The sequence below is a fragment of the Mercenaria mercenaria genome, chromosome 3, assembly GCF_021730395.1.
Source record: "Mercenaria mercenaria strain notata chromosome 3, MADL_Memer_1, whole genome shotgun sequence".
NCBI classification, from domain to species: Eukaryota; Metazoa; Mollusca; class Bivalvia; order Venerida; family Veneridae; genus Mercenaria; species Mercenaria mercenaria.
The window spans coordinates 44,524,800-44,668,978 of NC_069363.1; the positions used below are offsets into that span (position 1 = coordinate 44,524,800).

A 144,179-nucleotide genomic window follows, 5' to 3' on the forward strand; every position below is an offset into this window, starting at 1 on the left:
GAGTTCTGCAGCGCGACTTTAGGAGCGCAATATTATCCGCGAAAGAACGAGTGCATATATCCACATACGGAGTTGATAACCTTTTTATTACATATCCGCTACCAAATGGTTAATATATATCTAAATTATCGTTCTGTAACGAAAGACAGGAAAAACACGAAAATATTTCTCCGAAAATGCAATAAACAAATCAAACTGACGCGCATTATCATTTTCCACGAAAATGACGTCAACTTGTTGTCGCAACGTGTGCGAGGACGCCATGGACGTCACGCGATTCTTTCCATAACAACGTTAATAAAACATTCCACGTCCGATAATAAGCGTTCCACGTCATGATATGGAAAAATATTGCACGATCGTGGTCCATTAAAACCCAGTGGAATAGAATTTGCGGGTGCGTGACGTAATTTAATGTGTGTCGTGGCTTTAATTATTCTACTTAGTTCAGTATTGTTGATCGTATTCAGGCTATTGTACAAATTTATAGTAGTTACATTGCAGTGTATGTGTATGTAAAGAAAATGTTATTATCTTTGCATCGGTTAATATTCACTCTATTGCGCTCCCTGGCGGCCATGTTTTTTTTACCGTTAAGCATTCTTGGTAGAGGGTCACCAAGAGATCATTTCTACAAAACGTTTTTGAATTCCTGGTAACAGTTTCTAAGAAGAAGATTTTTCAAGATTTTCCTTTCGGTTTCCATGCCAACCACAGTTTAAAATAAATTTAAATTATTTGTGCAATTTCGAAAGGGGGCCACACAAGGATAATTTCTGTGAAGTTTTGTGTAAATCTGCCCAGTAGTTTTGAAGAAGAATATCTATTAGAAATTGTTGCGGACGCACGACGGACATCCAGCAGTCAGAAAAGTTCATCTTGAAGCCTTGGCTCAGGTGAGCTAAAACGGCTAATGTTGCTGTCTGCTGTCGCTAATCTGTATCAAATTTTTAATATATATTTTTTCAAGCAGGTGCTTTAGGAAATCCCCAAATCTCTGATCCGTACGACACAATTGGTACAATCATGCAATAAAAAATGTTGCCTTTTCTACAACGTTTAAAGCAACTTAATCAAACGCTATAGCCTAAGAATATAACATCTTTAATACTTGAATAGACAATGGTTTTTTTCGGCTTGAAAGTACTTGCCATTGGACGATTGCGTAACGCTTAAATACGTTAATGGCTTAAAAACATTCAACTGCTCATTGTTATAATCAATTCCACATTCTCTGGTCTTGAACAACATATAACGACTGTTTCACCAACATTTACATTTATGCCCCATTTGTTACAATAAGTTGGTAAAGTAACGATTGAAAGCCTTACTTAAAATATGAAACGAAAGCAATGTCGCCTGCAAACAATAAGAGATATATTTTGTAATTACTGTGTAGAAACTGGAAATTTTCGACATGGAATTTTAATGACCTTTCAATAACAAGAATGACACTACATACCAAGACATTAAATTTTTTAAATGTATCAATTAATCGATTTACCAAGCGCGTAGAAAAAATTACAAATTATTGATAGTTACATTTGTTTTTTGCGCTGTCCGTTTGACAGTATTACTAAAAGGAGATCAAGCAGTACTTCCGGGTTATATTGGCGGAAATAAAACATCCTTATTTTTTTTCTCAGTAAAAGTGGCGTTTTTGTTTTATGTAAGCCATTTCCCGTTTTATTTCGTTGTGGACCTTAACTTAAAATTTGGGTAAGATTTTCATGTAAAGCAATGCTAACAAACCTGCAAATAAGGTGAATAAACTCCGATTTTTGAATGTGCTACAAGTAGGCCGGGTAATTTCCGATAGTGTTACTCTCGCGTATATTTCACCTTGTCAATGTATATAACACTGTGACTGGAGTTTTATCATCAGTTATTTTCTCATTTGACTAAAGTATAAAAATTAAACTTGTCTCTACTTGAGCTCGAGGAAATATAATAAATTATACAAAATTTATAAAAAAAACGGCACGGTAAAAGTTGTTTACAAATTGCAACACAGTGCGAAACACGGTCAACTTTAAGAATATACCAAGCAAATGCCATTTTTTAAACATTACTATTAGAGATCTAATACCTTAATTGTAGGCAATGCTAATCACTGTTTATATATAAATATACTAAATGAAGGTCCTTTGAGACTTATTCTGCAAATTTCGAAACAATTTATGAAGTCATTCTTGCATTTAGGGAAGCCTTTAAGTATTTCAAAAGTTCAATCGTGCATGTAGAGACTGCAAGTGTATAAACTCCGATTATGGCATGTTTAGTATGCCGAGTAGCTTCCCATAAAGTTACACTCTCCTAGTTAACCTTGTCATTTTATATTATGCTGTGACCGGATTTTTGACGTCGATTTTGTTTTTCAATTAACTATAAACTGTATGTTTATGTGAAAAAAGAGTTATTTAAAAACAAACACAACGTTAAAACTAGACCAGTGCCTGTTGTCTAAACAGCTCTACATTGTTTTTTTTTTCTTCTAAATAAATGAAGGTATATTTCCTACGAAAATTGTTGAAAACAGACACAGAAGAAAAACTCGGCACTCCTGCGTTACTGAATATTGCAGTCGTTGATCCTACCAGTCAGTTCGGTCAAGAAACGCCTTATATCGGTCTCCCTAGAATTTCAATTCATCATTTATGACATAAACGTGTTAAGGAATGTATCAGGGAGAGTAAAATTGTTGATTTTTTTCACAGCCACGACATTGTCTAAATGTTCTCAAAAGCACCGATTAATCATACCAGAATTTTTTATTTTTTTTTATCCTGCCAGAACCCCGTGTTATAGCGGGAACTTAGATTCGTTTGGGTCGAAATGCACTGACACGCTTCAGACATAAAATCGCATGCATGTAATTAACCTTATTCTTTAAAATAAACATTGTTTATAGATAGCTGGGTCCGTTTCAGGCTATAAATACTTACCAGATTTTGAAGAATAATCTGAACACTTACACGAAATGGCGAGTAAGCTATGGGTTCTGTACTTTCGAGAGATTTTACCAGATTATTTGGGCATGCCACAAGCATCATAAACACTTTACTTCTCGTCAGACTTGAAGAATGATTTATTACATTTTGATACATGGAGAGATTTGTCTCTGTGTTTGTTCAATGTGTCTGCTATTATGTTGCTTGATTACGTTCTACACTCCCAAAGGATTTTTTCACAGATTTTATTAACTATAATAACAACAGTCTTTAGGTGTCTTGTGTCGACTTTAAAAATTATCCCCTTACTTTGTCTTAGTGTTGTTATATTGTGTGGACCAGAGCAAACAAGTTTTCTATAACAGATCTCCTCTTAAGCCGGTGCTTAAGGCATGAGGGATGTTGCACATTTCATTACTTCTCAAGAACAGACTCAATCAAACCGAGTGTACTATTTATTTGATTGGATGAGTGCAATGCTGTTAAAGGATCTTTGTATATATTAATTTGTTGAGCACGTTTGATAGCATTATGGATACCATCTGCGTAAAGTTTGAAACTCAGAAATTTAGGATGAACATCTACGTCACAAGACTGAATTTAAGAACAACGTTGTGTATACACAATGTAATCTATTCCATATACCAAAACTCAGAATAATTTATCAAGGTCAGTTTCGCATATGGGTCGGGATCAATCAATACGTAGGTAGTTTGATACAACATAAAAATCCTGCTCACACTACAAAGGTAATGTTTTTTCTCAAACACTCGTGAAACACCATTAGCTTGCTTGTATGTTTGCCTAGGGTCTACAACAAAGACAACAACATCGTTTTATCACCTCCTGTCCTTTAGTACTACATACACCGCTTTGTTTGGCGCAGTTTCAATTTGCTTCATCTCGCAGCAACTTTCTTACTTGTGTATATTGTTGTTACAGGTCATATTGCATCCGGTTTAACAACTGGGCAACCGACGGCGTTGTAAATCCGTCTATATCCTGTATCCAGTTACTTACAAAATAGAAAAAGTGGAAACTCCACAGGTCGCTCAACACAACAAAAACGAAAATGTTGCAGGCTCGGTTTGATTGAGCCTGTTCATGGACGGTAGTTAAAATGCATGCTACCTTCCACGCCCTCTAGCCCCGGGTTGAGCAGAACTCGACATTTACACATGCTAAAAGTACAAAAAACAATTTAGAGACATCCGCAGATGTGTTCATACGGCGGTGCACATGGAACCTTCAATGCTACAGTAGCGTGTACTTCCATGAAAAGCGGCGTATGGTCCCCAGTTTAAATAATGGGTTTGCCCTAAACGAGAAAACAATGAGCAGAACTAAACAAACTGGAATTTAGAAAGGGGATCTGAGGTTATGGACCCTGCATATCACAGGAACTGCCAAAAGACAAAATTAAAAAGCAGGCACAATATCCAATGGGTGGTTAAACAATACCCAGAGCTATGAAAGCGGGAGTATTGGAACCACCCAGGCCGAAATGTTCATGCTGAGAAACTTAACAGTACCAGTAACACGACATAAAAGTCGTGCTGAACGATCTGAGAAGATCGAAATATAACAGCCCTGATACAAGCCATGTCACTAAAAGTGTAGATAGGCTTGGCCGTATAGCTTTTAAACATTCGAGGATGTCTTTTTAGCCGAGTGATTAAGGTTACTGACTTCCAATTACGTGTCCCTCACCACTGTGAGTTTGAAACCTCACTTAACGGTATTATGCATACAAGACTACTAGTATATACCTTGTGTAGACGGTCGTCGTTACCAAGGTTTGCCTTTCTAGTTATAAATTGTTAAATGAACTTACGGCTTATACTTCCAAAATATATACCTCTCGAAGAAAGAAGTACGCTGTATTATATGCATGATGCATGTGAAAACTTGACAAACAATAATCTATACTGACGGTGGAGTAGCATGTAAAAGTACATGAAAATCACAATTTAGAAAACATATCCATGAATGTGATTTAGTTCATTTTTTCTGTCTTAATTCCTTATCCATTAATTACTGCGTTCTCGAAAAAAAGTTTTTATAATGTGTTTCGTTAGAAATGTAAGGATACTATAACGTATGCATCCACATCGATAAGAAATTCGTCATGTTCCCGTTCAAACAGGGAAACGTGAAAGGCCTCTGGTATGCTAAAACGTGACGGGCCTCTGGTATGCGAATTTTGAATACCGCGTACATAAAATGAATGTGTGTGCATGATTATATATCAATGTAGTTCACTTCAACGACACCAAATTAACTCATGTGAATAACAATAACTGTCACTAAATGTATTCTTAAGGTTGGCGGTATCCATGCTTTTCTACTATTCTCCATCAGCAATTGCTCCCGCTTTCTTAAGTTACATAGTTATGTAATATACCAGAATTGGCTTAATCGGAAATAAATTATATTCTGTACTACGGAGTAACATAAACAATGTAGACAGACGCCCTGTGTGCTTTCAAACAAACCAAATAAAAACATAAATCTAGTATCAATAACCAATTTAGAGTTATTAGAAAGTCATAACACTGCTCGTTGCCATAACAATGAAAAGTATGTAAATCGAAGTCGGCATATTCAGATTTCTTTCTTTACACATCGGACTGTCCCCCTTGGATAAGGCTCGCAATGGACAAAATCAGTAAGCAAATAAATATGCTAAAACTTTTAATTTTTCATTATCTGTTGCAATTTATATGACCATTTCTGTTTTGGTTTCCATCCTTGGTCATCAAGTATTCTGCAAAAAAGTAAGTCGTCTTTATTAATATTTAATATGTTGGACCTCTGGTAGCTTACCTGGTGAAAACAGAATTACAAAACATAGCGCTTCCCTTTATGTCAAGTAGGGAACCACTTTCGTACTGCTGCAAATTTTATAATAAAACATTAGTTAAATTTGTTTCCAATTATTGTTTTGTTTTTATTACAGTGTATTGTTAAATGCTCCTATAAAAGAAGTGGTACTCACTCTGCCTTCACAGTAGCATACGTTTTTCGGGCCACTTTAGCTACTTGCGTAACCGTTAGAAATACAAAGGTCTAAACAGTCAGGGCCTTTAACTGGACATTTAGCCTTTTGATAGCTATGGAAGCTACAAAAATGAGAACATTCTCATTATTACTTTTATCATATAATTACGAAATGTATAATTGTTATTTTTATTATTATTGTATGTATTGGCAGTGCATTTGCCGACCCCAAAAATTTTGGATGAACGTTGTTAAATATTTCAAAAATGTACAATGTTAGGAAAGAAGCTGTAACAGGTATGTATCATCATTATTATTATAACTTAATATGTAGAGCGGAGGTCTATGGATCAGCGATATTCTGCGTAAATATTTGATGAAAGACATTGTGTCAGAAATCATTTGTCTCCGCCTCAGATATATATCAAGAAGTTGGCAGTGCATTGCAGAGAACAGGTCGATACTGGCAGAAAATTCAGAATCACTGATCAGGTTAACTGCTTGCTACACTAACCCGAAGCAAACAAGCGAAGAAACGTTGTTATTATAACAGTTGTATTATGTATCCGTTACTACTCGTATAGTTTGATTTTGACGTTTGAGAGTTTATGGACTCGTCTACCTGGTTTACGGCAAGAAAAAGTAAAGACGGCGGACGTGGATATTTAGGAAAGGTAGACTTTTTGTCATATAACACGGCACTGACATTTGTCTTTCATCGGCTGTATACCATTACCTCAGATGATGGCTCGATTTTCTAGACTTTACCCTTGAATGCAACAAAAACAACGGAAAATAATTTTAAGCGAAGAGGGACTCGGCTTTTCGATTTTTCCATCCATTTCTTCCACGTTTTTTGCCAGTTTATGAAGTGCACATTGACTATGTACATAGACAAAACGTGTGTATCAGCCATTTCCCTGAAAACCACATATTTCTTAGAAAAATACTCAATTTTAAAATTTGTCAAGTGAACGGACAGAAGGCCGAAGTTATTCTGTCGGTGTACGGACAGACGTCGGGCAAAAGTGTACGGTAAGAAGACAGAAAATCAAAATTGTGTACGGAGAGAAGACAAAATCCTGACACGATCACCAATTGCCTTATACTAGAACGTAGAAAGATTAATGTGGTCTATATTTCGACGGTCTATATTTCGACATTAGTGCTGCCAATGTGTTTCCAAACAATTCTCCAGTCTCTCTAAGCCGTCAACATTTTAAAGATTATTGAAAAATTAGAATGAACTTGTATCTGTTTTAAACTCATTTGAATAATGTTTAATATATTTGCATATAATCTGATAGATCTATTCTTTTAAACACATGCTTTAGACGACCTTAATTTGTTCGGAAGGAAAGTACCGAGAGAATACAATACAGTGTTTTGTTTTACCTGATCATGTGAGCTAATCTGAACGAATATACAAGGCGTAATTTTCTTTCGATTTATCACTACATGTCGAAAACGGATGCCTACATAGCAAATTGTTATCCATTTGACTGGAATTCTGTCATATTTTAAGTAAATTAGAGTCCAGTTATAAATCAGCCTAACATAAGCTGCGCTATGGTTCGAATCACGGACTGGGAATGCTTCCACCAATTATGTGAATACTTCTTCCGGAAACATGGTCATAATTTAATAATAAAGGCCGGGTTTAGAGTGAATTTTGTTCAAAATATTCACGGAAAACATCACTAAAATGATCTGAAATTGCCGAAACAGCTAAACTTTCTATTGATCCGAAGCCTGCTAAAGACACAGATAACATAAACTGTAACATAAAAGTGTTAAAGGTATTGCATGAATAAGGGTTCTGCTTTTGCACTCAAAGCGTACACCTAATAACTTTAGAGACCGCATAAAAGATATATTTAAGGAAAGAATGAGCAACGCATTTCTCAATAGTCCGCTGTTAAATCTCCACTTCATATATATTTTACTGACCAAAACATGAATAAATAAAAAGTGGTTTTATTATTCAAATACAGTATAATAATTAATAAAATGAATGCAATTTATGAACAGTAGTTGATTCAGGAGAAAATCTGCTTAAAAATGGATAATCAATGGCTACGGACACTAATAGCTTGATGCAATATTGACGCAACTTATAAATACAATCATTTGGAAAATTTGAATGTATACCCTTGATATAACAGTAGACAGTAAACATGTGATTAGTCATGTTAGATTTATCTGTGATTTTAAATGTCGCACTACAAAATATAACAGGCAGTACAACATATGATATCATTAATGTTCTTATGCTGTAGTTTAAAATAGGGGCTACGGACACTACAAAAATATGTCGCTTTTCAACACGGCAGGTATCTAACATACTGATACTCACATAAGTTCATATGCAGAGTTTGAAATACTCAACAATAACACGTGTACATAATCAGTATAGTAATTAAAGCATGATTTGCAACATTTTGATTGAAAATTAAATGACCTATGTAACACAACCCCGAAAAAGATAAAAGAAAATAACGCAGGTATATACCCACATTTTCCACTATAACTTTTGTATCAAGTAGCCAAACTTTATTTCCAAAAGAGTTTTGAGCTTTCTTTAGTGACATTCCTATACCTTAACTGTATCATTTTTTGGTATAAGTGTAATAATACTTTGTATTTGCAGTATGGAATTATGACATAAGTGGGCTCGAATGTTCAGATAAAACAAAATACTACAAGATTAGAATCTCTCCGTACTTTCCTTCCCAACAAATTAAGGCCGTCTAAACCAAGCGTATGAAAGAATAGATCTATCAGATTATATGCATATATATTTAACATCCAAAACGATTCAGATTCAAATGAGCTAACAACAGAAACAAGTTCATTCTTATTTTCCAATAATCTTTAAAATTCTTCACGGCTTAGAGAGACTGAAGCTGTTGTTTAGAAAAAGACTGAAAATTGGCACTAATGTCGAAATATAGACAAGATTAATCCTTCTAAGTTCGTAGGCAATTCGTGATCGTGTCAGGATTTTGTCTTCTTTCCGTACACAGTTTCGTAGGAATATCTTTGAATTTCTGTCTTCTTACCGCACTCTTTTGTTCGACGTCTGTCCGCACACCGACAGAATAACGTCGGCCTTCTGTCCGAACACTTGACAAATTTTAAAACGGGTATTTTTCTAAGAAATATGCGGTTGTCAGAGAACTGGCTGATACACACGTTTTGTCTATGTACATAGTTTATGTGTACTTCATAAAATGGCAGAAATCGCACAAGAAAGGTATGAAAAATTCGAAAATCTGAGTCTCTCCTCGCTTAAATTTATTTTCCGTTATTTTTGTTGCATTTAAGGGCAAAGTTTAGAAAATCGAGCCATAAAAGACAAATGTCAGTGCCGTGTTATATGACAGAAGTATCCCCTAAAGGAAATATTAACAGAGAAATCAATGAACAAATAAGGAGGCTACCTTTCCTTAATATCCACGTCTGCCATCTTTACTTTTTCTTGCCGTACACCAGGTCACGTGACAGTATACAGTGTATTTAGGTAAGAACCACTATCGTACGGAATAACATTACCTAAATAACGGACCGTTCCATTATAAAAAAAGTACAAAAACATTAAACAGTTCCTATATCCACCTTTATGTCGCATATTTGATGTTATAATACTGCCATTTTCATCGAATTTTGTTGAAAATCGTTGTTTTTCTAATAAATTTAAAATAAAAACGTTCTTAGATTTCTGATAAGGGTTTCGCAGTTTATAACAAACGAGATTCCGTTCAGCGACCACCTTGCAAACATCACTTGACAGTGAGAGAAAACAACACCAAATATGGCGAAGTCGTCAGGATAATCAATGGTGTCAAACAGTATCAAAATGGCTGCCCTAGAGCACAATAAGAATTTTGGGTACTTAACGGCGAATTTTCTAATAGAGGGTCTCGCATGCGATGTAAATCATCGTTAGGTTATTTTCAACACCTTTTAGACAAATTGTCTGGAAATGTGACACCATTTATTATACATGCATTTAAAGATAATTTAATGTCTTTTAAATGCATGTAATTTCAATCGTAGGGTAAAATAGTGGTATCGGTACATCCTTTAATGTTTCTGGTTGTTTTCTCCATGTATGGCCAGTCTGGTGTCCCGTACTTTCGCCAAATTACTCCAATAATTATACATAGTCTAAGGAAAATAAATCATCGCCTCCTTTACCATTTTTAAAAATATTTATGCATGTGACGCTATGGCTGTGTTTGGGGTGCTGTGTACTTCCAGGAAATCTACCCTTACCTTTCATTTTTTAACTCAACCAATCACGATCTGGTCACTCAAAAGGTAAATGTTTTGAAAAGATTATAATTTTGATTCTATACAAAATAAAACCAAATATCACTGGATATATTCCACATATATTATCATGTAGCCAAGCCACCTACAAATATAAGACAGTCCGGAGATACTTGGGGCGAAATGAAGGGTGGCATAATTCAAAGTGCATACTATGAGAATGGATAGGTTGTAATAAACAATCTGTACGTAAGGTATTAAGGGAGAAATGCCGTTAGCGACCATGATAAACAACACTACACCACTTACTGTACATCACGTTAAGGTATTTATTTATATTATATTGATAGATCTTACGTTTAAACCCCCAAGATAGAAACCTGTACCTTCTACTGGTAGAAGATATCAGGATCTACCCTGTTCATCCCCAAGATAGGAACATTGGCCTTTAAGCATTTGAAAGACAGTTTTAATACCTTTAAAATGATGTATAACAAGTGGCGTCACATTCTCTGAAAAAGGGTATGTTAACCGTTCAAAAGCGCTCCAAACGGCGTTTTCCAAGAAGACTTAAGACAAAAGACTGAATAAAATACCAAATTTATACTCAAGATAAAAACATAAGCCTAAATTCGGTCGAAAGGCAATGTAAATACCTGTAAAATGATGTATGGTAAGTGGTGTAACATTCCCTGAAAGAGGGTCAAGTGCTCAACTTATCCAAGAAGATGTAACGTAGAAGACTGAATAATCTACCATAGTCATTCCAAAGATAACACCTTGGGCCTTGATGCTTATGTAAGGAGTTGCTAGTTCTGAACTTTACGCAGTATAGCTCAGAACGTATGTCTTAACTCGGGCGAAGCACAAAATCGCGATTATATTTTGTGCGATGCAGTGTGAATCAGTTCTAGGCTTGACTTCTATACAGACACACGTATTTTCGCCACTCCAAAATGGACGAAAGGATGGAGTAAGCTTTCAGCAGAGAAAATTAAAGAAAACAACGGTGAAATATTGAAGGAGATGGGAACTCTCATCAGTCAGTTAAGTGCTCCAAAACATATTTTTGCTCAAACGTTATTCCTTAATTCAAGCGTAAAAACAACGAAGAACAGTTCAAACACAACAGTAAAACTATTTCTAAGTTAGATGAGGCTGAAGTTCACTTGTAAGCCGGACTGATCGAAAACGCTAAAGAGTCATTAATCGAAGGTAAATTTTTTATTGATAAATAAATTGAAAAAAAACACACACAGAGGTCAACATCCGATAAACCAGCGGTTGTAGGCAGGGCATATATTCAGTAAAACTCTGAGGGCACTCGTAAAATATTAGCCAGTGGAGCTAAGGGTACCTACTGCAACTCCCAGCCGTTTCCAGGGTTAAGCTAGCCAAACTGGTCAACGGTAGCGTCCGGATCTATGTTTGTTGTGCGGAAAGAGTGGACATGGGAAGGCCGAGTGTGGAACTAACACCTCTGTTTCTAATAATAAGATAAGTAGATTTTTTAATTCTGAGCTTTTCGGACAGGCCAGTAACTTTGTTACAAGCTATTTATCCACTAGTGTAAAAAAATGTGTTAATTTAAACGTAAGTACAGTTAGTCAGGATCGGCCACAAGTCAAACGAGAAATAAAGGTAATTTCTCCAGTCGGTAGTTTAGCAAAACGTGCAAGTAAGTAGAGGGAATGTTCTGATAACCGTTATATTTTAGATGTTTTGGAAAACGGGTACACGTTACCTTTCAGAACGGTTCCTACCGACATTCATTTAAAGAACAACAAGTTCGCCAGGGACAATCCATTGTTCGTACAGAAAGAAATACATTACAAATATTACATTTACAATTCTCTTGCATTTCGTATCGTATCGCCACAGCAGGGCATATATTCAGTAAAACTCTGAGGGCACTCGTAAAATATTGGCGTTCTTTAGGTTGTAAGGTCGTCACTTACTTAAACGACGGTATAGGTGGAGATACCGATTTAGTCAAAGCTCAGCAATGCAGTCGAATAGTTCGATTTTTGCTAGCAGAGAGAAATGTAACTGGTCACCATCACCACTGGCAACCTGGTTAGGGCACTTGTTAGATTTCAAAAGTAACATTATATCCACGGAAGGGATAGACCGGCTAGAAATTGCTATAGATTCCGTGATGTTTTAGATTAAAAAAGACAAACTAGACTTGATCAATGTGAATACCTTTGCATTAGTCTTCGGAATGATCATTTCTTTACAAAGCGTGCTCGGAAAAGTAGTATGTCTTAAGACCATATTTACAGAAATGCGTTATCAATAGGGCTAGTTGGAAAGCTCCAGTCAAGGGCACTTTAGAGGCCTTTGAGGAATTGCAATTCTGGCGCAGACACGCACGATCCTTTAAAGATAAAGGTAAATTTTGGCGTCCCATTGTAGTCGTGCAAGCAATATTATTCAGCAACGCTTCGAGTTCAGGATACGGTGGATATGTAGAAATTCCATCAAGCTCGAAAATCGATCATACCAGTAGTTCTATTTCTAGTCAAAAACGAAAATGGTAGAAGGCCGTTCCCGGAAGCGAAAGCTTCTACAATAGATCTTTTTTGTCGAGTTCCAAGTTCTCGGAGATGAACTGTAGTTTTGACGCAGACGACAACTTTACTTCTCTGAATACGAGCAAATGTTTTCAGTTTCAAGATTTAAAAAGCATGTCGGTACCTCCGGAAGTGGGTTATTATGCAGGGCCCCCGGAAGTGGGTTTACTATTGACGCCCTCGGAAGAGGGTATACGTCTGATGACCCGGAAGTGGGTATGTTACCGACACCAAAAAACAGGTTCGGGTGAGATATTGACGCCACCGGAAGCGGGCAGTTAAAATGAGTACTCGGTACGAGGCCAATTAGTAAAGGCTGAACACCACTAAATCTGGCTGTTCTTTATTTTATATAAAATCCACTCACTTTAAAACGGTTTTTCAACATTTTCTAGCATATCAGATTTTCAGAGACTTATATTCCCATAAAGAACTATATCGCTACTTTAGAAAAACAAAAAGAAAAGCGGGTGTTAACTTTTATATAAGAAAACTACAGTTCTTTAAATACAATCCGCTAAATTTACTCCTTTTCGCTTCTTTCAATTTCTCACTTCAAGACATTAGATTCTTACGCCGACAATTTTACAAAGCATGCGATAGGAACATGGCGATTTCGACAGAATGCTAAGTGATACATGCTGAAACGCGATAGATTAAAAAAAAACACGATGCTATTGAGAAAGGACGCGAGGAAGGGGAGAAAGATTAGTACTATTTATATATGGACTACTTGTCTAAAGCCTCTGGAAGAGGGTTGTATGACAAGGTCTCAAGGTGTTTGCCTACAGACAGAGTCCCCGGAAGTGAACTGTTTGATAACGCCCGTGGACGCAGGCTGTCCGATAGCGTCCCCCTGCAGAGGGTTACTTTGTTGAGTCCCAGGAAGCGGAATGTCAGATAAAATCACTTGAAGTCAGTTATCCGCCAGAATCCACGGAAGCAGGTAAATTGTTTACATCCTCTGAAGCAGTTCAGTTTTCAACAATTGAAGCTTACAATTCATTGGCGGGCAATGAGTCAGAATTTCCAGAAGTAGTTAAGTTTGCGTAAAAAAGCTCCACCTGGCGAGAGTTGGAAGCAATACGGAGATCTATGTATTCTAATTTACATCTTTTTAAAAATAAAATTACTAAAGTCTGCACCGATAACAAGAATTTGATTTATATAATTCCGTCTTATTTCAAGATTTGCACATTTTATCTTTAGACATTTATAGAACTTGTTTTGATTTACAATATATCTCGTTGTCTAGAATGGATCCCACGGGATAAAAACGTCCAAGCAGATACATTAAGTAGTTGCTCAGATGTCGACGACTGGTCTGTTAGCAAACATGTTTTCGACTACTTAAATCGTGTTTGGGGACAACATACATTTGATAGATTCGCGACACATTATAACACAAAATTTTTCAGGTTTAACTCGAAATATTGGGTCCCAGCACAGAGAGTTGCGACACTTTTAGAATAAGTTGGTCAAGGGAAAATAACTGGATCCTACCACCTCCAACTGTGGCCGTCAAATGTTTAGCAAAACTAAACATTGAAAAATGTGACGGAACACTGATTGTACCATAGTGGCTTTCAGCCCCTTTTTGGCCTCTTTTGGTGAACAACGACGTCAGTTTTAAAAATTTAGTTCAAGATACATTTGTTCTCCCTGCAGTAGGTTCAGTTCTAAGGGGCAGAGGCATTAACGGTGTATTTGCAAAAGAACAACTTCCTTTCAGAATGTTAGCACTCAGATGCATATTTTGATGAGCCAAACATACTAAATATGTACTAGTTCGTATGTACAACGTAGATAGCATATCATAAGTTGTTTATTCTTTGCAGGTGTTGGTATAAACGAACTATCAAACGAAAATTTGACGAGGCAGGCGTATTCATAGATAACAGCAATGACGTCAGCGGACGCATGGCGACACATGTTCTTTCTTCACGTGCTGACACTACCGTTAATAAATACGCCAGTAATGTGAAAATATTCAAAGACTTTTGTGTTTCCAAAAGTTTGGAATATTTACAATTCTATACACGTTGCAATGTATTTGTCGCATTTAATAGACTGTGGTAAATCAGCAAGCGTGATAACATCAGCGTTATACGGCATCAAATGGCTACATGACATTAATGACTTTAAAGATCCCACAAACAACCTCATCGTCAAAAACATCGTTGAATGTGCAAAACGTTACAATTCTAAACAAGTAACGAAGAAGGACGTTATTTCCCATGAACATTTAATTGATTTGTGCAGCATGTACTCTGATTCAAATGATACTATATATTTAAGAGATTTATCAATGATTTTACTCTGTTATGCTGGATTTTTACGCTTCCATGAAGCTAGCAATTTGAAATGTAATGACATAGATTTTCATGAAAGCCATTTAGTTTTACACATTCGAAAAAGCAAAACCGACATTTACTGCGAAGGAAGAGAGATTTGTATTTCTAAAGGCCTTACTTGCGCATGCCTATACACCATGCTAAAAAGATATTTTTCATGTTCAAATTTGAAATTGGGAAGCAGTTCGTATTTATTTCAGCCCGCATGTAGATCAAAAAAAGATTTTTATTGGATAAAGATAAGAAATTTAATTACAGTAGGGCTAGAGAGTGTATCGTCAAAAAGCTCAAGTCCGTTGCACCTGATTTTCAATTTGGTATACATTCTTTACGGGCGAGCGGCGCCACCGCCGCCGCCAACGCGGAAGGTGTTATAGAAAGGTGCTTGAAACGTCACGGGAGATGGAAAACCGATATAGTAAAAGATGGGTATATAAAAGATTCATTAGAGAAGAAATTGTTAATCACAAAGAAACTTAATTTGTAAACACAAACTATCTTTTATTATTCTCAGATCGGCACTGTATCGATACTTCCATGACACGAGATTATTATTTTTCTCGATTTTTCAAATTACTATGATTGAACGTTCCTTTAAAATATTGATTCGAATTTAAATAGCGACTCTCTCTAACATTTGTAACCGTTGTGTGTAGTTAGGTTAAGACTTGCTAGTTCTGAGAGTTACGCAGTATAGCTCAGAACGTATGTCTTAACTCGGGCGAAGCACAAAATCACGGTTACATTTTGTGCGATGCAGTGACGCGGAACGTCACGTGATGTAAGGTGGGCTATTGCACGGTCAGCGCCGTGTGAATCAGTTCTAGACTTGACTTCTATATACACACACGTGTTTTCGCTATTCAAATTCGGATGTGTTTCTTAAGTAAGTTTGTACATCACGATGATAATAACATTATTTTAATGTATGGCGCTATTGTTTTGGAAGAGTGTTTTCCCTTTATAATAGAAATGTTGTACTTCAGGTTTTCCTCGGCCAGTCGACCACGTCTGTAAGCGTTTTCATAACCATGTACTTTTTCTTACAACAAGCATCATCAGTTATAATTTTATTATATATTTTGTGACGAGAAAATGAACAAAGATTTTTCCGTTGTAGTTGCAGATTTGAATAAAAAAGAGATATTCATATTCAGTTGTACAAGGTTTATTATTCTGCGTAGACTACCCGACGTTTTCATATAGAATATACTTTCTTATATTGAAAGTTTTCACTAGATCGCTTGATTTAAGCCTATTTTGTGCATATTTGAATTTATGTTGATAATATATATTGTAACAGTAACACTTTTCAGAATTATTTTTAAACTACTTAGATCTATTATGTTATCACAATTTGATACCGTACATGTACATATTTTGTGCGCCTGCCTTTCGTCCAATAAATATAGCAGGTCTTGCCCACTTTTTGTGTGTAATTAGGTTAAGACATGTATTTATTTATTTTGTTGGGTATAACGTCGCACCGACACAGTTTTAGGTCATATGGCGACTTTCCAGCTTCCCAGGTGCTCCTCCGTGCATTATTTCATCACGAGCGGGCACCTGGGTAGAACCACTGACCTTCCGTAAGCCACTTGGATGGCTTCCTCACATGAAGAGTTCAACGCCCCGAGTGAGGCTCGAACCTACATCGATGAGGGGTAAGTAATTTGAAGTCAGTGACCTTAAAAACTCGGCCACTGAAGCCCCCGGAAGAAGATATAAATACATTTAAAATGATGTATGACAAATGATGTCACATTCCCTGAAAAAGTATTTGCGGACTGTCAATGTACTCTGAACGGGTTCCTTCCTCAATACTTCTTCTCTTTACTATAAACATATATATACATTTCGCCTTGAAGCGATGCACCCTGGCTGCATAAGGCCGTTTATTACGATACACTTATATAAATATGTAAATACATTATACAAATGGCACTATAACTTTTGCACCAAATGTGACAATAGTTTTCTCTATAGCTCTCACATTTTTCCACCTCGCCGGAAAACAAGTTCTGTGCCTTTCTCAGTGGTGTGTGTGGACTTCATACAAATATAATAGTATTTAGAAATGTTAATGTGCAGTTTTAAACAGAAACTAACATGCGAATGTTGATATCTAGAAGTTTCTTCATGTATATATATCGCAGTTACCAATTTTACATCAATTTCTCTAATACCCAATTCAGCTATTTTTTGAGTAATTTTAGACCAAACAATGAACTTCGATACCTCTTACTGAAGCGGTTCAATGAACTAAGACAACCAAGACAACTTTTCCGCTATACTACGTAACGCGGAAAAAGTAAAATTGAAGTCATGACCTACCCTATTCATTCCCAAAATAGAAACGTGAGTTTGCATGCATCTGAAAGACAATATAAATACTTCTAAAATAGTAGAATGCAAATGGTGTCACATTCTCTGAAAGAGGGCATTTGAGGTGTTCAGAAGTGTTCCAAACGTCTATCTACAAGAACACATAAGGTGAAAGATTGAATGATATACCTAATTCATCTCCAAGACAGAAACATGAGCGTCAATGCGTTCGAACCTGTAAAATGATGTATGGCAAGCGGTGTCAAATTCCCTGAAAGAAGGTCTGTCAGCTGTTCAAAATGCTCCGAACGACGTTCTTCAAAGAATAATCAAGACACTGCATTTAATTATATACCCTATTCACCCCAAAGATATGAATTTCCGCATATTAAATGCGTTTGAAAGAAAATGTACATACCTTCAAGATGATGTATGAAAGATGGTGTCACATTCCCTAAAGGAGGGCCTATGAGATGTTCAAAGTGCTCTGAACGACTTGTTTGGCTCAACATGTCGAAGAATATGGAGAGTTATACTACTCACAGTGGCGTTTGCGTCGGCGTTGGTTAAAGTTTTTATGAAATGGTAATATCTTGTATACTCTCAAAGATATTTTCTTCAAACTTGGAACACTTGTTTATTATAACTGTCTCTACCTGTTTTAATCCATGTTCATGTCTTGTAAAAACTATTTGACATGTGGCTGTGAAACTTTGAACATCTATTTATTATATTAGTCTTTACCTGCAAGCAAGAGTACATAACTCTGTCAAGTATTTTGGCTGAATTATGGCCCTTTTTGTACTTGGAAATTGGTCTAGTTTTTCGTACAAGTAAATGTTTTGTCAAAACTGTGTGACATGTGGCTTTGATACTTCGAACGCTTGTTTATCATATTAGTCTCTACCTGTAATGCAAGAGTACATAACTAGGACAAGATCTTTAGCTCAGTTATTGCCCTTTTTGATATAGAAATTAGTTAAGTTTCACATATCATTCTATATTTTGTCTAAACTGTTTGATATATGGCTTTGAAACTTTGAACACATGCTGACCATCATGGTCACACATTGTCATATAGTGCAAGCCTCATTTAAATCCACAAATACAGGTACAGTGTTTGTTTTATATATTGTCTTATATATTTTCTTCTGTTGTCTGAAAATCTCTGGTAATATTTTGACCACATACTGCCATCAATTCTTCGAATAGTCGAAAGCACTGTCAATAGACAGCTCTTGTCTCCATAATACTACTCGTAGAAGATATCAGAATCTACCCAGTTCATCCCCAAGATAGGAATATTGGCCTTTATGCATTTGTAAAACAATATTAATACCATTAAAATGATGTTTAACAAGTGGTGTCACATTCCCTAAAAGATGGTCTGTGGGCTCGTCAAAATGCTCCGAACGGCGTTTTCCAAATAACAATTAAAGTACGATATATTTCATAATATGCCCTTTTTATCTAGATAGGAACTTGCGCGTAAATGTGTTTGAAAGACAATGTAAATACGTTCAAGATGATGTTTGACAAGTGCTGTCACAAGTATAGAAAGAGGGCCTATGGGATTTTTAAAAGAATCAACTTTTTCTCCATAGAAGATTGCATGGTCTACCTAATTCATCCCAAAGATGATAACGTGGGCTTTAATGCATTTCAAAGGCAGTATAAATACCTTTAAAATAAATTATAACAAGTGGTGTTACATTCCCTGAAAGGTTACAGAAGAAGACTTAAGGTGATAGATAGATTGAAATACCGAATTTATAAGACAGAAACATGAACCATAATTCAGTCGAAAGCCAATAGAAATAACTCCAAAATGATGTATGGCAAGTGGTGTCACATTCCCAGACAGCTTTTTCTCCATAATATTCAATATTCAAGACAGAAGATTGCACCACCTACCTTATTTAAGAAGATTGCATAATACACCTATTAATTCCCAAGATATGGCCTACATGCGTCTGAAAATCAATATAAGTAACTTTAACATGATGTACATTAATGGTGTCATATTCCCTGGCATAAGATTCGTGTGTTGTTTATCATGCTCGCTAACGCTCGGCATTTCTCCACTGATATCACACGTACGAAGTTATATATTACACCCGTTCGGCCTCAAGGTATGCACGTTGAATTATATGCATTTAAAAGACATTAAAATTACCTTTAAATCCATGTATAACACGTGGTCTCACATTCCCTGACAGTTTGTCTATAAGCTGTTGAAAATACCCCAATCTGACTAAAGTACTTTATCTTCTAAACGAAGATCCGAGAATGACCCATTCATATTCACCTTTCTGTAGATTTGGATTTCCGAAATTTCTATTTTTATTTTCGCAAATCTATTTTTATTTGAACCAATCAGACGACTCACTTCAACAAGCATTTGGCTGAACCATCAAAACAGCCTCGAATGTCAAAGGTTGAAAAAAAATGTGCAGTCAGTCCGGGGCTCGAACCCGGGACCCCTCGCTAGTGCCCTACCGACTGAGCTAACTGGCTGTCTGACACCTTACATGACCTTACCTTACAAGTCCGTACCGTGACCTATAATTTCTCTGAAAACACGAAGGCGTAGTCGCGATTTTGTAGTCATAAGAATTGTAAATATGAAAAACCCAGGCTTAATATAGATTTTTTAAAACTTCTACTTTCACATACAAAATGTTGCAAGCAAGGCTCTGATTGGGTAGCGGAAGTTTAGTCAGAAACGAGGCTATCAATAGCACGTCTTCAGATCCTAAGCGTAGCGTAGATGGAGATGAACTTTAGTCAGATTGAAAATACCCTAACGATTATTTACATCGTATGAAAGACCATATATTAGAAAGTTAGCCGTTAACTACCCAGTTACTTCCTGTGCGCTGAGGCAGCCATTTTGATATTGTTAGCCAGGTACGTGTTCGCTCTCCTGATCATCAGAAGCAACATATGCACATGTGCAGTTTGTATTTGATGCCCACGTGATGAAAGTGTCTTAAAATTCTGTCGCTTCTCGTTCTATATTTATCAAAAGTAAATCGTTCTAACGGTTAGAAAACTGCGAAAATTCGAATGTTACCATAATTCTGGAAACACCATTATGTTCAATTTAAATATATAATACCGTGGCGGCAGTTAGCCTTTGGGTCATATTTCTTTTCTAAAATTACAAATCACAGTATTAGTCGCTTTAAATAGTATACTGACAATTGTTGTATCTCAGAACCATAAGCTATTTTGTTTCATTTTATATTGTGATATCATTTAATTTCGTGGACATAATAATTCGTGGTTTTGATGAAAAAGTTCATTGGGATAAGATTTCGTAGTTTGACGCAAAACACGAAATACGCAAAAATTAGTTTCTCACAAATGTTAATGATTTTACACTATGAGTATGTAGATATAAAGATTTGAGTACTTCACAGTATTTAGTATTAAAGTATGTTTTTTTCTATATATAATTATACTCGTAGGTAAAATAATATGAAAGGCCTTACATCTTATGTCTTGCCGAAACCGATCCAACAGCTACATACATAACCAGTAGAACCAAGCAGAGTTTTGTTGAAAACATGGTGATTTCTAAAAGAAATAATTTAGCAAATAGGAATGCTCACAAATGTCAACTAAACCACAGCTTCGTAAAATATACTTAAGGTAACACGAAAACGTGAAGTAACTTACCTTTAGCTTGTAATAGACACGTCAGTAGGAAGTCTAGATGCAGTGAGAGCAAAGGGGTCCTTTAATTCACAAGTTGCCTATCATGATAAGACAGTAATATATTGCAAGAAATCTGTGAAACAATTGTGCACTTCCTAAGAAAAGTAAGAAACTTGGCATAATTGTATATGAATGTATAATGCTTCTTTTAAGCATATTAAGCAATTTGTAAATATTCAAAATGGCTGCCGATATTAAAGATGCCCGCCATGATTACAATTTCAACAAAGAAATGCTCTAGAACTGTATATATGGCAAGAAATTATATACAGAATGTTAGCATTATGGTAAAAAATAATATTAAAGGCGTATGCTAGAATTCCCTGTATATGAGATGGGCGAAAATTTTCCCAATAACAGAATTTCTTTAAACTTTGGATATTGAAGGACAATCATCTAAGAAACAAAAAAAATGCAATAAAAATCATAGGTCACCGGATTCGAAAAAGAGTTATCTGCCCTTGAAAACGTCATTTTTGGGGGAAATGCCGTTTTCAAGGGCAGATAACTTTTTTTCGAATCCGGTGACCTATGATTTTTATTGCATTTTTTTGTTTCTTAGATGATTGTCCTTCAATATCCAAAGTTTGAAGAAATTCTGTTATTGGGAAAATTTTCGCACCAAATTCTAGCATACGTCCTTAAGCTACAAATAAGCTGTAGCATTAGGCCAGCAGAAAAATTACGAAACGTTGCATGGAAGTACATATACTTGTAAAGTAAGCTCCTCCAAACAATTGTGAAACTGGCACTCGATAAATCAATTCAACATTGGCCAACAAAATTCAAGATGGCCGCCATGAAATAACTCTGTTTGGCTTATTCTGTGAAAACTGTGAAATGTTGCATGGTAGTATATACATTTGTAAAATATGTTCCTAAAACAATTTTAACACCTACATCGGGTAAATATATGCATGAAAATAACCAGCGAAATTCAAGATGGCCGCCATAACATCTGATATCGTATTTCTAATAGTAATAGGTCATAGTAAATTCCATTGGATTAATTATCAGAACACAGTCCAAGTTGCTTATGTTGTTATATCTTGTTCTATTGTTAACTACTTGTCCAAGATTTAACATGCCCTTTTAGTTAGAACATGTTATATTTTGGCAATTGATGAAACATTTACAAAATAATGATTGAGGAACTGGACAAATGACTATTTTTAATATCTCCATCTTTGTATGAAGCAGTAATGTTGCCAGTGTAGGAAGGATTTGACAAATCTGCTGTCCCTTCTGTGTTAACAGTTCCATTCTGCTAGTATTGACTACTTATTGAATGGCAATAACTGTATCTTGAGAAATCGCAGATGCCAAACGCTGTGAGCCCAAATGTTGTTTTCAAAGGAAGTTCCCTTTTTCACAGCAGAGGAATGGGTTCTGATGGTCACACCTGTTGAGAAATCTGGGAAGAACCATTTTTTATGGTTTAAGTACCTATGATGAATACTCTATGGACGCTTTTGTGGGATATGTTTTAAGTCTGTTCAGAATTGCAGCCCCATCCACTAACACTGCATTAATAATGGGTGCTTTCTTTGATGTGCCATTTGTAGGTAGATTCTGAAGTACTGACAGTAAATATGGCCGCAAATTGCAAAAACGCGGAGAGACCCAGAAACAGTGTGCCCATACCACGTGACTTTGACGTCATTTTTGGCTAACACGACAAGCTAAATTGACAACACATTTGTCGATTCGAAACTGCAAAGTAATGTAAATTCTTTACTCCTTGATCAAATTTGGCCAAATATAGCGCTAGCAAAGGCAAAAGTGAATAATACACATACAAGTAAATGGTTTTATAAACAGATGAACAGATTTAGCATGACAACGGGAAAACCGGTTTCTTAACAAGAGGGCCCAGATGGCCCTAGGCCGCTCACCTGAAAAACACACCATAACAGTGTAAACATGTTTGAGCTAGTGATTTCATGGAAACAAATATTCTGACCAATTTTCATTAAGATTGGACCAAACATATTGAGGATAAACAAGTATTTTCTTTGATTTGACCTAGTTTTTGACCCCACATGACCCAGATTCGTGCTTGTCCAACTAGAGTGTATACAAGCTTTTCCTTTGACTTGACATAGTGACCTAGTTTTTGGCTACACGTGACCCACATTCGAAATCATCCGAGACTTTAAACATCAATATAAACATTTTGACCAAATTTCATGAAGATATGGTTATAAACATGGCCTCTAAAGTGTTATCAAGCTTTTCCTTTGATTTGACTGGATGACCTAGTATTTGACCCAATACGACCCAGATTCAAACCTGACCTAGAAGTCATCAAGACAAACATTGTGATCAAATTTCATAAAGATCCAATTTAAAATGCAGTCCCTATTGCAAACACAAGGTTTTTTTCTAAGATTTGACCTTGTGGCGTAGTTTTTGATCACAGATTACCTATATTCAAACTTGACCTACATTTCATAAATACAGCCATTCTGACTAAAATTTATGAATATCCAGTGTAAAATGCAGCCCCTATTGCGTACAAAAGGTTTTTCTTTGATTTGACCAGGTGACCTAGTTTTTGATGCCAGATGACTCATATTCGAACTTATTCTAGAATGCATCAAGACAAATATTCTGATTAAATTTCATGAAGGTCGGGTGTAAAATGCAGTCCCTGTTGCATACACAAAGTTTTTCTTTGATTTGACCTAGTGACATAGTTTTTGATCCAAGATGACCTATATTTGAACTTGACCCAGATTTGATCAAGGCAATCATTCTAACCAAATCTCATGAACCTCAGTTGAAAACTGCAGCCATTATCACATACACAACGTTTTTCTTTGATTTGTCCTAGTGATTAAGTTTTTAATCCCAGATGACCCATATTCAGATTTGACCTAGATTTTATCAAGGCAATTATTCTGATAAAATTTTATGAATATCCAGTGTAAAATGCAGCCCCTATTGCGTACTAAATGTTTTTCTTTGATTTTACCAGGTGACTTAGTTTTTTACCCTAGATGGCAGATTGCATCCAGACAAACATTCTGATCAAATTTCATGAACATCTATTGCAAAATGCAGTCCCCATTGCATACACAAGGTTTTTCTTTGATTTGATCTAGTTACGTAGTTTTTGACTCCAGGTACATGTATCGATATTCCAACTTGACCTAGATTGTATCAAAGCTATCATTCTGACTAAATTTCGTGAAGATCATTTGAAAAAATACAGCCTCTATCATACACAAGGATTTTCTTTGATTTGACCTAGTGACCTAGTTTTTGCATGCTGATAACTCATATTCAAACTCGACCTAGATGTCATCCAGACAAACATTCTGATTAAATTTCATGAAGATCCGGTGTAAAATGCAGTCCCTATTGCATACACAAATTTTTACTTTGATTTGACCTAGTGACCTAGTTTTTAACCCCAGATGACCCATGTTCAAACTTGACTTAGATTTCATCAAGGCAATCATTCTGACCAAAATTCATGATGATCAATTAAAAAATGCATCCTCTATCGCACACACAATGTTTTTCTTTGATTTGATCTAGTGACCTAGTTTTTGACCTATGATTACCAATATTCGAACTTGGCCTAGATTTTATCATGGCAATCATTCTGACCAGATTTGTATCGCATCGCATACACAAGCTAAATGTTGACAGACAGACAGACAGACGCCGGACATCGAGCGATCACAATAACTCACCTGAGCATTGCTAAGGTGAGCAAACAATAAATGCAGCATGGTAAGACGGCAAGCAAGTGTCCCTTTTGACAGAAAAACAGATAATTGTGAGCATGAAGGGTGTCGTGCGTATTACCGATTTACAGGGATTCAATGCCTGCACTTTTGGAGATCTTTGTCAGAAATGATATAGCAGGATTATCAAAAAACTGGAAAAGCAAAATATGCTAAGACGGCAAGCCCGCTAATACGACAAGCCTTTAAAAATACCGTCTATTGAGTAGCACTTCTCAGCAAACAGTCATCGGATGTTCACCAAGAATAGATCACTCTACTCGCATCAATATTCAAACATATTTATAATGTAGCACATCTAGAGAATCATGGAATAAATATAATCTTACGTTAGTTGTTATTTAATAGAAAAGTATATTTTGTATATAAACTCGTCAAGAGGCTCGCTTAACAAGCAAACATCAGGACTCGTTTCCTATCTTTTATAATAACTAACAACTCGCTTCAGATCCTCTAACTCTATACACCAACAACATCAACAACAACAATAATAATAAAGATAATAATAATGTATCTATTTAGAGGTACATTTTAAAATTTACATCGAATGTTCCTTTAACTAAATTACGCTCGACAGCTACTTTCTGAGTTTCTTACCAGTACTAGCTTCAATTTAGGAAAAGGAGTGGCAGTTTTTGGAAGTTCGCGACGCCCATACAAGTCATTCATTGATTTGGGGCTTCAAACCTCAAGACAGGAAGTCTACATGAATACTTGATATGACAAATCTATATAAATACAATGCTTCATATGAAAATATGGACTATTCCAGAATTTTCCTGCGCATTTTAAGAATTCCAATAATATGTATAATAATTGGCATGTTGGAATTCTTAAAATTCTACAGTAGCCTTACAACATTAATCAAAATATTATTATATGTTATGTATTTTGAATTCTTCAGTCTGTTAATCTATTCTGTAATCACTACTTCTTTCATTAATCTATTTAGGTACAATTTAAAAATCCCTTGTGCGATTCAGATTTGTCAAGTACAATTACAGAATTACTGGGCATTAATTCTAGAACACTGTATTTTCATACTGTACAGACTATACTGCAACTGAGCACTCCGAAATGCAACTGAATATATTTTTACAATGCACCAGTTATGAAATATTGATAATATGTCCATGTTCATTGTACTGTATTCAAAACACAAATACAATATAATTTATATATGGCAAGCTGTTTTCATGTATCAACGCCTCTTTTTCGTTTTCGCCAAACTATCTACACACAGATTTTCTCTTCTGAGAGTGATGCGCATTGTGTTCTCCCAAATAAGTCATCCTTGGAGTCTTATGGTCACAGATATCACAAGTCATGATAATTAATTTCCACGTTCCACTGAACTCCTTTTCACTTGGTATCTAGGGTCTCCATGTACGGTGCACCTATGGATAAAAATTATCAACACTAAAATATGTGCTCGGAAGGGAGGGGTTGCGAGTGTGCCTGTATGCAAAAATCGTAACTTCTAATTTCAGGGCATAGTTTTTATGTCTTTAAAATGCACAACAACACCATTTTCTTAAATATTGACGTGTAAAAACATATATTAACTTTCTTGTATTTTATTATTCGGAACCCGATAATAACTTTTTAGCGGTGTGAAACATAACATTATATACAAACAGATGGGGAAAGTGTTGTGGGGAAAAGATAAAAAAAAAATCAAACCCTAAATTGGGTATATATTTCAAAGAATTTTGAATTGGCAAATAGTACCTAAACCTATGTAGGGAGCCGCCTAGTTGAACAGCAGTTGCAGCAAACGTAGACAGTAGTGTCCCATTGTGTGTTATTTCACGGGTGTTTAAGTTCCTGCTATGTTGGTAAGTGTTCCTACATTCAGAACATATATGAACTGGTTCTTCCGCTTCAGAAGCCATCGTACTTAAACATATTAAACATACGTACAGGTTATTACTTTTTCAGTAGGTGGTTCTACAATGTAGGTAGTGTTTGGAAAGGTGCACATTTACACTAGCTGTTCCGACTTAACAGAATCTGTATGTCAGAATAATTTGTATATTTAATATATTGATAATGTAACACATAAGCACAGATAGTGCTTGACTCCCTTTTCATGTTGCCATTGCTATAATTTTTGTTGAATTGCTGTTATTAATAGAATTTGGGTCATTTATGGTTGATTTGGATTCATTATATGGATAGCTGGGTCCCAGCTTCGCACATTATATCATATACAAAAGTTAAAGGGAATCAGATATTTGATAGAGCAAGTACTCGTTGTAAAACGTTATGTTTAAATTTGGACCAATCAGAAACAAGTTCTAAAAATAGCACGTCTGCTGGGGTATAAATAGGTAGATGGATGACAGAGAGCTCATTCGGTATCCAGCGGTCGAAGAAGACACATCGAGGATTCAACTAATAATTTATCCCAGTACCTTGAGAAGGAGACTATTGCAGTTGCCCTGTCAGGGCGGATAAATTATTAAAAAGAAGACTTTGGAAGTTCTTAGACTAAAGAAGAGTAGCAGAATTTCGATAAGGCTTCGAGCTATAGGGCCAGCGCATAGGAGTTTAACCTTAAAGGTAATTGAATGCTATAGACGATAGCATATATAGGCTGAGCATCGGGAAGCGGAGACGGAGACCCAGAGTTTGGTAATCTACTGAGATAGTAGGAGAGTTCCAGCTTATAGACGGTTCAGTATTATTGGCGAAGTACAGCCAAGGCATCGGGGATAATACCTATATGGTAGTTGAATGCTACATATGATAACATATAGGTGCTGAGCATCCAGGAGTCAGGGCAATCTTACAGAGTTTGAGAGGACAGAGGCCGAGCATCTATGCGATAGGACTCGTATGTTGTTGATTCAAAGACATTGTCTGACGGGAACTTCAACAAAAAGAGACCAGTCAAGTATAGAGTATCCAGCCTATAGCAGTTTGAGCTAGTCATTTTTAATTGGAGATTGATAGTTTGAAACATTTAGTGATTTGTCTGATCCCTGAAATTGTCTAGCTCATAATAAGAAATCATTTACGAATCATTGGTACACGAATCATTTAGGCAAGGTAGCCAGAGTAAAATTCTATATATGAGATATTTGGTCTCACCAGCTCTACGTTTTAACAAAGGACATTCTACATCGTTTGTCGGCTAGTCTAAGACATAGACACCTTAGCGATTGAACCCAAACCATTGTTCAAGATACTGAAGGCGTAGGCACTTCCCTGGGTCATATAACGAGTATCCTGACACTGTAGTTTTCATTGTTTGCGGCGCTTTTCAAGAATCCCCTTCTGTCAGAAAAATATATTCTTTTTAACAACAGTTATTAATATCGCTTGACTTCATTAAGTGTTATACTTTCTGGTCCTACAGGATCATCGATTTCAACACCTAGTTTTTTTTTAAATAGAATATTGTTGAAACAGGTGCGATAGGGCGTGAGCAGTGTTTCATTTTTCGTAAATGCTCTTGAACAGACATGGTCAAACCTAATCTGCATTTTCATTGTTTGCTTTCATCTGAATGTTCTCGAATGATCCCTTTCTTTTAGAAATTGGTACATTTCGACTATGATATCTAGTGGCCAGGTTAAATTTAATTTTTGATGTGCTCGTCTGTGAACTTTATATTTTCCGACAGGCAGTCAGGGGGATATTCGCAAGAAAACTGAGGAACACGAAATTCGAAATGTACAGTTCCTGGCTCGCGGATTTTGCTTTTTCCGCCTTACCACCGGCACAAATATTTACCCTGAGTGGAAAATCGCGATGATTTTACTCATTGAATCACTACTGAAGACCGTGATAGATTGCGGTGATTTTGTAAGACCCCGCGATTAATTATAGATAAAGTGTTCGCGGCGACTCACGATGAAAAATCTCAGAGGGTCGCGCTGAATTGCGATGGATCGCGGCGAATCACCGGCAGTCACCGCGAAATCCAGGTTAGGCTGGCTACGGGGCATATTTATACACTTAACGAATGATTTACCGAATTATTTGCAAACACGTTTATTGCAAGTGGCTAAGAAACTAATGAATGTATTTCAAAGTTTTTAAAATTTTACTTTTATCGAATATACTTTTAAAAACTTAAATGCAATAACATTTAAAATGATAATTTTACATTAATCATGAAAAAATTGACAATAATAGGAATTAAAATAAAGCGGCATCGTTTATTTCCTTTTAATTAGTTTGCTACTATACTTGGTATATAAAAGTAGTATTTCAAGTACTTCATTATAAAAACACACAAAGAATCTATGCGCCAAATTTAAGGGTTATCTTCTTATTGCAATAACAAGAATTAATGTTAGACATTTTTGTATTTTACATCCCTTTATTTCAAATCTGTCTTTATGTTTTAAACTTTTAAAGATGATTTCATCATGTGATTTGTATGTGCTGCCTTAAAATTTAGTTAGTTTTCTTAATTGTGAAATGTATATTTTGAAATGATTTCGATTTGCTTTTGAACAATTATAGTGAATTTAATTGTTGATTTTATACATGTATCTAGCGGAATGTCGTATTGCATTCACCGATTTAATTTTAAAAACGTGTAGGCTGTTCGTTTTGCACCATAAAGCAACTGCATACATATCATTAATCTATGGAAGGTTCTTTGATATATATGCGATTTATCTTCCATATCCATTTATATCTGCTGTCATGAGTTTTCACATTTCTTGCACAGTTGAAACTCAATAATCTGATTTCATCCTGTTGTGTTATATTTCTGTAGCTGTACATGATTGTGCGTTTATGACAAAAATAACCATTCTTTTGTATTTTATTATATAAATACAAAAAATCAATTACTTTAATATGATAATTTTCATTATTTTATTATTATGATACTGGAAAATCTAAGTTTTCACTATACGTAGATATTTATTTTTTACATAACACGGCCACATTGAAAACAAACTTAACATGATATTATAAACAATAACACAAAGAATGCATTCGTTATATAAAGATAATTTTATCAAATCTTGTTAGCAGATAAATTTTATATTATGAAAATACGTATAACTGAAATAATCTAAGCAAATTTTGTTATAATTATATAAATTATATATTATAAATCAACTTACAATAACAATATTATTATTAAAGATGATGAAAAGCAATCTACTTCTTTATTGTTTTTCTCTAAATAATTAGTGATAAATTTCTTGTCAGTTTATAAGCATTTTACACTGTATATTGTCATTTATAACGTCATTCCCTTTCCTGTAAATCGCGGCGATCCACCGCAATTCACCGCGAACCACCGGCACCTCACCGCGATGCGCTGCGATTTATCTTCGCAATACATCACAATCGATTTATTGCTTTTGGTCGCGGTGGAAACTGTAAAATATATTTCGGGGATGCGGGAAAAAAAACGCGCATCCCCGCGGCTCATAAAAGTGTCCGCACTAGGGTCGAATCGCGAGGAAGCGCGGACTTTGAAAAATCCGCGAGCCAGGGACTGTATGATATAATCTATAGTCTTTGAAAATTGATGTGGTTGTTGGTAAGAAGTAGAGTAATTTGCTTTTGTGAACATGGAATGACTGTTTGCTGAGACGTGAGACTCATCTGACGATACAGTAAAAAATGGCTTGCCGTCTTAGCATATTCTGCATTTTCCACAATTTTCCATTAATTTAGCCATATCATTTCCAACTAAGGTCTCCAGAAGAACCGTAAATAATTCCATGTGTATCAGGAAGACGCAGAACGCCCTTAGTGTCCACAATGACCCGTTATTCTGTCAAAAGGAACATTTGCTTGCGGTCTTACACTGCCGATTTGTTAAAATGAAAACAGTTTTTCCGTTTTCAGGCCAATACTGCTCGTCTATTCATAAAACCTTTTACTTGTGTGTGTAGTATTCACTTTTGCCTTAGCTTGCGCTATATTTAGTAATATTTGATCAAGAAACAAAGAACTTACCTTGCTTTGAAGTTTCGAATCGACGAAGTTGTTGTCAATTTAGTTTGTCGTGTAAGCCGGAAAATGACGTCAAAGTCACGTGGTTTGGGCACACTCAGAAATGAACTTTGATTTTTCAGTTAACTTAGCAGAATCACAAACTTTCATGTAGGATATTTACGAAATACGTCAGGATTCTTTTCGTAAAAAGTGACATCTCAGAGGTAGACGGGTATTCTTCTTAAACAGTTGGATGAGGTCCAATGTAAAGAACCATAATATCAACTGATTCAGTATCTGAACGTGTACTGCAACATTGTATTTGGGGACAATCAATTGATTCGTTTTTTGGTTTACTTAGTGAATTTCCTCATATACTCTATACTCTCCGTTTTAGATTACATAATATCTACATACACAATCTCATAGACATGCTTTGTCCTGGCCACACAACAAAATTTCTTGAGAAAACTACTTTCCTATTGTAGCAATATTTGAGTGGACCAAAGCATCTGCGCAGCAGGTCACAAATAGCGGACATTTTTACATGCAACTCACTCAGTCTGATCAAAACCTTATTCTTGCCATGTCGGTAGTCTATTCTACTGCATCTGATCGGCAATTGCATATAGAGACAGGTCGCATGTCCAGTCGAGATATTATGGTATTGGGCAGCAGCCTTGGTAATGTATATTGAGTGGTATACGTCCTTTATAAAGTCTGAAATTCCACGATTTGGGTTTGATTGACATTGCAGTCATTTTTGTAGTCTCTTGGTATATAACACAAACCTTAATTTTAATACCTCCATATCTGGTGAGCTTACATGTCACATGCTGATTTATTAGTTGAAGCTAAGCATTATATATTCCTATATTGGAATACAGCGATACATGTTATAACTGCACTACTTAAGAAGAAAAACAAATCAAAAGCAATACAAATCGAAGCCGCGAGAATCATAAATGGAACTACAAAATTATGCAGTATCACTAAACGAGTTAAAAGTATCATCCAGAAGGAAAAGACAAGCTTATTACCTTCTACTAGTATAAGATAATTAATCATCTTACATCAAACTCGGTACGCATGCATTAAGGAATATAAATGATGTTTCTTTAATACATACGCCCATGCAACTTTATAGCGAATCATTCCTTTCCATCTGTCATCCGCGATTGAAACGCGCTATCCGAGCAAATCTTAAAATTCATCTACTCTAAATGATTACAAGCGTAAACTTAAGGAGGTAGGTTACCTTGTTACAAGGGTAAATTCAAATTAGTTGAACCGCAGCATTCTTTTGTATTTCGTGTAATATGAAGTTTTAACTGCTACAATCTCAATTTCGTTTGTCTCTGTCCCTTCAAGTTAAATTTTTATCCAGGTTCGAAGAAATTGACCCTCCAAAGGTATTTCATATTGAAAGAAGAAGGAAAATACAGATATTTAACACTTTTCAGTGTATTTTAGTTTCATCGATATCCGTAGAAGTCTGAATAATTGATAATTTTACTAATATGCACTTTAGCTTTCTAATATAAGCTTAAAATGTATATGTCGCGGGGCTCGTGTTTCCATGGTAACGCATTTTCTCTCATTTTTAAACAAGCCATTCTGTTAATGACCAACATGGAATATTTGGGTAATATTATTAGCATAATACTAAGCACTTTACATGGTACCCTATTTTTCTTAAAGTTTAAAGTAACCATGGCAACAGAGATGTTTAAAATAGCTTATATCTTGCTTTTTGTCCTAATTTTTTATAAAAAGTATTGATTAAGATTATCTTTCTAGTTGATGTAGCTTTAAAACATATTATTTCTAACGTAAGTTATATTTTCGTGTTATTTGCATTTATTCAAACAAATTTCACAGCTAAGAATACTTACAGCAGTACCCATCGACTGGAATTTTTCATGGAAAAATCTTTCAGCATGCTGCTTTTATTCTCATGGATACTGTTGAAATGAAAATAAAAAGCCGAAGCTGTGTTTCTTAAATAGACCAGTGTCAACGCTTTTAAATTTTACATTTAGATACATAGGTCACGGGCTTCGTTTCCATGGTAACATCAATTAAATTCAAGAAACCACAATTTTCTACTGAAATTGCAACAATTTTAGATCTTAGTTTTAGAACATAAGTAACAAATTATCAACGGAACCTGAAAAATAGGTATTAGAAATCAAACTGCTAGATTTTTTATTTGAAAATGGCCGTAACAAGTAACCTTTCACCCAACTATATTCCAAATAACATTGCTTATCATCACCCATTTTCTTACATTCCGCATAACATTTCAATATATCTACATAAAAGAAGCAAGATATTGATTATTATTCAGAGCAAAAGACTCATAAAAAATATTTCAGCAAATAATGGTTATTTGAAAATAGTTAAAGTAAAGAAAATGCACAGAATTACGTACTTTCAAGATAAAAGCTATTAATTTTGCGCGGTAACTGGCACGTAACGTCATGACGTCAATGACGTCATTTTAAGGCAACATTGTTTTGAAGCGTTTCTGCGGCAATTTATTAATTATTTCTGCATTATTAAACCATAAAGCATCAGATCGAAGACAGGTTCATGATTAATTTTCAGAAGAATGAATATACAGACACATTTAGTTTGTCGTAAACGCCGTCGTAAATCGTCACGTTAGCTTCCGGTTGGACATGCGCACATACAAATATGAAGGTAACCTACCTCCTTAATATGAATTGTCATAGTATTCCATCGCTATTTCTTATTGGGAGCAGGTTAAGATGCCCTTCATGCCCGTCTTCGGTTAGAATGCAGCTTCTTAAAATATGATCTATTCAGAAAATCAATTGTAGATAACCCGCACTGAATATATGGAGAGATAGAACAGCAAACCATTTCCTATTAGATTATCCTGTTTGTATCATAGCCTAGGGACTTTTCAGTAGAAAACTTTCAGTGGTTAAACCGTATACCCTAAAATTAACTACCCCAGGTATGGTGGTAAGTTCAGACAGTGCATTTCGAACCTTTTGTCTTTTATGGCACGGCGAGTTTTTAAGATTCGTTTCTCTGTGATCGCCACCTTGCTCATGCCTTTTCGACATGGATACGCTGACGTCAGAATTTGGCTGCAGTACATTTGACACTTTTTTACGGATTTTATCGTTCGAGCGTTTATACCTTCTGACAGCAGTGACAGATCTATTACCTGTCCTGTCCATAATATCCTGCTCGTCTATACCAGCTTCGTAAATGCTGATTGCACAAGTTTGTTTCCAACTATGGTTGGAATATACACCTTTCAAAGATCCTATGACTTATTTCTTTCGTGAATTTAGTGAGATTGTTCACACCGAGTGTCTGAAGTCCATACCGGATCAAGTTTCCAGACATAGCAGGAAGAGGCCTCTTGTAGAAGTCATCGTCGTTACCTACGGCATTTATATACGTATCAAAGTGCGTGGCCATGCAGCGTGGACCTGTGAATTTAAAACAAAATTAGCCTAGTGAGTGACTCTTTTTATAGTACATGGTCAATGAATTACTGGATTTGCAATTATTAGATTCCTATCACTTGTCTGGTCTGACCAACTTCTAGACTCTGGCGGGGATTGGGGGCCGGGGTTGGGGTGGGGTGGGGGCGGGGGGGGGGGGGGTCCAGACCCACTAGAATTTAGTCGGACTTCCCTCCCCCAGGGGAATTTTCCTGAATCTACCCCTGCTTCCCAAGTCGACGTGTTATGGACATCCCTAGGCAGGATAAGCCGCGAATCTTAATATATGCTTTTAAATGACAGGTATTGAACGGTAATGCAAGAAGTTGGCTGACTTAATAAATAAACATAGGAATTCAGCCGGGTGTTAAAGCAATACGTACAATTATTTCAATATTGTAGAAGGCTCAATAAAAATGTACATACCTGGTGTACAGTAGTGTTTTATATCTTTGTTTGTATAGATATCTGGCCTAGTCCACCATGGTAGGTTTTAGATCCTCGGCCAATGAATCGAATGAATCGTCCTTCAGCATCTTCACCAATTTCAAACATGTCACATTGAAGACCACGGTGTTCACCACGACCTTTTAAACCAAACAACTTGCATGCATTAAAGAACACAGTCAGCTGCAAAGTTTTAGAATCCTTAGAACACCGGATTTTATAATTTGTTTTCGTCATCACTAGAAATTGGATCGACTTGTTTTGTGTCAGTGCCAAGGCCTTGATCTAGAAGATTTTTCATTTTACTATCCAGTACAGTATAAAATTAAGCATATGCGGGATCGTTTTTATCAAGAAAGTTTATGTCGTTCATCCCATGCCCACGTAAATGCCTTAAAAGTCCACACATGACAAAGTAAAACGATTTCGGGGGGTAATCATCTCATTTTTGTTTTTTTTTATTTCCATTACGAAATGTATTAACCAATATGACAACACTGATTTGTCCATAGAATGAAGTTCTGGTATGTTACCCGAATCACGGTGTTGTCGCCAGATTTTGAAAACTTTATGCGCCCACAGATTGTTTTTCGCGGTGTTTCGTTTCGAGGATTTAAGCTCTTCAATTTCCTGGTCCGTGACCGGTTTGCCGAAACGATCATCACTTTTGCATTTTATTTCCAAATTTTGTGATTTTAGCAACGCGCTGTCGTCAGATACTGCATTTTGTTCAGTCTCGAACAGAAAGACTAATCCAAGATCAAAGGAAACTTCAGCAATTAATATCGTAACAATTCAGAGGTACTTGAGGTAAAAATAAATTGTCACTACTTTCATTCAGTAACTCGTAGTAGTTTCTTTTCGCGTTTTCTGCCACCTGATTCAAAATTGCATCGAGCCCGCCGTCAGATTCCATTGTGTACTAAGTAAAAGAAAGAACATTGAAACTTGAGGGTATACGATTTGTACGAGGGGGTGGGGGGGGCGGTGGGGGGCATAGCCCCAGAGTATAAATCATTTACCCGAGCGTTTAGATGTTCTTTCTGTTTTGTAGCCATATACGGTAGTTCAGTAGGCGTTCTCCTTGCCATATACAGTAGTTCAGTGAGTGCTTAAAATCCTTGCTTTACAAATTTGTAACCCTAGGTAAAATAAACAAATACGAGAGCAGAAAATCAATACGGTACAGTTCGCTGTCTGCTGACCCAGACACACCGGCATGTAAATTAGTACACTTGATCAGTAAAAGTGACAGTGACTATTTACTTATAACGCATATAGACAAACATTCTGTTCAAACTTACCGTGCCCAGCAACCTTTCAAAATCTTATTTATGGCTCTGAAAATATAAGCCAACCTGAAAACAATGCTGTGTTTTTGCATATCCAATCATTCATTGTTGCCACACGACGTTTAACGACAAGAATGCTTGTCTAATGTCTAATCGCGGACACATCGGGTGCCTTAGGATGAGTGTTGATTGCAGCAAACTTCATTCCCTTTCTTTTATTTGTTAATTTCTTTTTCTTTTGTCCCTCCCTTTTCGAAAATCTCATAATATGTTACCTCATTAATATTAACACACATACTTCAATTTCAGATCAACGCCTTAAACTTTAAACACTTAAGGAAACGAATTCATATAAGACTTTTTCGAAGACTTGTTTCCCTATGTATAATTTGCTCATATGTTTCTCACTTGTATGTATGCATGTATGTACCCATTGTATTCGAAATAAATACTGTTTAAACCAAATTTCATCGTAGGTAACACGGAACTGTTCTTTTGTTTCAACAGATTTCGGAACTTTCATGATGCAGGCATATATACAAAAAATGTAAATGATAGCCACATTAAATTTACCCTTTCTATAGAAAATAAATAGATATTATGTTGTGAAATAAAATTTTATCATGTTTATGATGTTCATTTACCTGTATTGCCTGTATATCCTGGTGATAAACCAATTAGCAGTTATTTTTTCCTGTTTTCCTGTAAAAATAATTTTTTTTTCACATATAAACAAATCTCTTTGCAATGATAATCCACAAACCCTCAAAACAGTTGAAAACAATTATAAGAAACCATTGAATGCGTTATTGATTTCACTACATATAAAGATGCAACAGGTTTATTCTAATATAACAGTTGTAGCACGTTTATGATAAAATCAGTTTACCATTTTTAGCTCGACTATTCAACGAATAGGTAGAGCTACTCGACTCATCCGGGCGTCGGCGTGCGCGTCGGCTTCCCGATTTGGTTAAGTTTTTGTATGTAAACCAGTATCTCAGTACCCACTAATGGGAATGGATTGAAACTTCACACACTTGTTTACTGTTGTTATCTGACATGCAAAGCACAGGTTGTAGTAACTCTACTTTTCATTTTTACAAACTTTTGCCCCTTTTTCGACATAGCAGTTTTTGGTTAAGTTTTATATGTGATCTGGTATCTCAGTAACCACTTGTGGGAATTGATTGAAACTTCATACATTTATTCACTGTGATAAATTGACTTCTCCTGCACAGGTCTCAAAATTCTGTTTTACTTTTTTACAAAATCATGCCCCTTTTTCGACTTACAAAATTTTGGTTAAGGTTTTGTATGTAAGCAGGTATCTCAGTGCCCACTAATGGGAATGGATTAAAACTTAACACACTTGTCCACTGTCATCAGCTGATATTGACTGTACAAGTTCCATAACCCTGTTTTGCAGTTTTACAAAATTATGTCTCTTTTTCATCTTTTATATTCTTTCGACACGGCTGTTGAATAGTCATGCGTTGCTGTCCTTCGACAGCTCTTGTTGTTTTTGTTGTACATAAATATAGAGGTAAGAAAACTTTCACCTGTATGATCTTTTTCATTATTTTGATAAAGGTTAGGTCAAAGGGACCTGATTCAATTTCTTATAGGTTTTCGTTTCCGGGTATTAAATAAGAAATTACAACAGTTACAGCTTTCTGACTTCACAGGATAACTTAGCAAACTTTTTGAAGGTCGCTGTTGTTTTTGGAGTCAACAGATTAAATGTAAGAGTCACAGGGACATGATTTTATTTCTGGTATTTCTTTTTCGTTTCCAGGTTCAAAGTCAGATATCAAACTTTACATAATGACTTAGAACCATCGGAAAATCTGTATTTCATAGAAGTCGATAGGTCAAAGGCAAAATGTCACAGGGATAACCCGCTTTCGTCGTTTTTTACTTAACTTTAACCAAACTCCCGCCCCTGTATTGTTTTTACTTTCTGTTGAGTTCTTTGATATTTTAACTACATACCCTTAGTCACATCACGAATCCACACCGCACACACCTAAACCCCTATCCGCCCTTGTAATTATTTTTCTTTCAGATTAGTTTATTGATATTGTATCTTAGTATCCCGCATCCACATCCCGTACTCCTACATACATCTCTGCTCATTGACTGGCTGGATTCGCAGTTCACGAATGCTTTCTCAATCACTTTAATTAAACGATTTTCCTCATTCGTCATTGCCTTTTTGAATTATTTGTCATGGGGCCGTTATACATTTACGCTTCGCTACTGAAAGCGCATATGTCAAAAGATTTCTTGACAACGACACTTTCAGTTACCGCACGTTTACTGTCCCATTAAAATTCCCTCCGGAAAAGGACAAAAACAACAGTTTTATGGTAGAATAGTGATTTTCAATTAACGTCCTGTTGACAGTGGCCAAACATGTTTTATGGTAGAATAGTGATTTTCAATTAACGTCCTGTTGACAGTGGCCAAACATGTTTTAAAATAGAATAGTGATTTTCAATTAACGTCCTGTTGACAGTGGCCAAACATGTTTCATGACAGAATAGTGATTTTCAATTAACGTCCTGTTGACAGTGGCCAAACATGTTTTATGATATTGTCGAAGTTATGTCAATGCGGTTTAATTGTTTTCAAAATGAAAGCGTTCAAATAACAAGAGCGCCATAATGGGCATAGGTCGCTCATCTGAGATACACTGCTTGAATCAACAGTGTAGGCAGATAATTATGCAAGAAAAATGTAGGTGAAATTATTATGAAACAGTATATTTGTACAATCTTTGTTAAGGGCAGCAGTTTGTGACAATGATTTTAAAATTGGGCTTACTGTTTCTGACAAGGCCATTTTCAAAGTTTGCAATATACACATATAGGAAAATGAAATAAAAAATGGAAAACCACGATATAAATGAAAATGTTGCAGGCTCGGTTTGATTGAGCCTTGTTCATGGACGATAGTGGAAGTGCAAGCTACCGTCCAGACCCTGTAGCCCCGGGTTGAGCATAACTCAACATTTACACATGTTATTAGTCCCGGAATGTAATTTAGAGACATCCGCATATGTATTCATACGGCGGTACACATGGAACCTTCAATGATGCACAGAAGACATGACCACACCCCCTGGCAACCCTGTTTTTTGATGAATCGGAGTAATCTGAACAATCTTGGTAGAGGGTCACACAGCGACCATTTGGGTTAAATTATTTTAGAATTGGGCCAGCAGTTTCCTACAAGAAGATTTTTAAAGTTTCTACCATTTACATAAAGGGAAAAGTGACCGCGTCCCCTGGCGGCCATGTTTTTTTTGTCGAATTAAAATAATTCGAACATTCTTGGTAGAGGGTCGCACAAAAAGAACCATTTGTGTGAAATTATTTTAAAATCAGGTCAACAGTTTCATACAAGAAGATTTTTAAAGTTCCAATATATACGTATAGGGAAAGTGACCAGGCCCTCTTGCAGCCATGGCCCAGTTGTTCAAAACTTTCGTTAAATATTTAACGATGATATTTTCGTTAAATAGCTGAAGGCTCGTTAATTATTTTGTTAAATTTTGCCGTTAAACTGTTCGGTTGTTCAGAATTTTAAACAATAAAAAAGTTGTTAAATTAGCGCAGCTTCGTTAAATGTTTCGTTAAATTTTTTCGTTAAAAAATCTGTTGTTGGTGAAATGTTAGTACAATAATTCTGTTAAACTATGCAGTTTAACGATAAATTTAACGCAAATTTTAATTCACCTCAGGAGGTACTTTAAAATGTTCGTTAAGACTTAACGAAGAAATTCAAGATGGCTACCATGTAAAGATATTTCCCAATTATTTTCAAAACTTGTGTATTTTACAACATTTCTTTCAAACACAGGCCGGAAACTTGTTTTGAGAGATTTTATCAACATTTCTGATGATTTCATGTCATTTCATTTAGTTTTGAAGGACTGACAACACCAAACTCTCCAAGCATGCTATGTAGCTACTACAGTATAGTATGTAAAATAAAACGGAAATGAGATAAGAAAAGGTTTAATACGGGTATAGCATTTATAAAACAATAAACAAATTTTTCATCGTTATACTTCCTGACCTTCTTGCTGAATATGGTTGAAATGCCAAATAGTTTATTGGAAAAGCCAGTAATGCAGAATAAGAGAAAAGCAGGAGATACCCTTTCTCATTAGTTCAGAAATACATGTTGATATCCACTTCCTTTTTATATATTTGCAATCGTAAGCACAACCTCAAAAAATACAACAAATTTTGAAGTTGCTTACAACAATGAGAATATGACAAAGGAAAATCGATAGGCAAATACACAGTGCCTAACAGTCAACTGTCTTAATTTTTTTATAGAAATCTCTATGAAGTTCAAGTGCATACTTTTCTTATTTACTAAATTATTTCGATTTTTTTCTGCTTACAACATATCAAAACAAGAGCTGTCAATGGACAGCGCGCTCGACTATTCTCAGTGCTTGATAGTATAATATAAACAACGAGTAAAACCTTAACATTACAATAAGCATATTCTAAGTAAAAAAGGGGCCATAATTCAGTCAAATTGCTTGATAGAGTTGCCTCCTCCTTTCTACAGACTGGGGTCATGATGGTAAGCAAGTATGCAAAATATGAAAGCAATACCTCAATGGACTTTGAAAATATTTGGGGTGGTATACAAACTTTAACATTTATTCTAAGTTAAAAAGGGGCCATAATTCAGTCAAAATGCTTGATAGAGTTGCCTCCTCCTTTTTACAGACTGGGGTCATGATGGTAAACAAGTAAGCAAAATATCAAAGCAATATCTCAATGGACTTTGAAAATATTTGGGGTGGTACGCAAACTTTAACATTTCTTCTAAGTCGAAAAGGGGCCATAATTCAGTCAAAATGGTTGATACAGTTGCCTCCTCCTTTTTACAGACTGGGGTCATGATGGTAAGCAAGTATGCAAAATATGAAAGCAATATCTCAATGGACTTTGAAAATATTTGGGGTGGTACGCAAACTTTAACATTTATTCTAAGTCGAAAAGGGACCATAATTCAGTCAAAATGCTTGATATATTTGGCTCCTCCTTTTTACAGACTGGGGTCATGATGGTAAACAAGTATGCAAAATATGAAAGCAATATCTCAATGGACTTTGAAAATATTTGAGGTGGTACGCAAACTTTAACATTTCTTCTAAGTCGAAAAGGGGCCATAATTCAGTCAAAATGCTTGATAGAGTTGCCTCCTCCTTTTTACAGACTGGGGTCATGATGGTAAGCAAGTATGCAAAATATGAAAGCAATATCTCAATGGACTTTGAAAATATTTGGGGTGGTACGCAAATTTTAACATTTATTCGAAGTCGAAAGGGGCCATAATTCAGTCAAAATGCTTGATAGAGTTGCCTCCTCCTTTTTACAGACTGGGGTCATGATGGTAAACAAGTATGCAAAATATAAAAGCAATATCTCAATGGACTTTGAAAATATTTGGGGTGGTACGCAAACTTTAACATTTGCGTGACGCTCACGCTCACGCTAACGCTAACGCCGAGGCGAGTAGGATAGCTCCCCTATTCTTCGAATAGTCGAGCTAATAAAAAAAAGTGAATAAGGCCCTGACAAGAGTAACGAAAAAAAGTTGATCCTGTGCAATTGCCCATCATCTAAAATGTTCTTTATTCTGTATAAAACTAACCTAGATGTGTACTATGTACCTTTATTTCTCTTGCATAAACTGTTAATACTAATGAAAAACATATATTTAAAGTAAGAAACATGCTTGATTCGTGTGCTGTATTTATAAAGGGAGGTAATAAAAATTGTTACTTATTGCATTTAAATACAAACATTTAGAAGTATTAAAATATTTAAAGTGCCAATAATTTTGGTATAGTAAATATTTTGAGCATGTACCTATAGTTTTTATTTAAATTTATATCAAAAACTCTTTGAATTGCCAAAATAGATACAGTATATTTAAAAAATGGACAGGTACACTATATGATTAACATTTATGATACTATGCAAAATAAACTCAATTTATAATTATCAGAAGTAGCATAATTATGATAAACTATAACATGAGTGTGACCAAAAGCTTATTATATCATCTGAAACAACCCCTCAAGTTAAATATTGAGTGTCAAGCAAGGGATTTACCAGTACCTTTCCAACATCTTTGGTATAACACAACAGAGAAACACAAAACCATGGTGTTCCATTAGGGCCAGCACCTACTCCCAATGAGCATGAAGCGAGAAGGTACGACGGAAAATAGCGAAGCGTGACAGTACAATGGCAAAGCGCAACAGTACGATTATGATAACACGACAGTATAATGGCAAAGCGCAACAGTACGATGGTGACAGCCCGTCATACTGTTGTGATTTGCCATCGTACTGCGTCACACTTCATCATCAGTGTCATGCTTCGCCACCGCACTGTCGCGCTTCACCATTGTAGTGTCACCATTGTACTGCCGCGCTTCACCATCGTACTGTCGCATTTCACCATCGTACTGTCATGCATAGTCATTGTATTGCCGTGCTTTGCCATTGTACTGTCATATTTAACAATCGTACTGTCACGCTTCACCATCATACTGTCATACTTCGCCATCGTACAATTTTGTCTCACAGGGAGCAGGCGCTTGCCCTAACGGAACACCTTACATAACCATTGAGCCATTGCAACTGAAATTTTTTATTTATTATTCTTTATTCTGATGTCTATTTGTAAGTATTAAGTGGTTGTTTAAAGCAGGCGTCCATTGAGATATTGCTTTCATATTTTGCATACTTGTTTACCATTATAACCCCAGTCTGTAAAGAGGAGGAGGCAACTCTATCAAGCATTTTGACTGAATTATGGCCCCTTTTTTACTTAGAATAAATGTTAAAGTTTGCGTACCATCCCAAATATTTTCAAAGTCCATTGAGATATTGCTTTGTTATTTTGCATACTTGTTTACCATCATGACCCCAGTCTGTAAAAAGGAGGAGGCGACTCTATCAAGCATTTTGACTGAATTATGGCCCCTTTTCGACTAAGAATAAGCTTATTGTAATGTTATAGTTTTACTCATAGCTTGTATTATACTATCAAGCACTGAGAATAGTCGAGCGCCTTTTCCACTGACAGCTCTTGTTCTATTTAGTGTCTGTATTCCTAGAGGTAGGCTAGCCACTAGACTGAGTAAAGAATGTGTCACAAAATTTCAGATTTTTGTGATTTTCTTTTGTTTTCCATAAAAGTGACAAAATTAGTGCCAGTCTATTTTACAGAATCTGATTTTGTCTCAGAGAAGTGATGGTAATGTTGGACCTAGGATAATATAGACTGGCTATATTCACAACTTTAAATTTTTTTTTCAAAAATATCATAGTCAAGAGCTAGATGTTGCAGGAAATTTTGAGAGAGGACCATATGCATGACCTTTAGATGTTAAAATGGTTACTTTATTCATGCAAAATATTTATTAACTCAAATGCTGCCTCCAGAAATACTGCATAAGCATAACCATGATAACTATGGCTATTATTACATTTTAAACACCAACCACCACAAACTGCAAATCAAAGCTTGTGTTTTTTAAATTCAATTCATGATGTAAAATTAAAATTGCTGTTATATGTCTGCTTAAAGATATATATAAAATAGTACTTCTTAATGACTGCCATGTGAATTAAATTATGGTATCACACCTAATATCTGATAATCATTCTAACAAATGTTTACTTTTTTCAGTCTAAATGTCTGATGATTTAAGTTTACCTAGACATCTCTGTTACAGCTATAAGTTGAACTTGGAAATGAATTTAGGCTGCTAATATACATGCATTCTAACAATATAGTTTTGATATACAGAATTTAAGTAGTTTGTTAAACACTTTTTGTGCAGTTAAAGGCCTTTTACATATTAAATTATTGTTATTTCATAAATCATAAAAAGAGAAGCTATGAAATCTTACACTCACAAAGATCATGACATGCAAAATAATGGGGACAGAAATTAGTTGAAAAGGAGAAAGCAGATAAAGGATTTCTACAGCTAGAAATTAGTTAGTTGCTGGACAGTAGTTTAAAATTGTTTAAATTTAATTATAAAACATAGAGAAATCTTTAACTTTGTTTAATCACAGCTGCTGCTTCTTTGGCATGTCACAGGCTAGTCCACTGGCAAAGTATCTAGCTAGTACCTGCTTGGATTTGAAGTTTTCCACAAACATTACAGTGACTGTTGATATTAATTGCATGTACTGCATGCAAATGATTTAGTGAAAGGAAAATTAAGTTGGACTAAATTTTAGTTATTTTTCTGTCCAAACTCATTTATACATTACATGTAGGTGTAATACACCAAAAGAATTTTATTTTACATGTGTGTAGGAGAATGTAATGAATGGTGGAATAAGTAAAATGCTGTCAGGCGCTACATTTACACAAATAATCTACTTCCTTATAGTTTACCTACTGAATAAGACTAAGGCTGATCTATATTGTTTCCAAATACTGCAACAGGATTTGAGAGTATGATAAATATATATTTTTAAAGGGCACATATTTCCAGTTTCACTGTGAGTCTGTTGTTCACTGGAAAAAAGTAAAAAGAATGCAGAAAATAAAAATTCATACACTTGGACAAGGAATTTATTTATCTATTTTTTTTGTACAGTTCTATCTTTTATCTTTTCATTTTGTACCTTTGAATGATATAGTACAAAAATGCCAAATCCTTATTACTTTGTCAAAAAAGAAGTTTGATCTTGTGTACATAATTTGTTAGATATATAATAATTCTGGTAAGAATTTATGGTCACATATTATTAAATCGGCCGCATTTTAGCAGAAGAATTAAGCTATATTACATTTTGATATTTAATGTTTTCACAATAATTATTCATGATTTTATATACCTCCATGTGGTTTTATTCTGTCTAAATTAATAACATGGAATATTACCCTTGTGATAGTAAACACAGTCAATGAAACGGATTTTTAAATATATTCTATTATCTCCAAGAATTATTTTGGCTGATTCTCTGTTATTTGCTTTTATGATAAATTTACATTGATTAAGTAAGATGGATTTGTTTTTGGACCGAACAATAGCGTAAATTACAATAACAATGTATTAGATTACCAGAGTTGTCTGATATTACAATGAAAACGTATTGTTTAATCTTTACCCTGCTAAATTTCTAAAATGGTCTGGTCCATCATTCAATTTGGGCAGTACCACTTTGAAAATTTACTGACTAAATAGCGGACAATGCGACAATGATCAGCCTGCACAGACGTGCTGGCTGATCTTTGTCTGCACTGGTCGCAAAGGCAGAATCATTTGCCACCAGTAAGCCAAAGGTTAATACATGCAGTTCATATATTGATCACTATTTCATTTTACCAAGTATTAAAAGTGATGTTCTAAATTGCAGTAATGTCCTAAAATACAAGTTTGGTTTGATATCAAAAGTAATGGTTCGGATCATAAGCAGCGCTGAATAAATCACTAGACCAAGGAGACATGGGAAAAGCTACATGCGAATTAAATTGTTTATAAAGTTATATGCAAGATAGGCGAAAACTAAAGGTGTTAAAAGATTATTGAAGATTCTCAGTTATCAAAAAGCATTTTTGTCTGACCTAAAATAACAAGGGGAACTATCAACGCGGTTAAAATCAAACATTATGTTTCAAACTAAATATAATGTGATAAAAAGCACATAATAAGCTGACTGCTCACTAAACTATTAAGTGGTCTTCTTCCAAGGGTATTAAGGATTAATGCCTACCTTGGTGCGGAAATAAAACAATCCTAAAATCTAATTTATTTTAATCACTTTTTCTACATTCGTAAAAAACATTTTTACTTGTCTTTGGTGAGATAAAGCACTCCAAAAGACGTCAGTAAGTTCAAGTATATTCATATGAATGTGACACTACCTCCTAAATTATAAACCAGTGAAAAACGTTTATAATTTTATTACTTTATCTATCATATTTACGTGTTAAAATTGATGATTCTATTATTTTTTCTGCTCTTTTTAATGAAACTCTGCACTGAAATATAGGTTTAAGTAGGTATGATAACATGGGTATCATTTACATTATGAAAAGGCTCCACAAAGAATAATCATACAAAAAATCTTCACACAAAAATCACATAGAAGTTACCTAGCACTATTCTCATGTAAACGTATGCATAAGATTTACATGAAAGGATACACCCATTGTATTAATCATGTAATAATTACAGGGAAGTTCAAGATATTTTCATGTGATTATTATATAAATAATCAGATTTCGCAATTATTACATTATTCCCAAATGAAAATCATGTAAAACGTTTTATATGATAATGACATTTTGCTCTGTGTGGTGTTATGTTATTATATGATATTAAAAAAATATATCAAAGTAACAAATAAATTTCTCATTTCTTTTAGGAGAGTTTTGTTTAACCTTAAATAATTCTAAATGATTTTTAAACTAAAAAAAAAAACAAACATTTAAAACAAAACTAAAATGGGTAAAGTCAGTTAAATTATCATTATCTGTCGTTCAGATTCGTATTGTTATGCTACAATTCCTTCGCATCTGAACTCCAAAAAATGGTTTTATTGAAGGACATAAATGAAATACGCACTTATTAAAACTGATGTAGATACATTTTTCCTTATTAACCAACTGAATGATTCACAATCATGCTGAGAGTAAACAATCATAAATTTAAAGTAGTATGTTGACGAAATTCTCCGAGAATATTCCGTTTAAAATGCTTTATGTACAGTCACTGGATATTGGAATTATTTTAAAACATAAATACTATCCGCACTAAACCGTTTTAAGATATATATTTTGAATTCATGTATACATTTTGTTCATGGATTCAAACGACGCAAGTTTGATCAGACAACGAATAAAACCATGTAACTGCTTTCAATTTCGTTTTCAGACATATATCATGATAAAGAAAGATTAAGGCATTTCAAATTAAATAAATTCCATTTTCTTACACAGGTTATGCGATACAGGAACCACTTTATGCTAAAAAGTTTTTCTATATTTAGAGACTGTATCTTTTCCTCTTATCATATCGGCCGCTTTCTCTGCGATCATGATAGTTGGGGCGTTCGTATTTCCAGATGTAATATTATGTAACACAGATGCATCAACAACTCTAAGACCTTTAATTCCTTTTACACGCAGCTGTGGATCAACTACTGCTAGCGGGTCATTTTCTCCGCCCATTCTGCACGTACACGCATGGTGGTATTCTGTTGCCGAAACATGTCGGATGAAACATTCCCAGTATTCATCAGAACGAAACTCAAATTGAGAGCAAAATGAGAGCTTTAATTGGTTTATGTTCACCCCAAGATCTTTGAATGTTTCCGTTTCGGTGAGTTTCTCCCAGATTCGAATTCCACCTATCATTGTTTCAACATCTCTTTTGTCTGAAAAGTACTGCGGATCAATAGCTGGGGGATCGAAAGGATCTGTGCTTCGAAGTTTCAGCGTACCAGTACTGACTGGATGTGTTATGCAAATGTCTGTACTAAATCCATGAAGAGATCCATCTTGAACAAGATACTCATTGGCTATTTCATCTTTGAAATCAAAAATGTTGTCAGCGAATGGAAAATTGAAAAAAATAATCTGAATATCTGGATATGTTTTCCCTCGTTTAGATTTATCAAGGTGTAGGAATGCAGATCCATCGAGACCAGTGTTGGCCAGAGGGCCGCTTTTAAACCAGTCATATTGAAACCTAGTCCACTGACTCAACAGTTGATTTTTAGTAAACCCATACGGCTTGTTTATTACACTAGGTAAGACAACAAGTTGATGATCTTTCAAGTATTTCCCAACTGGCAAGTCCTTGATAACAGATATTCCCATTTCGTCCAAATGATCCTTTGGACCAATTCCAGACAACATTAGCAACTGCGGAGAGTTGACAGCTCCTGCAGACAATATTACTTCCTTCTTTGCTTTCACATAAAATTTCTTGTTGTCTCGAATGTAGAATACGCCAACAGCCCTGCCATTTTTAATGTCAACTTTTGAGACAACGGTTTTAACTGTGACATGTAAGTTATCCCTGTTGCCAATTTTACCAAGATATTCCAGACATGTACTACTACGAACGCCATTGCGAACATTACTTTGAACGACACTAAATCCCTCTTGATCTTTTCCATTATAATCTGTTATTTCATAACCAAGTTCTTGTCCAGCTTTCATGAAAAGGTTTGTTAAATCAGTCGGTGGACTGTACGACACTGCAAGTGGTCCTCCGCTGCTATGATGCGGAGAGGATTTAAGGTCATCTATCTGGATATCTTCTGATTTCAGAAAGTAAGGCAAAACGTCTTTATAGCTCCATCCATCACACCCATCCGCCGCCCATTCATCGTAGTCAAATTTACTGCCTCGTGTATATTGCATACCGTTGAGAATACCCGATCCTCCCAGGACACGACCACGTGGCCAGTATCCTTTGTTGTCTTTCATACCTTTAAAACACTGTGTCTGTTTTTCAGTGTAAAACTCCCAGTCGAATTCAGTATGTTCTAGGGGACCCCATGCCAATGGAATATGTGTCAGTGGACTGGCGTTGAAATGTTCGCCTGCCTCTAGCAATAAAACCGTTTTGTCACTATCTTCGGATAGTCTCGACGCTAGGACAGAACCAGCTGACCCGCCTCCGACAACGATAAAATCGTATTCGTCAAGTATTTGATCAGTTACAATTGAAGAGTAGTTGCTACTGGGGTACCATTGATACAGGAAGGCAATTAACACACACATTAAGCCAAAACAAACCTGAGTTCCCGCTGACATTGTTCTGTAAATAGAATAAATCGCTCGTTATACCACGAAAAGGAAGTCCTGCTATGTATTGAAGTTTTCCTCTTATTGTTGATTGTTAAATTTGAATGAACAAATTGAAAAATGTCAAACGTGGGTCCAAATCCAGTAAATGAATAAAATATCTGCCATAAAATATGCGGGTTTTATCGAACAAGCCAGACATATCAACTGAAACATATGGTCGCTGATTTCTTATTTCATTGCTATTTATCTTCATATCTTCATTTCAGTTTTCTATGGCGGTAAGACTGAACGACACATAAGCAAAGCAAAAATAATTTAACATGCTTAAATGGAGATCTTGGTTCTCTTTTTTGAGTCATCATTAAGATCTTTTCTTTTCATTTAATTGTGTAAATAAGGGAAAATGCTGTATATTAATACATGTATAAAATTATATTTTTGTAGGGTTTAACGTTGCGCCGACACAATTATAGGTCAAATGGCGACTTTCAATCTTTGATGTTGGAGGAAGACCCATGTGCCCCTCCGCTCATCACTTCATCACGGGCTGGCACCTGGTAAGACCCACTGACCTTCCGTAAGCAAGCTGGATGGCTTCCTCACATGAAGAACTCAACGCCTCGGGTAAGGCTCTAACCAAAATCGGTAAGGGAAAAGTGACTCGAAGTCAGTCAGCGTTCTCAACGACTCGGCCACGGAAGCTCCTATAAAATCATATTTACCCACAAACTTTAAAAGTAACAAGCAAAACTATAAATACTTAAAGTAAACTTTAAAAAAAAATCAAAACAATATGTCAAGCACAATACCTAAAATTGTAAACCTAGAAATTGTAGTGGAAGGATATAGCAGGCTGTTTGCTTCAAACAACTATCAACAAATACCTTATAAGTAAATGAAAGATATAAAAATGGTGATGGTGTAAACGTAGGGGAAAGGGTAAGTAAAATGTTTAAGGGTTTAAAATGAAATAGGTGGGATGGAGGGAAGAATCACCACTAACATATAAAACAATATACAAAACATTAAAAACGAGACGTTAGACTGACATCAACCGTTAGAGTCCTTTGAAATAAACATCAATGCCACAATATTCTCTTAAATATCACTTCCTGAAAAAATACATTAATTCTTAACAACTAGACAAATACGAACTGAGCTGAATTCTGCGCAGCTAATAATCACCATAAAATCGGATATCACTGCAAATTTGTTCATGATGTAACATATAGAATTGAATAGAAAAAGTGGAAACTACACAGGTCGCTCAACACGACAAAAACGAAAATGTTGCAGGCTTTGTTTGATTGAGCCTGTTCAAGGACGGTATGTGGAATGCATGATACCGTCCACGCCCTCTAGCCCCGGGTTGAGCAGAACTCAACATTTAGAGCAGAACTCAACATGTACACATGTTACAAGTACAAACAAGAGGACCATGATGGTCCTGAATCGCTCACCAGTCCCACATGAACTGAGCATGACGTCGTTTTTTTCTATTATTTGACATAGTGACCTAGTTTTAGAGCTCATGTGACCTAGTTCTAAACTTGACCTAGATATCATCAAGATAAAAATTCTGACCAATTTTCATGAAGTTCCATTGAAAAATATGGCCTCTGGAGAGGTCACAAGGTTTTTCTATTATTTGACATAATGAACTAGTTTTTGAAGGCATGTGACCCAGTTTTGTACGTTACCTAGATATCATCAAGGTGAACATTCTCACCAATTTTCATGAAGATCCATTGAAAAATATGGCCTTTATAGAGGTCACAATTTTTTCTATGTTTAGACCTACTGACCTAGTTTTTGATCGAAGTTGACCCAGTTTCAAAATTGATCTAGATATCATCGAGATGAACAGTCAGACCAAAATTCATACAGATCCCATGTAAAATATGGCCTGTAGAATGGTCACAAGTTTTTTTAATAATTTGACTTTCTGACTTAGTTTTTGATCGCATGTGACCCAGTTTCAATCTTGACCTAGATATTATCAAGATGAACATTCTGACCAAATTTCATGCAGATCCTATGAAAAAACTGGCCTCTACGGAGGTCAAAGGTTTTTCTATTATCTTACCTACTGACCTAGTTTTTGACCGCACGTAACCCAGTTTCGAACTTGACCTAGATATCATCAAGATGAACATTCTGACCAATTTTCATGCAGATCCCGTGAAAAATATGACCTCTAGAGAGGTCACAAGGTTTTTCTATTATTTGACCTAATGACATAGTTTTTGACCGCATTTTTTTTGACCTAGTTTCAAACTTGATTTAGATATCATCAAGATAAACATTCTGACCAATTTTCATGAAGATCCTTGAAAAATATGGCCTCTACAGAGGTCACAAGGATTTTCTATAATTTGACCTACTGACCTAGTTCTGGACCACAGTTAACCCAGTTTCGAACTTTTCCTAGATATCATCAAGATAAACATTCTGACCAATTTTTCATGAAGATCCAACGAAAAATATGACCTCTAGAGAGGTCACAAGGATTTTCTATTATTTGACCTACTGACCTAATTTTTAACCGCAGTTGACCCAATTTCAAACTTGGCCTAGATATCATTAAGATGAACTTTCTGATTAATTTTCATACAGATCCCATGAAAAAAACGGCCTCTACAGAGGTCACAAGCTTTTTCTATTATTTGACCTACTGACCTAGTTTTAAACCGGACGTAATCCAGTTTCGAACTTGACCTAGATATCATCAAGATGAACATTCTGACCAATTTTCATGTAGATCCGATGAAAAATATGACCTCTAGAGAGGTCACAAGGATTTTCTATAGTTTGACCTACTGACCTTGTTTTTGTCCGCAGTTGACCCAGTTTCAAACTTTACTAGATATCATCAAGATAAACATTCAGACCAATTTTCATGAAGATCCATTGAAAAATATGGCCTCTAGAGAGGTCACAATGTTTTTCTATTTTTAGACCTACTGACCTAGTTTTTGACCGCACATGACCCAGTTTCGAACTTGACCTAGATATCATCAAGATGAACATTCTGACTAATTTTCATAAAGATCCCTTGAAAAATGTGACCTCTAGAGTGGTCACAAGCAAAAGTTTACGCACGGAAGCACGTACGCACGAACGACGGACGCTGCGCGATCACAAAAGCTCACCTTGTCACTTTGTGACAGGTGAGCTAAAAACAATTTGGAGACATCCGAGTTAACCGTTGATTAACTTTTGGAGTTTATAACCCTTGGTTGACTACAGTGACGTTGATCATAGAGTCCTGAATGGTCTTCACAGTCTGTATAACGAAGTGCTTGCCAATGAGTACTTTTTATTACCTGATGAATAGGAGAAATGATAATCAACTTTACTTTAATAAACTTTTATAAATGTATAATCTTTAAAATGTAAAGTAGATGTGAGTACTCAAAACAAACAAGAAATATCTTTAAAAAAGATGGTCGGCGTGATGTAACTGAAACACAAGTTATATATGGGCAGAAGGCTGTATTTTAAATCTTTTGGCAATGTTGAAAGTGGCCTCTGTGAAGTTTTGTATTTATAAATGAGGACAGTAGTTCTGAAGAAGACTGTGTTTAGAATTTGTGGAAGGACACACGACGGACACCAAACAATCACAAAAGCTCACTTCGAGCCTTTGGTGCTTAAAAGATGGTAACAGTAAGCAAACAATATTGAAATACGTTCTATACACAATTTCTGGAATTGTTGGAAGCAACATGAACCCTTACCCTACTTCAGCTTATTATCAAATTTGTCTATCATTCAGAATATGTACAGTACTGTTTTCACCGGAAAGATTCATTTAAAATTTAGAGTCTAAAATTTAATAGTATCGGACATATTGTTGCAGGTTAGTAATGATTTGCACTGGTTAGAAATTGTTGCTGTAATGCAGGGTAAGAGTTAATGACTGTATAAAACAAATAACCTTTTTGTAAAAACAAAACTTAAGGAAAGGAAACTTAACAAAACAGAAATAACTTAACAAGAAAACTTAACAAAACAGAAATATGTCCGGATGAGCGGATAAATATTTGGTTACGCACACCTGTTCAAGTAAAACATGCTTTAGATGCAGGTACAGTAATTTCTTGTAACTAGTTAATACTTGACCTGTATGTAGAAACAACATTGATGATAACACCAACCAGTTAAAGATTATTAATGGGAAAAAGTTTATTAATCAAATCACACAATCGGTCAAAACAAGAACTGGTGGTCATTATATTTAGTAACTTTCATGAAAAACTTTAATCATATTGTCCATAATAATGAAAATAACTAAAAGACATTTCGAAGAACGTGAATGTTTAAAAAATTTAACAACCTGTACGAAAATAGGACTCGTTTTACAGCTGTAAAACGTCTGTAAAATAACTGTATTTTGAAATTACAGCTGTCAGGGACCTGTTACAGAATTACATTTACAAGTTACAGCTGTAAACTGTAAAATGGGCATGTCTCAAAATTACAGCTGTAACTTTTTTGGAGGGAATCATGGGTATTGTGCATTTTGGCGGAATATAACTGAAATTCACAGAGACACCACATCATTTATAATATTTGAACTTCAGCCATTATGGAGTAAGTGCAAATGTTTAATTACCTAAAACAGTTGTAAAAGGACATGTTTAAGCACATACATTTACAATTTACACTTTGTTTTGAAACTGATTAATTTAAAAGAAATAATTACAAGATTGTCATATGTTTTCATGACAAAGAAAGTTTAATATAAACGAGGTATCGTGCATAGTTTCTACTTTGTTTCCTACTCTTTTAGTTTTGCAATTGCTATGCTATAAATATATTTCATATTGTTCTTTATTTACTAGATCATTTATTTTGCCATTTGTGTAGTAACTGCTACCCTTTTTAGAGAATAACAATTCATCCTAAAACTTTTTATTCCTCTGCTTTCGTCACTTAAAATAATGTTCTCTTTTTCAACACCTGTTATAGGGGATCGATCCCTCTACGGTATCATGCGAGGTATTCCAAACAACACATACTATGCGAATAAAACATATAGAGTTCCGGTTTAGGACTGATTACACCAAACAGAAAGTGACTACTCAGTGTTTCAGTGTGAAGTAGTTCAAAATGTAGTTCCATGCTGTTGATTAAATCTGGTATAATGAGTCATATGAGGATGTGACAGTTATATTTTTGGCCTATAAGTTTTATTCTTTGAGAAAATGTCTTCATACGCGTAAATGCTAAACGGCTACATATATTTTCATGGGAGCATTTTTAGAGGGTGATGTTTCTCAGAACAGATTATTTTCCTTATATGTAACATAACCATGATAACATGTCAATATTTTTCTATTTTTGATAAGAAGACATGTCATACTAAATGCCATATATGGTTTTCATATCACTGAAATGCTCTAAAGTACTGAAAATCGGTCTGAATATTTTTTTGTTTATATGAAATAAAGAAGGAACTGAATTGGTAGAATGTAACCTAGAAGTTGAGCCTGGGTAAAAATTGAAACTTGTTTAGATGTGGCTGTAAATGGGTTAGTTTGGTCAGATTATGATAGAAAATGACAATTTCAGTGCAATTTTGCAGAGAAAGTGTAGAAAAACTGAAAATACTTCAATTTCACTGTTTATCGTGTACTTTTTTTCTAAAAATGCATATTTACTGACTAAATATTGCTAAATCTTAGGTGTCAGGGGTGAGATTGGGTATATTTTACAGTAAAAGTGTGTGATTTGAGTGCAGTTTATGGTTAAAATTGATAAAATATGGCAAAAATAAGCCCCAGCAAGGAAAAGTGGTATTTTTTTTTATACATTTAGGTTACTGGTACAATTTAAGTGAAAATAACACCTTGAGGGTATAGAAGGTTTTCCTGTTAGGACTGATTACACCAAACAGGAAGTGACTACTCAGTGTTACATGTGAAGTAGTCCAAAATGTAGTTCCGTGCTGTTGATGAAATCTGGTATAATGAGTCATATGAGGATGTCACAGTTATATTTTTGGCTTAGTTGTATTGCTTATTGTATTGAGAAAAGATCTAGACCATTTTCATTGTGAATTTCCAGGTGTAATAGGAGCGGAAAAATGTGCAGCCCGATACAGGACTCGAACCTGCGACCTTGCTTGCAAGTCAGATGCTCTACCAACTGAGCTAATCGGAAAATCGATATCATAGACCTATTATATACATTATATACACACTGCTACACAGGTATAAGTTTTATTCTTTGAGAAAATGTCTACATACGCGTAATTGCTAAACGGCTATTTTCATGGGAGCATTTTTAGAGGGTGATGTTTCTCAGAACAGGTTATCGTCAGTGTAATACTAAAGCGTCTGTTGATTTGATCACGAGTGATCAAGTCAGCAAACGCTTCAATAAGATAACGCCGGTTAGCACGTGATACGTGCCTACGCGAGATTATCTCCAGTTGCGATTCTGTGTATTTATACTTCTTTTGATAAGATAAGTTTATTTTAAGTCGGCAAGACATATAACAGTACAACATAAGCTCTGACTGAGCTTTTTAACCGGAATTTAATTTCATTAAGGTTTCTATTTCTTATGGTCACTGCATAGCTAGTAATTTAAGAATGTTTGTCTCTATGAAATCTAGGCGCACTTAAAAACTGGGTTATCTAGATCCAAAACTAGGCCAAATCATAAAAAGATACTGTTAACATGCAAAATGCTATATGTTCTACCTGATCTTGATGAGACTTAGTTGGAATGTTTGTCTGTTTAAAATTTAGGATAAACTTGAAACTGGGTCACTTGGGAAAGAACAGGGTCATTAGATCAAATCATAGAAAAGCTTTGTAAACACTTTAGAGGCCGCTTTTTTTCAAATTGATCACCATAAATCTTTTGTCAGAATGTTTATCTGAATGGAATCTAAGTCAAGTTCAAAAGTGGGATGCCTGAGGTCAAAAACTATTTTACTAGGTCAAATCATTGAAAAACATGGATACTGTCTAGGGTAAGAGCTAGGCCCGGTGAGCGATACAGGACCTTCAGGGTCCTCGTTTTAAAAAGGTATTGGTTTCACTTGATTGTCAGTAGTGCCGTTGGTAAAAATGTTTGTCCAGGTCAATTATAGCTCCAGGGTGAGCTATAAGTATAGCTGGATGGTCGGCTTTTCCCTCTCTGAGCCAGTTTCCGTAACTTCGACTTAAATTTTCAATGGTATGCCCTTCTGTTTGTAAGCTAGTATAAGGTGGGAGGGTTTCAAATTGTCGAGCGTGTCGTCATTAGTCAGTTATTTTCAAATGTTTTTGGGACGAGTTGAAGTCGGATCGATTCCCGACTGAGGCAGTGCCTTATTTCATATTATTTCTACAGCTGTAACTTTTAGGCAAATTTACAACTGTAGCTTTTTTATGTTTACAGCTGTTAGTTTTTTTACAGTTGTACCTCATTTGCATTATACAGCTGTAAATTGAAATCTACAGCTATTAAATCAATGCTGTTATGTAAAATCTACAGCTGTAAATTTGAAATAATCTTGACTTTATATACCTCTGCTTTTGAACAAAAATACAGGTCTTTTACAGCTGTAAAATTTCTTACAGGATCAGCTTTTTGCAACTATTAATGCTTGAGGATACTTCTGCAGCAAATTTACAATGTGGTAAAGGCTTTACTTTCTTTCAGTTCTAGAGAAAAATCAAACATCTGGTACAGGTTATCTGAAATAGTTCAATCAATAAATAATCTTGTTGCCGGTCAATTTAGGGTGGTTATTAGCAAGTGATACTAATCGCTCTCCAAGACGTTATACAACCTCAGAATCTCATAGTATAAGTCTGTTGGGATGAGCCTAGAGAGAAAGGGGTTTTCTGAGAAAATATCAGTGTCAGTAACTGGAGGTTTAAACGCGTTTGAGTCAGGCAAACTTCACACATAACACATTTGCAACTAGTTAAACAAGACAATCTAAATAAATATATTTCCTCGCTAAAACATCCTCTAACATAGTGATAAAATACCTTACCGTATGATGTAAAACATATAAACAGGGTTAATCCAAAGTTCAGTATTCCAATATTCTCAATAATTCAAGTCAGAGAATATGAGCATAACGTCTGTTGTTGTTAGATTTAGGAGAAAAGCATCACGGAGATTCACACATCAGTAGTCATCGCACCATCAAATAGGAAAGCGTAGCGACTAACTTCAGTGGTATCAATCGCTAAGGATGCACTGTGCTTTACGAATTTTGCATCGTAATCTCTTTTGAGTGATTTTCTAACCGAATTAACAAATATTTAATTAAGATAACCATTATGTTTAATTTCCTTATAAAAAATTTACATAGAAATATATGTGTATATGTTAGTTTATTACTTGAACAACGGCATTTATCGATTGCTTAAAGCGGACGCTATCTTATGTACACAAAATATACAATAATATTATATTTACCTGACTTTGTTTCAGAAGTAAAACTGTTTTCTAATTTTATCATATCTGAAACTAAATATTGAAAATACACCCTTTATAAGTGGTATAACCTTGACAGCGGAAATGTTATCTCTCAAAAGGTCATTACTCCTCGATGTCGTTCTGATTTCAATAACCCTTGCGGTTTTAAAACAAAACGGAATTCCCGTCAGCAAACATCACGTGATTATCAATAGAGCGCATACTTATAGGTATCGCACACTATTGTGACGTTTTGAAATAAAAAACGTAAAATGAAGTCGGTACACTTAGTACGTTTACGATGCAGTCAGTGATTTCTCGTTGGCCTACAGCGGTTACGGTATTCGTATGATACTTTGTCGTCGTGAGTTCGATTCCCAGACCCGTTAAATTTTGTCTTTAATTTTTTTCTTCAATACAATTCAATGAAGACAAAACGAGTTAGTAATTCTAATTCTAACATGTTCACTAAAATTATATGTCACAACTGACACGTAACTATGTCTAAATACACTCCACCTTTAATATGATCTAATGTTTTTAAGGTTTCCTGTAATATTTTTAAACCTGTACGAGTTAGTTTTATAAATTTTATAACAAACTTACACTTCACTTTAATAAAAGCATTGCCCGGCCATAATTTTTGATTTGATTGATTTATTGATACTACCTATTTTATACGAAAATAAGAAACAAATTATAAACCAGAGAAAAACAAATTCACACTTCACTTTAATAAAAGCATTGCCCGGCCATAATTTTAGGATTGATTGATTTATAGATACTACCAATTTTATACGAAAATAAGAAACAAAACAATAAATTATAAACCAGAGAAAAACAAACTTACACAAAGTATGTAATGCAAACTGAAACAAATTGGGGATCGAACTGCCGACGAAAAGGTATAATACGAATACCGTAACCGCTCGGCCAACGAGGAATCACTGACTAAATCGTAAACTTAGCGTATTGACTTAATTTTATGTTATTGTTTTGTTTTCACTTCTAAACGCCATAATACTGTGCGCTACCTATAGTTCGGTTGTTTGTGTACTTTTAATAATGGAACGGTCCATTATTTAGGTACAGTCTGTGTCTGATAACTACAGAGTGACTATTTGGACGAGTCCAAGTCAGGGGGGTCATCAATACTTATCATTATCTAAGTGTACAATTTTATATTATACTACTAACTGGAACGTTTACTTTGAAGTAGAAGATTAGTACCGGCCGTAGAGCGTTAGCCTTACATGTGCAATTCTTTTTATTTCCATTTTCGCGTTGGTTCGAATCCCACTGTGATTTATACTTTTTTGTATCTTTGTTTTTATGCCCCCGAAGGGAGGCATATAGTTTTTGAACCGTCTGTCAGTCTGTCGGTCTGTCCGCATTTTTCGTGTCCGGTCCATAGCTTTGTCATCGATGGATGGATTTTCAAATAACTTGGCATGAATGTGTATCACAGTAAGACGACGTGTCGTGCGCAAGACCCAGGTCCGTAGCTCAAAGGTCAAGGTCACACTTAGACATTAAAGGATAGTGCATTGATGGGCGTGTCCGGTCTATATCTTTGTCATCGATGGATGGATTTTCAAATAACTTGGCATGAATGTGTACCACAGTAAGACGACGTGTCGCGCGCAAGACCCAGGTCCGTAGCTCAAAGGTCAAGGTCACACTTAGACATTAAAGGATAGTGCATTGATGGGCGTGTCCGGTCAATATCTTTGTCATCGATGGATGGATTTTCAAATAACTTGGCATAAATGTGTACCACAGTAAGACGACGTGTCGCGCGCAAGACCCAGGTCCGCAGCTCAAAGGTCAAGGTCACACTTAGACGTTAAAGGTAATTTTTCATGATAGTGCATTGATGGGCGTGTCCGGTCCATATTTTTGTCATTCATGCATGGATTTTAAAATAACTACGCATGAATGTGTGACACAGTAAGACGACGTGTCGCGCGCAAGACCCAGCTCCGTAGGTCAAAAGTCATAAACTCTAACATCGGCTATAACTATTCATTTAAAGTGCCATCTGGGGCATGTGTCATCCTATGGAGACAGCTCTTGTTTATTAATGTTTTAAATACATTTTTTTCAAAGACAATTGAAAATATTGAAAATGCAGTAGTAAACAGCACTACGGTATACAATGACGAAAGATGGAAAAATGATGTCGCTTGAAATTTGTAGTATGCATTTATCACCATTCTTATACTGAACAATGTTTTTCTTTGCAACAACAGACGTGGACGCCTCTGACATGTTGACTACACTAAATACTGGCAATATACCAGAGAGGAATTTAACCTGCACGAAATTTCCGAGAGTTTTCGTGACTATGCATTCATAATACGTCATGTGTTAACACAGAGCTGATGGCTGGTCACCTTTAAACAGAAAATAATTTAATATATTTCTAAATATATTAATACATTTCAAGAAAAATGAATGATTATGGTGGTTACCCTGATTGAGAAAAAAAAACTTAAAAAAAAACCCCACCTGCCGTGATTCGAACTTACGACCCACATAATTCGACATTTCAAACATCAATGCTTAACCACTGAGCTACCGGGACTGACAGACGTGTTGCAATAAAATATACCTAATATTATTGTTTATGTAAGCTGCTTTACCTATTTTGATAGTTTTATAAGTCCAGAAAACATAAACAAACGTGACTTCACTCCGAAGTTATCAGTCACGGACTGTAGTGTGATTCAGTGTTATAAGGCAAAGTAAATCATGCTGACTTCCCTAATCGGTAGACGAGTATATAAATTGAACCGCTGCCCACGTGATGACTAAAAACTGTCGCGTCTCGTTCTATATTTATCAATGTTTACATGAGAAAAACTGCAAAAATTCGAATGTTCCCGTAATTCTGGAAACCCATTATGTTTCATGTAAATATATGAAACTGTGGCGGCATTTTGCCTTTCGGTGATAAATTATTTTAAAAATTACAAAGCACAATGTGTGTGTTAGTCGCTTTAAAGTGAATTTTAGTTTCGGACGTTTACTCTTCATAGACCATTACTATTCATAATATATGAATAATAATGAATTGTTTAAAAGTAGAATATGCTTAACACAAAGGTAAAGTTGTTTAGGAAAATATAGAGAATCTATATTGTCTTATATCACATGTACTTCGATTGTCCAGTTATAGTATATAGAAAATATCAACTTCTTTTTCTAAAGTATTCTTTCTTTAATTCTGTTTTGGTTGTGAATTCAACATATTTTTCTAGGTACTCCCAGTAACTAAAAAATGGGTAAAGTATAACTGAAAAATAACAGCGCAGCGGTATTTTTAGCTTAGGTGAGTTGTTGTGATCGCTCGATGTCCGGCATCCGTCGTCTGTCGTCTGTCAACATTTAGCTTGTGTATGCGATAGAGGCTGTATTTTTCAATTGATCTTCATGAAATTTAGTCAGAATGGTTGCATTGATAAAATCTAGATCAAGTTCGAATACGTGTTACCTGGGGTCAAAAACTAGGTCACCCGGTCAAATCAAAGAAAACCTTGTGTACGCAATAGGGGCTGCCTTTTACACTGGATATTTATAAAGTTTAGTCAGAATGGTTGCCTTGATTAAATCTAGGTCAAATTTGAATATGGGTAATCTGGGGTCAAAAACTAGGTCGCTAGGTCAAATCAAAGAAAAACCTTGTGTATGCAATAGGGACTGCATTTTACACTGGATCTTCATGAAATTTGATCACAATATTTGACTGGATAAAATCTAGGTCAAGTTCGAATATGGGTCATCTGGGGTCAAAAACTACGTCACCCGGTCAAATCAAAGAATGAAATTTAGTTTAGTCAGAGTGGTTGCATTGATAAAACCTAGGTCAAGTTGGCATATGGGTCAAAAACTAGGCCGCTAGGTCAAATCAAAGAAAAACCTTGTGTGTGCAATAGGGACTGCATTTTAAACCTGATCTTCATGAAATTTGATCACAATGTTTGTCTGGATGAAATCTAGGTCAGGTTCGAATATGGGTCATCTGGGTCAAAAACTAAGTCACCCGGTCAAATCAAAGAAAAACCTTGTGTATGCAATAGGGACTACATTTTACACTGGATCTTCATGAAATTTGATCACAATGTTTGTCTGGATGAAATCTAGGTCAAGTTCGAATATGGGTCATCTAGCTGGGGTCAAAAACTAGGTCACAGTAAAATCAAAGAAAAACCTTGTGTATGCAATAGTGGCTGTATCTTACACTGGATATTCATGAAATTTGAACAGAATGTGTGTCTTGATAAAATCTAGGTCAAGTTCAAATAAGGGTTATCTGGAGTCAAAAACTAGGTCACACGGTCAAATCAAAGAGAAACATTGTGTATGCAATAGTGGCTGCATTTTAAACTGGATATTCATGAAATTTGATCGGAATGTTTGCTTTGATGAAATTTAGGTCAAGTTTAAATATGGGTCATGTCGGGTCAAAAACTAGGTCACCTGGTCAAATCAAAAAATTACCTTGTGTATGCAATAGGGGCTGCATTTTTCCGTGGATGTTCATGAAATTTGATCAAAATGTTTGCTTTGATGAAATCTAGGTCAAATTTAAATATGGATTATGTTGGGTCAAAAACAAGGTCACCTGGACAAATCAAAGAATAACCTTGTGTATGCAATAGGGGCTGCAGTGTCTAAAATAACTCTTGATTTTCACGATATCTTCAAAAGGGCCAGATGTATGCTAATCAATTGCTTTGATCATTATCAAGCACGATTTAAATTATATTAACAAGAGGACCATGATGGTCCTGAATCACTCACCTGTCCCCACATGACCCAGTTTTGAACTGAGTATGACGTCGTTTTTTCTATTATTTGACATAGTGACCTAGGTTTTGAGCTCATGTGACCTAGTTTTGAACCTGACCTAGATATCATCAAGATGAACATTCAGACCAACATTCATACAGATCCCATGAAAAATATGGCCTCTAGAGAGGTCACAATGTTTTTTTATTATTTGACCGACTGACCTAGTTATTGATGGCACGTGACCCAGTTTCTAACTTGATCTAGATATCATAAAGGTTACATTCTGACCAATTTTTATGAAGATCCATTCGAAAGCATGGCCTCTAGAGAGGTCACAGGGTTTTTCTATTTTTAGACCTACTGACCTAGTTTTTTACCACAGCTGACCCAGTTTCAAACTTGATCTAGATATTATCAAGATGAACATTCAGACCAACATTCATACAGATCCCATGAAAAATATGGCCTCTAGAGAGGTCACAAGGTTTTTATTATTATTTGCCCTACCGACCTAGTTATTGACAGCACGTAATCCAGTTTCGAATTTGACCTAGATATCATCAAGGTGAACATTCTGACCAATCTTCATGAAGATCCATTCAAAAGTATGGCCTCTACAAAGGTCACAAGGTTTTTCTATTTTTAGACCTAATGACCTAGTTTTTGACCGCAGTTGACCCAGTTTCAAACTTGACCTAGATATCATCAAGATGAACATTCAAACCAACTTTCATACAGATCCCATAAAACATATGGCCTCTAAAGAGGTCACAATGTTTTTTATTATTTGCCCTACTGACCTAGTTATTGACGGCACTTGACCCACTTTCAAAATTGACCTAGATATCATCAAGGTGAACATTCTGACCAAATCGTATGAAGATCAATTCACAAGTATGGCCTCTAGAGAGGTCACAATGTTTTTCTATTTTTAGACCTACTGACCTAGTTTTTGAAGGCACGTGACCCAGTTTCAAACTTGACCTAGATATCGTCAAGGTAAACATTAAGACCAATTTTCATGAAGATCTTGTGAAAAATATGGCCTCTAGAGATGTCACAAGCTTTTTCTATTTTTGGACCTACTGACCTAGTTTTTGACCGCACCTGACCCAGTTTCGAACTTGACCTAGATATCATTAAGATGAACATTCTGACTCATTTTCATAAAGACCCCATGAAAAATGTGGTCTCTAGAGTGGTCACAAGCAAAAGTTTACGCACGGACGGACAGACGGACGGACGCAGGCACGCACGGACGGACGACGGACGACGGACGCTGCGCGATCACAAAAGCTCACCTTGTCACTTTGTGACAGGTGAGCTAAAAACACACATTTCGTTTCATTACTTGTTAATTATAATAATTGATACCGAAATGAACCTTTCTGAAAGACAAACACTAATTTAGTTTACACTAATTATTACAGATATGTTTGTAGTGGGCGGGGCATTTGGCTAGTATTCAAGTCTATGCATGAGCGGATCCAGGACTTAAGATTTGGGCGTTTCGTAAAATTAAAATACACGTTACAATGAATTCCAAATGTTACAGGCATAGTATACATGTTTTTTTCCCATAAAGTATGAATAGCATATGTTTATTTGCTAATTGCACAACAGACAAAGTGCGTAAAGAACGTAAAATATGACAAGCCGTAAATGTGTATAGAAGTAAAAAATACAATTAATTACATTCAAAAGAATAAAGAGGTCCCCAAATCCAAACAAGGCAGATGTTAAAATTTTGAAGTTTGACGTATAAATAAGAGCATTTTTTTGTCTTAAATTGCAAAATACAGTCTTTCTTTTAATGAAATAGTATATTCATTCAAGTACATGCTAAAGACATTCATTCATCTTAAGCATAGTATCAATTATTTAAAGAAAAGGTGTATATAAATTATGAGTGACAGGGTGTAGGAAAAGGTCTTGTTGCAATGAGATACCTATTGCAATGAAAGAAACACCAATGTGAAGATGAAATTAAAGATATTATCTGAATTTACTTTCATTTTAACATCATCAAACTAGAACACTCTTGACATATAAGCAGATCTAAAACATATGACTTAAATAAGCTATCTGCACAATCACACAAACAAGCATCGTTAACATCCAAATTTCAGCAAATGAACTAGTTGATGTAACAACTAAATTTGGAAATAATCAGATCTGCCTCTATGAATATCGAGAATTCTACACACACTCACTTTTCAACAACACACCCACAGTACCTTTAATAACTCGTTCATTGCAACTGAAAAAAATACATGGAGTTTAATTACAAAATGTTATATTTTTTCACACAAGGAAGCATTAATATGTGTTCTTTCATGATGTGATGATTTAAATCAGATTTAATCCAATATTTTATACAATCCCAAAAGGTATCACAAATACCCCTGAATGAGTCTTGAACATGGCCTTCTTCTTATATTTTCTGGAAGAAAAAAGTTACCAGGGGAATAAATTTTCTTTATTTATATATACCATTTTGGTAAAACAATTTCTAGACATGTCGACTTTCTGATGGGACAGTAGTTGAACATAAAAGGAAAATGCTGTAGAATAATATTGAAGTACCATAACCTCCGTGACCTCTTGTGGTACCAAGGTATGGTAAGCAACAACATTTAAAAGGTGCCTTAAGTATTGTGTGAAATTCCAGGGATTTTTCTTATACACAATGCTTTATAAAGACTCTAACTTGAATAAGATGAATAGGAAATACAGGGAAATAATTTTCAGATAATAGTTGTTATAACAAATTATTGTGATGTTATACTTTTATTTAATGCCAAAAATCTCAAATCACTTTCCCGTCAACCCAGCGGGAGAAATCCCTTCAAGTGGCGAAGAATTCTTTCACGTGAGCTAGCAATGCAGCTGGTTTACCGAAGATATTGGTTCTACCCAGGCATCAATAATAATGCTCGCTGGGGCCTTCGTTTTCCATTAAATTGGGAAAATTGCCATATTCCTGTATTTGTACGGTGTGATATAAAACCCAACAAGAACAACTTCATTGTCCAGTTTTTGAAGGCAATCTTTATACTGTACATATGCAAATTATACTTAATTTGTAAAATTACAAACTTTATCTCCCTTTAAACTTCAAGCTTTCATACTTGCATATTTTTGAAACATACACAAACTGTATTACTTTACATTTTCGTTAACATTTAGACTTAACAGATACTCTGTTGACAGATCTCTTTTAATATGAACTATCGGAGTATACATTTTCACCAACAGAAATGAATATGCGCAACAGGTAAAATATGAATAATTTGCATACCAGTGCCATAGTTAAACATAGGGACAACAAGCTGTTTTATAAATAACATTACAGTTAAATTCATGTTGTATCATTTGTTTATTGCTTTATTACTAAATGTTCAGTTTTGTCATGAACATATATGATGTATATGTACAACATGGGTCTTTGACCTTGTGGTTGAATGAAAACGGAACTTGAAAGTGTAGCTTGTATATATAATTACAACTCCAATTGTTTTAATCAACTTCCCTTATTTTCACATATGTATTGAGGATTTATCTGTTGAGCACAAATATTGTCATCTGGAAATAAAATTCTAATACCTATGGTGTATTACAATAATGCAAAAATAACAACCATGACGTGTCCTTGAATATATCAAACTAGTAATTTGCACTTTGTTATCACGTCTCCCAAAACTAGAATACTTGTTTGTGAACAAACTTTATGCACAAACCCGATGTACACATTATATGAATAGTGTTTACTGTTCAGAGCTACGTGACTTTAGATGTTTACGTACAAAAATAAAGTGATTCACAAATATGCTACTCGCGCAGCTGATAGCTTGTTAATATGCATGTGCAATAGAATATATTTATACGTACTATACATGATTTAGAAGAAAATAAACATTACAGAATAAGCAATAAACATGTCAAGCTAACAATGTAAAAACAATTATCAAGTTAAGTAAATGTACTTACGAATGTGAGAGTTATCACTGAGTAAATATCAATGTATGCACGATCAGGCTTTACAGGGTGAAGTGTATGTGGTATAATGGTGTATAGCCTCAGTAAGCAGTAACTAATATTTATGCAGTAAGCGAAACGCCTGACGCTCGCAATATCTTTTATATCATAAGTAGTTATTTATGAAATTTCTCACTTGTTTAGAACATCCTTTGAATAACATATTTAAATTTCAACGAATTAAAACATTCTATGATAGCTTTTAATTCATTTTGCAACCTCAACCCAATTATAAAAAAGGGCCATGATGGCCCTATATCGCTCATCAGAGTTGATCTGGCCTACTGACCAAGTTTTTGATCCCACATGACCAAGTTTCAAACTTAACCTAGAGATCTTTAAGACAAACAACCTGGCCAAGTTTCATAAAGATAGGGTCACAACTGTGGCCTCTAAAATGTTAACAAGCTTTTCCTTTGATCTGAACGAGTGACCTAGTTTTTGACCACACATGACCCAGATTCGAACTTGACCTAGAGGTAATCAAGACAAACATTCTGACCAATTCTCATGAGTTTCAAACTTAAATTGTGGTTTCTAGAGTGTTAATAAGATTTTCTTTAGATCTGGCCTAGTGGTCTAGCTTTTTGACCCCACATGACCCAGTTTCGATCTTGATCTAGAGATCACCAATACAAATATCTGACCAAGTTTCATAAAGATAGGGTCACAACTGTGACCTCTAGAGTGTTAACAAGTTTTTTACTTGATTTGACCGGGTGACCTAGTTTTTGACCCCACATAACCCAGATTCGAACTTGACCTAGAGGTCATCAAGACAAACATTCTGACCAATTCTCATGAGTTTCAAACTTAAACCGTGGACTCTAGAGTTTTAACAAGATTTTCATTTGATCTTGCCTGCTGACCTTGTTTTTGACTCCACATGACCCAGTTTCAAACTAGATCTAGAGATCCTCAAGAAAAATATTCTGACAAAGTTTCATAAAGATAGGGTCACAACTGTGGCCTCTAGAGTGTTCACAAGCTTTTCGTTTGATTTGACTGGGTGACCTAGTTTTAGACCCCACATAACCCAGATTCAAACTTGTCCTAGAGATAATCAGGGCAAACGTTTTGACCAAGTTTCATAAAGACTGAGTCACAACTGTGGCCTCTAGAGTGTTCACAAGCTTTTCCTTTGATCTAGCCTACTGACCTAGTTTTTGACCCCACATGACACAGTTTCAAAATTGACTTAGAGATTATCAAGACAAACATTCTAACCAAATTTCATAAATATTGGGTCACAACTGTGGCCTCTACAGTGTTCACAAGGCAAATGATGACAGACAACGCACAACGGACGACGCGCGCCGACGGACGCCGGACAATGACCGGTCACAATAGCTCACCTTGAGCACTTCGTGCTCTGGTGAGCTAAAAAGTCACAAAAGTACAGGTAAAAGGGTATAGTTTACAAACGGACGAATTTCGTTTAACGAATGAAAATCACGACACTAAGTAGTATGACATCTTTATCCTGCCATATCTTAGAAAAAAAGAAATGACGTGACTAGACATTTGATCATATATCAGATTTAATGCAATGTCAAAAATGAATATCATTCATTGCATAACAAGTTTAGTTGAAATTTTAATTGGGAAATAGATTTTAGTTTTGCGTGTTTTGTTGGTAATCAAAACACGGTTTTGAGTTCAGATGCGTGGTAATCTAATCACGAAGGCCGAAGGCCGTCATTAATTCCGACGTATCTGAACGAAAACTCGTGTTTTATTTGCCAACAAAGCACGCAAAACGAAAATCTATTTCCATTCTAACATGTTCGAATTACACCAGGAAGGGATACTAATCTGGTATAAAATGCGGCTTTAAATACGAGGGAGTAAACCGGAATAGCCAAAAGTAGGTCATTTTGCGAAACTTGTTCTAATCGACAAGACAATACACGGGAAAATTCCTCTTTGTTTATATAAAAGAAAATATTAAAAGTGTTAGAATATGTAATTAATGACATGTTTCTCTAAACGTGTGAGAATATTAATAAATTTAATGTTGACAAATGCAGAGTGATTTTATGAAATCGACTAAACACTGACTAAGTTACTGCAACATTTAGTGTTTTGTCGTCGGATAAAGCATGCCATTAAAGTAAATATATTTTTAAAAAGAAATTAGAAAAATAATCAGATTTGAAATTTACAATATATCCGAAATGTATCACTTACAAGTAGAATACTTACTGATGTTGGATAAGTCACAAAAATTCGTCGTATTTTTTATTATTAAAGTTTACAATGCATAATATTTTCAATTACTTTATGATAAACTCCAAGTACATGTTCTCATTTCGAAAGATGCATTAAGTTTCATATAAACTTTGTATCAGTTTCTGAGCAATATTATTGCAAGACGACAAAACGAATTGAAAAAAAGGAATCTTACCAGTTATTGCCATTAATTACATGAAACGTATCATTGTAGATCAATGTATGAACTTGATAATTAAAGGTTTAGTTTCCCAATCCTTTATTATTCCACAAATATATAAAATCTCATAAATAATAAATAAAAAAGAAAAACGTCCAATGGGTTTTCCTCTATATATATTTTTGTCTACCGACCGGTTTCATCTCCAGTCATCAGGGCAGACAAAAATGGTTTTTATATGTCTGTCCTGATGATTGTAGATGAAACCGGTCGGTAGACAAAAAATATATAGAGAGGAAAACCCATTGGATGTTTTTCTTTTTTATTTATTATATACTTGTCCAGGAGTAACTTTTAATTTTTTTTAATCTAGATTATAGGGAAAAGATGTTTCCTTTCGTGAAGAAAGCATGAAACTTTGTATATTACTATTTCGAAGCATGCTGAATCCAAATAAAGGAGGAGGTACGCGGTTCGCTTACCTGAATAAGCTTAAAATGAGGCCTCAAAAGGGGACATATGTTTCATTCATTTTAATAACATATTTTTGGAAGCAATTTCCAAAAAGTGAATTTATGAACTCAATAAGTAATTATTATCGACACAATATTTATTCAGTTACGTTTTATACACATTTGATATAATGACAAATGACATAGATGAGGCCCTAAAAGGGGAAAACTTGTTTAAAAAATCTCATTTATAGAATGACTTTATCTTTAAATATGAATATCATATCACTTATGTAAACAAAACTAATTTTAGTATTTAATGATATCAAAACATCATTTAAGCATTCTTTACATTTTGAGGTTCATTAAGGGTATTTTATAAAAACAAGTTTACATATACGTACATACTGTAATTCATATAATAGTCTGTATTCCTGTTCCATACAATTTTGTACATCGGGTTTTCACAGATTAGCAGGAGTGATGTAATTGAAAAGCACACACGACCATTAGCAGTTTCTTTATTAGGTCAAAATGAATGTAGCCCGCCGGCGATCCTTGTTTTAGACGGAACGTACGTGTATATACACAAAAGTTCTAATTTCAAATTCCAGCGCAAAACATACAGTGTACACAAGAAAAGACCACTTGTCAAACCAATGATGGTAGTAACAACATCTGGATACATAGTATCAGTACTTGGTCCATATTTGGCGAATGGTAAAAATAATGATGCGAACATTCTGAACAGTATGTTAGAGCAAAATGTTGAAGAAATGAAAACATGGGTTAGGCGTGGCAATGTTTTCGTCGTTGACAGAGGTTTTACAGATTCTTTAGGAGTGCTTAAAGACATCGGAATTGAAGCTAAAATGCCTTCTTTTTTAGAGAAAGGAAAAACACAACACACAACAGAAGACGCTAACGAAAGTAGACTTGTGACAAAAATACGTTGGGTTGTAGAATCTGCCAATGCTAGAATCAAACAATGGCAGATTCTAAATAATGTACTACCAACAAGTCAATTACCGAATTTAACGGATTATGTCCGCATCATATGTGCAATCTGTAACAAGTTTAAGCCTCCACTTTCTCAAACAAAGGATCGCCTCGCAGATATCGAACTTGGCACTAAAATGTTCGAACTTGCTAAAAGGAAAAACGAATTACAAAACACAGTAGAAGGAAAACTTCAAAGCCGGACGAAACAAAAGTGGCGAGAAGTAACAGAATCAGCAGTTATTGACTTTCCTAAATGTCAGAAGAACAAGTGCGCGGAATTACATTAGGGGTGTATACTGTAAAATTGGCTAAATCGTACACAGCTGAACATATGAGTGACGACACGTATGCATTATCTGTATGTAGCGATGTTCCTGGTATTTTGCAAGCTAGACTACAAAGCAGGCATACATCAGCTGTTAAGTATAAATGTTGGATCGGGTATGACAGTAAAAATATCACATCTTGGTATTGCAAGTGTAAGGCCGGCGCACGTGTTGTCGGGTCATGTGCCCATGTAGCGAGTGTGGTATGGTACCTGGGAACCGGTCGTTACCGTTCAAACAAATGGCCGACTTCGTGTCTGATGCTAGTAAGCAAGAGGAATAATGTTTTAATCCAAAATGTGTTGATGTTTATCAAATTGGTGGGTGACATGTACGTCGCTAACCGATATGATAGTTAAAAATACCTGTCATTTGTCATATCTATGATGACAGTCGATGACTAATTAAGACATGCTGTATGAACACTAGTTCGGCGAAACTCTGTTATATTTTTATCGTTTTACAAAGTCGAATGATATGCATGTTAGCTTTTCTATGAAAATGATTTTATACTACTGTCTTTTCATTCATATACTACTGTCTTTTCATTCATTCATTCATTCATTCATTCCGATTCATTCATTCATCCATTCATTCACTCAAATGCGTTTGTTTAAAGAATGATTATTGATCCGATGCGGCTAAGTCAGCTTAAAGGCTTACAGACCGCTCAATGAACCCGTACATCAAGGGACGAAATATTTCCCTATTGATTTATTTTGAGACATTTTTTAAAATCTAACTTCAGAAAATGCTAATAGAATACTTAGAATTGTTATTTTTGCATTCCACAATAGAGACTTACAGTTTATAGGAATAGATACCTTAGAACTGTATTTGAACATTAGCAATGGACACATGTATATTAATCAGTGTTTTATATATACATGTACGTATGTGTTAATTGTTCATTATCATCAAACTTATATTTAATTCATCATTTTGTATCAATCGCTTCAGATATATAAAATGCGTAAACTTATCACTAAGCCTTTCTATCTGCGTCAGTCATTTCTCCATAACAGAGAGTATGCAACAAACGATAATACAAAATGTTAAATAGTTGTCAGTTACTTGCGTATAACAGATTAAAAATTATAGGGAGAGCGGCAGCGGTGAATTGTATTACAAGTATGAAAACACATATTGAAACGCGGTTCCGGTTTTTATTTATTTATTTTAACCACATATGAAATATAAATATACACTCATAGACATTTATAATCAGTCATCTATGATTTTCATAATTTCGTGAAGACTACTAAAAATAAAATAATAAAGTACACCACGCATGATTAATTTGAGCCGTTTCAACGGGAAATTACCCTCACGAATAAATGGTATAATGTTATGGGAACAAAGGTGATCGAGAAAATATCAATTGAGTAATTTAAATATTATCAAAGTTATCGCTATAACGACAGTGACCGATTATAAAAGTCCATGAGTGTAGATTATTGTTTTATTTATCGCGGTCAGCATCTTGATAAAGTCAGCACGATATATGAGGTTAATGCGGATCTGTTTCTTTTGTCGTTTTATACTTATTTGCTACATTTAAATAACAGTAACAGTATAAATAGTCGACGACTGCTTAATGTCCGTATCACCGAATTAAACTAGCGGATACTGAGAAAATGATAAGCGGGAAACGAAGAATTCCGCGCGACGTCAAAATGAATTGAGCAGACGACGTTCTCCATCGAACAGTCGGGTCGGTAAATATCCTGTAGAAAGGTGAGTTTTTGATGTATCTGAATATTTTTTTCAGTTTCTTGTTGTTAAAAGTTTGCAATCTTTGCATGACAAATATTAGCAATTTTTGTGATGGGCCATTTTTCAATGTAAAGCGTACCGAGCCCTTTGGCGGTACAGTGAAAATTGAATGAAAAATTCCATTTCTTTGTTCGTGGGTTGTTATGCATGAATAGCTTTTTCTACTGTTTTGTCTTTCATGACTCTAGAAGTCCGTGTCTCCCCCAATACTATGACTAATGCCTACATCAAGGTATAAAAGGGCTGAGCTTTGATACTGAAGACCGCAAGAGAGTTTGGTAATCTGGAGGCAACTCTTAAGAAATCGTAATAGTGGATTTGTAGACCATGTCAAACGACCAATGATTGGAAATAAACATCATTCTGCTTTTATTAAATGTTATTATGATAATAAGTACTGTACTGTTTATAGTGGCATAAACTGTTTAAGTTGTTTACATGCCTATATAGTCATCCTTCACCATTTGGTAAGAGTGTTTGACAAAAACCGGAAGTTTACATTGTGTGTGAAAACTGGCAACGCAGAGAAGATGTTGAAGCAGAGAGGGTTCATATAAAGCTTTGATAATATACGAAGTTTTCAAGTAAGTTGTAACGTATTTATTTGACAAATCAGTTGTGAAATGAATTTTCTCTTTAACCGAAATTACGTTTTCCACTTCTTGAATATCATTTCCAAAACTGACAAGTGAAGTCTTAAGTGTGTGAAAACTGGCGTTGCAGGGATATAGATCTAATACGAATTTCGCCCAAACATTTTATCTGTTTCATTCTGAATTTAACACATTCAATGTGAAAAAGACACATATGCTAGATTATTTCATCACATGTCAGCTTTTTCGACAGAAGCATGTCTTCCTTGTAAGTGTGTCTTTCTTCGTTCGTCCTTTCATATTTTCTTTCTTCATTTCCTAATTATAGACATTAGAACATACGCATGTAAAACCTCCGTTAAGTTTCAAAGTAACCTGAAACGTCAATATTTTACATATTGACGTTCAAATTTCGTATTGGGTGTGTGACGTCATTTGCCGTCGCGTTAAAAGTTCCCTAACGACGATATTTTCAATTTCACTCAGGTTTAATAACAAATTTAAATAATTTATTTATTAGTTTTAAGTGTAGATACGTTTATAATTATATATTATAAGATTTGCATCGAGAATCTTTCGCGGGATGATACTAATATAGTTCCGCTACAAAACTCATGCATATTTCTGGATAAAATGCGATAACCTTTGAATGTGGATTCGACCAACGTGTTCTATAATTGAAACGCGAAATGTCATATTACTAGTGTAATATCAATATGATATGACATGGCGTTATTTCTCTCATGTGATAAAGCCTACTTATATTAGATATGGGCTATTGAGATACTGGTATCTATCTTCATCTTCATTTGAATTACATGCCTTTGGAATGACGTTTTTATAACTATCCAGAAACAAACACTGACACCATTGCTCGCCAGTTTTAATCAACATTCAGGAACGTAGCAGTTATCCATATATTAATGGGGCGACTTTACCTTTGTACGACTGGGGTAGGAGGGTATCGGACGTTTAAAAACCGAGAGGAATGGTGACTAGTATTACAAGTTACGTTGATGAAGCGACCAGTTGAGCTTGCCCGTGCCTTGTTTTAGCTCACCTGTCATGTGGTGACAGGGTGAGCTTTTGTGATCACCCTTCGTCCGTCGTCCGTCCGTAAGTCCGTCCGTCCGTCGTCCGTCCGTCCACAATTTCCTTGTGAACACGATAGAGACCACATTTTGTATTTGATTTTAATCAAACTTGCACACAATTTGTATGGGCATAATATCTCGGTTCCTTTCGAAAACTGGCCAGATCCCATCATGGGTTCCAGAGTCATGGCCCTTTAAAGGGCCAGAATTTGCCATGTTTGGCTTGTGAACATGATAGAGACCACATTTTGTAATCAACTTTAATAAAACTTGCACACAACTTGTATTCGCATAATATCTCGGTTCTTTTCGAAAACTGACCAGATCTCGTCATGAGTTCATGAGTTATGGCCCCTTAAAGGTCCAAAATTTGCTATTTTGACTTTTGCAGCCATATAGAGACTTCGTTTATGGTTTGATTTGATACAAACTTGCAAACTGTCTTCAGCAACAATAAATCTTTGATTACATGGTGAATCTGTCAGATCCAGTCATAGGTTCCAGAGTTATGGCCCCTGATTGACCCCTACAAGAGCAAAAAGTTGGAAATTTTTACCTTGTGAACACAATAGAAGTGACGTTTTATATTTGATTTTAATCACACTTACACACAACTTAAGTCACAATAAAATCTTGGTTTCTTTCGAAAACCGGCTTTACAACCTGGAGGCCCCATTTATGACCCTATCTTCGTGAAACTTGGTCAGAATGTTTATCTTGATGGTTCCTAGGCCAAGTTTGAAACTGGGTCATATGAGGTCAGAAACTAGGTCACCAGGTCAAAAAAAAAGCTTGTTTACACCCTAGGGGGCACATTTCTCACTCTATCTTCATAAATTTTGGTCAGAATGTTTGTTATCATGAAGTCTTAATTAAGTTCGTATCTGGGTCATGTGGGGTCAAAAACCAGGTCAAATCAAAGAAAATGTTTGTTTACACTCAAGATATCACGTTTTTTGGTCCAATCTTACTGAAAATTGGTCAGAATATTTGTTTTCATGTAATCACTAGGTAAAACATGTTTTGTTATGGTGTGTTACACAGGTGAGCGACCTAGGGCAATCGCGGCCCTCTTGTTTAAATTTTTGAGACAATGCCCTCTATGCCAGTGATATAAGAAACAGCGGAAGTCCTCCACTTTGTGTACGCTAATCGAAACTTTTAATGTCCACTCGAAAGTTTTGGCAATACCTTTCATAATAGTACATATATGATATTTTTCAGACATTTCGACCAATATATCGTTATGAATATATGAAACTTTTAATCAAATCTAGAAGTGGAAAAAATTCATTACACCAGTTTTACGTCTCTACCCATTTCTTTAAAAATAGTCGCAAAAATACAGAATGAATGTTTCGCTTTAATTCAATGAGTAAATGCCATTTATACGGCCACATGGGTGTTGATATTGAACTTTAAGAACGATATTGTCAAAAATCGAACCTACTTTAAATTTGTTTTCAAGATATGACTTGTTTAAGATGTTATTTTGTTTTCTTACCTTATAACGAAATTCACTCTTTTGTAAATTCTACATATTTATTCGTAAATTAATGACTTTTTAAAACTGGGTTGATGTCGTGAAATACATAAAATGATATAGCATCACCCGATATTATAGAATTTGTTATATGTCAGTAATAACATATTTTTTTTTAATTGAAGAGAAATATCAGAAATAAACTTTAGTGTAATGAAATATATAGCCAAATTATCGAGTTTCGATTGATATATAACATGAACTGTAAACATACCCGGTTTCTCACACAGTTGAAGGCACAAAGCAAGCTTGGAGCACTTTTAGAATTGGGGAAATGTTTGATATGAAAGGGAAGGTTGGCCAGTTTGACCTCAAGTTTGTTAAAATGTTTAGTATCAGGACATTTATAGTTTATGATATTCCCCTCGTTGCACAAATACCTCAAGACATGGCGACATACAAACTGTAAACTAGCTTTGTGACTACCACATTGTTGTATCATGATTTAGCTTTTAAATGTCACCAACCCTATGCAAATGATTCACAATAAGCTGTTGAAAAGTTGAAACTTGAGGAGTAAGAGAATAGCCATATCAAATCATGGTGTATCTCCAAAAAGTGTATAAAAAGCAGAGCTATTAATATGATTAAAACAACTGGTTTGTACATTTCTGCATTTATCAATTGACTAGACTTAAGAAAGAAACCAGTATCTGACTTGAAGTAAAACATTCTCATATTAATACGAGCCATCCTTTCAGGTAACCGACATAAACACAGGCACAAACAAAATAAAGGTGTTCATATTTAAAGAGCCGGAGAAAGAAATACCAGCTTTATCTCGACCTTGAAAGATCTTGAGCAACGCAATATTTGGTCAAATTTCAAGTTAAATGCATAAATACCTGCGTCCGGTTATATTGATTTGATGTTTCAATCAAGAAGTATATGAGCCGCACCATGAGAAAACCAACATAGTGCATTTGCGACCAGCATAGATCCAGACCAGCCTGCGCATCCGCGCAGTCTGGTCAGGATCCATGCTCTTCGCTAACGGTTTCTCTAATTGCAATAGGCTTTGAAAGCGAACAGCATGGATCCTGGTCCGGAACCATGCTGGTCGCAAATGCACTATGTTGGTTTTCTCATGGTGCGGCTCAGTTATGTATTTTCGTTTTGCTTCTTATTTGAAACTTCATTTCAAAACTGAATCAAATAAACCATGCTATAATTAGCTGCAAAACGAAGAAAATCATTTGTAAAATTATATAAAATCATTATTTTGAACTGAACCAATCATAATCATTTCAATATAATATGTAAATATTTTGATAATAATAAATGTAACTAACCTGCTTGAAAGATAGATCTATATGTACCACTGTATAAGCCTGAATGCATATTTGGGTATGAATGTATTTTGCAGCGATATCTAAAACTTTTAAGTGAGTACATAAATTACTCATCTGCTTCATTTGCGTTACATCATATTGCGTTTACCCTTAGCTATATGATTCGTTTACCCTAATAAGTGCAGCTGAGAGAGGGCAAACTTATGTTGGGTTTAAGGTTTCAATTTAGGCCATATAGCGGCTTTTCTTGCATTTAATGATTTAGGAAGAAGAACCGAGGTGCCCCACCGGGCATTGTTTCAGGCATGGGATGGCATCTGGGTCGAACCACGACCTTCCATTAGTCAGATTGACGACTTCCTCACATTACAAGCGGGGTGTCCAACCAACATCTATGACGGGCACGTGGTTTGAAGTCAGTGACTTTAGAGGCTCCACGGAGAGTGAGTGACTGTATGCAAGATGAACATTGTAATTCTTTAGTTCATCATGCGGTTATCGGCTCTTGAACTTGTTTGGTAATAATATTACCTCCTTGCATTGTTCAGTTTTTATGACATGCACTTCAGAGAAGCCAGTTAATAGTTAAGATTTCGTTACTACATAGTGAAAGACATTTATGAAACACTGTAATAAGGACGCCATAATAATTCCTAAAGAAGGGCAAAAGGAAGCTCATAAAGCATAAAAGTAAATAATTAAATTTGAATGAAATAATTGCCTGACATTCAATATATATGGTAAATGTAAGAAACTTTTTTTTATTGTGTTTTTCAATGTGGTTGTCTTAGTTTTTTTCATCAAGGTATGGTTTATGTCTTTTTCAATAAGAGTCTCACTCTTTATCTTACCTTACAGTCTTTTTAATTTGTATTGCAACTAAATACTTTACATGTGTATTCAGTGACGGATGAATAGTTGATATGGGTATCCGCGTGAATAAGCATATATGTCTATCCATGTCTATCCATTTAAATCCTACTTGTTTGCATGCATAAGACAAACTAATTTAAGAACTTATATAATATAAACATTTTATATTAGATCCCAAAGATTATACACTGTATGGTTATCCATCTTGGCGAGCATGTACATGTTGTATTTGTAACGAATGTGTTTCGTTTTTATTTCCCCGGTGTCGAAAACCCGGGAGACATACAGTGTTTGAACTGTCCGGCCAGCAGTCAGTCCGTCACACTTTCATGAGTACTCAAAGTCTCCCACAGCTTAACCATTTAAAATTTATCATGTAATATAAAATTTAATGTGAATACGTATGCTGCATCGATCGGGTCATTACGACAGACGTTTTATCTGTTAAAGAGTCATAATGAAGTTCTTTTGTTTATGCAAGGTGGTCATGAGTTTAAAAATACAATCATGTCTCCCTGTAGAATTCAAATCCCAGCTTTAACTGTCATGCGGTGAAAAGTAGTTGCAAAATCTGAAAATAATAATTCTAAAAAAGCAACTACTGTTAAGTTTGTTTTTGTTAGACTCAGTTTCTATATGTTGAAACCGTATCTTTGCGTCTGTTCATATCGGCCGCTTTCTCTGCAACAATGACTGGTGGAACATTCGTACTCCTAGAAGTTATATTATGTAACACAAATTCATCAACAATTCAAAGACCTTTAGCTCCTTTATTTGGAAAATTGATTTCGGCCTTCGTGATTAGATTACTATGTATCTGAACTCAAAATCGTGTTTTATTTTCCAACAAAGAACACAAAACTAAATGTTATTTCCATTCTAACATGTTTGAATTACACCAGGAAGGGATACTAATCTGGAATCCTTTTTTAGTCGGAATAGCCAAAAGTAGGTCATTTTGCGAAATGTTTTCTAATCGACAAGACAATACACGTTAAACTCTTTCCTTGTTTATATAAAAGAAAATATTAAGTGTTAGAATGTGGGACAATTCCCACACGTGGGTCATTTCCGTCGTCTATCCTTGTCACTATCTCTTTTATCTGCGAAGAACATTGGATCTATAACTGGATGAAGCCCGCCCGCTTAGCTCAATAAGAAGAGTGCAGATCTACGGATCGCGGGCTCGGACGATGCATATGATTTGATTAAGAGACATTGTGTCTGAAATCCTTCGTCCCCCACCTCTGATACTTGCGGGAATTTGGCAGTTACTTGCAGAGAACAGGTTTGTATTGGTACAGAATCCAGGAACGCTGGTTAGGTTAACTGCCCACCGTTACAAAACTGAAATACTGTTGAAAAACGGCGTTAACTGGATGATCGAAGGGTCGAACCATCGTAACTTGTCATATTTGAATTTGGTCCACCTGTTTTATGTCATGTGGTTTTTTAATAGTGCCTAATATGTTAGTGTTCTTTTAGGTACTGTTCGACAGGTAAGTTCTTAATAACTGATAGCTGTTATTGGGACCGATTCCAAACAAGCTATTGTAGAGAGTGTAATGATACTATTTTCCTTCAATACAGATAATGAATAAGTCCATAAAGCAAAGACTGGAAATTCCAGTGCAACAAAAACAAGTTGTTGTTTTTATATTATATTACAGTATTACCAAGTCACACGCATTTCTAAATGTGCATCTAATAAAGATAACAGTCATATCTCGATATGACGACTTATATTAAAAATCAATGACAGGAATGACTATAAAAGTTAAAACTGTTTTTAATATCAGAAATATTGTTTTGTTAAAAAGTCAACTTCCGCTCATGAAATGGATTTGAATAACTTATCAAAACAAGTTTAGAACGAATTACAATTTCTCGAAATTTAATTTTAATTGCATAGACAGTGTTCCGTACTTTTATTACTCATGTATGATAAATAAAGTTAAAATTCATAACTGTAAAATTAGTCCAAAATATTACAGCCTCAAATCTAATGTTAGCAGGTTTCTAGCCTGATAAAGGAAATTTGGTGTAAAATCGAATATAAACATTAAATATAAAGTAAATAGTTATTCCAGTAATAAATGTGAGTAACACGTGTAAATACGCTCATACATACCACTTTATAAGCACGAATACGTATGTGGGTAGTAGTATGCTAATACGCTCAACCTCTAAATCCCTATACACATGCAAAAATATAAAAGAACTCGAAGTAAGAAACGGGTTCCTAACTCAATTTTTTTCAGTTCTAAAGGTTCTATTGGGCATATACCCAGTGCACCCGGCAGATCTATTACTGAAAAGCTTTACAGGGACAAAGTTCTAAAATCCGTTGGAAAACCTTGCAATAAACGTATTTACAGGACCAGCAGGTCAAGCAAGTATCACGCCCTCCATATTCGCATGATCTAAGTTCCTGTGATTGTTCTTTTCTCTTTCCTTTGCTGAAATATATGTTGGCTGGGCGTCGCTACAATTCCAGAAGCGCACTTCTAAAGGCAATGTATCAATGTGTGCATAGTATACCAAGGACAGACTACTCGCGGCTTTCAGGTCATGGAAAATAGCGTTTCTGTTAAGGGTGATAGTTTGAGGGACTTGTGTAAGCATTATGCTTGATAACAGTCTCAAACATTTCTGACATACCGTCGTACATTGCAACCATTATGTCTGTGAATACTTGAACGACAGCGGCTGTGTTGTGGCACCCGTGGTAAGATAGAAAAAAACGTTACAAGTCAAATACTATAAAGCAGTCAATTAGTCAGTCAGTCAGCTTACCATATTAACAATGTGTCAGCCAAAGAGAAGACAGATGTCCAGTGGATAACCATAATGATTAATCAAATTATAACAAAACTACCCGTAACATTGGACGTACTGAGAGCGTTTTCTAAGAATGCATATATGATTGTAAATATAACATTAAAGAATATGGGAGTCATAGGAAGGCCATCTTTTTCAGAGATGTATAATTGCGATGTTTTCTTTTGATGTTATATATTAGTATTCAAACACCATATTAGAAAGGAGAAAGGAAAGATGTGTGACAAGAAAGGCGCATTATTTCTCCAAATATTATGGGGAAAATACCCCACTTTGTAATGTTAAGTTTATAAAATACTTGAACATGAGTTTATTACTTGGACATTCTACTCTTTTTTTTCAATTTCATATTTCTGAAATTGAAGCATTGTGTAAAGTGTTTGTACATTTTTACGAAACAAAACAACAACGTAGAAATACAATTTACAATTTGTGAAACAAATAGGGCAGTCGCTGTCTAATATTTACATACAAATATACAAGAAGCCAGCAAAGCCTCGTAGGTATCGTTTTTAATTAAGCATCAGTAGCTTCGTAAAAACAAGACAACAATTAAACGAAAAACAGCAGATAATAACATAACATTGCGGCACTTTTAAAATCCAAACACTAAGTACCTTGTGTAGTCATAAATACCAACAAGATTTTCAGTAACAACTTAAAAAAAAAAACAATAACACATGATGTACACTAAATATGTAATAAAGAATTTAAGAAATGAACACAAAGTAAAACTAAAGCATTTCCATCTCCATGCATAACTGTAGCTTTACAATAAAGAATGTAATCACGCTGATTGAACACTAAACATTCATTGTCTGTCGTCTTTCAAAGTGGACAGTCGCCGTTGAATTTACATTCTTTGATATAGCTGTTTGCTTGATTTTACCGTCCTCAACACTTGCCTTTCCATACATGCTAATAGATCTTGGCATAAGCTTTTGAAAATTTGCTGCTTTGGTTTCCTTTGAATCTTCAAATACGTCGTCTTCGTCGCCTTTATATGAAAGTTTTTGCACGGGTTTCGCTTTGATAAAATCATTTTGCTGAGAAAGCCTTGTTTTCACGTTGTTCATGCCCAGTACTGCCGGACAACTGCCGCGTCTTTTAAGCAGATCAGCGGTATTTTTACGAAGATCTTTCCTCACATTTACTAGTTCGCGAAACCGACCCTGCATTGCTGTTTTTGATCGTTCAATATTGTTTGTAGTGACTTTAGTGTCCTTCTCATACATTTGAACTTCTTTTTTACAAGCCCACGATAGTTGTCGGTGCATACTGCACACACGTGTACGCCGTGGCATATGACGAACACGTTCAAATGTGATGTCATCCTCCATTGTATGAATTCTCGACATTTTCAATTTAACACTGTTTATAGTCAGGCAAATTTATTGTTTCATCAAAAACACATGTTTCCGTCCAGATAATTAAAGTCTTTTTCTACATTGTTATTTTACCTCACCCAAACAAATAAGTTTATTATTTTCAATTGAGTTATGTGATTTGTTAAGGTTTAAGTATTTTTAAAAAGCAAACGTTAGAATAGAAAGCAGTTAAGTTCCAAAGTTGTTGCCAATTATTCTGTGCATATATAAGGTACATTACAATAATATTTATGTAATTAATTACAATTTTATCATGACCTGTCAACTGGATAACCTTACATGGGGTGACTTTGGACATATCAGTGGGCTTACTAAAATGTACACAATTTACAAAATGTATACATAAATCTTCATACATTCCATCTATATTAAATATATACAGAAGTATTTGAATATTTCCTAAAGTTTTAAGGTAACACAAAGTGCCATGGTGCTTATGAAAAATCGGGTTTCTTATCTTAGATTCTACGAGCATGTTGTTACGTAGAGGATGTCCCTGAAAAGATAATGTGGGATTCTTTAAAATTTGATTTTTTTTTTTCGTATTTCGTTTCAAATATTTGATTTTACTAGAACTTTTTTCCATTCGGAAAGAAAATAAGGTCATATGCATTATGTACATGCATGTATACCTCAACCAGCCTTATTCGAAATAATAATGTAAGTTTAAAATTGAAATATATGGCTGTACTTCTTGGATTCAAAATCGAAAACAATTTAGTACTTACTTTACTTACCTTTCCTATTAATATTTTTCGAACAGTCTTGAAATTAAACCCTTTACTATGGTATAACTTTATTTTCAACAAAAGCATAATCATTTTGATAAACCCCTTTTCAATGTATAGAATTCTTAAAACGGCAGTGTTGATAAAATAATTCCAAATCAAACACATGGCAAAAAGTCACCATGTGAGATTGTTTACACTTGATTACAGAATTGACACAATACATGAAAGAACAACTCCTCAACGTTTCTATATTGCAAATTAATAGCAAAATAAATCCTATGTAAATATTGGCCTTTATAAAGGTTTTCAAGATTTCGTGTTTTATTTAAGTTTCAAAAAGTCGCGTAAGCCAAAAAATAGAGCAATTGATTTCATTGACCCGAGCATAAGACAAAAGGTCGACAGTAGGTCAGAAAAAAGCGCTTGCACGTAAGTGCTTTATTAAAATTATACTAATCAAAAGAGTTAACCGGCCAAGTTCTCATTTTGGCTGTGTGATTTAACAGACAATGAAATAAACAAAATAGTTCTGTAATAAAGAGAGGTAGTTATTTTGTATGGGTGTAGATAACGAATTACATATATATATATATATGGTTTTGGATTAAAACCGTTCTTCTGAAAGCTTTAATACCAGTTCATTCTAACGAGTTTCCCCGTACTTGGATTCAGTGTTGTTATATGAGCCGCGCCATGAGAAAACCAACATAGTGGCTTTGCGACCAGCATGGATCCAGACCAGCCTGCGCATCCGCGCAGTCTAGTCAGGATCCATGCTGTTCGCTTTCAAACCTTATTGCAATTAGGGAAACCGTTAGCGAACAGCAGGCTGGTCTGGATCCATGCTGGTCGCAAAGCCACTATGTTGGTTTTCTCATGGCGCGGATCATATGTTATGGTCAGTCCATTCAATAGATGTGTAATAGAGTTCCGCTTAAACCGGTGCTAGGGGGCGTGAGAGGTGTTGCATATTTTATTACCTCTCATGAACAGACTCAATCAAACCGAGTCTGCTATTATTCATTTTTTTGTTTGTTGCATTCTATGCTTCCAAGGGATCTTTTTACAGATTTTATTGATGGAGTTATGACTTCTTTCATTCTATAAAGTTAAAATGCAAGGGTTTTACATTTTAATGAATTTTGCCGTTATCAGAATCAATCAAAACTACATGTATATCTGTCGGTTGCCTTAAGTGTCATATTTCGTGCGGGGTCGTCAATAATCTACCGTACTAACATCTCACAGGAATGACGGTCTATATTTACTGCATCTTCTTTGTTTACATGTTTAAAAGTGGAGTAAAGTAAGTCAAGTTCAAGTTTTGAGCAAATTTAAAGCTTCCATCTCCAGAGATTTCTAGAAAAAGAATTTGAATTTAATTCTAGTAAAACTATAGGTTTGGTATTGCCTGACATCGCAACTTTGACTCGTTTGAAATTGCCCAACCTTGCAGCTTTACCTGGTTTGATATTGTCCGATATTGCAGATTTGTCGGTTTTGATATTGGCCTACCTTTCAGCAATGTTTTGTTTTGATATTTAAAAAAAAACGCACGACAAAATAAATATTCTGTTTTTAGCAGCTGTAGCGTGATAGTGTATTTATTTTGTCGTGCGTTTTTTTAAACGTCATGACAGCATTTCCCTTCACAGAAGCAATAATTGTCCTGCACTTTCGTGAATATAGATTAGATTTAAATTGACAGAAAAGCGTATTTAACCCCCATTTCTTTTCTTTTCTATAGCTGATGCATAATTCACATTTGACCCGGGCGCCGCTACGATTTTCCTTGCGGTGTCTGGGGTATCGTAGGTGGCTACGGGCTAGGGTGTATGAGATCACATTATATACGTACATTGTGCCATTTTGTACATGCTCTCGGGGAAGACGCCTTATGTCCCGTTCGGGATGAAGAGGATTAAGTAAGTAAGTTAAGTCTCGAAGAAGGCCGGGATAAATCCGTACAGACGCTGCGTGGAGATTATACAGAATCGTGCAATTTCAGCGCAGTTGCCGTGCAGTCTCCGCAAGCTTCCCACGGCAATCGTACGACGGCCGTACTGCTTCCGTGCATGCAGTTACTGCGCGGAGAAGATACGGTGATGGTATAAGCCTGGACGGCAGTCTTGGTGCTTGGAAATTCTGGTGGCCAATCTGTCCACCATCTCTCGAAACATGGCTTGCTCGATTCTGAGGTAAGCTTTGAAGTCCCCATGCGATTCCCGCATCAACTCCTGCATCAGGGTGTTGTAGTGTCCCAGGGTGACCCGTCTCAGCAGTTAGGGCTTCACGCACACTGTCCCCTTCCTGTGCCTCTGTCGGGCCTGCTGCTTCAAAGGACGGCCAAGATTATAAACATTGCCTGCTCTCTTCTCCCGACCTGACTCAGCCGAAACCGCAGGTATGCCACTCCGAGTCTTAGTGGTATCATTTCTCTGAAGGGACGGATAATGAAAAACATGTTGGATATGGCCAATATATATAACCGTCACGGAGCCCGTGAATCCATTCGAGCACAGAAAGGAGGACGGGCAGTCAACGGTCTCCGTAGACGCATCGCGACCAAATGTGAACTATAGGCATTACTTGCCAAATGTACATGCATGTACGTAATTATTCTTTGTATCATAGAATATGATTTGTAGAAAGATCAGAGTGTTACCGTTATGCGAAAGTGATTATGTATAGGCCTATATAAACCTTTTCATAATACTGGAATGAAAATGTATAAAATGACAGTTTTAGTTTACATTAATTTTCTAATAAAAGGTATAATTATGTACAATATATATATATTTTTTTGCATGCACATAGCATCTGTCAAATCTTTAGAAAAAGATGTTCCGTCTTTCTGTGTATTACTTTTGTTTTAACTTCCTGATTACAAATAAATTCACTGAACTTACAAAAAGACAGAAAAAAAGCAATAAAATGAGTCGCGTAGCTAGTATCTACCCATCAGTAAGCTGTCAAATACATGCCAAATTGCACGAAATGACTTCTTAATATAAAAATGATTTCTGGGGAGGCCTCAACCCCCTCCCACACCTATCCCCAGTCGTCGTTTTATGACTCGTACACGCACCCCACTCCGTGAAATTCTGGTTGCGCTTATGCAACAACAACAAAAAGCGTGTACTAGTTAAGAAATAAACGCTCTTTGATGATTGATTCAATGCAACCTGATGATGAATCAATATAAAATTCAAAAATATTGTGTACACAGATAAAATTTATTTGATCAGTTTGTAAATACGTGATAAAGAGCAGTTGAATGTCAAAATGATTTATTTATCCTATTTTAATGTGGGTACGTAAAAGAAGGTACGAAAATAATTGGTACAAATGAAGATGACTCTCCGTTGGAGAAGGTACGAAAGGCATATGTAAACAACAACAACGTTGTTTGGTGTTTTCTCGAGAATTCTATATATTTTCCCCAAGCAAAACATCGATTGACAGAAGTTAATCTAAGGAATATGGTTAGAAGTAAGATATATTTTAAATATATATTGATACGAACTAATTTGTGAAATAATTTTTGTCGAGCCGGCATAACACTGCTACCGACACAACCTCGGGACTGGGGGACTGGGCATCATGTGTCCAGACAAGTTTAGCCATAGATTATTCAGGTGGACAAAAAATCAAAATTGTTACTTAGTTGTATGGTAAATGGACCTCTAAATCTGAGTAAGGGTAATGAAATGTGTATGGTATTTGTAGATACAAAGATAGGATGGAGGATGTCAGTATCCTGGATGTCAGTATCCTGAAACAACTTGTTTCCAACCATCACATATTTTCAACCACCTAACACTTTGTATAATTTATAAAAATCAGTCAGATTTATCAGTTTCGATTGTTCCATTGTTTACAGCGGAAACAGAACAATTTAGAAGCCTAAAATTCTCACTCGGCTGAGGCTATCTGCACGACCTTTGTGTTGATTATTTTCGTGATTCGGATGATGTTTGTGTTGTGCCGATTATTTTCGTCATTCCCACGACGATCATGCCTGGAAAGTCATGTCAATTATTTTAGTTATTGATACGACTAAAAATACTGTACACATATATGGCTAAATATATTAGCAATTTCCGGCGTAGGTACAGTATTCTTAAATATTTTTCTGTAATATAAAAAGCCACAGCGTCTGGTTAATTCACTAAAGTTAATTAAATAATTCAAAATGAATTGAATTTGAGGTCTAAAGATTTACCGTCTTACTCATAAGAGTAGACAAACTGTTCTGAGGGCCGAATGAATTTGGCGGTGAAAATTACATGCATTTGCATTCTTTTGATTTATTTGCAATTGATGAATTATTCAGTTAATTTTACTAATAATGGCATTTGTTAGGGTGTTGTTTTAAACATCCAATTAAAGTCTATTGATTTAATATCTTTAACAAATTAATGAACATGATGCTATAATAGCTAGTATTTTTAACGTATTTTTCACTAAGATATACCTTACGCCAAAAAATAGAAACGCTTTACCGAAACATCTGTCCTGCGAATAAGAATACTAATTTGCACGACCGTCGTTGGAATAAGAAAAATAATTGGCACAACAGTGTGCTGGTACTAGACACTTCCTTCTCCCTCAATTTTGATACTTGGAAGTTTTTATAAATTCCTTTTATTTAGCAGTACCATGTCTTCAAGAGGTGTATCTTATTGCCAAAAAATCAGTATGTTTCCTTGGTTACTACCTATTCTTACCTTAACCAATATCCATTATTTACATATCTTTTGAACTACATGTATATACCTTAACCTATGTTTCCTACCAATTTTCTAAAGCATACTGTACACAGTTATTTAGACAATACAATTCTGATGTCTGTCCTTGCAACAGTTTTCTTCATTTTCTGAGCAATTTGAAATATTTAGAGTGTCAGAAGAGTAGCTGTAATGTAATAACATTGACAGATGTCATCTTTGACAGCTATAAATAAAGCAGTCAAGCAGATGTAATTTAGCTGCCAATTTACGTAAGTGTACATACAGTATATTTGTCTGCCATGTTGGTTTTGATGTTTGTTACCAGACTTGATTTGTGATTGTTCTATGTTTGCCTTGGTGAAATGAAACTACATTTAAACTCCAGTGCTGTTTCTTTTTGTTCGAGTGAAAATGTCACACATGGTCAGATTTATATTTTAAATTTCTACTGATGACTTTCAGAATTTGAGATCATGAAACTTGAAACTTAAATGTTATGCTTTTATAGCATTTATGCTGATAGAAAGTGTGAGGCAATAGACCGAAGAGTTGGACTTGCATGTGAATGAAACTGGACAGAAAACTTGTTAAGCAGTCTGAAACTGGTCGTGCTGGGATATGAAACTGCTTGCCGCCTATTTGGTAGGAATACCATTGCACTGATGATGATGTTGGTCCGGTCAAATAAATTTTCTTTCCCATATATTCAGTAAGGTTGACATCTTCCGTTTCTGTTCTGAATATTTGGAGAAAATGTAAAAAATTTCAAAATATATGTTTTGATTAAAATTGCATATAATTGTGTGATTAAGTGATTTCAAAGTATTTACATTTATAATAGGCAGGTAGTCTTTAACAAATTGTGTTGCTGTTTTCATGTATATTTATATTCCAGTTACTGAAGATTTAGTTAGGAAGAAGGCAGAGCACAATGAAAGGGAGATATTCAGTCTGGAAGAGTTGTCTTTACATCAGGAAAACATTGAAAAGTAGGTGTTGCTTTCTGTTATCTGGGAGAAAGGCTTACAGCTATATTTATACATAAGTCAAAGATATCTACTGTGTGACTTCATATTGCTTTTTATATACTTTACAGACTACACATGTTAGTGTAGAACTCATTGAGTTTTGCTGAAACATTTCTTCATATCTTTTTTGGAGTATTTGGCATAAATATGGAGGTGAGCCCCTTTATTTGGTAGATATCAGTAGAGTGAAGGCATGAGATGAGCCCCTTTAAGTTTTGGATATCCACAGATTGAAGGCATGAGGTGAGTTCCTTCATGTCTTAATTATCAGCAGACTGATGCATGAGGTGAGCCTCTTTAAGACTTGGATATCAGTAATCTGAACTGTTCAAGTGTTGGACTTAATTAGACTGAAGGCATGATATGATCCCCTTTCAGATTTGGATATCAGTAAATTAAAGGTATGAGATGAGTGCATTTAAGTGTTAGATATCAGTAGACTGGATGCATGCAGTGACTCCCTTAAAGTGCTGGATATCAATAGACTGAAGGCATGAGATAAGTCCCTTTAAGTGTTGGATATCAGTAGGCTAAATGTGGGAAGTGAGTCACTTTATGCCTAAGATATCAGTAGACTGAAGGCATGGGTTAATTTGAGTGTTTGATATCAGTAGACTGAAGTCAAGAAGTGAGTCCCTTTAAATGTTTGATATCAGAAGACTGAAGGCATGAAGTGAGCCCCATTAAATGTTTGATATCAGTAGACTTAAGGCATGAAGTGAATCTATTTAAATGTTTGATATCAGAAGACTGAAGGCATGAAGTGAGTCCATTTAAATGTTTGATATCAAAAGACTGAAGGCATGAAGTGAGTCCATTTAAATGTTTGATATCAGAAGACTGAAGGCATGAACTGAGCCCTTTAAATGTTTGATATCAGGAGACTGAAGGCATGAACTGAGCCCCTTTAAATGTTTGATATTAGTAGACTTTAGGCATGAAATGAGCCCTTTTATATGTTTGATAAGAAGATTGAAGGCATGAGATTGGGCCCTTTGAGTCTTTGGACTGTAAGTAGACTGAAGTCATGTCATTTACATACAGAATGGCAGATTAGCTTCAAACTTCAGCCCCCTTCTTTGGAGTAAATTTCTTTTCTGCAGAAAAACTGTCAGAAAATTTTACAGTTTGTACTGAAATATTTGCCTGTTGTTTTTTTTTATCAACATGTTCATGCACTTAGATAATCTGCAAATAAATGGGTATGATTCAGTTGCTGTTATTTATTAATGCCTATCCTTTTTTTTCAGAATAGAGAATTTAGACAAATGGTGTAAACATCTCAAGATCCTGTATCTTCAGAGTAATCTAATACCAAAGATAGGTGTGTATTTACCGATTTTAATTTAATTTGCTGTTATTGAAACGTATTTGCAGAGAATACTAAAATTTTGCACTAAACAAATTTTAACTGACAAAATGTTAAGAAATTCTTTTGTAAAATACTAAGTGATAAATACAGCAACAAAATAAAAAGGCATTTTGTCAAGATTCTGTCTCAGAATTTAAATATAGAAGATTTTTTCCTGGTTAGTATTATAGTTATTACCTTTAACCAGACTTGTACTTTGTAATAAATCCAGACTGCTTAGCGCAATAGGGAGAGCGCAGATCTATGGATCACGGGGTTGTGAGTTCGATCCTCGGGCGAGGTGTAATACTATGTTCTCCATGACAATTTGATAAAGGACATTGTGTCTGAAATGGTGCATCCTCCACTTCTGTTTTATGTGGGGAAGTTGGAAATTACTTGCGGAGAGCAGGTTTGTACTGATAAAGAAACAGGAACACTGTTTTGGATAACTTCCCGCTGTTACATAACTGAAATACTGCTAAAAAATCGCGTTAAACCAAAAACAAACAAACATTATAAAGGTAAAAATAAAGTTAAATTTTATTTACCATCGTTTTGTGAAACAGTTAACATAAGCTCTGTAGAGCTTTTTGAGCGACCCTATTTTTAAGAACAGTTAAAACCAATTATACCTTACCCCCAGCAATTTGCTGGAACCCATTTACAGCTGGGTCGACAGGCAATTGTGGTAAAGTGCCTTGCCCAAGGACACACCACAATGGGAGTACCCAGAATTCGAACCAGGGGCCTTCACCTCCGTAGGAAAGCATCTTCGTCCACTCAGGATATATAATAATGCTTTCAGTGTGTTGTTACAATAGAATCCATAGGAGACACAGGTTTCACTTGACTTTGTTTCAAAGTTCTATTTGTTAATATACATAGTATCAATTTATCTTTTATCTTTTGCAGAAAATGTAGGAAGATTAAAGAAGTTGGTGTATTTAAACTTAGCCCTAAATAATGTTGAAGTTATAGAAAACCTTGAAGGTAAGTCTCACATATATGATAAACATATATTTAAGGTGTTTTTTGTTCAGAAGAAGAAATACGTTTTGATCTTTAACTGAAACACATTTTCTTTAGATGGAATGCTTGCTAATGGTGATTTAGTTCAATACTTAATCCATGAGTATGTTTTAAACCTGCTGCAGAATCTCAAAAAATATGACATGACATCACATGACTAGGCTTCACATGTAGTACAGAAACAAGTATTTATGTCTCCCACACCACTGTGGTGGGAGACATGTTAATTTACTCCTGTCTATGTGTCCGTCTGTCTGTCTGTCACAAATCTTGTCCGCACTCTAAGTCGAACATTTCTCATCAGAGCTTCACAAAACTTGAACAAAATGTGTTTGCCAATAAGTCCTCGGCCAAGTTCGATAACTAGCCAAATCGGCCCAGGCACTTCGGAATTTTGGTCCTTGAATTACCGAAAATTGCTCTGTACACAGATGCCAGTATCCGCACTCTAAGTCATTAGTGCATGGTTGAGGCCAGTATCTGCACTCTAAGTCATTGGTGTATGGCTGCAGATACATAACATATTTAGATGATTAGGCAGTTGTGGGAGACATGCGCTTTTCTCAAAAGCAGCTTTAGTTTATTGTTATTTCAAGAAATTCAATGCAGTAATTTTTCTTACTAGAAGTCAGGAATTTTGAATTGTTTTATGTAATTCTTCATGATTACATGTAGTTATGTACTAGCAAAACTATTTCCATTATCCCATTGTTTGAAATAGTGGCTTGATCAATTTATAATCCATCTCTTATATTTCAGTCAACAAATAAAAAGGGTGAAATAGATACTAGAAACTGTGTGTTTGATCAAACATTGATGTGTTATGCTCTATCAGTTTTTTTTCTCACTATATTGCCATTTTAGTAGAACCTCTTATTAATATAGATGTATGTAATCATTTCAGGCTGTGAGTCCCTTGAGAAGTTAGATTTAACAGTAAATTTTGTAGGGGAGTTAACTAGTATAGAATGTTTAAAACGGAACATCTTCTTCAAGGAGCTGTGAGTACACACTGCTTTACCTAAATCTTATATTTACTCTGATTCTTTAGCCATCTCTGTATAAAGATCAACCTATTTACCAAGTATAGTTGCATATGATTTAATCTGAAAATTTTACTCACTATTTGTATAACATCGCACCAACACAATTATAGGTCATATGGCGACTTACGGACAGCTCTTGTTTCTCCCAGTTTTTACTAAGGGATGGGAGGATGAAGAGAAACAAGTAAACCTCTGTATCAGGTAAAATTTGATGGACTCCATGATCACAAAGGAACAGAGATAAATACAAAACTGAGTCAAGGTAATGGCGGCATTTTATGACGTCAACACAACATATAAAACTGAATCAAATCTATAAGAAGATTATTTTTTGTACCAGTTCCATGTTTGTTAATTTTACAGAAGAACTTTCATTCGAATACATTTCAGATATCTAACTGGAAATCCATGTTCACAATATGAGGGGTACAGAGATTATGTCATAGCAACTCTTCCACATCTAAAAGTAAGTTGATTAAGCGTATAAAGAGCAGAATGACCGAGTGACAGAACTGAACATTACAGTTTGTCCTAAATAGTTTGCATGTTGAGTTTTAGTCATCATGTATGAAACGTTGGAATCTGCCTGTTATATTGTAAAGGGATCATTAAGTCAATGTAAATGTATCAGGTTTATTTCATTTCAGACATGGGTGCACCTGAATACACTTTGAAAATCTTAAATTGTTTTCAGATCAAAAGAAACATGCTTTGGGCCACTATTTTTTTAACAGTGCTGTATGCTTCTTATTGATAAATGATAAAAGGTCTAGATGTAGTTTGAAACTTTCTTGTTAACAGCTTTTAAAGTTGTCTGCTCATTAGTCTGTTCTTGACAAAGTTCACACATTCTAAAGCTTGGTCGTTTTTTCTGGTAGGTAAGGATGGTAAAAAGTATCTTATTTGACTTTACTTGTATATATCTATTTCTTTATCAACAAAGATTTCTCAGTTTTGTGACTAGAAATATATTTGTCAAAATATTTGCCAAATTCAGTGTTTCTTCTGCATTTAGATGAGTTTAGGGCACATTTTTGACATTTTATTGTGTCAGAATATCTAGTTTGTGTACTGGCATACATATAGTCATGTTTTTAAAAGTAAAAGTTTTTTTTTTCTGCTTGAATATAAAAGATGCAACATTTTAGATGTTTTTACTTACGTCTGTATTTTCTGTCCACTTCAGACATTGGATGGGACTACAGTAGAAAAGTCAGAGAGAATCATAGCCACACAGGTATGAACATTTACTGTTACCAAAGTTTCAGAAGGAGTTTTTTGATAATGAGCAAAATACCCCTGGATTCCTCAAATCAATGGGGCATTGCCAGGTTTGATGGGTACTTGAAGACATTAATAAGAGGTATATCCATATATCCAGCTACCGTTACAGTCACTGAAGTGCTATTGTTTTCTCAGGATTACATAGATGCAGAAAACAAATTACTGTTTTATAATTCATAGAGTATTTTTTTTCCATTTTGCAGAATATGTATTCTATCTGATGTTGTCTTAAAGACCTCTTTGCTATTGCTAAATATAGCAATAATCCACTGTCATTGTTTTAGCCTAACTGACATACCATTTTAAATAAATATTTTTAATATCCTTGATTGTATTTTTGCCTATGATACCATTTTTTTTCAGAATTTCTTGCTTTTCACCCAAGTTTATTGTGTATGTCTTATATTTCAGAACTATGGTGTTATAAGGGCTAGAGTTATCCAGCAACAGATTGAATACAAGAAGAAAAGGGTAATTGATTTTATTTTCTTAATAACAGATTCTAGAGGTCTGCTTGAACCAAGTGATTAAGGTGGATGACTTACAGTTATTTGCTCATTTTCACAATTATTTAATGTTAGGAAATTACCCATCTTACTTGTGGGTGGCAGTTGTTAAAAATCCCTGCGTTTGTTAGAAATATTACCTACATCGGTTGGGCATATCTGATATCCTGCATACATTCATGCTTGAAAATTGCTATTATAATAGCTATTGCTGTTATATTGGAGTAACTCTAGTTCTGCATATCTGGATCAAACTTGTAAACAGTGTAGAATTTGATTTAACTGACTATTTCAAAGCATTACTATTTAGAAAGAAAATATGGCCAGTGACAAAAATGTGGCAGTGTGCTTGAGTTTTTCTGGACTGATTTAAAAATTGATCTCAAGCAAGTTTTCATCTTCAGGAAAATCAAAATTTTGATGAGATTTTCATGTATATAAAAAATTCACACAGTGAAGATTTTTATGAAACTTCTCACAGTTGTACCTAAATTCATACCTATGGTTAAATATGACATCTTTGAGCTTACTTTTCAGGTATTTGCCCATGACTAGAGTGCTCCAAATTTTAAGCTGATTTTGTGAAGTTATTTAAGAAATTATATATCCCAAACAGTGATCTGTTGTTGAATAAAATCAAAGGAATTATATTAATTTACAAGAACGCAAACAAAATGTTATAATAATATGCATCTGAACAATAAATGATGATTTTATTCAACAGCAAATCACTGTTTTAGATATAACATTTCAACTGTAACATGTTATCAGCGATTATTATCTAAATCACTGACATATTTGGCTGTTATGTGGCTGCTGTTATGTTCTTCTTAGGGCGCAGCTATGACGTTTGACACAGTGATGTACTAACATACAAACTGCATGTGTTGCATAATAACACACAGCTTCAGTCTCCTTTGTTAAATACGGAAATAATTCGGATTGTGTTAGAATTAGAATTCTAGCATAAAACTGCTGTTCTTGTCACTTTTTAGGGGTGTTTTAACAGGAGAGAAAACGTGTGTTAACAGAGAGATTCTCGCGCTCACATGCTGTTATAACACCTTTTTATATATGCGCGTTCTGTGGCAGAGCATAAACGTATTACGGCCCAAAAACGGATAATTCAAATGGAAATGCAGTGAAAAAACAACTCGGATATTCCCGCGCATTTCATGGAAATTTAATGACGTTGAGGGATAATGTATTCATTTATTCATTTTTTTTTGCGTTTTATGCTAGATTAGCATTAGCGCATGTTATTTTCGTGTTATAACATTTTCAGAATCCCTCAGGATACGTTGGTACCCTCGCCCTATGGGCTCGGGCACCAACCAATCCCTCGGGGATTCTGCTGACGTTATAACACGAAAAAACATATGTTATCCCTACATTATCACTTATTTCTCATAATTATGCAGAAACTTCTGTTGTAATATTTAATCCTTAGAAGGGTCTGTAAATGTCATTTACTTTTTGTGTGTTTAAAGTTTTCATGTGTCTGATAAATTTGCTGTCATAAATTATCCTGATGAATGACACTAAGCCATGACTTTTGGAGTTACAGATGTGCATAGTTATCTTTAAAATAACACAAAAAAGGAATTCAAAGTAAAGTCTAAACCACCAGTGAGACAGAATGTTATTGGAGCTTTATTTCCTAAAGAATGAATAAATGATGTATTCTGAGGATTAAGTTTGCCAAGCTTTCATTTATATGAATGTTAACTAACAGTAACTGATAGGTACATAATCTTACTGGTTATCAAAACAGTAAGAACTGTTCTACTAAGGAAGGTCATCATTAATTTGCATGAAATAAAGTAACCTAATTGTTTTAAGCTAGCTTGAATAAATACCAGTGCATCATCTTGCTTTTATGGGAAATTAAATCCTTGAAGAGTTGTTTGGGAGACTTGACTAAAGTGAGCTTAACAAAGGTGGAATTTCATCCCTGTTATTTTATAATCCTAATTGTCAGAAGTGCATTATAACATGAAATCATGATACAAGGTTTCTAGAATCGTGTAAAACTTCCAGGATTGAAGTAAAATATCAGGGCATAATTCTCATATCAAAGTAGCAAAACTTTTGCAGTCCTAGATTTGTTTTGAGTTGACATCTAGTTGAAAGTGTAACGGTATCACATCCCAATGATATATCTAAGTGTTAAGTTCACTAACTCTTATGGAACCAGTCAGCAATGTGAACTGTAGTTACTTCCCTTAGGCAGCTTTTTTTATGCTTGTCTTTTTAGTTAACACAGCAATAAAAACATTGAAATGTTATTTAAGAAATAATAAGTTCCCAATCATGGTTTATTGTAGAATAACCCGTGTGTTGAGTTCTTCTGCGTAAGAATATAATCACGAAGGCCGTAGGCCTGAGTGATATATTGTTTCGTGTAAGAACGAAAAACTATGGTTATTCTATGATAAATCACACTTGGGAACTTGTTATTTCGATTCTAACACGACACACTAGTATCAACAGTGTTAGAAAAAAAGGTAACTACTTTATACGACTGCTACGCACCTGGATCGGATGACGTCATTGCACGCGAGTGTTTTATTGCAGAATAACCTGAGATAGATTTTGCTCTACCTGTATGTAGGTTATTGGCTTTTTGTGTTAGAATAGTATTCAGACATCTGTGCTGCAAAACACTGGTATATTTAGTTTTCGAAGTATAAAACCATTTACATTATCTTGTAATACTAGTAATGCTTGTTTAATTTGTATGGCAGTGATGCATTCAGATGCATTTAGAGATATTCTTCATGTTTGTGTGTATGTATGCATGTGGAAATTGAATCCCATTGTCTCTTTCAAATTTGTAGCATAAAACGGAAAGTCAGTGGTGTAATGTTCTCTATGTGGAATATCTAGAATACACGTCAGAACTGGCATACTGAAAAAAATATCATACAGCATAAATGACAATCAATGTGTTCATTTATATAAGCAGAAAAGCCATTATCGTATAATAACCAAAGTGATGACACATGAAATAATTACAATTAATGTCATAAAATCTTAAAGTTTATGGATTTTCCTTTATGTTATGCATACATTAAAAAAAGGCACATAAATCTATTAATCTTATTTGTCATGTGATGGAGAAATGTTTAATTTACAACTCGGAGAAGTTTCTTTAAAATCTGTGTCATCATGATATATATTTTTTTCTATATGCAAAAATGTCATTAAACCTGTGAGTTTTCCATAGAGTTCTTTATCTTGATTTATACAAATTGAATGACATTTTTTCAGGAAAAAGAGAAAGAGGAAGCAAGACAAGAGGAAGAAAAGGAAAGGTTGGAAAAAGAGGAAGAAGAGAAAGTGAATAAGCCTGGTTTTGATGGAACTTGGTACACAGATATCAATGTGTATGTGCAATTTTTTAGTGTTGTTTTTATATTGACACAAGTATTTTCAAGGTTTAGAAGAGTCAAACAACAAATATTCTCAAGGTTTAGAAGAGTCAAACAACAAATAGAGTCAAAATGAGGCTTTTAACAAATTGTAAACTTAATTCTGAAGAAGATTTTACTTTAAAGGGTAATCTACCCCTATTTTTTTTCCAAAGAGTTATTAACCACTAATTCGTACAAATGGTGTTTTGAAATTCCTTCAGGGTATTAATTGCTCTTATCTCAGTTTTTAGCTCGACTTTTAAAAGAAAAAGTAGAGCTATTGCACTCGCCCTGGCGTTGGCGTTACCGTTGTTGTTGGTTAAGTTTTTGATAAAGTCAAATATCTCTGTTACTATCAAAGCTTTTGACTTGAAACTTGAAATAATTATTTATCTTGAAAGTCTACACCAGGAGAAACAATCCCCATAACTCTAATTTAAATTTTGACAGAGTTATCCCTTTTTTTTAACTTAGAATTTTTTGGTTAAAGTTTTATATAACGTCCAATACCTCAGTTACTGACAAAGCTATTGACTTGACACGTAAAATAGTTATTTACTATCAAGCAATCCCCATAACTTTGATTTGAATTTTTACAGAGTTATGCCCCTTTTCAACTTAGAATTTTTTGGTTAAAGTTTTATATAACGTCAAATATCTCTGTTACTGTCAAAGCTATTGACTTGACACTTAAAATAGTTATTTACTATCAAGCAATCCCCATAACGCTGATTTGAAGTTTTACAGAGTTATTCCTCTTTTTAAGTAAGAGTTTTTCTGGTTAAAGTTTTATAAATTTTTTACTGGCAAAGCTCTAATTCAGAGTCAAGCACTGAGAAAAGTCGAGCGTGCTGTCTTACGGACAGCTCTTGTTTAAAGGGTAATATTATTAATATCAAAAATGTTCAAATACATCGTTAGCTGCCAGTGGATGCAAATTTTTTCAAAGTTGATGATTACATATCACTTCCTGTACATTCATTTACTCATAATATAATTTATTTGCAGCTTTTATAAGAGCTTCTATATGAGCCTGTGGTGTTTAGAGTGCCAGCCTTTTAAATTTTTGATTTTAAAGTTTTTACCTCCAGCATTGCCGTTATTTGGATTGTTGTATGTGTTTCAGGGACAAAAATGAAAGAACAAAAAGAGAATTAGAACAGCTGGAAAAGGAACATGCTAAAGACAAAGAGTGAGTAGAATATCTTGTCATGTTGACAATGTGATCTCATTGTCTTTTTATTTGCCTGTCTGATTGGCAAAGACTACCGTTGAACTTCGGTTGCTTGACATTGATTTGACAAGCAAAATTTGTTCGAGTGACCTGTAGTTCAAGCCATCGAAAAATATACATTATATAGATATTTTGCCAGAACCAGCAATGTGAAGTGAAGGATGTTGTACAAACAAAATTTGATTGGATAATTATGTCTCCCCACTTCTGGGGGAGACATATTGTTTTTGCCCTGTCCGTCCATCCATCCGTCCATCTGGTCGTCCGTCCGTCTGTCCGGTCCATCTGTACGTCACACTTCATTTCCGAGCAATTACTGGAGAACCGTTTGACCTAGAACCTTCAAACTTCATAGGGTTGTAGGGCTGCTGGAGTAGATGACCCCTATTGATTTTGGAGTCGCTCCGTCAAAGGTCAAGGTCACAGGTAGAGTAGATGACCCCTATTTAATTTGAGGTCACTTGATCAAAGGTCAAGGTCACAGGAGCCTGAACATGGAAAACAATTTCTGATCAATAACTTGAGAACCACTTGACCCAGAATGTTGAAACTTCATGATTGAACATGCAGAGTAGATGATCCCTATTGATTTTGGGGTCAGTCTATTAAAGGTCAAGGTCACAGGGGCCTGGTCATGTAAAATCATTTCTGGAGAATAACTTGAGAACCACTTGACCTAGAATGATGATTGGACATGCAGAGTAGATGACCCCTATTTATTTTGAGGTCACTTGATCAAAGGTCAAGGTCACAGGAGCCTGAACAGTAACTTGAGAACCACTAGGCCAATTGTGTTGAAATTTAGCGGGATGACTGGACATGCCAAGTAGATGATCCCTATTGCAGCCAACCATCAGTGTCTCTTTGACTTTCGCTTCTGACTCCTATTGACTTCTTGCCTATAGGACTTTGCATTGGGGGAGACATGTGCTTTTTTACAAAAGCAATTTCTAGTTTTCCTTTGTCAAAAGCATGCTGTCTGTCAAAAGTATGTTCTCCATTGTACTTAGAAAAAATTTGGCAATCTTAATTGTTTTCTTTCTTAAGCTGACAATTTTTAAAAAAGTTATGAGAGCTGTAGCCTTCTGACTCTGTACCCTTCTCAGATGATTAGATCAAGAGTTATTCCTCCTCCATGGTCATATTTTAAACTTTATCAAGCTTCCTTTGTTTGTTTTTAGCTCACCTGACCATCTGTCCATCCACACTTTCCTTAAAACAACATCTCCTCCTAAACCACCAGTTCAATTTTGATGAAATTTCACAGGAATGATCCTTGGATAGCCCCTTTTCAAAATTGTTCAAAGAATTGAATTCAACAAAGAACTGTGGTTGCCATGGCAACCAAAAGGAAAAACTTAGAAAATGTTCTTGTCCAAAACCGCAAGGCGTAGAGCCTCGATATTTGGCATGTAACATCATCTAATGGTCCTCTATGAAGTTTTTACAAATTGTGCCCATGGGGTGAAAAGAGCCCAGGTGGTCCCAAATTTTACATAGACTTATATAGGAAAAAAGCTTCAAAAATCTTCTTGTCTGAAACCACAAGACCTAGGCCTTTGATATTTGGTATGTAGCATTGCCTTGTGGTCCTTTACCAAGAATGTTCAAATTATTACCCTGGGGTAAAATGAGGCCCGGCCCCAGGGGTCCCAAGTTTTAAATAGACTTATATAGGAATTTTTAAAAAAAAAAATATTTTTGTCTGAAACCACAAGACCTAGGCCTTTGAGATTTGGTATGTTGCATTGCATAATGATCCTCTACCAAGATTATTCAAATTATGCCCCTGAGTTCAAAAAAGTCCCCACCCAGAGGGTCCCAAGTTTTACATAGACTTATATAGGAAAAACCTTTAAAAATCTTCTTGTCTGAAACTGCAAGGCATAGGCTTTGATATTTGGTATGTTGCATTGCCTAGTGGTCCTCTACCAAAATTGTTAAAATTATGCCCCTGGGATGAAAAGAGACCCTGCCCTGGGGGTCCCAACTTTTATATAGACTTATATAGGATTTTTATTGTCTGAAAGTTCAAGGCCTAGGCCTTTGATATTTGGTATGTAACATTGCCTAGTGAATCTCTAACAAGATTGTTCAAATTATGCCCCTGGGGTGAAAAGAGGCCCTGCACCGCGGGTCATTTGTTATCTGAAAAAATACTTCAAAAATGATCAGATCATATTTCCTAGACTGTTTAATTATAATTACCTAATGACCCCAAGTGATAAGGGGTCACCTGACTGTGACCTTGACCTACTGACCTGCTTTCTTGTTTTTTAAGATACAGCCTTGAAATTTGGATGACATGTACAGTTTTGAACACTGATCTTAAAACTGACTAATGTGACCTGAACTACTTTCTTAATGTTTTAGCATCAGTTTGACATTGAAACATGTATGGGCGGCGGTACCGCCAAAATTAGTAAATATACAATCCATTCCTAAACAAGTCAGTCAGTGCAGTGCATTTCAACGCCGTCTAATCTAAAACTCAACCCCGTCCAATATATTTGCATTCAACGCATTGCATTTTGAGACCATTTAATACAAAACTTCATTCCATTCATTTAAACATGGAACGATGCATTAAAAAACTTGTTGCGATGCACCGTAATATGAAATCATCCAACAAAACATGATACCATGCAGCTCAATGTGAAGCCGTTTAACACAACATGAGTACGTGCAGTGTAAAGTGAAATGATTTATTACAACTTGACGCCGTCTAATGCATATTGAAACCGCTCTGTGTAATCTAGGGCGGTGTATAGAAACTTGATGCCATGCAGTCCAAATTGAAGACGTTTAACGCAACATGAATTCGTGCAGTGTAAAATGAAACGATTTATTAAAGCTTGGCGCCGTCTAATGCATACTGAAGCCGTGTTGTGTGATTTAGAGCGGCGTATCAAAATTTGATGCCATGTAGCCAAATGTGATGCCGTTTAAGGAAACACGAGTACGTGCATTGTAAAAGGTTAAGACTATCAGTTTATAAGTTTGACCTGTTTTAAATATAGATTCTGCATTAGTTTTACATAAAAATATCTTAAAATTTGTCCTAAAACCGACCTTGAGGTTAAAACTCTAACATTTAATTTTAAACAGTTCCTGCGATTTATCTCAGTATTAAAAGGGACCTTATGTCTGTGAAACGAAACACCTTTCTTCTTAGAGTTACTCATTAATAATATAAAATCAATGTTAACATGTTTATGCTTCTAGACAGAATGTCTAAATTACATGTACTTCACTGTACAATGTTTTGTCAATGTTTGTTTGTTTGTTTTTTCGGGGGTGGGTGGTGGGGTAGATCTAACTATGCCGCAGTTTTTTAACAGTATTTCATTTAAGTTGGTCAGTCAGTTTCCTGGATTTCTTACCAGTATTAACTTTATCTCCACAAGTACCTGCTACGCTCGCTCGGTTCATAACAGGCCAGGATCCAGGGCCGGTCCGAGCAGGCTCGTGCCCCCCCCCCCCCCCCCCCTCCCAGTTGGCTGAGAAGTGACCTATACTCATCAAAGATTCACCCTACTATTTTGACAAAGGAATATTTTTTCTCAAAATTTAGAACAAGAAACGCACTAGAGACCACCATGTCATACCTGTATTTCAAAATTTTCTAGGGGGAGAGCCCCTGACCACCCAGTCAAGAAGGGATTTACGTACTCCTACAATACCTCAAAATTTAGACCTAAAAATGCACCAGAGGCCACCATTCCATGCCTGTATTTAAAAAATTTCCAGGGGAAAGCCCCCTGATCTCCACCCCCCTCCCCCGATAAGAGGGGAGTATACACACCAATAAATGCACCTGAGGATACCATTTCATACCTGTATTTCAAATAAATCCCTGGGGAAGTCCCCCTGAATTCCCTAACATTGGCAAAGGCACTCCACTCCAATACCTTGCTAAGCGCCTCAGCGGTGATGTCTCCCTGGTGCCCCCTCCCCCTCTCCACTCCCGTCAAAAATTTCTGGATCCGACCCTGACAAATCCCCTTACAGGTCGTATGAAATCCATGTTAACATTGATTTTATATTATTAATAATTAACTCATACTCTGGAATTTTTTAGTGTTAATTTTGTCATTATTATTTCTATTACTGAGTCTGTTTCACGAATCATACTTCTCACAAAGCTTAAACTAAGAAGAAAGATGTTTCCCAAAAATAAGGTCCCTTTTAATAGTACTGAGATAAATCGCAGGAACTGTTTGAAATTAAATGTTAGAATTTTACCACGAAGTCGGTTTTAGGACAAAATTTAAGATATTCTTCTGAAAACATATCCAGAATCTATATTTATAACAGGTCAAACTTATGAACTGATACTGTCTTACTAATCTTTTACAATGCACGCACTCGTGTTTCGTTAAACGGCTTACATTTGGCTGCATGGCATCAAATTTTGATACGCCGCTCCAAATCACACAACACGGCTTCAGTATGCATTAGACGGCACCAAGCTTTAATGAATTGTTTCATTTTACACTGCACGAATTCATGTTGCGTTAAACGTTTTCAATTTGGACTGCATGGCATCAAGTTTCTATACACCGCCCTAGATTACACAGAGCGGTTTCAATATGCATTAGACGGCGTCAAGTTGTAATAAATCATTTCACTTTACACTGCACGTACTCATGTTGTGTTAAACGGCTTCACATTGAGCTGCATGGTATCATGTTTTGTTGGATGATTTCATATTACGGTGCATCGCAACAAGTTTTTCAATGCATCGTTCCATGTTTAAATGTATGGAATGAAGTTTTGTATTAAATAGTCTCAAAATGCAATGCGTTGAATGCAAATATATTGGACGGGATGGAATTTTAGACTAGACGGCGTTGAAATGCACTGCACTGACTGACTTGTTTAGGAATGGATTGTATATTTACTAATTTTGGCGGTAACCGCCGCCCATAAACATGTAGCTCATATTACTCAGGTGAGCGATCCATGGTTATCATGACCGTCTTGTTACTGTATATTGATATTTTGATATTATGTTGATAATAGTTATTATATATTAAGTGTTTTTTCTGTTTTTAGATTTTGGGATTCCAAGTCAGTATTTAGTCCAGAGGAGAGGATCAAAGCACACAAAAAGCAGGAGGAACAGAAAGATAGAGAGAAGAAGAAAGAGTACGTTGAACAGAGATTTATTACTTTATTAACAGGTTTCATCAAAGTTAACTAGTTTTTCTTTTATACTGGGTGTACCATTTACCGCGAATCTTATATTCAGTGGACTTTATTTGTAACAAAATGATTGTATGAAAGGATAGATTTTATTCTGTTTAATCAGTTCATATTTTAGCTTTAGACTTTTGGCAAAAATTTCGTCAAAACACCAGGTAAAAGTTCCACTTTAGTCGTTCAAAGAACAGAGGTGGGGAATTTTAACATTTTCTGGCATAAACCTATTACCATGAATTTCAACTTTCGTCAAAACACCAGGTAAAAGTTCCACTTTAGTCGTTCAAAGAACAGAGGTTGGGAATTTTAACATTTTCTGGCATAAACCTATTACCATGAATTTCAACTTTCGTCAAAACACCAGATAAAAGTTCCACTTTAGTCGTTCAAAGAACAGAGGTGGGGAATTTTAACATTTTCTGGCATAAACCTATTACCATGAATTTCAACTTTCAGTCTAAATTGTTAAATTGATCTGAGAAAAAGAAAGCATTTCTATTTTACAATGGGTCAAACCACATATGAAACAGATATGGCAGAAATTAGCAACTTCATTGAAAATTAGCGGAGAAAAATTGCAAAGATAAACCATATCGACCAGTCACTTTGCTAAATTCTTAAATTTCTGGGATCAGTGTGAAATGAAAAACAAGACACTCCAATTTTCAAAAATAGTTTTTCTAAATATGTAATAGTAAGCACATTGAGCATAAATAATGTTAAGTGTCAAAACAGGACATTCACGGAAGTATGTATATCCTTGTAATTGGTATACAAGGTATATATACTTATGAAGGACTTCAATTGTCTCTTTTAACCTAACTCTGTGTATTTAACAAGCTTACACATGAAAAGCTGGTGATTATACCCAGGTGCCCTCTGATCTCTGTAAAAGGGATTTGGGGTCTTCTTTCACCTCCAAAGCTGCAAGTCATCATTTAACTGACATTGTGTTGGTGTGATTTAATAACCAACATCAAAAACCAGATGTAATTTTTGTCGAGCCCCCCTTGCGGTGAGGTCGACTTAGTTGTCACTTTGGCGGGTCGGTGTTTGTGCGTGCGTCCAATTTTGTCCGGACCATAACTCTCACACCTATGGACCAATCTTGTTTATATTTGGCATGAATGTTTACCTCAGTGAGTGTCATGCACAAACCCCATGTTCCTATCTCAAAGGTCAAGGTCACAGTTGGAGGTCAAAGGTCAAATTGAGGTTGTCCGTAGCATTTCTTCTTCATGCATGGTGGGATTCTGATGTAACTTGGCATGAATGCTCACCATTATGAGACGGAGTGTCATGGGCAGAAACCGGGTCCCTAGGTCTAAGGTAAGGTCACACTTGACAGCTGGCGGGCTCGACATTCTGCCCATGGGCATACTTGTTCAAGGTAATTTCATTACATCAATGTCAATATTGAACATTTGCCATTGCTGTAAATGATGATGATGATGATGTTTATAAAATTTATGTCCTCGGAACATTTTACAGTACCACATTTTTTTTTACTTCTTTTCTCTCTGTAAGATAAATTCATAATTATGATCAATATTGCAGAGAAGCAAAAAACCCACCAAAACCTCCACGGAGATTATTTGCTGAAGATGGAAGGCCTCTAAATGTTAATGAATCAAAGTAAGTTTGCTTGTCAGTATAGTAGCCAAACTTCCGAAAGTGTTCATAGAATAACTTATTAGATTTCATTTACTTTGGAAAAGCCGGGGGTTGAGTTTCAATTTCTCTATTTATTTTGAATGTTTTCTGTTGTAAATATTTGTGTATTTACAGCTTACTACTGTGTATCTGTCTCTTTGTTTATAGATAATATTCCTTTATAGTCTAGATTGAATGAATAGCTTGCCAGTCAATAATTTAAACTATTGACCCTCAGTCCTTCTGACTTTGGGCATCAGAAATAAATTTTGATTTATTTTTCTACAATTTTTCACTTCTGCCTTAAGCAAAATTAAGTGATGATCAGTCTGTATCACAAACTATAGACAGCTGACTGGTGATTTATGTAAGGGGTCATATAATAATTGCATTTATATGTGTTTCAGTCAGACATTGAGCAGTTTTAACGGGCATGCATCTAGATTTATGTCACTTGTTTAAAGTTAGAAAATTATTTCATTTGTTTATATTTTAAGTAAAAAGTGTAATTGAAATGATTCAGTGACCTGTAAGCCGTTATATGAGTATTTACTTTAGAAGTTCATATTAATCTCACAGTAGATATTTGATGTGTAAATAGATTTAGCTTTCAGTTAAAATATCAACTTTAATAACATTGATATATGATTTTTGATTGTATATAAACATTGCTTTGTTTTGAATTTTTTATACACTTCTGTAGGCATGCCCCTTTAAGCTATTATGTTTACGTATTTCCAGGATAAATTTTAAACTAACAGAAGATGAAACAGGCAATAGCTACCTCCTAGATTATAACTGCTATAAGTAAGTTCTATTCTTCACTGACTTTTAAATGATTTAAGAAACATACCTATTGAATAAGTGTTTGTTTGTGTCAGTGTTAGTGAAATAGCCAAATTGAATAGTCAGTACTCTGTTACTGCAGTCCTGTTAGCCTGATTGTAGATTGCCCACTTTGATTGTGGATGGTTGTGGGTTTTCTTCTTGGCCATGTCATACCAAAGACGTTAAAAATAATACTAGTAGCTTTCTTGCTTGTAGCTCAGCATTAAGAGGATAGTACTACTAGGACTGCATGGTCAGCCGATTGTCAGTATAAATGACTGGGTGGGGGTATCATGTCACATGTCCACAGTGTGATATTCAAACTAATGTAGTCATCAATTTTACAGTTTAAAGCTTAAGTGAACTATTATGATTGTGCAATTAGAGGCTGCTAGAGCCAAAGTTCTCATCTACCTCTAGTTGGATCTTCACCAGACTTATTGGTCATAGTATTTTTGGATTGACCTTTCTCTTTTTTTATTTAGTTTTTATGACTACATGTTGAGGCTGCCAGAGCTAAATTTAGGGAAAAAACAAACTTTAAGCAATTTCTTTATGTGAATTGCTTGATGGATCTTTACCAAAGTTAGTCTGTAATATCTTTAGATATACCTGTCTCAAGTTTGTTCAAAGGTTTGTGTTTGACTGCATAAGGGAACTATAAATAGTAAATTTATGACCTCTTGATAACTTAGGAGAGAGATCACATTGTTTGTAGGTTCATTACTAAACTAGGTTTCACTAGTTTGGGCCACAGTCTAGGTAAATTTTCTCTAGGACATTTTGATGGCAGACAGTACATCCATATTTGACTTTTGTTGGAAAGTTATGTGGAAAAGTTGTCAGTTAGTTGTAGAGAATAAGCAAGTGATGTATGACCTACAAGAACATATTATTACTTAATCCACATCTATAACTGTTTTACTTAACTTGAATACTATCAAAATTGGTGCCAGTTCCTGATGAAAAAAATACAGTAAATAGATACTCCTCAGAATGTTTTATTGAAATTAATTTATATAAACTGTTACTCAGTCTGAGATTGTTAGATACTTGAATGAAAGTATGTGTATTTGAACTAGTAGTACCTTTCTCTCTGTTTTATTCAGGTATCTAGAAACCTCCCTTATTGATGTGGATGTACAACCTCATTATATTAGAATCAAAACTAAAGGAAAAGTAAGTGCATCATTAATTGTTTCGCTCTCTGAAAAAAGTAAAAGTAGCTGGTGAGTACAAATTACTTATCAGTCACTTGTATGAACTTTTAAATTTAATTGATATTTTTTACAGATAAAGTCTAGAATAAAATAAGAAAAACATTATTCATTTTCTGGATTTTATAATGGGATCTTTTCAATAGTACCCCAACTTTTAATGTATTTATCAGTTTCATTTTTAAAAATCTTAAATGTTTAATTATATTGCAAAATTAATGTAAAATTATAATGTAAGTATTATAAGCATATAAAGCAGTCTGTTGTTAGATGACACTTTTACACAGACTTGCTCTGGAATTTAGAGAATCTGTTTTAGGCCTTCAGTATAATAAGGATGGTTTATATTGTAGATATTTCAGCTAGCACTAGATCAGGAGGTTAATGCTGACTCCAGTACCTGTCAGAGATCTCAGATTACAGGGAATCTTCTTGTTACCATGCCTAAGGTTAGTTCTCTCTTGGAACATGTCTGGAATTTTCAATCTCAGTTTCTATTTTGCTTACCTTTGTTTACAGAACATTCCATTCCTATGTCTGTAGATCTTTATAGTCATATATTATTATTCAGACCTTGAAAAGGATAAAATGGCTAGAATTTGTCAGATATATCAGTTGTGTGGATTTTGCTGCACATTAATGTACACTGTTCTGATCAGAAAACTATGTTTACAAATATTTTCTGAACTTTGATAAAGTAACAGTATTAAAATTTAGTCTGATGCTGACACGACAGGCCCTAAAATATCGACAGGTTTATCGATGTAATTACAATTAAACATTTATCTGTGTTGAAATGTTTCATCAGGGAGGTTCTGCCTAGGTAATTATTAAGCAGTTCAGGCAGCATATCAAAACTCAACTTTGTCAACAAAATTATTGCAGGCAAAGCAGATAGTGAAACCCGCAATGAAACCAGCAAACAAAGAAGAAAACAAAGAAAACGTGAACAATACAGATAAAAAGAAACCAAGGTTTATTTTCTGCTTGTAATGTTATAATTGTCGAATAGACATGGCCTTTGTGTTGTTTATCATCTGATATACCACAGTTCAGAGTTCAGGTATGCAGGAATTGAACCATTAGGGTTTTAGCCCCACTGATTAAATATCCAGGCATGTGAAGAATGAACCATGGTAAATCATGCAATAAACCACAAGAAGGCCTTGTTTATTTTTATGATTATATGCTTAATATTATAAATATTTTGATAAAAATATACTAGATTTCAGTCATCTAAATAGTAATGAACACGACATCATGTACCTATTTGACATAATCATGGATGTCATAATGTTCTCTTTCCAGTCAGCGTGTCAGCCATTGTTTATTACAGAATATAAAACACTTGACTTCCATCTTTGTTAACTAAAAAGGGTGTCATGTTAGAATTTTTTTTATAAGGAATATAATTAGGGTACTTGCCCTTTATTTTCATAGATTTTTGCTATAATTGTGGAATATATAAGTTTTGCTTCAAATTTCATTCTGCAGTTTGATAGTGAGCTACATTTTTCATATTGTGAAGAATTTGCAGTTCAGAACTGGTCATGTTTTTTTTTTTACATAAAGCCGACTTATAACAATAAAATCTTCAAGGATTTATAATTATTATATTAAAATATGTTACATCCTTTGGAAGCCTGTTTTGATTTATTGAGTGGCTTTGAGGGAATATTGACAAAACATCTAGGGCTTTTGGAAGTATTAAGTTTCAGAACTACCTTTTCATGTATTTCAGTTTCATCTTAAGGGAATATTTAGCATTACAAATCGTGGGCTGAGCGCGAAACTATTGTAACTGTATATAAATAAAGAACAAGATACAATAGTTTCGGGCTCAGCCCTCCAAATGTTTTTAGACTTAATTCTGTTCTGACTGAGTTGTCTGCAGGTCAATAAAATCTGTAAAAAGATCATTTGGAAGCATAGAATGAAACCAAGCAGAATAAAAGCAGACTCGGTTTGACTGAGTCTGTTCATGAAAGGTAGTGAAATGTGCAACATCTCTTAGGCCCCCTAGCACCAGCTTTTAGCGGAACTACACATATATTGAATATGGACTCCATGATCACAAAGGACCAGAAAATGGAATAACAATGACTTATACTGAATGTATCCTTATTTCCAACTCTGTTATCTTTTCTGTTAATTGGAATTCTGTGACCTTTTTTAAAATCTTTGGTATTTATTTTCATTTCGTTGAAAACAAGGAAATAACTCTTGCTTGGTTTAGAGGGTTAGAATTAAAGTGACACCTGTTAAATCAAATTCAATGTTACAGGTAATGATAAAAATGTATATTTAATTCACCCTGTATTTTTGTAACATAGGCGTAGGAGCAGGGGGGACCAGCGGGGGCCAGGCCCCCCAAAGCTAGGAGAGGGGGGGCCAAACTATAGATTGGCCCCCCCAATATTTTGGAAAAGAGATATAACTTGCAGTCTAATATAACATTTACTTAGCATCATATAATTCTTTTCAGCCTAATTCTGATTTACATTTGGCCTTCCCTTCCCTGTATTCTGACTTGTCTCTTTCCGTAGTGTGGGTACTGAAATCTGTACGCGCCACGCCAAGCATTGTTTGATTACATTTTATAAAAATAATATATCATTGAGCGCAATCACTACAGTTCCGTTTTGAGCGTCTGCAAATCTGTGTAACTATCAAGCCTGTTTACACATGTAAACATTATGTATTTTTTTTGTTTTTCATTGTCTATTAAAGGGAAATGATATTTCCACAACTTTATATCACAATAAGACAAATGCAGCGCTAATTGATTGTATGTCCAGGGCTTTAACAAAAGAATGTAAAAAATGGTACACTTAATTAGAACAATCCATAATATGACTGATTAAGACAGTTCAGTGCCTAGTCGTATGTGTATCATCAGAATAACTCAATGATTGCTAAACATAGAGGCTTGAGGGGGCCTATGGCCCATTTGGCCCCTGTAAAAGGCTTTGTCATGAAAAATGCACCAGTGATACCTTGTCGCACCCTACCCCCCCACCCCCAGCCAGTCGAAAAGGTTTGGCCCCCCCCAAAGTTAAACTCGCTCCTACGCCCATGTGTAAGGAATATAGATATAGTTTTGTTTCATTGCTTTTCTGAAAAATTGAAAGAAAAAATCTTTATTTTACATTTCAGTAAAACATATGAAAAATTAGAAGTGGATGAAAAGGCAAGAAAAACAGTTGATATTGGTGACATTGTGAAAGAGAAATCAGATAACATTGTGCCTCCCCTTGGATCTAGACCTATATGTAAAACAAGAGTTGAGAGACCAAATAGTGAACAGTTTGTTGATAACCCTGATGTTCCCCCGTTAGAATGAAAGTGTGAAGAATGTTAATTTGGGATAAGATGATATGTTTTTTTCTTAAACCAGGTTTAGAAAAAATCTATGGAGCAGTAAATAAATGCTAAACCAGACACTGAGATTCACTGATACTGTACTGGAAAAACGAAAGGCTACAGTTTATGGGTAAAATGTGTTTGCTTGAATGTGTATTTTCTCAAGTCTTTATCAGAAAAGGTTACATGTTTTTCAAAATTATACTGGCCGAGGAGACCAAAGGGTTATTCATAATTACAAGGTCGCCCATCCCTGCTTGATCAGAGACCATGCTTCACTAGTGTCCATTATGATTTGAGCTTCAAGCTTTGCCCCGCAATATATTTGTATTTGGGTAGGTTTCTGTGATATTTATAATTAAGATACGATATACAGCAAACAAAGAGCCATTATTTTAGTAAGTTTGATAAAATTAAAACATATTAAAAATGCAATCTTTGTGCTGTTGTGTCTAATACCTTGGCTATAATAATATGATTTTACTCATGTGAGTGCTGCCATTTAAAATCTAACTTTAGGGAACAGTATAAATGCGGGGATAAACAAATAATATGTATATGTACTGATGTAGATCCTTGCTGGTCGCAAAGTCCTAATGTTTTTGCATTTTGTATGATGATAAAACATTTCGTAAGAAACAGTGAGCATGTTGATATATTGGAATATTTTCTTAGCAGGAGAATTACTGCAACACACCTGTATTTACGTTGCTATGTTTTATATATCAACAGCATGCACGTCTAGTAATGAAATAAATTCATTTAATAACAAAAGACATTCCGACTTACAGTTAATTAATTTCCTTATGCTACTTAGTCTGCCATGGTTTTGGGACCTCTGTAACAAGTGGTTTAAGGTCTCTGACATCACTTGTCCCTAACTGCTGTTTGTGTGAAACCTTTCTTTGGACGAAGAATTCTTCCATGTCAGAAAGCAGTTCGGCTGGCTTAGGGAATGTCTGTAACAGTTGCTTCCCTGTACTTAAAGCCTGGAGTGGTACCTAGGTCTATGTCTACCATCAAAAGCTACCATCAAAAGCTGCCACATGACCTGAAATTATGTTGATGTGACTTGAATCCAACTAAACAAAACCGCAGCCTTCCATAAGTTATCTCAAACATTCTTTTTTATGAGAAACAAACGCTAAAATAACTTAATGTGATAAAACATATGACATTTTGCGAGTGTCGTCAAAACATTACTGTCCGTTGTCAATAGCCTTCCTGACATTGTAACAGACCTGAGTGTGATTTTGTCTGAGATAGACATTTCCAGATCCCCAGTGTGTGATTGTCTTGTCCCTTGATGTAAATCAATTTTGCAGAAAGCTTTATTGTCAGTTTTATATCTTGTATAGTATTAACGTAGTCCTTGTGGATACTAGCTTTAAGTGCTTCAGCACATTATAGAGCAAGCAGTTAGATGTACATCAACTTGAATAATAAGAACAGGTGACGTCTACATATAAAAAATAAAAAGTCTATGGAATATGCCAGTAGGTATACATTTTGTGATATAAAGAATAGCTAAATTCCATATTTTAAAAGTTCTTTGAGGCTTTTTATATTATGCGAAAGACAGATAAAGCAGCTGTTGGAGATATATAATATGTGTAAGTACAACGTGTTTCATAAGAATAACTGTACTGTTAGATCCTTATAGGCATATAATAAGAAAGAATAGATTCACATCAATAGTATTTTGTGCTATGTTGATCAAATGTTCAAACCTATGATAAATATATAATACCGAAAATAAGAAAGAAGAGTTACTAGTAATTAATGAATTTTACGTCTTTTGTATTCATATTTTACAGGCGACATTAGTAATTTTATAGGCAAATTTAGCATAGAACTTTCTGAATCACATTGTTTTATACTTTCGTTTAGAGTTGCTGAGGAAATATTTCAGGAAATAATACTTTTACATTCGAACAAAGTGGCATAATTCAAGATGAATGCCCCTTTAATACCAATTGTGTAGCTCGGAAAACGTAGTAATTACATATGTAGAGAGAGGATTTATATTTTAATGATAGACATCTGAGAAAAAGAGAGTATTAGGAATAAGAATATATAAGCTGAAGTCTGAAAAACGTACTAGAATTGTCAAACCTGAAGATAAATGTTGTCTCTTATCCGTCGTGAACCATTTTTTCTTGTGAAAAGTCTGGTCTTTATGTTTGCTAATCCTTGTTCAAAGCATCTTTTGGTCGGCAATTTCCCAGTTGAGTTTACTGAACCAGTTCATTTTACTTGTTAATGGATTTTGAATAAGCCATCTGTTACACTTTCTTGTTCTGGATTCTGTCAGATGAATTTATTTCCAGTTGTATCAGCAAACAGTAGTGGGTCAGTTGGGGGAACAGCTTGACTCGCCATTTTATATTATTTATTAAAATCGACTGTCCACTTTGCATGGACAAGACTGTGTTTTCCATCTATATCTATTGTACATGTAAAATTTGTGTAATTTCTCTTTTATTTCTATTCGATTGACATATTTTCGACACATGCTTGACCTTACTATTGATACATTTATACCTCATTTCCAGGTTTGCGGAAGTTCTGAATCTTGTTGCTATTTTAATTAAATTTATTAAAGTTAGTCTGGGGTCTTCCTCCACCATCAAAGCTGGAAAATGGCCATATGATCTAAAATTGTGTCGGTCCGACGTTAAACCCAACAAAAAAAGTTACAGAGTATAATTATGTGAAAGGAAAAAGGGCGACAGTGTTTTGGGATTTTCACACCTGCACAATTTCTTCTTAATGATATCGCTTTCTGGCACTCTGCAAATATTTATTGCAGGTTTTTTTTCGTTATAATAATGAAACTTCAATTAACTGAATCTACTATAAATGGCTTGTATGAGTTGCAGATTTTAATGCATTCTTATGCCATATGCTTCAGGTTTATTTAAGAGAGCTTTTGGCGTTAAAATAACATTAAGCTTTAACGGGATGCATTAAATTATGTAATTGTATTGAGTTCCTGTCGCTTGTTAATAAGTTCCTTTGGGACGCAAACTTTTCTCAAATAGTCTGTCTCATTCTGAAGTGATTGTTCTGAAATGAGCCCCTTGGTCATAATTGCTTGCCACTGACATCTCTCCGTGCTTATAAATTTCCGCACCTTCTAGTTAATAGTGTATTGCAAAATTTGAAAGGTTAGTAGAAAAAAGTATAGACGATTTACAGAATAAAAATGTAGACGATGTACAGAGATGAAACATGGAAGTTTAAAATATGGACATCGCAGGAATGAAATATGTATAGAAGATTGTCAAAATTAAAATATAGAAGGTTAGAAATATTACACGAGAACTGATAGTGGCGATGTTCCTATTCAAAGCATACACGCATAAGTATTCGGATACAAACTAATTATAAACCAAGCCTGTAGCTTCACACTTTATCTAAACCTTTGGCTGAAAAAAATATTTTAAAAATGCGTGTAGAAAAAGGTTACGTTAAAGTTTAATACGCCCGTTAACGGGACGTATTATGGGAACGGCCCGGGCGGGCGGGCGGCGTCCACAGACCTTGTCCGGAGCATATCTTCTTCATGCATGGAGGGATTTTGATGAAACTTGGCACAGTTGTTCACGGAGTGTCATGCGCAAGAACTAGGTCCCTAGGTCTAAGGTCAAGGTCACACTTTGAGGTCAAAAGTCAAATTCAAGAATGACTTTGTCCGGAGCATATCTTCTTTCATGCATGGAGGGGTTTTGATGAAACTTGGCACAATTGTTCACCATCATGAGACGGAGTGTCATGCGCAAGAACCATGTCCCTAGGTCTATAGGCAAGGTCACACTTAGAGATCAAAGGTGAAATTCAAGAATGGCTGTCCGGAGCATATCTTCTTCATTCATGGAGGGATTTTGATGTAACTTGGCATAATTGTTCACCATCATGAGACGGAGTGTCGTGCGCAAGAACTAGGTCCATAGGTCTAAGGTCAATGTCACACTTAGAGGTCAAAGGATACAGGAATAATAATAAGTGAGAATACAGTCAAGTTACCTAAGTTAGACATGATTTCCTTTAACGGAGATAAACTCAAATGGACTGAATTCTGGGACTCATTCTCCAGTGCTGTACATGAAAACGACAAGCTGTCATCAGTTGACAAGTTCAACTACCTAAAGGGAAAGCTCTATGGTGAAGCCCGAAGTGCTATCGCTGGACTGGTTATGTCGAATGAAAACTACGACATTGCTATCCAAATTCTCAAGGAAAGATTTGGAGATCAGCAAGACATTATAGATTTGCATTATAAGGGACTGGTGGATGTTGCGTCCCCAAGGGATACGACTGAAAGTTTGCGACTTTTCTACGACAAAATATAAAAACACTTGAGAAGTTTGGTGGTTACGCATGAGATTTTGGAGCAACAAGTTTTCGTGTCAATCATTCGGAGCAAACTGCCAAGTGAAGTTCTTATGCATCTTGAAATACAGAAAGGCTCAGACAACAAGTGGACATCAACTAAGCTTTGTGAATTGTGTTGTATAATGACTTTAAGAATTCATTATACTTATTAGATAAGCATTGTTCATTTTGTTTTCGGTCAGTTATAAGTTACACACAAAAGAATTTCGGAATACTACTTAAAATAATTTCAGCACTTGGTCTATGAGAAAGTGACAGGTCATGATATCTCGCCCAGGTTAACTACCCTCTGTCCACGTCATGATTGTTGTTTTTGTTCAGTTACTAATTGTTTTGACAAGCTGACTAAATAGGAATTATGACATGTTTATTTTCTAATGGTCATTTGCGTGTGTGCTCCAAGAAAAACATTTTAGTCATCCGATAGACAGTTTTCCTTAAATACAGCATACTTTGAGGCAGAGCTTTAGTATCATTCTGGTACTCAGTTAGGTTAGATGCGTATGTTCGATACTAGCAAAATGAATTAGTTAGATAAAGACCAAGGCAATTAACGTTGAAGTAATTATGTCGAAGAATAGAAGTTCTGTTAATAACTGAGAAAATGTTAGTGAACTAGGCTGGAGAATTATGAAAAATGACATTGATGTAAATATTATCTTAGAACTTAGTACAATATTAAATAGTAGTTATCATACAGAACAGAGTTGTTATTGTTGTAGTTAGTAAAATGAACATGAGAAAGTGACAGGTCATGATATCTCGCCCAGGTTAACTACCCTCTGTTCACGTCATGATTGTTGTTTTTGTTCAGTTACTAATTGTTTTGACAAGCTGACTAAATAGGAATTATGACATGTTTATTTTCTAATGGTCATTTGCGTGTGTGCTCCAAGAAAAACATTTTAGTCATCCGATAGACAGTTTTCCTTAAATACAGCATACTTTGAGGCGGAGCTTTAGTATCATTCTGGTACTCAGTTAGGTTAGATGCGTATGTTCGATACTAGCAAAATGAATTAGTTAGATAAAGACCAAGGCAATTAACGTTGAAGTAATTATGTCGAAGAATAGAAGTTCTGTTAATAACTGAGAAAATGTTAGTGAACTAGGCTGGAGAATTATGAAAAATGACATTGATGTAAATATTATCTTAGAACTTAGTACAATATTAAATAGTAGTTATCATACAGAACAGAGTTGTTATTGTTGTAGTTAGTAAAATGAACTTTAATAACTGTTACACCACAATTGCTCCGACAGTATATTGTGTCAAAAGAAAAGTCGGACAAACCCAAACCAGTCAACGCTAATTTTATACCTAGTCGAAGAGTGAGACCCCAATTTCAGAAATCAAAAATTACGTTTAAAGGCTTCAGGGGACCCCCAACAGGAAATACCTCTGCTGGGGCTTTGACTGCATATGAAAAGAAAGAGTCTACTTCTCCCCAACAACATCAGAAGAAAACCTGTAGATTCTGTAGTAAGAATCATTGGAGTGACGAATGTCCACGGTACAAGACAATCGACGAAAGAAAAACAGTGAAGAAAATTTGTCATGTGAAAATTATGTTCTAATTGTTGATGATGTCTCTAGTGCAAATAGTGATGAAAGTAAAAATGAAAGTGAAGAAAATGGCGATATATCCTCCAGTGAACAATTTTCTGATATATCTGTAGTACAACATACATGTTACATCCAAGTTTGAGGTGTATTTTATTTTGACCTATCTCTACCTGGTTAGGAATTTTGTGTGGACTTAACATTTTTTCTTTGGATTTTTTTTTAAAGATTAACTTCCCTTAGTTGTTACTATAAATAACTTATATTGTAACTTTTTATAATTGACCGTAGGGAAAAACCAAGACCACTTTTCTGTGGTACAACATTGATGTTACTTTCAAATTTTAGGTGTATTTTAAGGTATCTCTACCTGGTAAGGAGTTTTTATGTGGATTTAGAAAAACAGAAGAATTACAGTAATTAATAAACATGGTCAGCTTTTATAGAGGTCTTGCAAGAATTCTGTCCCTTAATTATTGACTGTGTTTAAGCAATTCCCTTCAAATTTGATTGCCTCCCTTACACTAGCTTAAGTCGTGTCATTCATAAGTCAATAATTCTTTGTCATGGATTTTGCATTGATCTAATATTTTGCTTTAGGTAATACACGGAAATTAAGCTTGCAAATTACTCCATACAAAGCAACAAAACATGTAGCCAGTTTTTGATATAAATCATGTTGTTTTATAGATTCATATAGAAGTATTATTCATGTAAAGATATAAAACATTTCTGTAAAAAAAACCATTATGTTAGCTTAATAATGATATTGCGAAATTCGTGTTGTCATGTAACAGAAAATAAAAACATTTAGATAAATTTCTTTTTCTTTTGAAACTTTGAAATCCGACAAACATTTAAATCTGAAAATTATTTCTTAGACCACGATAATCCGTAAATAGCCAATTGCAAAGCAGACTTGTACCCGTCTATATTTCATATACAACAGTAGCGTTGTATATATATCGGGGGAAACTTGGGCAACAAACGCGTGAATTTCGTGTCAATTTACTATCTAACAATACAGGCTAACGCCGGAGTTAAATGACCTTGCAATATTCTCACCAGTTATCAATGGGATAAAAAAAATAAGACTGACTTGGAGGTAAATTCAGTTGACAACGTCTAAATATTAATATCGAAAAATGACACATGTTATTAGATATCAATAAAATTGAATTACAATAAACTACATATTTGTAGTGTGGAACCAACTTGGTAAAAACTTAATTTACATATTCACTGAAACGTTTCCATCATTTGTAACCTTTTATGTTCACTTGTTATAAAAAAAGACATGTCAGCACGATCTTTACATTTGCAAACAACTGGATCCATTTGTTCGAAACTTTAACAGGCGACTGAGTTAACGGTCGATTAACTTTATCAGTAGATTTCGACAGTTAAGAAAACTCAAATGTACTTGTTAAAGATTATAAACACTAAATCATCTTTACAGTAAAATTAAAACATCATACTAGTGTTTCCCACCCACCAAGACTAGTATCCTGAATAGAAATTTAACAGGCGGTTAGTTTAGTAGTTTAATGCAGTGGTCGTGGGTTCGAGCATCATTGGGGTCACGACCATGACTTCTCATATGACCCCAGTACTAGTTTTCATAGGAAACGGACTAGCGAGTGGTTACAATAAGCTTAAACAGTTAAAGCTTTCATCACAATCGAGCTAAAACAAATTAGTATAAACTAAACTAAACTAAATTACATCCCGTTAAAGTTTCGAACAACTTGGCCCAGTTAGAAAGTAAAACAACTACGTCATTCTTACAAGAAGGGCACGATATAGTAAAAAGTATTCGTAGTCCTACGAGCATCTACACACTAACTATATCCCGATAGACAAAGTAAACAAATAAAAAAATAACTAACTAACTAACTAACTAAATAAATAAATAAATAACCTGGCTATCTTCTTGAATCAACGTATCTGTCATCCTGTTTCGCCAACATGCAAACTCCTCACAAAACTAATTGTCCAATTTTGAGTATTTTTGAGAAATCCATATTTAACTGTTTAGCATGAATTTTGTGACTGCAAATGACTCAAAGTGTTAATGAACGTTAAATCTTAGTAAATCCGGTATTTGAGTAAAACTGAATTTATACAAATAACCTGCATTCTTTCATATGCCCTACTGACAATTAAGCGCTAACGGTACAAAAATGATATTACTCTTATAAAAACACGTTAATCCTAATTTATATAGAACGCGTGGGAGAGTTTTCAATAATTGCAGTTTTTCATGTCACGTGGTCTAAGTCGGATAGACAACTCGTGCCGTTGTCTACGGGATATATACAACTCGCTTTGCTCGTTGTATATATCCCGTAGACAACAGCACTCGTTGTCTATCCTATACATAAACGAGCTTTCCCACAAACACATGTATACATAATAGTTTTCCTCGAGAAAAACGAAATTTGTGTGAAGATACATGTATTCCCATTTTGACTGATTGTTCTTGTCCATATAACGGTGCTTTTGTTTAACTTTCATGCCTAGAAGTTTACTCTTTAAAATGTATCGCCTCGGTAGCCTAGTGGTAGACCGTCCGCTTCGAGTGCGGGAGGTCGTAGGTTCGATCCCCGGCCGCGTCATACCAAAGACGTAAAAAATGGTACTAGCAGCTTCTTCGCTTGGCGCTCAGCATTAAGGGGATAGTGCTAGGACTGGTCAGCCCGGTATCAGTATAATGTGACTGGATGGGGTATCATGCCACATGTCTACGGCGTGATATTCCAGTGAGGCAGCACTAGTTGGGCATTGTGATCACTGCTACAAGTAGACACCGTCGTTTATATGACTGAAAAATTGTTGAAAAAGACGTTAAACCCGAACACAAACACACACACATACTCTTTAAAACATGATAAAATAAAGTAATAAACTAAGCAATACTGTATTTGACAATTTAACAAACTTAAAAAAATGCACACACAAGTTTTATTAACTGGTCTTGATCCAAGGTTTTCCAAGGTTTTCCATAGAAATCAAAGAAAGAAGTAATCTGTTGAATTATGAATCAAGTTTCTGATTGGCATTGGTGTATGTGTATCATAGAGATCCTAACTCATTTTTTAAACAACCAGCTCTGATTTTTTATAGTGTCTAAGTTACTTGGTTATACATAAATCAAATATACCATTCAGATATGTGTTTGTACATACTATACAATTCAATCATGAAATCAAATTTATCGTGTAAACTAAAGTCTTTAGCTGTAAAGGTGGCTGTTTTCATGCTTTCCACGAACAAAACCGTGACAAAAAAATGTAGGTTGTACTAAAGAGATACTCCTACCGTGCAAACTCATGGAAAGCATGCCAATTTTTATTTTTCAAGTTTGGATTTCATTTTCAAAATAGACATAATATTGCGCGTCTGTTAATTTCACCTTTTTTTTTGCGCATAGTGGAAACCATGCTGTGTTTTGTTAAATAAATGTACACCCCCCCCCCCCCCCCCCATCCCCCACCCCTATCACCAGCTTTCAATGAATGCCTAACTTGCAAATTACACTTAAGTCTATTTCATTAGAAAATTATTATTTGAAGTAGCGTTTTTCTCCTGTCGTCGAATGTTTCAATATTCCAAAGATATTTAGCTTTCAGTCGGAAATTATGTAATTTATGTTGATTCGCATTGTTTTCTTAAACAGTTTGGTGAAAAATCAAAGTTCTGTTCAATTCTGTTCTTTTCAATTTTTTTTTTACGAAGTAGACAATTATGAACGTTATTATTTCAAAAGACTATATTGAATCGTACGTGAGTTGTTAGTATATGCAGTTCCGTAACACGGTTTAAGTTACATCAGAACTTTAAGAAATCCACAAGTATTTTTATTTCTTGATACACTTTAAAGTAAAATGGAAGCAAGAAGCCTTTACCCTATTACACTTAAAATTATATTATTGTATTGTTTATAAAGTCAAGAATACTTACATATGTGATAATAAATTGTCATGCTTTGGAAGCTCCGATCTGGGTTCCTTTCAAAATCTGGCTAGATTCCGTCATGGGTTCTAGAGTTACTGCCCCTGAAAGGGGCAACATTTTCTATTTTGGGCCTTTTCAGCCATATAGAGGTTTCCTTTATGCTTTGATTTGATACAAAATTGCACAGAATGATTATCTTGATGATCTCTAGGCCTGGATCGAAACTAGGTCATGTCGGGTCAAAAACTAGGTCATCAGGTCAAATAATAGGAAAAGCTTGTAAACAACCTAGAGGCCCCATTTATGACCCTATCTTCATGAAACTTGGACAGAATGTTTATCTTGATGGTTCCTAGGCCAGGTTTGATACTGGGTCATATGGGATCAGAAACTAGGTCACCCAGTCGAATCAAAAGAAAAACGTGTTATAACACTCTTGTTCATTTGATGTGCATGAAACTTGGTCAGAATGTTTGTTTGCATAATATATCATATGAATTTTTATCTGGGTCATGTGGGGTCAAAAACTAGGTCACCAGGTCAGATCAAAGAATAAGCTTGTTTACACCTTAAGGGACACATTTTTTATTCTATCTTCATAAATTTTAGTCGGAATGTTTGTTATCATGAAGTCTTGAGATGTCACGTTTTTTGGTCCAAATCGTACTGAAAATTGGTCAGAATATTTGTTTCCATGTAATCACTAGGTAAAACATGTTTACACTGCTATGGCGTGTTACACAGGTGAGCGACTTAGGGCCATCGTGGTCCTCTTGTTGTAAAAAGAAACCACCAGAGAAGCACATTAAGGGTCCGTGGAAGCAGGCCAGTATACATATGTCAAAGCAGTTCAATCCCGATGTACTTTAAGAAATGCCTATCATGGGATTTTGCCTATTCCGTTAGACACATAGAAATGTAGCGTTCAAGTTGTAAAAAGGACTGAGCACTAAATATCCTCTGTGTCTCAAAATGGCCGGACTAACCTCTTCAAAAAAACGTTTTATAAGTATCTAAATACAATATGAAAAGTGCATTGACCTAGTATCTTACGAAGTTTGTAAAATAACATCTCCATAAAATCAGGGTTTAACGTGAATCAGACGTTTCCTACTTCTACACGGTATAATCATTTGAGCCGTGCCATGGGAAAACCAACATAGTGGGTGTGCGACCAGCATGGATCCAGACCAGCCTGCGCATCCGCGCAGTCTGGTCAGGATCCATGCTGTTCGCTAATAGTTTCTCCAATTCCAATAGGCTTTAAAAGCGAACAGCATGGAACCTGACCAGACTGCGCGGATGCGCAGGCTGGTCTGGATCCATGCTGGTCGCACACCCACTATGTTGATTTTCTCATGGCGCGGCTCATTTAGTTTCTTTTAAATGCAGTACGTAAATTAAAACTTGCAAAGTGCACTTTTTAGAAGATGGGAGTGGATGCGCTTAAGTGACACATTTGCATGAGAGACTGATTGAACCTCTTGTGGTAAAAGATATTAAAACAATTTGTAATCGAAATTCAATATGTTCCATACTGCTCGTAACTTTCAAATACTTCTTTAACCTTACAGAAGTGTCATGAAGCACTACATTATCCTTATTTCGTGCGGCTTTCTTAATTTCTTCTAAGCTTCTGAGAAATAGGACTTACTTAAATCTAATCTGATTTTACAAGAAATTGTACAATATCTGCAAACCGGTCTGAACAGTTATCGTTAAAACAGAAGATATCGTGTCTGAAATCATTTATCCTCCACCCCTGACATGGAGTTTCTGGCAGAGAACAGGCTTTGTTGTAGCAACACAAACCGTGTGATTCCATGGTCGTGTTCCTAATACATAAACAACGATTTATAAGTTTTTTTAGCTCACCTGAGCGTGCACGAAGTGCGTCCGTCACCATTTGCATTGTGAACACTCTAGAGGCCACAGTTGTGCACCAATCTTGAAACTTGGTCAGAATGTTTGTCTTGATGATCTCTAGGTCAAGTTTGTATCTGGGTCATTTGAGATCAAAAACTAGGTCAGTAGGCCAGATCAAAGGACAAGCTTGTGAACACTCTAGAGGCCAAGTTTTGACTCAATCTTGTTCAGAATGTTTGTCTTGATGATCTCTAGGTTTGAGTCTAGGTCATGTGGGGTTAAAAACTAGGTCACCCGGTCAAATCAAAGGAAAAGCTTGTGAACACCAGAGGCCACAGTTGTAACTAAATCTTTATGAAACTTGGTTAGAATGTTTGCCTTGATGATCTCTAGGTCAAGTTCGAAACTGGGTCATGTGGGTCAAAAACTAGGTCAGTATGCCAGATCAAAGAGAAAGCCTGTTAACACTCTAGAGACCACAATCTAAGTTTGAAACTCATGAGAATTGGTCAGAATGTTTGTCTTGGTGTACTAAAGGTTAAATTTGAATCTGGGTCATGTGGGTTTAAAAACTAGGTCACCCGGTCAAATCAAAGGAAAAGCTTGTGAACACCATAGAGGCCACAACTGTGACTCAATCTTTATGAAGCTTGGTCAGAATGTTTGCGTCGATAATTTCTAGGTCAAATTTGAAACTGGGTCATGTGGGGTCAAAAACTAGGTCAGTAGGCTAGATCAAAGAGAAAGCCTGTTAACACCATAGAGACCACAATTTAAGTTTGAAACTTATGGGAATCGATCAGAATATTTGTCTTGATGACCTCTAGGTCAGGTTTGAACCTAAGTCATGTTGGATCAAAAACTAGGTCACCAGGTCAAATCAAAGGAAAAGCTTGTGAACACTCTCAAGGACATAGTTTTGACTTAATCTGTACAGAGCTTGATCAGAATGTTTGCCTTAATGATTTCTAGGTCAAGATTGAAACTGGGTCATGTGGGGTCAAAAACTAGTTCAGTAGGCCAAATCAAAGGAAAGTCTTGTTAACACTCTAGAGACCACAATTTAAGTTTGAAACTCATGATAATTGGTCAGAATGTTTGTCTTGATGACCTCTAGGTCAGATTTGAATCTGGGTCATGTTGGGTCAAAGACTAGGTCATCCGGTCAAATCAAAGGAAAAGCTTGATAACACTCTAGAGGCCACGTTTATGACCATATCTTCATAAAACTTGGTCAAAATGTTTATCTTGATGATCTTTAGCCGAGTTTAGAATCTGGGTCATAGGGGTTCAAAAACTAGGTCACCTGTTAAAATAAAAGAAAAACATTGTGTATGCAATAAGGGCTGCATGTTTCATTTGAAATGCATGAGACTTTGTCAGAATGTTTGTCTGCATAAAACCTCAGAAGAATTATTTTCTGGGTCACATAGGGTTAAAAACTAGGTCACCAGGTCAAATCAAAGAATAAGCTTGTTTACACTCTAGGGGCCACATTTTTTATTCTATCTTCATAAAACTTGGTCAGAATGTTTTTTATTATAAAGCCTTGGATGATTTCGAATCTGGGTCAAGTGGGGCCAAAAACTAGGTCACTATGTCAAATCAAAGGAAAAGCTTGTATACAGTTTAGAGGCCACTTTTTTGGTCCAATCTTCCCGAAACTTTTTCAGAATGTTTGTTTTTATAGAATCTTGGACAAGCACGAATCTGGGTCATGTGGGACCAAAAACTAGGTCACTGGGTCAAATCAAAGAAAATGCTTGTTTATACTAAGAGACAACATTTTTGGTCCAATCTTATAAGATTCTTTCACTGGTTGTAGGTGCAGATGGGAATATCCGGCCTCGAGGGTAATTGTTTAGGCGGTAACGAGGCTCCTTGCCGAGTTACCGTCTAAACAGTTACCCGAGAGCCGGATATTTCCATCTGCACCTATAACCAGTGACAGAATCTTTTTCTTGCATACCGATTTCAAGAAATAATAATAAAAATAAAATCAATCGAACGGCTTTCTTTTTAGAACTATTTCATATGCAGTGTATTTAAACAAAGCGCGGGAATCCAACGTCCGTAAACAGGAAAGACGTCATGACGTTTCAAAACAAATAACAATGTTTAGTTCCGGTTTTGTTTTATCAATTGCAGCGTAACGTTATGAATTTTTGATAAAATAACGTGATTTGAATCGAGAAATATACTATTAGGAACCAATAGGAATTGTCAAGGTATTGAATTTTTATTCCGTTTTTTAAATAAAATATATATTACTACATAAATCTTCTACATATATGTAGTTCGTAATACGTCATTTACAGCACGAGAGTCATCTTACACCCCGGGGTGTAAGATGGATTTTTCCAACACCGGTAATGATACCGGAAATCCCCGTCTGGTATGCAAGAATAATTAATATTGGTCAGAATATTTGTCTCCATGAAATCACTAGGTCAAACATGTTTACACTGTTATGGTATGTTTTTCAGGTGAGCGACCTAGGGCCATCTTGGCCCTCTTGTTTGTTTTAAAAATTTGTCCTGATTACTCGGTATAATCACCACGCACATTTTAAGTACTTAAGTTTTACTCTCCCTTAGTAATTATTTCTGGAAAAATATAGATAGGCAGTAACATCATGTGATTAATTTAAGTCAGTCTGCGGTTGTGAGAATAATGACAAAATCCAATTACAGCCTCATTTTTTTGCGATTTGCATGATATATAAGGGGAAATGTAAAACAGTTTCTTTATAAGCATGTTAATAGCTTTTATGTTTACACGCAACATCAAATAGTGAAATAGATACAAAACTTTCCGCTGTAATATGTGTGTGATTACAAGGGTCCTGCAAAAAGTTCTGTCATTGACTTCGGATTTCTTAAGTGCTACGTTTTTTCAAAATTATTTTTATTACAAACCTTCAAAGTATTCCCCCTTTTTGTACCTTTTTATCCAATTGTGAAAAGTAGATAAATAGTCTTCTTTTGGTATCTGTTTGAGACAATGATAAATGGCGCTGCCAAGAGAACTTCTGGACTTATATTTCTTTCCAGAAAGTATTTGCTTAAGCCTTAGAAAAAAAAAGTCACAGGGAATCGTCTCAGGTGAATAAGGCGGACGGTTTACAACTTCCGCCTTTTCAGAAGCCAAAAAAGACTTAACAACCTCGCACTTGTGAGAGCATGCGTTATCGTGTATAAGATGGACTCCTGACCATCCTTTGCTTCTTTTTGTTGTAGAATAGTCCAGTGACTGTATGACCAGATGGACAAGGCACTTGAACGACTGGCCCACTAGAAAAGAAGAAAATAGCGCTCAACATCTCTTTCGAATTTATGGTTCTCTTGGCAATACAAGGGCGTTTTTGATCTTTTCGCTTCCATTGCTTATTATCAGCACTTCTCTGTAGCTCATACATGTGCACCCAGGTTTCGTATTTTGTTAGCAAGTTAAACATAACCCGACTATCACAGCCTTTGTATGTTTTCAAATTCAAAAGTTCCCAGGCACATTTAAGGCGCTGTTTCTTTTGCTTCTCAGTGAGCGAATGAGGTACCCAACTAGCGCAAACCTTAATAAAGATTAAATTGATCTAATAGATTCCTTTTACATTTGATGTGAAATATAGAAAAGCTGCATTCAGTGTGGCCATACCACGTGATCAAATGGGCACGGAACATGCGAAAATCGGCCTCGATTCAGGTATGTTTTTTTCTTGATTACTCAGCTTTTACAAAACAGATTTTGATGAGATAAAGCGCAAAGTACCCGGCATTGTAATAGCTATCCACGGTTAATAGAGATTTTACAAATGTTCCTGTGGATTTTGAGATTATTCGTGAAAAGTTCTCCTAATGATTGGAAACGACAGGCACGGAACACACGCATCGATTAAAAGCTACACTTCCTGATGTATTTGTCTATTTTTCTCGATTTATCCATAACAGAAGGTTGTATTTTTCATCTTGTTACTGCATGCATAAGTGAAAAGCTTGTATTTTACTGATTTTGGCTCGTTTTCGAAAGTTATACGAAAATGGTACGGAACACGTGGATTTTAAGAAAGATACGGAACACGTGTTTCTTTTGCAAACAAGCTTGAAAATATGCATGCTCCTTTGTAAAAACGTCTGGTCATATCACCCATAAACGTAAATTTTGAGTTGATTATAATAAGTAAAATGCACGTTATTATTATTACCAGACGAGCGTTTAATCAACTTTGTTAATCATTACGGACAATGAAGTCAGAGAAACGCCTTTATATTTCAGAAATGAAGCGAACTGATTCAATAGTCGCAGTAACGCCTGAGTATCCTATTGGCACATTGCTTGTACTCATTAAGCGTCCTAACTTAAATAAACTTTTATATAGACGTACACGTATATATGTATTTTGATTTGTAAGAAATTTGAATTTTACTCGAAAATGATACTGAACATGTATTTTTTTTTTCAGAAAAAAAAAATACTCGGTCTGATGAAGCACTTAACTGTAGTGAATGTGGTACAACATTTATTCGTAAGGAAACCCTGTATGTCAGCATTAAATCATACATAGAAGAATTGCACCATATGTGTGTTGTGAGAAGCCATTCTATGCAGGAGCTAATTTCAGTCGTTACAGATGGCATGCTCATTGTAAAACTAAAACATATATTTGCGACTTCTGTGGCAAAGAATTAGCTGTTCAAGTTGACCTTGCACGTCATAAGAGAAATGAAAACAGGGACAATTTTGTCACAAGTAACATAATTATCTGGCTACAATGCATCGCCAAAAGTCTATTCAGATGGATCACATGGATAAACATCAGGATCAGAAAAGGTACAAATGCGACTAGTTGTTGAAGGTGTAAAATTATCGAACGGGTTTAACAAACCCAAAGCATTCCTGGGGCAGCTTTAATCAAGAGCTTTTGATTTTATGTGTTTTCAGCTACTTAAATCGTGTAAACAATGCCGGTTTTCAAAAATATATATGTTTATTGGCATTTAATTGTTATGTTTTCATGAATCTAAACCAACTTCTCGTGGCCAAATATAACCCAACTGCAAAATATTATTTAAGAGTATTTTTTACGAATATGAAAAGGTAATAAGATAATGTTTCTTCGGTTTTCTAGCGAAAGTTGTAAGTCTCTTTTTCAAGGATTCAGACTATTTCAGCTTCACAGAGACATTTAAAATTCTTGTTATAAACGTTTTATGTTGATTCCTTGATAAAAAAAATTCAGTAGATTCTACATCCCATTCATTCAAGCATTCAGATAATTATTATAGTGCACAATAATATAAAGTACCTGTGCTTGACATGCTTATATCACTTATTTATGTCTCCGACATGTTGTAGGGGAGACATATTGATTTAGTGCCGTCTGTCTGCAAATTAGTCTGTCTGTCTGTCCGTCTGTCACAGAGTTTGTCCTCACAACTTCCCCGACACAAATTAATGGTTTTCCACAATACTTCACAAGAGTGACCACTGCCAAGTCTAGTTGTGCATAATCGTCAGCACTTCCCGATTTGATGGTTTTCAGCAGAGTTACGTCCCTTTATCCATCGTTTTGACGACTTCTCTAATATTATTGGCCAGATTTCTACCAAACAATTATGTACGACCGGATAAATGGCTACAACCTGTAAAACGTGTTTGACCAGATGATATCTTTTGGCTTGAAGATTACAAAAATATGAATTGCAAGTAGATTTCACCGGACAGATATAACAATTCAAATTATGTTGATCATTTTATTGATTTGTCTAGCTCTGCAATGTTTTATAACATTATGCTCGTATTGATTATATCGCAAACAACAAAATATTCTAACACAACCGCCATTTTTATCTGTAAAGACAAATCGGAAACGAAATTGTAATTGACTATTCAATAAAATTTTAAAACATAATAATATGTGTTTTTGGCGTAATTTTTACTGGTTTGACGATTTCAGAGACGCATAAAAAAGAGTTCGATCAATTCATTGATATTTTGAATATTTCAGCTTTGCATTTGCATTATTAGAATTGATATGTTAAATACGTTCCTGAGTGTCTAAACAGATGCAGTCATTAGAAGCACATGTAATCTAATTACCTCAAATCACAGTTTTATTAACTGATAAAAGACAGACACTTATTTATTATTTTTTTTAAACAATATAAATGCCACAAAGGTTCGCCACTTGCTGTAAAGTGTGTCTCTAATCTCAAATCCACAATAGTACAATGTCATACTACATTTAAAAGTCGAGCATGTTTTACAGATAAACACTAGTTAAAATAGTAATAATTACGCTGCACAATGTGAGTAAACACTAGATAAACACTTGTTGAAATAGTAATAATTACGCTGCACAATGTGAGTAAACACTAGATAAACACTTGTTGAAATAGTAATAATAACGCTGCACAATACGAGTAAACACTAGATAAACACTTGTTGAAATAGTAATAATTACGCTGCACAATACGAGTAAACACTAGATAAACACTTTGTCAAGTTTCGGGTTAACTATAATGGTGACAATATCTGAGGTATCTTCCAAGCAGTATACACGATGAAGGTTTCCTAGATATACTTGACTTGCTGTACCCCTAGACTTGCTTCGCTTCTTAGACTTGCTTCGCTTCTTAGACTTGCTCCTCTAATTTAAATTGCTCCTCTCACTGAACTTGCTGCGCAACCTGGACTTGCTGCACTTGGAAGACTTACTCCTCCGAATTGGACTTGCTCCTCTTACTGAACTTGCTGCGCAACCTGGACTTGCTGCACTTGGAAGACTTACTCTTCCAAATTGGACTTGCTCCTCTTACTGGACTTGCTGCGCAACCTGGACTTGCTGCACTTGGAAGACTTACTCTTCCAAATTGGACTTGCTCCTCTTACTGGACTTGCTGCGCAACCTGGACTTGCTGCACTTGGAAGACTTACTCTTCTGAATTGGACTTGCTCCTTTTACTGGACTTGCTGCGCAACCTGGACTTGCTGCACTTGGAAGACTTACTCTTCCGAATTGGACTTGCTCCTTTTACTGGACTTGCTGCGCAACCTGGACTTGCTGCACTTGGAAGACTTACTCTTCCAAATTGGACTTGCTCCTTTTACTGGACTTGCTGCGCAACCTGGACTTGCTGCACTTGGAAGACTTACTCTTTCCAAATTGGACTTGCTCCTTTTACTGGACTTGCTGCGCAACCTGGACTTGCTGCACTTGGAAGACTTACTCTTCCGAATTGGACTTGCTCCTCTTACTGGACTTGCTGCGCAACCTGGACTTGCTGCACTTGGAAGACTTACTCTTCCGAATTGGACTTACACCTTTTACTGGACTTGCTGCGCAACCTGGACTTGCTGCACTTGGAAGACTTACTCTTCCGAATTGGACTTGCTGCGCAACCGGGACTTGCTGCGCTTTGGAGACGTACTCCTCTAACTGAAACTCTTAAGTTTCGTTAGTGACAATACTGGAGGTTTCTTTCTAAACCTTATTTTTTTCTCTCTTTTTTTATTTCTATTCCATTTCAAGTATAAATACAAAACGCGCGAACCGGATAGAGAGACGCCATTGTGACGTCACGCGAATAAAAATAGCATACACAAAATTGCGGCAAATTGTGTTTGTTTTATACAAATAAATTGATATTTTTGACAACAGCCCCCTTCTAAAGAAATATTCCATATTTCAAAATCATGGCAAAAATATCTTTATAATTTATTCTGTCTGCATATCCTCTGTTGATATTGTAATGTGGGGACTGTCTTCATCATCTTCATCTTGTCTGCTCAGGTAATCTGCAAAGATGTTGTCTGATCCTTTTATTGCCTCAATCCGGAATTTATATGACTGCAAAAATAATGCCCATCTCACTAATCTTCCATTATCTGGTGTGGATTTCTGGATATATGCTAAAGAATTGTGGTCTGTTTGTATGACGAATTCCTTCCCATAAAGATACTTCTGGAATTTTTTTATTCCGAATACTATGGCAAGGCACTCTCTTTCTCCAACTGAGTAGTTCTTCTCACGATCGAACAGCTTCTTGCTGGCAAAGGCAACTGGAAATAAACCCTCTTCATACTGCTGCAATAACGCTGCTCCGATCCCGGTACTTGAACCATCACACTGTAAAATGAATTCTTTAGAAAAATCTGGTAGTCGAAGAATAGGCGATCTGGTGAGTTGATCCTTCAAGGTATTAAAAGCACTATCTTGACTTGCTTCCCATTTGACATAATTCGGCTGTCCCTTTTTCGTCAAGTCTGTTAGAGGTGCTGCTATTTCGGCAAATGAAGGTATGAATTTTCTGTAATAGCCCGCTAATCCTAAAAATGCCCTAACTTGTCTTTTGGTTTTTGGAACTGCTGCTTGCCTTATGCGATTAAGTTTCTCCTCTTCCATCTGAACTATTCCATTTCCAACCATATGTCCTGTAAATCCAATATTGCCAAACCCAATAAAACATTTTGATGGTTTAACTGTAAGACATGCTTCTTTAAGTCTTTGGAGGAGGTCTCGTAGCATAACAAGATGATCATTCCAAGTTGGAGTATGTCCTATCATATCGTCGATATAATTATCAACGTTGTTACATCCTGCTAGCAGTTTCCTCATCATACGATTGAAAGTCGCCCCAGAGTTGACCATTCCAAATGGCATTTTCTTAAACTGGTAACTCCCTCTGTCTGTAGAAAATGCTGTCATTCTCGCAACTTTCAGCAACTGGAATCTGCCAGTAACCTTTACATAAGTCGATCTTTGTAAAAAACTTATCATCTTTCAGTCTTGCCAGAATATCATCCACACTAGCCATAGGTTCGGTATCAAACTTGGTCACAGAATTAAGGCGTCGAAAGTCAATGCAGAATCTATTGCTTCCGTCTTTCTTCTTTACAATTACGATAGGTGCATTGTACTCGGATACAGATTGTTCTATAACATCAGCTTCCAGCATCTTCTTAATTTCATCTTCCACATCTTGACGCTTAGCGTATGGTATTGGGTACTGCTTCACTCGGATAGGTTTCTGGTCAATCAGTTCGACGTGGTGCTGTATGAGAGGAGTTGTTCCTGGTTGTTCGGAGAACACCTCAGTAAATTCTTGAAGAAGATCTAAGACTTGCTTTCTCTGTTCCTGAGTAAGTCTTTCACAGATCTTGACATCACAAAATGTTTCACCACTTGTGTATCCTGGAAACTCTAGAAGACTTTCATCATCTACCGCTCCACCTTGAATATGGTTGTCATCTTCTATAATTGCCACACTTGCTGCAATCGTGTCTTTGCGTTCTTCATACTTCTTTAGCAAATTGATGTGATATGTTCTCGTTCTATCACCAACATTTATTCTATAGTCAACTCCGTTGATAGCCTCAACAACTTCATATGGTCCTTTCCATTGTAGCATCATCTTATTCTTATCTGTCGGAAGCAGGAGTAGTACTTTGTCGCCAAGTTTTAATACTCGTTTGCTAGCTTTCTTATCGTAATGATGTTTGTATGTCTTCTGAGCTCTATTTAGACTTTCTCTTGCTATCTTGCACGTTTCTTCCAACCGCTGCTTTAAATCAAATACATATTGATATGTGTTCTGTGTCTCAGGATTTTCTTTCGCTGTCCATATTTCTTTCAACACTTGCATTGGTCCCCGCACTGTTCTTCCATATAAAAGTTCAAAGGGTGAGAATCCTGTACTTGATTGTGGTACTTCTCTATAGGCAAATAATACTGCCGAAAGGTATCTATCCCAATCTTTGGGTCTTTCTTGGCACATCTTCTTTAACATGCTCTTCAGGACTCCATTCATACGCTCACAAAATCCATTGCACTTCGGGTTGTATGGTGTGGTGAAGAGTTGCTTCACTGATATAAGACGACTTACTTCTTTCATCAGGTCAGATGTAAATTGGCTGCCTCTGTCACTTAAAACTTCACTTGGGAGACCTACTCTCGAAAAGATGTCAAGAAGTGCTTCTGCTACTCTTTCTGTGTCAATTCGTGGTAATGCTACCGCTTCTGGTATCGCGTGGCATAATCAACCACTGTTAATATATATCTGTTTCCACTGTCTGACACTGGTGCAATAGGTCCTATTAAATCTATGGCTATTCTGTGGAAGGGTTCTTCAATCACTGGCATGTCTCCTAAAGGAACCTTCTTAACTCGGCCTTTCGGAATGGTCTTTTGGCATTTGTCACAAGATCGGCAAAATCGTCCAACTTCACTTGAAATCCCAGGCCAATAAAAACTTGACGTGATCCTGTCCTCAGTTTTCTTTGCTGAAAGATGTCCTCCAACGATCGATTCGTGAGCAAGTTCCATCACTCTTTTGCGTTTGCTTGCTGGTACGACAATCTGTTTGATCTCGTAGTCATACGCCCCTTTCGTCTGAAGATAAACTCTATACAGCACTCCATTTCTTATTGCAAATTTGTATTTTGCACCACTCTTGGTTTCGAGCATGTCTTCTGTCTTTGCTAAATCCCATAGCTTTTGCAATGCTTTATCTTCCTTCTGTAATGCCTTTAATGTCTCCACATTAGCTTCTGTTTCACAGGAGGGCTTCGGCACATTCAGTGCTTTCGTTGGTAGCTCTGCTTTTCTACTCTGTGATCTTGTCATAACCGCAGCTACGGATGTATCAGCAATCTTTTTCCATTCAGGATCAGGTCTATCAAGTACACCAGGAACATTCCCAATGACTAAGTCACAAATCAACGACTTTGGTACCATTGCCTCAATTTCTCCAATGTAATACGGAGTATCAACCCATATCTTCGCCATAGGTACAACTTTGGCGTCCCCATCTATTGTGATCATCACTATTTCTTTGCCTAGAAATTGCTCTTCTTTGACTAAGTCTCTTCTTACAGCAGCGGATTCGCATCCAGTGTCCCTTAACACTTTCACTTCTTCTGTTCCTACGAATCCTCTCTGTACCTCCAAGTTCCTCTCCCCTTTTAAGCTATCAATGGTACAAACTCCTGCAAGTATTGGGACTGACTCCCCACTTGCCAACTTCAATTTTCCGTCTTCAGTATTGTTTTTCAATGGACTGTTTTTTACATCCGTTTGAACACACACTGCTGCTAACTTCTGGTCATTCTTTGCTGGAGCTGATCTCATCTGCTTACAATCTCTGGCTAAGTGTCCTGCTTTATTACAGATAAAGCAACTCTTTTGAGTGTTACTCCTGCTGTTTTGTCTACAGTCACGCGCTAAATGACCTGCTTTATTACATATAAAGCAGGTTTTCCGCAACCCATTCTTCTCTTCTGTCTTTCGACTGGACTGCTCATGACTGGTGGAGTTGTGCTTCCTTTGTGGCGCAACACTCTTCGACAATATTGAAGGTGTCCCCTTATGTGCTTCGATGTACTGCTCTGCAAGACGTGTTATCTCGTCCATCGACTTTGGTGTTCTCTCTTTCAGAAACACCGCTAATTCGGCCGAACAACCTTCAATAAACTGCTCTCTTATCATTAAATCACATAAGGATTCATACGTCTTTTCTATTCCAGCCAGTTCAGTCCAACGACTGAAGTATCTCTTTATTCTTGACACAAATTGGAAGACCGACTCTCCTTGGTCTGGTTTACTTTGTCGAAATTTAGATCTGAATCCCTCTTCAGTCAACTGATACCTCCTTAGGATCGCTTTCTTGAGAGAATCGTAATTACAGGCCTCTTCTTGTGGCATGCTTGTGTACACCTCCAGTCCCATTCCTGTTAAAAGTGAGCTAAGACTTATGGCCCAGCTCTCCTCTTCCCACTTTTGACTTTGAGCATATCTCTCAAACCTTTCCAGATATGCGTCAATGTTATCGTGCTCTTCATCAAACTTTGGAATCTTAGGTCTGTACGCCCTACAAGTATCAGTACTGTCTACTCTGTTGAGCCTCAAACGCTCAATCTCTAAGTCTCTCTCCTTCATTTGCAGTTCAAAGTTCATCTCCATCTGTCTCCTTTCTTCATCACGTCGTTGAGCTCTCTCTTCCCTTGCTATACATTCCTCTTCCTTATCTTTGATGAAAAGGATCAAGTCTCCACCGGACAATCCAAGTCTCTCGCCAAGTCTCAACCATTCATCGTAATACATCATGCTTGTTATAATAGCTGCAATATTATTATAGTTAATCCCGGACGAGCCCCCAATTTGTCAAGTTTCGGGTTAACTATAATGGTGACAATATCTGAGGTATCTTCCAAGCAGTATACACGATGAAGGTTTCCTAGATATACTTGACTTGCTGTACCCCTAGACTTGCTTCGCTTCTTAGACTTGCTTCGCTTCTTAGACTTGCTCCTCTAATTTAAATTGCTCCTCTCACTGAACTTGCTGCGCAACCTGGACTTGCTGCACTTGGAAGACTTACTCCTCCGAATTGGACTTGCTCCTCTTACTGGACTTGCTGCGCAACCTGGACTTGCTGCACTTGGAAGACTTACTCTTCCAAATTGGACTTGTTCCTCTTACTGGACTTGCTGCGCAACCTGGACTTGCTGCACTTGGAAGACTTACTCTTCCAAATTGGACTTGCTCCTCTTACTGGACTTGCTGCGCAACCTGGACTTGCTGCACTTGGAAGACTTACTCTTCCGAATTGGACTTGCTCCTCTTACTGGACTTGCTGCGCAACCTGGACTTGCTGCACTTGGAAGACTTACTCTTCCAAATTGGACTTGCTCCTTTTACTGGACTTGCTGCGCAACCTGGACTTGCTGCACTTGGAAGACTTACTCTTTCCAAATTGGACTTGCTCCTTTTACTGGACTTGCTGCGCAACCTGGACTTGCTGCACTTGGAAGACTTACTCTTCCGAATTGGACTTGCTCCTCTTACTGGACTTGCTGCGCAACCTGGACTTGCTGCACTTGGAAGACTTACTCTTCCGAATTGGACTTACACCTTTTACTGGACTTGCTGCGCAACCTGGACTTGCTGCACTTGGAAGACTTACTCTTCCGAATTGGACTTGCTGCGCAACCGGGACTTGCTGCGCTTTGGAGACGTACTCCTCTAACTGAAACTCTTAAGTTTCGTTAGTGACAATACTGGAGGTTTCTTTCTAAACCTTATTTTTTTCTCTCTTTTTTTATTTCTATTCCATTTCAAGTATAAATACAAAACGCGCGAACCGGATAGAGAGACGCCATTGTGACGTCACGCGAATAAAAATAGCATACACAAAATTGCGGCAAATTGTGTTTGTTTTATACAAATAAATTGATATTTTTGACACACTTGTTGAAATAGTAATAATTACGCTGCACAATGCGAGTAAACACTAAGTCTTGTGTGATTTATGTGTGCAACTTCAATAAAATATTATCCCCTGTTTCACTATCTCTAGTTTATATGAGGTCAATTCACATCCGAACAGTTGGTAATAGTTTACTCTCGTTTCGCCTTGGTCTTTCCGACCGAACGCCGAGAGATCCACGTGTTGCGTAATTCTTCTTTCCATGCTGCCGTCTCACTGTAATTTTGAAAACGTGTTAACGAAACAATTCAGAAAGTAGTACAGTGCAGTATTTCATCAACTTCTGATAAAGTATTTTGATAGACGCACATGAACTACACTGCCAAATTATCGTCAAGGCAAAAGCGTATCATTTGGAAGATATGTTTGCAACATCGCATGATTTATAGAACAGAACAGACACTTTATTAATATCATTCTTGAATCAATCATTTTAATCTACTGTAACCAATTTAATTCATTTGATCTGAGCCTAAAGACTTTTTTTACAAAACAAAGTTAATTTATTCAACACTCATAAAGTAATGCTTACCTAACAAGAAAACAACGATAACAGTTTTCAGGTTCTGATTCTGTTCTTCCGTCTCTGCTTTGTCGACTAGTGTGTATACAGGCTTGCAACTAGTGCAGTAACGAAACTACCTGTCAAAGAATGAAAATAATCTAAATCTTAAATGCAGATATAGGTAATTACATACGAAAATATGAAAGGATTGTCAGTTGAAATTCCACTGGAAAAAAAAAAACATGTGTTCCGTATCTTTATCAAAATCCACGTGTTCCGTACCATTTTCGTTTAACTTTCAAAAACAAGCCAAGTCGGTAAAATATAAGCTTTTCGCTTATGCTGCAGTAACAAGATGAAAAACACAACCTTCTTTTGTGGAAAGACCGAGAAAAAGTAGACAAATACATCAGGAAGCGCAGCTTTTAATCGATGCGTGTGTTCCGTGCCTATCGTTTCCAATCATTAGGAGAACTTTTCACGAATAATCTCAAAAACCACTACATTTGTAAAATCTCTATTAACCGTGGATAGCTATTACAATGCCTGGTACTTTGCGCTTTATCTCATCAAAATCTGTTTTGTAAAAGCTGAGTATTCAAGAAAAACATACCTGAACCGAGGCCGATTTTCGCGTGTTCCGTGCCCATTTGATCACGTGGTATGGCCACACTGACATTGCTCTTGTTTAAAATGCAGGTGTTCATCTTTAGACATACCCCTTCGTTATTTTATGCTTTACAGTGAAATACTGAAATTTATCATGCAACTACTATGCAAAGTGCCTGATATCACTTGCCTGATATTTTATTTTGTTATCAGATCATTGACCTGATATCAAAATTAAGCCCCTCCCATATTGACGGACTAGTTTTTACATCATTCCAGATTGAATTTTATTACAGAGTCCAGTTTCGATGTTGCACAACCTTTTTTGTAAATAGATTCTGTAATCTCAACAAATTTCCTCGAATATGGTTGTCTCTAATTTTATCACACAGACAATAGCACTGAATGACGTCATTGTGAAACGTTCATCATGACATCACAGTGTTTACATGATCGATTCCTGGAAAGGTTTACAATACACTTGACAATATATGATATACTTATTCTTGATTTATGCCTAATTTAAGGTATGCACATTTTATTAAGTATTAGCAAAAGTATTTGTGTTAATTATTATTCTTGGAACAGTTAATTATAATTCATGGACCAGTGTAAATTTAGTGATTTTAAAAACTTTAAAGTATCTCAGAGACTCTGACCTGAGTCTGGAACTGGAAGTGAAATTTTCAGTGCTTTGGACATGTAGTTGTCTGAGTCAAATGTTTCATAATATGGAAATAAAGCATATTCTGGTTTATTCAAGAGGATGATTTTTTTTATATTTTATGCAGGTAAGAGTTTATTTCACTGTTACTTTTTTACAAGAATATCAGAAAGTCAAAAAACATTGTCGAGTTGAATTCAATATGGCTGCCGTATTGTTTCGTTCAGATGTTTCAGGGGCGGATGAATTTTTAAATCCGTAAACTATAAACTTAATTTTTTGCTTCAGTAAACATTTTTTACTAAATAAGTGATGAAGACATATGTTGTTTCAATCAGTTTGTGTGAGTTTCATGATAAATAGAATAACAGGCTACTGTCTTTTGATATCAGTGTTATCAGGTCTCGGCTGATATGGGCGGAAGGGGTTCGGTTCCCTCACCCCTTCCAGCCCATATCAACCTCGACCTGATAACATTGATATCAAAAGACAGTAGCCTGTTATTCTCTATTTATCAGTGAAATAAAATTGATATTTTCACTGCTTCAAACAGATTTTTTTATTTTTACTGGTACGTTACTACACTTGAATACGAAAGAATATGAATTACAAATAATAGAAAATTCCTTGCAAAATATACTTCAGTAAAGATATAGGGCCTAGATGTATTAAAATACTAACAGGATTATAAATATATAGACATTCTATCACAATAAAATGTAAAAGAAATCAGGAAACGTCATGCAACTATTTACAGTTTTTCTACAAAGATATTCTGACGTTACGACATTATCATTATGACGTCATGATGTCATGCACGTGACGTTGCAAGGGCAAACTGGACATGATGTGGTTAAAACCATTACAAGCACATAAAATAAATAGAAAATTTGTTTCAGTGTAAGATCGAAATATATTTCACTCGTGAACACCATAATTTACATTTTCACTCGTGACTGCACCACTCGTGAAAATATTACATTATAGTGTTCACTTGGTGAAATATATTTCGATCTTACACTGTAACAAACAAATATCCTCTATTTATTTATTTGTCTCTTAGTTCACTCTCTTTTGAACTTTAAATAGTATTGCATATTACTGTATGGGATTATTTTCCACAATATTCAAGATGTGGAGCGGCGGTCAGTTTACAATAACACATTCAGTGTTAAGGTGCATCGATCTATTTCGATTTTGATCCGTTGAACATATAGTATAATCCTGTTATCCCAGTGAAATATATTTATTTGACTGCACGTTTATGCCTTGGAACGTTTTTTCCCCAAGGCTTCATGGTATGCTGATATATATTTCCTTTGGACACATGTATCATTTTCAGTCATTGATTCTAATAACAACATTTGCACTGCCGATCCGGAACAAATGTAACAGCTTTTAAGGTAGTTCTGCACGTTTGGATCGAACTGAACTTTTTTCTACAATGTAGAATTTGATTAAACTCTGATTTTTCGAAACTTCAGAATATACATAGAAAATTCAGCAAATAAAAATGATAGGGTCGTGTGCTTGATTTTTTGCTAGACCGATTTGAAAAATTTGGACATCATGCGATATTTCACAATGGGAGTCTATGGGAAAATCATAACTTTCATAACATTTTCGCGAATATAATTTTTTCCACAATGTAGATTTTGATGAAACTTCTCACAGTTGTAAATAAAAACATGGTCTATAATTTGGTGAAATAAAATGTATATGTCCGTGTGCTTATTTTTGAGATATTTGACCATGATTAAAGTGAACCGGACATTTCACGCTAATTTTAAGACATGATTTTGAAATATTTAACGTGTCATATGTTTTCACGTCATATTTTAACTTTAGAAATAAAGTAACATTGCCATTTAAATAAATTAACTCACAGGTTGTCATTAATTCATAAAACGATTTTCAGTTCCGTACGCCGAATCTAGGCTTTATTCCATACCCAGAAATCTAAGCCAATTTGCTGGCTTATTGGCGAAATTGTCTCCCTTGAAAACAGGTTATCGGGTGTATCGATTAGCCATTATCGGGCAATTTACGCCTATTGAAATATAGAAGGAGAAAAACTTTAACACATCAAATGACATCAAAAGCATCATCTGACAATATTTATTAAGTTATTGAAGTAATCTGCAATATTTGCACTTTCTTTCAATATAATTTTTAATAAAATAAAATATGATCTTCTTGCTTCCCTAAGCGTTTGAAATAAGTAACTAATTTTGATCCCGAGTCCCATTGATTTCTGTAGGAAATGACAGATTTTAAGCTTTACATGGTCTTTTAGAATGATTTATTCACATATTTATACTCATCTCACAACATTTGTTAAGTTATTGAAGTAAACTAGAAAAGTTAATCTTTCTTTCAATGAGTTTATTTTTAAATTATGTTTATGTCTTCTTGCTTCCCTAAACGTTTGAATATCACTGATTTTACTAATTTGGAACATTTTGCCCGTCACAGTACACGTGTACTGATGACACCGGATAACCTGAATTAGATAGATATGTGTGTCAATCTAATTCCGTGTTTAATGTCATTACTTTGTCAGATTAAACAAAATAAAGTTATTTTAAATTACATGTTTAAATAAAAATATTCCATTTTTTAATTCATTTAATACCATTTTCACTACTAGAATGATTTATAGCATTAAAACGTAACATAACATAAAGTTGATTAACATATAGAACTACATGTTCATATTTAAACTTGAATATTGTACATGTAAATATAACAAGTCCATTGGGTCGGGTGTAAATTTCATGTTTCTTGTTTGTAAGTATTATAATATTGTTGTTAAAAATTTCTTATTTTATCTTTTTGTAATGATTATATATGTATGATAAAGTCAAATAACGTGTTTGACAATAAGTTAACCGAATGCTGACATATTTCTGTTTATTACCGTTACTAATTGGATTAGTATCTGTTTGTCTGACATCCCCCGCGGCCTAAAGGGACAATTATTACGGCTCTTGCATAAACACTCTAAAGTTAAAATCTAAATTATGGATATGGAGTTATAAATTTTGATAATTTATCTTACCGTTCAAAATCCAAATTCACATTATTGTCAAGTAAAATGCATTTATAGGCCACGGATCCATAATATTTAAAAACTTTTTTAAACTGAAAAGACACATTTTCAAGGAGACCCGAAATACACATATATTTCGCCCTCATAAAAATATTTTAAAAATTAAAAGGACTATCCTCCAGATCGTTCGACAACAAGAAATCAAAGCCTTGAGATGTCTGATGGTTGCGGGTTTTGCTAGAGTTATTTTCATTTTAAATACCAATCTATAAATATACATGTATAAGAAAAAAATACTAATGTGCCTCATATCTAAGATAAACTCTGCCTGACCTTACATGAACAGCTGGAAGTCAGTGATGTAACCATGGGCTGTAATACCTAATCATTAACAGATCTTATATAATCTAAATGGCCAGTGTAAATGAATAGAGGATGAATAAGAACTGCTTTATCATTGATAATTCATCCGCTTTGTTCATGAATGGGACTACTTTGTGTAGCACATGAACAAATTCCTTTGGATGTGATTTGGAATCAAATAAAGATGTTACATGATTGTCAGAAATACAGTTAACTTTGATTGCGGGATAAACCCGCAACCAAAAAATACTTTTATAGATATCTGGAAATAAAAGCTATGCTTTAAAACTTAATTACTGACAAGTTTAACTATATATTACGGAAATACTTGAGAATTTGCTGTTTTTCTATATGATGAAAATCGAAAAGCGATTGTAACGCTTTACTCAAGGTAAAGTGTCTCGATTATAAAAAAAATCTATATTTTGAAGTCATAATCCACTTATTCCGCTATAGCGCTATTGGTTTCGACGAAATATTTTAGACACAAAAACACATCTTCTAGTATTAACAAACTTCAATTTGAGAGAAAGATTATTTTTAGCCAAATCTGGAGGTCATTAAATACATATTTTAAAAATACGTTGAGTAATGGGAATTATATGCTTCCTGACAATTTTTAAACAAATTCCAGATTATCATTCAAAATCACCAATTTGAAGAAATAAGAATGTTATATATATCAGGTAATAAACATGTACGTCGATCTAATTCCGTCTTTGTCAAATTAGGTTAAAACTGTTATTTTAAAGTACATGTTTGAATAAAAATATTTAAATTTCAAAAATTATTTTTTAATTAATTAACTTTTAATTTATGATTCACATATATTTTGCCCTTAAAAGATATAATCAAAAGTTTAAATACATATCTAAAATGGGAATATCCTTCCCGGCCCTCAATTTTGAAACAAAAAACCGATTATCATTCAAAATCACCAATTTCAGGAATACACTGCAAATTGCCTCGGGCAAGGTATAAACTCCGCTGGTGTAAAAAGTTTCACAATGTTGTCGCAATACCCCTAATTAACAAAACCAGTGTAAGGTCAAGATTATCAAGATAAGAGTGATTAACAAAAGTCGATACTCGCGTTAAGATGGTATAAAGGGAAACAACCAAATTTAACCGATCTGGCTTAATAATCAAGGGACAATACTCTTCAAAACACGGTCTCATTTCTGGACATGTACGTTTTCCGGATAAATGACGTTACGCCATCACTTCCGGTTTATCAAACGTGCAGAACTACCTTAATAAAAACTTTTCAAAGGAAGTTCCAGTTTGAAATCAGGCATTTTCCAGATGGTCGTCATATTTGATTTTTTTGTGCAATGGTTTGCTTCGCCAGCAAAAAGAGCAATAAATACCTTTATACTGCAATCAGTAGGACAATCTTCTTTTTCTGTTAACCGAATTCAGAAATATAATAAGGACTAATGAAATCAAACGAAGTAATTTTGTTTAACAGTGTCTCATTACGTTTACATCTTGGACTCGCTAGTTTACACTGTCGACTCCTGCAACAAAAATAGGAAGACAAACCCAAAATAAGCGTTTAGCAGACTAAATTGACATGTCAGAGGTTACTTTGACGCGAATTGCAATTAAGAACTTTGTTGGGAAATAGAGGTTGTGTGTTAGCAAGGAAGCTGTTCGCCATTAATAAAAGCCCATTATAAACTAAATTGTTCGTTTCCGCGTATTTGACATGCAAATCTCAAAAGAATTATTGTAAGAAAACTGCAATCGGATGCTGTTATTTATCAATTACAGAAAAGAAAGAAAAGTCTGCTTGCCTATAATCACCGGAAATATTTAAACAGAAATAAGAAAGAAGTTGAAAAATGTCTTGTAAGTATGCAAAATACTACAACTACTTAGGATACATTTTGGCTACAGAAACAAAGAAACTTTTAGGAAGTAGTGACAAAGTTTAGGTGGTAAGGGGAGCGGCCATGAAATCGTTTACATGGACATTTTACTAAGTGTTCTGTTCCATGATGTTCTGGCGACCTGCGCTTTTTTTATTTTTTGTAATTGTGAATATTTTATTAGCCATAAAAAACTGAACAGAAAAACGGTAACTAACATTGTCAGTTAATTCTCGACTGCAAATACTCAACCCTTTTAAATCAGATTTGTCTTAGGAAATTTTTACCTCTTAAAATTTTCTACTGACAAACTAAGAAGAACCTAAGAAATAAAATCTAGAAAAAGATCCTTTGAAAGTATAAAACAAAAGCAATCAAAATAACAGTGTTCTCGGTTAGAAGACAGGCAACCTACTTCACCCCCTTTACAATTCTATTATACAATTACATTGAACTGACACAATGATCCCTAACAACAAGAACATATAACAGCACTAAATCCAAGTATGGTGATCATTATACGATTGTCACATGGCATGTAAAGACTATATAGAACGAAACCAAGAAAAATCATAGCAGGCACTGCAGTAAAATATATGCGTAACTGAGTTCATTTCATTATTGCAAAACACAGTCTATCGGATGTTGCCCGTTAATGCACCTGTCAATATTTTGCCCGCCCAGGGGCGGCGGGCTGACCCAGGGGAATTTGACATTTCAAAAATTTTGTTATCTAAATCCCCACCCTAGAGACAACCTTTTTGTCTAAATCCCCACCCTAGAGCCTGGTTGGTACATCAAATGCCCCAGGGGTAGAGGCTTTGGGTGATGAATTTCATTATCTTTTTAAATGTAATCATTTTACAGTTGAAAGAAAGAAATATTCACAGGAGTACAAATGCTGTCAAATTTTCACAGTTAATGAACAGCACCGACAAAGTAGTCTTAGTAAAAATGTCAATCTTTTGTAAACATATTATGTCCATATGCAAGTAACTTCTTTCAGTTCTCTCATTCTCCGTTTATATTACACACTTGTATACACATATATATAAAGGGGAAAATTTGTTTGTTTGAATGTGTAGGTGGGATGTCTCTTGCGTGCGAGCGCCGGGTGCGGTATTTTCACAAGTGGCTTAGCTACGGGTGGGGATGCTGGATGCGGTGCTTGCGAGTAGGGATATTTGGGTCTTACATGTAGAGCAGGCAAACTTCCTTTACTTTTATTGCATGTTTTGTCTAATTTTTTTTTTCAGTGAAATTGCTTAGTGCTTTAGTTTTTTAGTTTCCATTGCGGAAGTTACCGGTAATACACCATCCTATTTTCCAAACTTTCACTGAAAACATGCAATAATAACATTCATAATAATTAACTGTCACACTCATTTATCATGCCATCGTAGTTGTTTTTTGCCATTTTCATTATTTTGTTATTGTTTAACATTTCATGTTGTTGTTGCCAGATGCCCTTAACGGGCCTTGACTTTACCAATAAACTTTGAAACTTTTGGCGTCTTAGAATTCAAATGTACATAAATTATTTAAGGTAGTATACTAGGTAGAATAGGGTTGTTTACTGTTTTCTAAATGTCCGATGTGTAAATGGCAGCTGGGTAGCTTGCATTGGTACAGAACTGGACATTTTGGTTGTCCC

The 144,179-nt window shown here is 35.4% G+C and overlaps 3 protein-coding genes across 16 annotated transcripts; 1 reads left to right on the forward strand and 2 right to left on the reverse strand.

The window, feature by feature from the left end:
• Nucleotides 1-5,632: 5,632 nt before the first annotated feature.
• LOC123524919 (glucose dehydrogenase [FAD, quinone]-like) lies at nucleotides 5,633-66,292 on the reverse strand. Of its 14 annotated transcripts, XR_008370195.1 has the most exons (7): nucleotides 56,947-57,274; nucleotides 46,109-48,954; nucleotides 36,753-36,810; nucleotides 21,166-21,242; nucleotides 20,979-21,063; nucleotides 5,950-6,073; nucleotides 5,633-5,718 (listed from the first exon to the last, which is right to left on the reverse strand). XR_008370195.1 is itself a non-coding variant. In XM_053538320.1 (3 exons), the coding sequence occupies exon 3, from the start codon at nucleotides 48,948-48,950 to the stop codon at nucleotides 47,151-47,153; it is 1,800 nt and encodes a 599-aa protein (XP_053394295.1). In that variant the 5' UTR covers nucleotides 48,951-48,954; nucleotides 49,517-49,648; nucleotides 57,378-57,526; the 3' UTR covers nucleotides 40,120-47,150. The 14 variants fall into 14 exon arrangements, 7 of the variants coding, with proteins under 7 accessions (XP_053394295.1, XP_053394294.1, XP_053394298.1 ...); XR_008370196.1 differs by lacking the exon at nucleotides 21,166-21,242; XR_008370197.1 differs by lacking the exon at nucleotides 5,950-6,073.
• A 19,601-nt stretch (nucleotides 66,293-85,893) lies between these two features.
• On the forward strand, nucleotides 85,894-111,189 carry LOC123524921 (dynein axonemal assembly factor 11-like). Its single transcript, XM_053538324.1, has 17 exons — nucleotides 85,894-86,007; nucleotides 88,144-88,237; nucleotides 89,527-89,600; nucleotides 90,543-90,620; nucleotides 91,564-91,660; nucleotides 92,096-92,171; nucleotides 92,892-92,942; nucleotides 93,401-93,460; nucleotides 96,769-96,884; nucleotides 98,038-98,103; nucleotides 103,204-103,296; nucleotides 104,908-104,985; nucleotides 105,745-105,810; nucleotides 106,941-107,010; nucleotides 107,402-107,497; nucleotides 107,934-108,022; nucleotides 110,205-111,189. The coding sequence occupies exons 1-17, from the start codon at nucleotides 85,998-86,000 to the stop codon at nucleotides 110,389-110,391; spliced, it is 1,401 nt and encodes a 466-aa protein (XP_053394299.1). The 5' UTR covers nucleotides 85,894-85,997; the 3' UTR covers nucleotides 110,392-111,189.
• A 21,013-nt stretch (nucleotides 111,190-132,202) lies between these two features.
• LOC123550432 (uncharacterized) lies at nucleotides 132,203-134,296 on the reverse strand. Its single transcript, XM_045338862.2, has one exon. It carries the CDS (start codon nucleotides 134,294-134,296, stop codon nucleotides 132,203-132,205), a length of 2,094 nt encoding a protein of 697 aa, XP_045194797.2.
• Between the last annotated feature and the right edge of the window lie 9,883 nt (nucleotides 134,297-144,179).

Excerpts from the sequence above, each read along its gene's own strand:
- LOC123524921 (XM_053538324.1), top strand. Across the intron at positions 107,498-107,933 it reads TTCTTGTTACCATGCCTAAG|GCAAAGCAGATAGTGAAACC; the intron begins GTTAGTTCTCTC and ends AAATTATTGCAG. Across the intron at positions 108,023-110,204 it reads ACAGATAAAAAGAAACCAAG|TAAAACATATGAAAAATTAG; the intron begins GTTTATTTTCTG and ends TTTACATTTCAG.
- LOC123550432 (XM_045338862.2), bottom strand. The coding sequence starts at position 134,296 with ATGATGTATTACGATGAATGGTTGAGACTTGGCGAGAGACTTGGATTG.